This window comes from Elaeis guineensis, chromosome 15 (assembly GCF_000442705.2).
Source record: "Elaeis guineensis isolate ETL-2024a chromosome 15, EG11, whole genome shotgun sequence".
In the NCBI taxonomy this organism is placed as follows: Eukaryota; Viridiplantae; Streptophyta; class Magnoliopsida; order Arecales; family Arecaceae; genus Elaeis; species Elaeis guineensis.
The window spans coordinates 26,528,491-26,652,412 of record NC_026007.2 but is presented as its reverse complement, the minus strand read 5'-3'; the positions used below and the strand labels follow the sequence as shown (position 1 = coordinate 26,652,412).

Genomic DNA, 123,922 nt, shown 5'->3' with positions numbered 1-123,922 from the left:
TGGGTGGGTTTCCTTCCTCCTTGGTATGAAATAAAGAGGAGACCGTTCTCCTCTTGGGTGAGAGACCTAAAACTGTTTTAGATTTTTGGATGAGAAAAAAATTAAAGAGAAGATAGTCTTCATCTAAATTTTTTCCACCATCCAGCATCCTTCTCTGATCCATCTTTGACATCAGAAAGGTTTGAGGTGATTGAAGAAGGAGATCAAGTCAGATCTGCCATCAGAAGTCGACTGCGCTAGCTAGTACTCCTACGGAGGCTGATCGGTCTGAAGGGCTTCGTGTGGATCATCCATAGAGGTCAGATGCTTGTGAGATTATTTGATATCAGTGAGAACTTCATACCATGCTTACCAGCAATGGAGATCATCAACCTACAAAAAGATGATGAGTTCTGAACTCTACTGACATAATTTAAAAATTAGATCCAATTCAGGGCATCAATGTGATTGATGTAGTTTTCTATTTTATTTATAAATTTTTTATGTCATAGATCTTTAATGATAGTTTAGATCTGATCTAAGGCATATTTAGAAGATTAAAATATTTAATCTTTTATTACTCCACTATAAAATTTTAAAAATACATGCTTTGAACTATCTATTTTTTCATTCATATGGTATCAGAGTAAGGTTTCTTATAACATGAATTTTTTTACATATAATTTGATTTTAATTATTTAGATTAGATCTAAATAGTTAATTTTGAATATGAGTAGTATAGTATCTGATTGGATAGATTCTCATAGCATCCGATCATAGGAGAAATCAAGATTTTACTATTCTATTTATCCATTCTGATGGGATCTCCTATGATGTGTAGGGGTGTTGCATGATCTTTTTCATGATGATGAACAATAAAAAAAATTTAAAATTTTATTTTAGATCTGAAATAATGTATATTAGATCTAAAATTAAAGTTTTGATCATTAAATGATTGATTGTAAAAATATTTATAAATTAAAAATTATTTCAAACATCGAACCCAAATCCATATCAGCCTAAAACTTTAATTGAGAATTAAGCAATCTAGATTTGAGAATCAAAGATCTAAGGCATTAATTTATAACTCATGGGTTAATGGGTTAGCTCGAGTCAAGTCCATTTAACTGGGTTAAACCTAGGGTTAGAAATCATTGATAATGGACCATGTTAGTAATTGATCAAATCTAATTAAAAGTTAATTTTGATTGGGTTAATTTCTTCTCTTGATCAATTTCAATAGTTGTAGTTGGTCAAGTCCATGTCTTTGATTAGACCAATGTGGACTTTGATCGTAGCTCCGTGGTCGAATCCAAGTCTATAAGTTGATCAAATTGAAAATGACTAACCAATTGTGTCTGAGGTAAGTATGGCAGCTTTGATCGATGGTCATTAATTGAGAGCTACTAGTATAGATTGAATCTATATCGAGTTAATGACATATCCCTCCCAACGATCTCATTTAGCTGGCTAACATGGTGAATCATGTTTTGATTAGATTACTTAATGATTGGAGTTGACTCATGCTAACTAAAAAATTAGCATGACTGATTTAGGTGTCCCTAGTTCAACTTGTCTTGAGTCTTCTTTATGACTTGGTGAAGCCAGTAGAAGGATTCATGACTGGTTGGCTGGACCAGTTTATACCTGATCTTCTTAAATCTGACTTGGTGAAGTCAGTGGAAGGATTAAGATTAACTGGTCAAGTTTCATCTCATCTCTCAATTCAACTAATTAAATCTTTCAAAATTGTTAGGTCCCTAAAATGAAATAGTTACGGTGATAACTAGATCACAGACTCTCATTAAGTTGGATGATAATGAGTCCAATGGTTTAGATGATCATTGGAGACGCCACACGTCTGGTGCTCATCTAGCTCTCAAAATTATCATTCATAATATATTGTTTTAGTTGTGTCTTTCTGATGATAGTCAGGTTGACCGAGCCATACTCGGACCTGCTAACTCGTTTATTAGATACACTAAATTCTGGCATGTTAATGGTTGGACCTAACCAGAACCTTCAGTGGAGGTGCCACACGCCTGTTGAAGAGGTGTCTGGGGCAAAATTGAATACTAAAAATTATTTGATGAAATAATTAGTTAAGAACCTATCTGTGGGTACACAAGAGTTGGTTGAGCCACACTCGGGCTCATGTGCAGTCTATGTGGATTCTAGTACCCACTAAGGAATTAGTATAATTTTTTGAATTAAAGGTAGAGGCTATAAATTTAAATAAAATAGTGAAAGAATCTTTAGACTAAAATTCATATCTTTAGGCTTAATCAATTCATATACTAATTAAGTTTTAATGTTTCTTTTGTAGTTATAGCCATCAACTTGTCGCTCCGATCACTATTAGATAGTGATAATTTGATGAGATCAAATTTTGATAGCTGGTATCGAAAGTTCAAAATAGTCCTGGAGCACAAACGGGTCTTATATGTATTGACAGATCTGGCACCCGAGGAGCCAGCTCCGAATGTGCATAGCATGGTCAGAAACACATCAAAAGTGGCTCAACGATCGAACTACGGTTCGTTGTATTATGCTTGCAACGATGAATGATAAGTTTAGTCATCATTTCGAGAATGCTCAGCCACAGGACATATTGCAAATATTGAACGAGTCCTTTGGCACACCCGATGATGTTGAGAGGTATAAGACTAGTTGTGCCATCTTCAATGCTCGAATGAGGGAAGGAGCATCAGTCACTGATCATGTATTGTACATGATCGAGATGATTGAGCACCTAAGCAAGCTCGGCTTTCCCCTGCATGAGCAGTTGGGGAAAGATGCTATTCTGAACTCTCTGCCTAAGTCCTACCTCTCTTTCCTTATTTTCGAATGACAAAGCCTGCAGTTAACTACCATGATTTATTGGGGTTACTGCAAAACTTTGAGAAGGATCACCAGCTCCAAAAGGAGTTAGTGAATGTTATGGGAGGATCTTCTTCTGGACGTCGATCCTTTAAGAAAGAAAAGAAGAACAAGAAAAATAAGAAAAAAATGAAAAGTGCTAGGGCACTCAAGCCCAGTCAGACTAAGAAACCCAAGTCCGACCAGAGTCAGGCAGAATACTTCTACTGCAAGAAGTAAGGGCACTGAAAAAAATTATCCTCAATACATTGCCTTCCTGGATCCGAACAAACTGAGAAAGAAGCAAGTTGTTACTGGACAAGATAATTATATGATAACACCTTGTAATTTCTCAATTTGTGATTTCAGTATCTGAGTATTAGATACCAAAAGCTCTTTTAATATTTATAATTTATTACAGGGTCTGCAGGTCAGTAGGAGATTTAAAGAAGGTGAAAAATTCCTTAATGTTGGAGATGGAAGACCAGTGCCAGTTCTAGCATTAGGGACTATTAAGCTTGTATTCAAGTCTAATGTAATTATTCGAAGTGAATGTCACCTTTGTCCTTCTTTTTTATTAAATATTATTTCTATAGGCCTTTTGGCCATGTACAGTTATAAAATTTTAATAAAAAAAATAATTTTAATATCATTATGAATGGTGTTAATGTGATGAATAGATAACTGAACAATGGTATTTACATATTATCACAATCTGTTATTGTAATGTACACATCCAACAAACGTCCTAGAATTAGTAATGTCTCTGATATCTACCTTTGGCATTATAAGTTAGGTCATATTAACAAGAACAGAATAAACAAGTTGACACAAGAAAAAATCTTCGAAGTCAGTGATTATGAATCACTCCCAACCTGTGAGTCCTATCTTCTTGGAAAAATGATCAAATCACCTTTTATTGGAAAAGGTGAGCAAGCCAGTGAAGTTCTAAGTGTGATACATACTGATGTATGTGGACCTATGAATACTAGTGCTAGAGATGGATATTATTATTTTATTATATTTATAGATGACCTATCGAGGTATGGGCACGTCTACTTAATGACACATAAGTCAGAATCATTTGAAATGTTCAAACGATTCCGTAATGAAGTAGAGAAATAAACTGAAAAGAGTATCAAAACTCTTTGATCCGACCGAGGAGGAGAATACCTCTTCAGTGAGTTTCTGACATACTTAGAAGAGAATGGAATTCTCTCACAATGAACCCCTCCTGGAATACCACAACATAATGATGTATCACAAAGGAGGAATCGAATCCTGTTAGACATGGTTCGATCCTTGATGGGCTTTGCAAGTCTGTCGATTTCTTTTTGGAGATACGCATTCGAGTCGGCTTGTTATATTTTAAATAAATTTTTGAGTAAATCTGTAAGTAAAACACCACATGAGATGTGGACAGGACGTAAGCCAGCACTCTCTCACCTGAGGGTTTGGGGATGTCTGGCTTATATCAAACGATTGAAAACTGACAAGCTTGGATCTAGGTCTGACAAATATCTATTTATAAGATATCCAAAAGAGATCAAGAGATATTACTTCTATCTTACTGACGAACAGAAGGTGTTCATCAATAATAGGGTTATCTTTTTAGAAAAAGAGTTTCTTGATAAAGAAACTAATACCTCAAAGATTGAACTTAATGAAGTTCGATCGGTAGAAGAACTAACACAATCTAGTAAACCCATAGAGTCAGATTTGATTAGATCAAATCCAAAACCTATTATAGAAATATCTTTAAGAAGATCTGGTAGAGTACCACATCAACCGGATAGATACTATGATTTTTTAGTCCAGAACAGAGATCCAGTTGAACTCGATGAGAACAATGAGGATCCGATCACCTATATGGTGCGATGCAGAGGTCTGACTCTGATAAGTGGCTGAAAGCCATAAAATCCAAAATAGAGTCCATGAAAATCAATAATGTATGGACATTGGTTGACCCACCTAAAGGAATAAAACCTGTAGGGTGTAAGTGGATCTTCAAAAAGAAGAGGAGTACAGACGGGAAGGTGGAGACCTATAAAGTCCATTTGGTTGCCAAGGGTTACCATCAGTATTATGGTATTGACTATGACGATATATTTTCTCCTGTGGCAATGCTCAAGTCTATTCGGATTATGCTTGCGATAGCAGCACATCTGGACTATAAAATCTAGCAAATGGATGTAAAAACAGTCTTCCTAAATGGAGAGCTAGAAAAAGAGGTGTATATGATACAACCTGAAGGTTTCATATCCACAGATGAGTCTAAGGTGTGCAAGCTTCAAAGGTCCATCTATGGACTTAAGCAGACATGTCAGAGTTAGAACATACATTTTGATAAAGTGATCAGAACATATGGCTTCATTAAGAATGGAGAGAAACCCTACATATACAAATGGGTTAATAACTCTGTGGTAGTATTTTTTATTTTGTATGTTGATGATATTCTCTTAATCGGAAATGATATCCCTACATTATAGGGAATAAAAGTTTGATTGTCATCATAGTTCTCCATGAAAGACTAGGGAGAAGCATTCTTCATCCTTGAAATGAAGATCTATAGAGATAGATCTAAAAGGTTGCTTGAATTATCTCAGTTGACATACATTGATAATGTGCTGAAAAGGTTCAGCATGGAGAATTTCAAGAAAGGCTATCTTCTGATAGGCCAAAGAATTTTTCTCTCGAAGAGTGATTGTCCGACAACTCCTCAAGAGAGAGAACGTATGAGTAGAAATTTATATGCTTCGACAGTGGGATCTATTATGTATGCCATGACATGTACGTGACCGGATGTGGCATACTCATTAGGAGTAGTGAGCAAATACCAATCCAATCCAGGTGAGAATCACTGGAAGGTCATAAAGACCATCCTTAAGTATTCAAGAAATACTAAGGATCAGTGTCTTATTTATGGATAATCCGACCTAAAACTTATGAGATTTATAGACTTCAATTTTCAGTCAGATCATAACGACAGCAAAAGCGTGTCGGGATATATTTATACCCTGAACGGTGGAGCAATCTACTGAAAAAATTTCAAGCAGCACATTGTGACCGACTCTACTTGTGAGGCGGAATATATCGCGACATCCGATGCTGCAAAGGAAGCTGTGTGGCTACGAAAGTTCATCAACGAGCTCGAAGTGGCATCCTCCCTTGATGACCCCATCTTATTGTACTATGACGGTACTGGTGCCATTGCTCAAGCGAAGGAACCAAAGTTATATCAGTGGACCAAGCACATTTTGCATCGCTACCATCTGGTCTGAGAGATCATAGATCGAGATGATGTCGAGCTTCAGAAGATCAATGAAAAGAAAAATCTGGCCGACCCATTTACTAAAACCCTCGACGTCAAGGAGTTCGAAGATTACAAATTAAAGATGGGTATACGATATTGCACCGATTGACTTTAGTCCAAGTGAGAGTTATTGAGAATTATATTCCAAAGTCAATCATCAGTCTGTTGACGGTTGTACTTATCATTATAATTGTATATAAATTATTAAATTAATAAATATTATTTAATTTTTTCATCACTATGTACATCTCATTTTGAACTCCTGTTATGTGATGAAGTCCTTAGGACTATTTGATTCGATATAGGAGGATATATTATTTAGTCCTTAAATGAGTTCGCCACCAAATGATATACTATTACTAAGATAATAGACATATCAAGTGTAGGTCATTATGTGCCATATAGGTTGGTTGTCCTCTTAACCAAGGAGCGTGGAGATGCTGGTATAGCATGCAGGTAAAATATAGGAGTATATTTCACTGATCGTGACCAACTCTAGAACACTCTGCTGTCAAAAATCACTCCGAAGGGATATAGGTATAAGTATCCCTCTGACCTGAGATCACCACGGTGACTTGCAAGTAACTCACTATGCTTTGGTGCCGGACTACCTGAATTTCTAATTCAGTGATGAAAGATTTTTGGGCATAGTCAAGTACTTGTCAAGTCGGTGTGTGAGTCAAGATAGAATTGACTCCTTCGAATAAGTAGGAGTTAATATATCAGTGTGTTTCAATTCAGTAAAATCTTGATCAGGATAATCTATGTGATAGATTTTGAAAATTAAAATACAATGTGGATGACCATATCAGGGTTGGCAGTTAAACCCTAGATCACCTTGAGCATTTGGATCAAAAGGGATGAATTATACGGTAACTATATTCAAATAGGTTCTTGAGTATTGCTTAGTATATATTCAGCCTATCCGGACGTCGGGTACCATTGCTAGATGGTTACTTTGATTGGTACAGAAATCAGTTCCTGTGATACCGGCTTAAGTTTGAACCTATGAGGTCACACACATTAGAAGTTCTTCTCCAACCACATAGCTAATCTGAAGAGTCTCAATCAATGGGGACTCTGGTAAAGAGTCCCACTTGATAGGGACTCTGCTGAAGAGTCCCACTGGATGGGGAGCAGAGTCCCACTGGACGGAGACTCTAGAGAAGAGTCCCACTAGACATGGACTCTATCTTTAATAGAGGATTAATTAATGATTAGATCACTAATTAGCTCAATTTGATTGAGCATTAAAGTCTAGATCAAGTCTGATTGAATTTGATTCAATCAAGTTAAGTCTGATTAGGTTATAAGATGACCTAATCGATAAGAAAGAAATAATCTTGATTTGATCGGATCTATGGCTCAATTAATTTATTAATTTGATTAAATTTAATTAAAATTATAAGAGTCTAATTAGATTAGGTTCATCATATTTTATTTGGGTCTAATTGGATTGGGTTTGAAAGAAATCCAATAGGTTAAATCCTAGAGTCCCAAATGAATAGGACTCTATCCCTTACACCATCTAAATTATTTCACATCTTTTATCACTACATAAAATTAGTTTGTATATGAGGAAACTAAAAAATAATCCTTCTTTTATCACCCATTAAGGATAGGTTTTGATTTAAATTTAAATTAGTTTAAATTTTAACTTAAAACTTTATCCATATCCTTCCACACGTTGATTGCTTTTGAAGGGAGCTATTGTGTATAAGAAAAAGAGGTCTTCCTAACTGATTTTCATATGTAATTTTTTTTTGGTAAGTCTCTCTTTAAGTTAGATAAGGGTGAGAAAAAGTTGGAGTTGAATTGAAATTCAAAAGAGTTTGAATTGCAACAAACTCCAGCCCTTATATTGTTTTATCTAGTTTGTGCGACAACCATAAAAAGGTCATAATTTTGTGTGCCAAAAGAAGAGAGCTCTTCACCATGAGATACCAGAGAGAAATAGGGTCAAAAAAACTTCTTTGGGATGTGAGGATTGGATGGGTTTCCTTCCTTCTTAGTGTGAACAAAAGAGGAGACCATTCTCCTCTTGGGTGAGAGACCTAGAACTATTCTAGATTTTTGGGTTAAAGAAAAATCAAAGAGAAGAGAGTCTTCATCTAAATTTTCTCCACCATCCAGCATCTCTCTCTAATCCATCTTCAATGTCAAAAAGATTCAAGGTGATCGAAGAAGGAGATTAAGTTAGATCTGCCATCAGAAGCCGATTGCATGAGCTAGTACTCCCACGAAGGACTGATCGGTCCGAGGAGCTTTGTGTGGACTATCTGTAGAGGTCGGATGCTTATGCGACTGCTTGACATCAACGAGAGCTTCATACTATACTTACCAATAGCAGAGATCATCAATTCATGAAAAGATGATGAGTTCTGAACTCTATTGATATAATCTAAAGGTTAGATCAAATTCAGAGTATCGATGTGATCGATGCAGTTTTCTATTTTATTTCAGATTTTATATATAAATTTTTTATATCATAAATTCTTAATGGTAGTTTAGATCTAATCTAAGGTATGTTTAGAAGATTAAAATATTTAATCTTTTATTATTCTGCTATAAAATTTTAAAAATACATGCTTTTCAACTATCCATTTTTTCCTTCAGCAGAGCCATGGGTTGGGGGTGGTAGGGCCGCAGGGGGCAGTGGGGTCGAGGCAGGGCCATGGGTGGTGGTGGGGTCGGGGCAGGGCTGTTGGGCCACTGGGCTGGGGCGGGGTAGTGGGCCACTAGGGGTGATGGGGCCGTGGGGCGGCGAGGCCGTGGGCCACTATGGGTGGTGGGGCCGTGGGCCTTGGGGAGCAGTGGGGTGGGGGCCACGAGGCCGACGAGGTCTGCTTGGGGTCCGACCGACATGGGGATGGGACTGATGGGGTCACAGCAGCCATAGGATGTCGGAGAGGGGGGTTGGGGGGGTGAGGATGTCAGAGAGGGGGGTTGGGGGGCGGAAATGGGAGAGAATAAGTGGGGAGAAAAAAATTTTTGATTTTATAAAAAGCAGACTATTAGTGATGGCAAACTTGCCATTGCTAATACCATCGATTATGGTATTAGTGATAAAAATTTTTATCATTAAAAATAAAAATCCATCGCTAATACTTTTATCAGATTTTTAAAATAATTTTTTTCAAAATTATTAGCGACGGCATGACTTCCGTCGCTAATACAGATGCTAATAAATTAGCCATTGCTAATATTGTTGCTAACTCCATAGCTAATAATTAAAAAATATTTTTTATTAGCAATAGAATCAACCATTACTAAAAAGATTTTTGGTCTCTAATAGCTCTATTAGCAACGGCATCATTACCATTGCTAAAAACCATCGCTAATAATCTCTCCACACCTTCACAAACATTTGAAAATGGTATAATTTTAAAATTTAAAGTTCATCTTCACTATTCATTATCTAAATAATTATCATTAGAGTATCGTTATAAAAAATCACCTCGATCCAACAACTCTAGCTATATCGATCAATAAAATTTAATTTCGACGGTCATGAACAACCATATGATGATCTGATAAATAAAGACTACCAATGGATTCAAAAATTTATAATAATAATTTTAATTATATTTATAGTATACTATCAAAATTTTACTTCAATCAGATATTATTATCATGGTTGATTTAGTACGGGATGATTTCAATCGTTAAATAAAAAATAATGATCAAAAGGCCAAACAGCATCCTATTAAGGTAATTTTTTAGATAAATGATCTTTGCTACTACTTTAATTATTTACATGATGGTAATCATAAAATCTAAATCGCACATATATGAACCTCTATATTAAGCAGATCTTATAAAAGTATAAGTATAATTACTTAAAGATTTTAAGAATGAGTATCAAGAGACATATAATTTTGGATCGTTTATATATACGTATTTTAAATTTTATGATCACTACAATACAAACGATCAAAGTAGTAGCAAAGATCATTTATCTAAAAAATCATCTTATAATCAGATGTCATTTGACCTTTTGATTACTTATTTTTTATTTAATAGTCTAAATTATTTCATTTTAAATTGATAATGATAGTGATATCTGATTGAAGTAAAATTTTGATAATGTGCTACAAATATTATCGAGATCATTGTTGTAAATTTTTGGATCCATCGATTATCTCTATCTATCAGATCATCATACGATCATTCATGATCATCGAAATCAAATTTTATTGATCGATATAGTTAGAGCTATCGGATCGAGATAATTTTTTATGATGATAGTCTAATGATAATTATTTAAATAATAAATAGTAAAGATAAAATTTAAATTTTAAAATTATATTATATTTAAAAAAAATAAAAAAATTATATTCTACATTAAGTATTAGCGACGACAACTGCTATCGCTAATACTCTTCCTACCATCGCTAATAATTTTAATAATAATTTTTTTTTTATTTTTTACGATGATAAATATCAATGCTAATAGTATCATAGCTAATGATTATTAAAGAAGATAGTTACTATCGCTAATACTCTTTTTGTCATTGCTAATAATTTTAATAAATAATTTTTTTTATTTTTTATGATGATGAATATCATCGCTAATAGTATCATTGCTAATAATTATTAGAGATAACAATTACCATCGCTAATATTCTTTTCACCATCTCTAATAATTTTAATAAATAATTTTTTTTTTACGATGATGAATGCCTTCTCTAATAGCACCGTCGCTAAGATTATTAGTGATGGTGATGCCGTCGCTAATATCATTTATGCCATCGATAAAACTAATATTAGCGATGATGAAAATGTCATCTCTAATAGTCCTTGGTAAAATAATTATTAGTGATGCAACTTTATCATCGATGATGCCATCGCTAATAGATATATTAGTGACGATAAAAATACCGTCGCTAATGACTGTCACTAACATTTTAATTTTTTATAATAAAATTTAAATTTTTATAGCTATATTCTTATAATTATATTGTTTGAGATAGATTCTTATGATATATTTTTAAATGATCTGCTTTAGTATCAAATAGGGGAGAAGTGTTTTTAAGACTATATTATTCAAAAAAAATTCATCTCTATTGAATTTTTAAAGATTAAAGTGATTTTCTTATTGAAATTTTGATTTTAATACTCAAAATTCTTAAAATTGAAAAGTTCTATAGCTATTCCCTAAACATATTATTGAAATTACATTTTTTGAAAATGGATTTGTTTACAAAACTAAGGGAGAAAAAATATTAAAGAAGAAATAATTAGTTAACTGAAAATACTTTTGAATTTAAAAATCTAAATTTAAAGATTAAATTCATGTTGAATGTGCTTAATTTGAAAGAAAAAGGAGAGTAAAGTTGAAAAGTAAAATTATCCAGCATTAATCATGAAAAATAGAGGAAAAAAATATTATTGAAATATTAAGAAAAAAATATTATTGAAATGTTAAGAAAAAAATAATTTTTTTAGCATTTAATCTCAAAAATAGGAGAAGAAATACTTTTTATACTTTATCTTGATTTGATTGAAAATTTTGAATAACTTGTATTATGGAAAATAAACATTGATTGCATTATACTTTTGAGCTTTCATATGCTTTTAATTATTCAATTTGATTTATATATTTTGTTTAATCAGTTTTAACAATAAATTGGAGTTAAATTGAATTTAAAATATTTTTCACTTTGCTCCATGAAATGATCTTGATACATCAAATTTTGAAATGTGTTTGAAAATCTAAAAATAATATAGAATTTTGATATGCCTTGAGAAATCTTTATAAAATTATTTGTATCAAAGCAATTTTAACTCAAGAAGTGAATTTAAAAATGTAACTCTCATTTATTTGATACTATCATTGATTTGCTCGATATATTTTTGATACATATCTTTTCAAAATTTAATTGACTGAAATTTATTAAGTATAAGAAAGAATGAATATTGAATTAAATATTATGCTTGATTTTACTGCTCAAATCTTTTAGAAAGTTCTATTTCCTTCACAATCTCAAAGCAATTACTTATCTGATTGAAAATCTGATTATAGAGTCAAATTCATTGAAAAAGAGGATGAATTTTTTGGCATCTAAATTCAAGCTAATTTTGAGAAAAAACAAATGTTTTAAACTTACTTTGAATCAAAAGATAATGTTTTAAAGGGGAGATGATTTGATTTTCTAAATTTGATCTCTCATTTTGCTACATTCTTACATCTTATTGATTTTAATAATTTTTTTTAATATTTTCTATGAGCTTTTTGATGCTGTCAAAAAGGAGAAGAGGAATATTGAGTATATACTTAAAAGATTAATACTTAAGAAACTTAATAAATTAATGCTTAAAATAAAATCTTAATACTCATTGATTTGAATTGAAATATTATTTTGATATGAGTACATGAAATATGTGCAATGAACTAAAAAATTAATTGAAAATATTCATGAAGTATGCATTCATATATTTAATCTCATTACTTCATGATACATATTGGCAAAATATATTGAAATATATTATTTATTTTTAATTACGTATATACTCAAAGTTTTATCATCATCCAAAAAGAAGAGATTGTTGACCCTATAGTTGATTTTGATGATTTCAAAATATTATGTATAATTGATACTAGTCATGTATTTTAAAGATAAATATAGGAGTTTTCAGATGCTTAAATTAAAGAATTTGTCCATAAAAAAGATTCTCTCAAGTTGGCAAGCCAAAGTACTTCAAAGAACATATTTTTTCATGTTTGGCCAAGAGGAGTCGACTCTTGATGAAGAAGTCGACTCTGGCATGTTGGAAGAAAACTGGCATGGAGTCAAGCCAATTCTAAAAAAAATTGAGCCGACTCCATTCACAGAAAAGAAAGTAATTTCTGCATGTCTGAGACTGAGCTAACTTGAAATAAAATCAAATCAACTCGAAATGAAACTGAACTGACTTCAAAAAAAATTGAGTCGACTCGTGACATAGGAGAGACGATAACGGCTAGTTTTTGTACTTCTCTAATGAGTAGTTTTTAGATCTAATGGCTATTCCAAGGGCTCCAATGGTCAAAACTCTTTCTCTAGCCATTGTGAAGCCTATTAAAAGGTGAAGAATTAAAAGAAAAATAAGGCTAGTGGATCAAGAGAGAAAAATTTTAAAATTTATGTGAGCTCCATTGAACATCCAAGAAAAAAAATTTTGAGTATCAAATTCAAAGGGCATTCAAAAGCAATCTTCCACAACATCTCCAACATCCTCTCAACTTTAAAGAAGAGTGACCAAGCTTCAAAAAAAGCAACATTTCAACCTCTTCTTCGTGCATCAAAAGAGTTTATTTTTGCTTTTAGTTTTGTGCTAAAATTACTTATCTTTGTATTTTGATTTCTTTATAAGTTTCTTTAGGAGAAAGAAACTTGGGATAAAGGATTGTCCATGTCCAAAATTAGATACTGCAGGTTTTGGTTGGTGAGCTCGTAAAATCAACTGGCTTGATTGTGAGCTCGAAAAATAATCGGTGTAAGATTTTGATAGTGATCTCAAAAAATTAACTGGATTTATTTGTGAGTCTGACTAAAACAAATACACTGTAATCAAAAGGATTATAGTGAAATTTCTAAGAAGAGTTTGGAGAGTAGACATGGGTGCAGAGTTGCACCGAACTATTATAAATTTGTATGTTTGTGTTGTAGCTTTACTTACTTTCTTTACTTTACTTTTAATTTTTGATTTATGTTGTTTAGACTCTTGGTTTGTATTCACTATCTTGCTTCTGCTGTAGCTCAAAGGCTTCACCTCATAAACTCTGTAATTTGCTTAAATTAAAGCACATACTTGTTTAGAGCTAAATTTGGTTAAAATTTTAAAAAATCCAATTCATCCCCCTCTTAGGTTGCTACCTTTCTAGATAACAATTGGTATCAAAGTAGGTACTCTAATATTTGATTGTTGACCTAGCGATCAAAGAGTTCAAGATCATGGCAACCTAAATTGAATCTTTTTTCAATGATGGCCATTCTATACATAGACCCCCACTTTTTTATGGATTAAATTCTATCTATTGGAAAAGGTAGGATAAAAATCTTCATACAGGTACATGATTATAAGTTATGAAAGATTATAATAAATCGCACACACACCTTTAATGTATTGAATGAGCATGATAAGAAAATGCCCAACTAAATACTAAAATCATGAATATACTTTATTGTTCTTTAGATATTAATGAGTTTAATATAATTTTTTTATGTATTTCAGTGAAATAAATATGGGATAAATTAGAAGTAACTTATAAGAGAGCAAATCAAGAATAAAAATCAAGCACCTAAGAAGATAAAGAAGCTCTTCCCAACTTATGCCTCATGGCTTATGGGGATGAAAAAAAGAAAAAGAAGAAACAAAGGAAAAGAAAAAGCATCAATTAAGGGGGAGCAAAGTAAACAAAAAAAATAAAAAAGAGGAAGAATTCTTAAGGAGAGCTTGGAGAGTGGATGTAGGTGCAGAGTTGCATCGAACCGCTACAAATTTATATATTTGTGTTGTGACTTTTCTTACTTTTTTATTTTACTTTTAATTTTTGATTTGTATTATTTAGATTCCTGGTTTGCATACACTATCTTGCTTTCGCTATAGCTTAAAGCTTTCACCTCACAAATTCTCTAATTTGCTTAAATTAAAGCACATACTTGTTTAGAGCTAAATATATTTAAAATTTTAAACAACCCAATTTAACCCCCCGCCTCTTGGGTTGCTACCTTTCTGGGCAACAAAAACATTCTCCATCGAGTTGTTTTCATATTGTGTCATCCTGTGTTCGTAAGAATGTAAAGAACCAAGCAATTTAGCAATTGTTAATTCTTCCAAATTCTTTGACTCTTCAATTCACTATAAGAAAACAAACTAATAGCCAATTTGTCATCTCCAATACTATTAGTGATGACACACTATTGCTAAAAATTTGACGAAAATAACCTCATTGCTAATTATCATTATTAGTGATGGCAATTCAACCATTACTAATAATGCTAATTAGCAATAGTATTAGCGATAAAAAATCATCGCTAATAATTTTAATTTTTTTTCTTAATTAAAATGTTAAAAAACTATTAACAACGATATAACCATCACTACTATCATCGCTAATAATTTTTTAATTAAAATATAAAAAAACTATTAGCGACAGTAAGTTCCATTGCTAATACTGTCACTAATAGTTTCTAATTTTTTAAAAAAAATATATAATTAAATATTTTAAAATCTATTTTAGTCATATTAATAAGCAATAATATTTTTTAAAATCTATTATAAATAAAATAATAATTATTTAACATAATTATAAATATAAAATTAATTATATTATATTAAAAATATAAATTAGAGTCGATCTCAGGAAGATTGGAGTCGACGCCAATTCATTGGCATGAAAATAGCACGTAGAGGTGATGTCCCATGGGATGACCCATAGGTCGACCCCTGCTGAACAGAAAGCACAGATAGAAAGCTAATTTTTTCAGAACCTAGGAGGAGTCGACCCTTGAAGAATTGAAGTTGACCCCAAAGTATATAGAGTCGATCCCAAAGAAAATGGAGTCGACCCCAAGCATGGGATAGGTTATAACTTTTATCTTATTGCTTTAATATCTTAATTCTACTGTAGCTTATTTCATTCACCTCACAACCACACTAAGATTAAGTTCATTCAAAGTACATACTTGTTAAGAGTTTAAATTTGATTAAAATCTTATAAGAACCCAATTCAACCCCCCCTCCCCCAATCTTGGGTTGCTACCTCTGGACAGCAATATATCGATACAAAAGCGTATATTTCGATATACTACTCTGATTCTCGAACAGATTATTTTTACATATTTTATTTGATGATATGAAGCTTTAGACACCCCCAATCCATCGATTGAATGATTAGATTAAATTTTTAACTCCTAGATCTCTTCTTCAAACTCAAGCAGCTTTGAAAAGAATAATAGGGCATGTTTTACATGAAAAAAATTACAAAATAAAATATTAATATGTATTAAAGATAAAATATATAAAAGATCACAGGAAGCACAACATCATCTCCAATCTTGAGAAAAAAATTTAGAAACCAACCTGGGGAAAAGATCCCTCCCACATGAGAGAATGTGTTTGGGAGAGCCCCTCATCAGTTTAGTGGTCTAAAAGCATCATCTAAGGAGGTTTTAAAAGGGTTGCTGCTGCACTTGCAGCAGCCCTCCACTTTCATTTATAGATTGTTTAATGGATATGAAAGCTTAAGTGGTTTAGAAAGATTTTGCTAAAAAATTTAAAAAATTTTGCATCTGATTTTTTTCTCATCAAGTTCATAGGAGGTTGCTGTTTGTAAGATCACAGCCATCCAGTCCCAAAGGAAACCATTATTTGAGAAAAGATTTACAACCTTGTCTAATCTTTAGAAAATATTGATGCAGCAAGATGTGAATGAAAGACAGAGAAAAAAAAATTAAAAATTAGTTCACCATTTTGATAAGTTTCGAATAAAAAAAAAATTAGCACTCATCTTAATTTTCTCGGTTCCTTGCCTGCCAAATACTCAGAAAAAAATTTAGCACTCAACTTTATAGCTATTCATCCTCTTTTTAGATATTTACTAATAATAACATATGCTATGCACTAGGATTCAATTAATTCATGAAAAATTAGCAAGAATATAATGATAAGCAAAAGCTAGAGTTGTATTGGACATTAAATGCTATGTCAAGATCCAGATAGTATATAAATAATAATATATAAATAAAAATTAGCATAATACTCATTCTTCATTTATTGAATACTTGATTTATACAATCAGAAAATAATTATAGAATTGCATCACTCTTGCTCCATTTCAAGAAGCACATAAAGTATGTCAATTCAAACCATAATAGTCATTAAATATAGAGGGTTGAACTCACCAACACCAAATATTTATTCAAAATAAAGCAAAGAAATATACAAACAAAATATACCCATCATTTGCAATAACCCAATCAAAGAACATACTTTAACATGTAAACAACAGCTATACTTGTTCAACCAAAATTATTCTTTGTAAGTCAACCAAAAATATAAGCTACTAAAATATGAGGATGAGATGATTTGAACTCTAAATTTTTGAATGGTCCATCCATAACCTTATTCAATAAATCAATTGATAATATATTCATACCTTTTAAACTTTTATGTATAATTACTAATGCAAACCTCTAGCAATCATCTGCATTTTGCCATTCCGCCGCTCCGAGCCTCCACCGATCGAGACACCTGAGAATGGAAAAAATAAAAAGAAAAAAAAAGAAAAATCAGTGAAAACAAAGGAAAGGCCAAAAAAAATAAATAAAAGGTAAGCCCCTTTCCAACATAGATTGATCATTTTTTTCTTGTTACTTTTTTTTTCATTTCTTCTATTATTTTAGAGATCTACCAGAAGGAGAGATTGGATGGATTTCTCCGGTTCCAAATGGGGTTCTTTACCGGCAAGGGGGATAGTGGATCCGGTAAGGGGGTGGCATATCCAGCAAGGGGGCCGGGGGCTTGGGGCTCGAAGAGGCGACCGTGGGGAGGTGAGCCACGAAATCGAAGAGGTAGGTCGGAGGCTTGGGGCTCAAGGAGGTGGCTGGCAACTCGGAGAAGCCAGATCCGGGGCGGGGGAAAGAGTGGGACCGGAGGTAGCTGGGGGGAGGTGAGCTGGGGGCTTAAGGAGGCGGCCAGGGCTCAAGGATGTGGGAGGTGTCGAGGGGTTTGAGATCCAACAGACAGGAGCTCAGGGAGGCAGCTGGGAGCTCGAAAAGGCAGTCGGTGGCTTGGGGAAGCTGGATCCAATGGTACGATGGGGGAAAAAGGAGACTGGAGGTGGGGTAAAGAGGGGGGCAATGGGGGGAGAAGGGGGAGGTGGTGGGGGTCCGATCCAACAAAAGGAGGGACGAAAAGGAAAAGAAAGGCCTGATGGCAGGATGCTGGCTCCGAGAGGCCATCAGGAAGAAGGGGAGAGCTTGGGGATGCAGGCTCCGAAAAGAAAATAGGAGGCCGCATGGCATGAGATTGGGGGGCAGAGGCCGCAGGCTTCGACGGCGTGGCATGAGCAGGGTAACCAGGAGAGGGGGAGAGTGGGGATTCAATCAGTCGTCGGTGGGGAAGGTAAAAATCGAGGGTGGAGAAAATTAAAAGGGTGAAAATGAGGGTTTTAGCGGGGAAGCCAAAATCGAGGACAGGAGAGGGAAAATCAAGTTATTAATGATGGCTTTTTCTATTACTGATACTACCATCATTGATGAATATTAGCGATGGTACTTTCCATCACGAACACTATATTCACTGTCACTAATAAGTTTAATAAATAATTTTGTTTTACGACGGCTTATTTTTTGATTGTGATTGATGGTCGGTAAAAACTATTATTAGCTAGCGACGGTAATTTTACCGTCGCTAATAGTCATCGCTAAAAGTCATTTTTTTTATTGTAATTACAGCCACCACATGATCGTATTAATTTTTTAGGCAAACTTCTAAGAATTTTTTCAACCACCTTTTGCTCGAGCAAGTCCTTACCATATTTCTTCATTTGATTCACAACCTTCAGCATATTTGTAGAGTAATCATGCAAGGACTCACTATATCTTTCATAAACATATCCTCAAATTTGTGACAAAGAGTTTGAAGTTTGATTGTGATCAATACTTTTGTAGTACCTTGGTAGGTTTTCTATAGAGCATCTCAATCATCTTTTGACTTTGTGGCTATCTCAATGCGAGGAATAATCACATCATCTATTAGCTTGCTAGATAAAGAAGAGGGCTTTGGCTTCCTTTTTACAAATATCTCTAAGTGCATCACATACTACACCAATTTCTGTGCATCCATTCTCCACCAAGTCCCATAACTTTTAGGAAATAATCAAAGTCTTTATCTTCGTGTATCAAACTTCATACCAACTGCCTTGAAACAATGGGATTACTAGTACCGAAGGATTCACACCAATGTTGGTTGCCATCTACCTCAAACAAGGCTTTGATAATCTCAATTTGAGTGGTATTTCTCTCTATACTCAGAAGTATTAGCAAGCCATTAATATTCAAAAAAAAAATACTGAATGCAATGCTTGCTGAAAAATAGAGCTACTTATTTTATTGAACTAAAGACTATAATTTATACACAACAAATCATAACTGTTGGGTATAAAATACCCTCAGCTGAAGTTCTTAACAGGATTGACCCTCCCAAGACTCCTCCGGCTTTCGACCGCAGATGGTATCTCTCCAAAATTCTCCAACAGCCGGATTCCCACAGTGCTGATTGAATTCCCCCGACGGACGAACTCCCACTACACCACCCGAGCTCCTTCAACATGAGTTCCCCCAGTTATCTATTAAACCACCCTAAGCGCTCACTAAGCTCCGCCGCCAGCTGACTTTCTATGACTATCAGCTGTTCTCTGAATCCCTTCCGGACTTCTTCCAGCCAAGTTCAACTCCAATTCAAACTACCCCGGACTTCACCAACGGCTGAACTTCCCCAACGGTAGCTTCCTACAACTACCAGATTTCAGCCCGGACTCCTACGGGAGCCGGATCTCATCCCCGACCTCGACTGCGGGAAGGTTTCGCCCAGACTCCTACGAGAGCCAGGTTCCATCCTCGACCCCGATTGCTGGTAAACTTCGTCCGGACTCCTAAGGGAGCCGGACTTCATCCCTGACTTTGATTGCAGGTAGACTCAGCCCGGACTCCTACGAGAGCCGAATCTCATCCCCGACCTCGACTGCGGAAAGGCTTCACCCGGACTCCTATGGGAGCTGGGCTCCGTCCTCGACCCCGATTGTTGGTAAAATTCGTCCGGACTCCTAAGGGAGCCGGACTTCACCCCTGACTGTGATTGCAGGTAGACTTCGCTCGGGCTCCTACGGGAGCCAGATTTCGTCTCCAACTCCAGCTGCGGGAAGACTCCACCCAGACTCCTATGGGAGCTGGGTCTCGTTCCCAATTTCGGCTGCACAAGGACTTCGCCTGGACTCCTACGGGAGCCAGGCTCCACCCACGACTTCGCTTACAGGTAAACTTCGTCCGGACTCCTAGGGGAGCCGGACTTCATCCCTGACTTTAATTGCAGGTAGACTTCACCCAGACTCCTACGAGAGCCAGACCTCATCTCCGACTCCGGCTACGGGAAGACCCCGCCCGGACTCCTACAAGAGCCAGACTTCACCCCCGACTTTGACTAAAGGAAGACTCCATCTGAACTCTTGCGAGAGCCAGACTCCGAGCTTCTCTCAGATGGGTGGCTAGCCACCTCTCTCCACCAGACACCCCAGCCGAACTCCGACCGATAGGCCTGGACCCCCTGGCAGGCCGCAGCAACAGCCATGACTCTGCTCCACCTCCTGCAACAGATTCCACGTGGCTCCATTACTCCCTGGCAGGCCGCAGTAACGGCCACAGCACTGCTCCACTTCCTGCGACGGATTCCACGCGGCTCCATCACTCCCTGGCAGGCCACAATAATGGCCACAGCACTGCTCCGCTTCCTGCGATGGATTCCACGTGGCTCCATCATTCCCTGGCAGGCCACAATAATGGCCACGATCCTGCTCCGCTTCCTGCGATGGATACCGTGCGATTCTTTCATTCTCTGGCAAGTCACGACAACGAACGCCGCTCCGCTCCTCGTGGTAGACTCCACGTGGCACGCCCCGGTGATAGCCACGGGTCCACTCCACTACTCTTCGCAACAAACTCCTGGGCAGCCCACTGCCAGACGGTTACAGACATCACTATCAGTCTGTTGCCCCCTTCACCTATAAAAGGGAGACCCCAGATACGTTATTCTCTAAGCTCTATTTTCTATCCCAAAACTTTGCTAAAATTTTCGTTCAAGCACTCCATTCTTGTTGAGGCAGAGAACTGACTTGAGCGTCGAAGGGTCTTGCCGGAGCAACCCCACCTCCGGTTTAGACTTCTTTTGTAGGTCCCGGCGGCGACCGCGACCCCCACAACTCCAGCTTCTCCGACGCAGGTGAATTTTTGTACCAACAAGATTGGCGCTAGAAGGAGGGCTGAACCTTCGCAGTACCCTTGTTCTTGAAGGAGCGCTCAACGGGACCGCCTCCGGGCATCTTTTTCGGCATCCTCTCCTCCTCCCTCCATTTGGTCCTTGCCCGATGCCTCCCCGCAAGGCATCCACGCGATGACCCACGGCCTCCACGGCCAGATCTCAGGCTCTGACCTCACCTCCAGTTTCTCAGGCCCCGCATCCTCCGGCAACGGTGGCCGACGTAGAGCGGTCGGACAATCGGCCTCCGACGGATTTCACCAACACCATCTCAGGAGAATCCTGGCGGGAAGCGACCAACATATTGGCCGTAACCCCAAGTGACAAAAGATTGAGGAGCCCATAACCTTTACTGAAGAAGATGCTCAGGAAGTTCAATTCCTTCATAACAATGCGGTTGTAGTTTCCTTGAATATAGCAAATAACGACGTCCGCCGCATTCTTGTCGACAATGGAAGTTCGGCCGATATTTTATTCTACGATGCCTTCTCAAGAATGTCCACCCTTGACGGCCATTTGAAACCGATTAGCTCCCCTCTAGAAGGGTTTACTGGCGACGCTGTCCCGGTGGAGGGAGTGGTAACTTTGACTGTAGCTGCAGGTCGATATCCAAGGCAAACCAGGGCTCTGGTGAATTTTCTGGTGGTGAAGGCACCGTCAGCCTACAACGCAATCCTCGGCCGACCTGGCCTCAATGCTCTCCGAGCCGTCATGTCAACCTACCATTTGAAGTTGAAATTCCCTACCAACCAGAGGATCGGAGAGGTCAGAGGAGACCAAGCCCTGGCCAGACACTGCTACAACATAGCCTTGCAAAGAAGCGACGAGTCCGACCCCTGTCCAGTTGATGGGCTGGATGCCCGCGATGACCTCACTGAAGAGAGGGGCGGCCCAATCAAAGATCTGGTACCGATCTCTCTGAATGACGAAAATGCGGAGCATGTGGCGATGATCGGCTCCAACCTGGGGGAGGAGGTGCGGATGCGTCTCATCGATTTTCTACGAAAGAATGCGGACTTTCGGAGTGACCTCGGAAAAGTTCCTGGGCTTCATGGTGTCGAGGCACGGGATTGAGGCCAATCCAGAAAAAATTTATACCAACCAGGAGATGGCCGCCCCGAAGTCGATAAAAGAGGTTCAGTGCCTTACAGGGAGGGTAGCAGCCCTGAATCGCTTCGTCGCGAGGTCGGCCGAACGGTGCTTACCCTTCTTCCAAACCCTCAAGCAGCCGAAGAACTTCTGTTGGACCCCTGAGTGCCAACAGGCATTCGAAGAACTAAGGAGCTACCTCGGCTCACCTCCGCTGTTGGCGAAGCCAGAGCCTGGAGAGGAACTATTTTTATACCTGGCGGTCTCTCCCATGGCTCTCGCGGCAGTCCTTGTCAAAGAAGAAGCAAAAGTCCAATGGCCAATCTACTACGTCAGTCGCACGTTGAGAGACGCCGAGACCAGGTATACTAAATTAGAAAAACTGACTTACGCCCTGTTGATTGCAGCTCGGAGGCTCCGACCCTACTTTCAAGGGCACACCTAACGCTGCTCACCGACCAACCGATCAAGGCGATTCTACACCGGGCGGATGCCTCCAGGAGGATGGCAAAATGGGTGATCGAGCTCACAGAATTTGACATCAACTATCGACCCAAGCCAGCAGTGAAGGCCCAGATATTGGCGGATTTCATAGTGGAGTGTACTATCCCAGAGGAGGCCGAACCTGTACAAGGCGAAATTGACAGCCTGAAGCCCCGACCGAACTCCCCCAAAGAAGAAGCAGATCCCTCTGTTTGCTTTTGGGCCCTCTACGTGGATGGATCTTCCAACATGTCAGGTGCAGGTGCGGGCCTGATCTTGATCAGTCCAGAGGGAATTGTCGTGGAGTACGCTCTGCGCTTCGAGTTTCCCACAACGAACAATGGAGCAGAATATGAAGCTCTGATCGCAGGACTGAGGATCGCCAAAGAGCTGGGAATAGATCGGCTCCAGGTCTACAGTGACTCTTAACTAGTAGTGGGACAAGTCAATGGAAACTACGAAATGCGGGAGGACAGCATGGCTAAATATCTTGAAAATGTAAAGGAGCTCGTCTCCGCCTTCAGCAGCTTTGACATCAGGCAGATTTCGAGGTTGGAAAATACCAGGGCCGACCTTCTCTCCAAGCTGGCAATGCTGGCTCCAGCCGAATTACCCAAAGATGTTCTCTTTGAAGTGCTTAAGTGCCCGAGTACGGAAGAATCATGGCCCGTGATGGAAATTGACCACGAGCCCAGCTGGATCGACCCACTGATAACATATCTCAGAGATGGGGTTCTCCCCCAGGATGCGAAAGAAGCTCGGAAGCTCCAAAATCAAACCTCCCGATACATCCTTTATGAGGGCAAGTTGTATAAGAGATCATACTCTTTGCCCCTTTTAAAATATCTCCGACCTTCGGAAGCTGACTACGCCTTGTGGGAAGTGCATGAAGGAATCTGCAGAAGCCATCTGGGGGCTAGATCTTTATCCCACAAGTTGCTCCGCCAAGGATATTACTGGCCGACGATGCACCATGACTCGATTGAATACGTCAGAAAATATGACCGATGCCAGAGATATGCCAACATCCAGAGACAGCCCGCCACCGAGCTTACACCCTTGAGTGCCCCATGGCCTTTTGAGCAATGGGGGATGGACATCCTTGGACCCTTTCCCGTGGCGTCGGGGCAGAGGAAGTTCCTCCTAGTAGCGATTGACTACTTCACCAAGTGGATCGAAGCCGAACCACTGGCAAAAATCACAGAAGCTAAAGTGCAAGATTTCGTCTGGAAGTTAATCATTTGCAGGTTCGGTCTGCCGAGAACCCTAATCACTGATAACGGGCGGCAGTTCGTGGGAGCAAGATTCGCCAAATTTTGTGAAGATCTAAATATCTCCCACAACTTCACATCAGTAGCCCATCCTCAGGCGAACGGCGAAGCTGAAGTGACCAACAGAACCCTGCTGTAAGGGATCAAGATGAGGCTTGAAAAGATGAAGGAAACTTGGGCAGACAAACTTTATCATGTGTTGTGGGCGTATCGAACTACCCAAAGACTGCCCACGGGGGAGACCCCCTTTGCTTTAGCCTTCGGAACGGAGGCCGTCATCCCAATTGAGCTTAAACTCCCGTCGGCACGAGTCGTGGCATTCAACGAACATCAAAATTTGCAAAGCCTTAAAGCCAACCTTGACTTGCTGGAAGAAAAGCGGGAGGTAGCTCAAGTTCGGATGGCAGCCTACAGACAGAAGGTCGCCCGCTATTACAATTCCCGGGTCAAGAATAAAGCCTTTAGAGCAGGAGATCTAGTGCTTCGACGAGCCGCTGTCTCACAACCACAGGATTGAGGGAAGCTCGCCCCAAACTAGGAAGGCCCGTATGAGGTCAAAGAAGTAGTCTGGCCCGAAACTTATTACCTCAAGGAGCTCGAAAGAGCAGACCTCCCACGACCATGGAGCTCGAAAAACTTACGAATGTATTACTGATAACTCTATTTTAAATAAAAGTTGCATATCTACATATCTCCCCTCTTGGTGCTAGCTTATATCGACAGGGCAGTCAAAACAAACTGTGTCGGAAGTAGGAGGGGAACTTCGTCTCGATAAAGTCGAAGGCCCAGTTCTCTTTAGACCGGATGGGGGGAGAGGCCCTGCAACGTCTATATGCGCCCTCACAGTCCTGTTAGGGACAGGAGGAGAACCTCGCCCTAACTTGAGCAAAATCGAAGGCTCGGTTCTCTTTAGATCGGATGGGGAGAGAGGCCCTGCAACGCCCATATGCGCCCCCATAGCCCTGTTAGGGACAGGAGGAGAACCTCGCCCTAACTTGAGCAAAGTCGAAGGTCCGGTTCTCTTGAGACCGGATGGGGGGAGAGGCCTCGCAACGCCCATATGCGCCCCCACAGCCCTGTTAGGGACAGGAGGAGAACCTTGCCCTAACTTGAGCAAAGTCGAAGGCCCGATTCTCTCTAGACTGGATGGGGGGAGAGGCCCTGCAACGCCATATGCACCCCCACAGTCCTGTTAGGGACAGGAGGAGAATCTCACCCTAACTTGAGCAAAGTCGAAGGTCCGGTTCTCTTTAGACCGAATAGGGGGAAGGGCCCAGCAACGCCCATATGTGCCCCTACAGCCGCGTTAGAGACAAGAGGCGAACCTCATCCTAACCAGAGCTGAAATCTGTTACGACAGAAATAGGGAAAGAACCTCGCCCCGACATCAATTAAGGTCTGGTCATTCAAGATCAGATGAGAAAAAGGGAGACCTTCCCCAGCAGCCCCTTCGCAATAAAACTTCATCCGAACTCCTACGGGAGCCGGACTTCACCCTCGACTTTGATCGAAGGAAGACTCCGTCTCCAACTTCAACTACAGAAAAGCTTCTTCCGGACTCCTACGGGAGCCGGACTCCGTCTCCAACTTCAACTGCAGACAAGCTTCTTCCGGACTCCTACGGGAGCCAGACTCCGTCTCCAACTTCAACTACAGACAAGCTTCTTCCGGACTCCTACGGGAGCCAGACTCCGTCTCCAACTTCAACTGCAGACAAGCTTCTTCCGGACTCCTACGGGAGCCGGACTCCGTCTCCAACTTCAACTGCAAACAAGCTTCTTCCAGACTCCTACGGAAGCCGGACTCCATCTCCAACTTCAACTGCAGACAAGCTTCTTCCGGACTCCTACGGGAGCCGGACTCTGTCTCCAACTTCAACTGCAAACAAGCTTCTTCCGGACTCCTACGGGAGCTGGACTCCGTCTCCAACTTCAACTGCAGACAAGCTTCATCCGGACTCCTACGGGAGCCGGACTCCGTTTCCAACTTCAACTACAGGTAAACTTCATCCGGACTCCTATGGGAGCCGGACTTCATCCCCGACTTCGACTGCTGGTAAGCTCCACCCGGACTCCTACGGGAGCCAAATTTTGCCTCTGACTTCAATTGCAGGTAGACTCCGTTCAGACTCCCACGGAAGCTGGACCTCGCCCCGACTTCACCTACGGGAGCCAGACTCCCGCAGCCCCACCAAGAGTGAGGAAAAAATCCCACTCGAAAAGGAAAAAGGAGAGAGGAGTTAAAAGGGAAAGCGATGGACTACGTCAGCGATGAATGGAAAATAAATAGCGTCAAAGATGCAGAGAACCCCATCTCAGCAAGGGTTGGGGTTCTTATCAAGAACCCCAGCTTTCAAGAAAGCTTTCAATGCAAGCCCGAGATGAGATGACTTCCTCAGGGTGACGGAAGCTCAGACCTTTGAGCTCGAGCCCTGATAGGGGGCGCCAAACCCGAGTAGCCCCAAACGAATCTGCGGCCACGGACAAAAAAGATGAGTCGATACGATGGCAATCGGATACCTCCGAATGATGCAAAGGTCGAAAAGAAGCTCGGCAAGCGACAATTCAACACATGAGTAAAAGAGGTAGCAGAAAATTTCCTTCTCATATTATTCGTCAAATATACATCATAGAGCCATTGAGGTTATGGGAGAAGGACAACTGAAAGGTGAGCCGATGTGACAACTACCGACGACCTACGGACGACGTCAAAAAAAAAAAAAAAGAAAAAAAAAAGAAGAAGAAAAGGAGGAAAAGAAGAAAAGAAGAGAAGTAGAGAGGAGGGAATACAACAACAACAATGGTAATGGAAAGAAGTTCGGCAGACAATAATTCGACGCAAAGTGCGAACGAAGTAACAAAATCTCCTTCTCATTTTTCGATTAACAAGATGTACGTTACAAGACCCGGAGGGCCAGAAAAAGAAAACATTATTACAAGACTCGAAAGGGATACACCAGAGGCCACTTCAAGCTGTAGACTTCTCCTCCCGGTTCTGTCCTTCCCAGCAGTATTTTGCAGTACATGTGACCCGCCTCGTTCCGCTCCATCTTCGAAATCCCAACCCTAGGGGGAAAAGGATGGGATAGAATCCAGGGGGCAGCAAAGGCAACGGCAGTGGCGACGACGACCTGTTTCAAGAAGAACCGAAATTACCCCGGAGGCAGCGATGGCGCCGGAGACATGCTCCACCGCCATGTGCTCCATGACAACCACCATCCTAGGTGTTCCGGTAAGGTCGGCATGCGCTACATCCACCATCCCCGCAACAAGTTCTACTGCCCCACCGTCGGCACCGACTGCTTCTGGTCCCTCGGCCCTGATGACATCAAGGATCCCACCATGGCTTGTGACGAAAGCTCTGCCCCCTTGACCGGTGTCATCCCGTTCAGCTACTCTGAAATTCTCAGACGGAACGCCTTCATCGGTTGTCCTCATTATTAAACCCCTGTTGTTGAAGAAATTCTTCCTCGAGCCTCCTTTAATGCGACGGAAACCCTCAGCAGCAGTTTGACAACCGGAGAACTCGCAGACTGTTGTTCTCCTCCTTGCACTCTTCCTAGTCCGTGGCATCCTCTTGAGATTGGCCTCCGGGGCGGAGGCCCCGATGAGGGAACCCCTTAGAGAGACTCGGGGGACTGGAGACGGCGGAGAGCTGACGGAGATGGCAAAGACCGACGTGAAGGATGCTCGGAGTCGGAAGGGGCACCGATGGAGTGGCTGAGTGGCTAAGCTCTCAGGCGAAAGAAAGATGTCGGCCCTCAGGCGAAGTGAAGCTCCTGGAGGAAAGGTGGGGGCTTAAATAGGCAACGGAGCCTGGCACAGTTATGGTGGCAGGTGTCCCTAGGCCAACCAGTGCCCACCGTGTGTCCCACTCACCGCGACCTAGGGTTGACCGTTCACGGACTTTCATGGCGTGACGTTTGGGATCACGTCCTGGTGGGAGTTCCGAAAAGACTCTTCGAATCACCCTAATCGGAAAAAGGCTCCAGCATGTGCACATTAAATGCCAAAATATCTGAGGACGATCGCGCACGGACATCGAGAGAGGAACTTCGGCTGTGACAATCTTTCTGTACTTCCTTCATCCAAAATTCAAACTCGAAAGTAGGGGGACTGGTGTTGGGTATAAAATACCCTCAGCTGAAGTTCTTAACAGGATTGACCCTCCCAGGACTCCTCCGGCTTTCAACCGCAGATGGTATCTCTTCGAACTTCTCCAACAGCCGGATTCCCACAGTGCTGATTGAATTCCCCCGACGGACGAACTCCCACTACACCACCCGAGCTCCTTCAACATGAGTTCCCCCAGTTATCTATTAAACTGCCCTAAATGCTCACTAAGCTCCGCCGCCAGCTGACTTTCTACGACTATCAGCTGTTCCCCGATTCCCTTCCGGACTTCTTCCAGTCAGATTCAACTCCAATTCGAACTACCCCGGACTTCACCAACGGCTGAACTTTTCCAACGGTAGCTTCCTACAACTACCAAATTTCAGCCCAGACTCCTACGGGAGCCGGATCTCGTCCCCGACCTCGACTACGGGAAGGCTTCGCCCGGACTCCTACGAGAGTCGGGTTCCGTCCTCGACCCCGATTGCTGGTAAACTTCATCTAGACTCCTAAGGGAGCCGAACTTCATCCCTGACTTTGATTGCAGGTAGACTCAGCCCGGACTCCTACGGGAGCCGAATCTCATCCCCGACCTCGACTGCGGAAAGGCTTCGTCCGGACTCCTACGGGAGTCGGGCTCCATCCTCGACCCCGATTGCTGGTAAACTTCGTCCGGACTCCTAAGGGAGTCGGACTTCACCCCTGACTGTTATTGTAGGTAGACTTCGCCCGGGCTCCTACGGGAGCCAGATCTCGTCTCCAACTCTAGCTGCGGGAAGACTCCGCCCGGACTCCTACGGGAGCCGGGTCTCATTCCCAATTCCGGCTGCACAAGGACTTCGCCCGGACTCCTACGGGAGCCGGGCTCCACCCACGACTTCGCTTATAGGTAAACTTCGTCCGGACTCCTAGGGGAGCCAGACTTCATCCCTGACTTTAATTGCAGGTAGACTTCGCTCAGACTCCTACGAGAGCCAGACCTCGTCTCCGACTCTGGCTACGGGAAGACCCCGCCCGGACTCCTACGGGAGCCAGACTTCACCCCCGACTTTGACTGAAGGAAGACTCCATCCGAACTCCTGCGAGAGCCGGACTTCGAGCTCCTCTCAGACGGGTGGCTAGCCACCTCTCTCCGCCAGACACCCCAGTCGAACTCCGACCGATAGGCCTGGACCCCCTGGCAGGCCGCAGCAACAGCCACGACTCTGCTCCACCTCCTGCAACAGATTCCGCGCGGCTCCATCACTCCCTGGCAGGCCGCAGTAACGGCCACAGCACTGCTCCGCTTCCTGCGACGGATTCCATGCGGCTCCATCACTCCCTGGCAGGCCACAATAACGGCCACAGCACTGCTCCGCTTCCTGCGACGGATTCCACGCGGCTCCATCACTCCCTGGCAGGCGACAATAATGGCCACGATTCTGCTCCACTTCCTGCGACGGATATCGCGCGATTCTTCCATTCTCTGACAAATTGCGACAACGGACGCCGCTCCGCTCCTCGTGGCAGACTCCACGTGGCACGCCCCGGTGATAGCCACGGGTCCACTCCACTACTCTTCGCAACAAACTCCTAGGCAGCCCACTGCCAGACGGTTACAGACATCGCTATCAGTCTGTTGCCCCCTTCGCCTATAAAAGGGGAACCCCAGATACGTTATTCTCTAAGCTCTATTTTCTATCCCAAAACTCTGCTAAAATTTCTGTTCGAGCACTCCATTCTTGTTGAGGCAGAGAACTGACTTGAGCGTCGGAGGGTCTTGCCGGAGCAACCCCACCTCCGGTTTAGACTTCTTTTGCAGGTCCCGGCGGCGACCGCGACCCCCACAACTCCAGCTTCTCCGGCGCAGGTGGATTTTTGCACCAACAATAACTAAATTTCTTAAAACTAGGATCAACTAGACTACTAATATATGACTCAACAAAGCTCTAAAGATCAATAACTAATTAACCAAAACAGCATAAAAACAAGATTCCACTTAACAACAAAAGTTTGCCTCAATCAGAAACTAAACTTGACATAATAAACACGACTTTAAAAAAAATAAACTTAACTAACATGCTAAACTGATTTCTGCATTAGTTACTAACACAAAAAACTCACAAAATTAGGCAAGAAAATCTTAGCAAATAGTCACACGTGACATGCTACATGGCACCTGTTCATTCTTAACAAAGGGACTGGAGTTGATATCATGAAAAGATATAGGAAAAGATAGACACCTCGTTTGTAATCGCCCGGGGGGGGGGGAGGTTGGGTGCGGGGCGGGCGCGCGCGTGGTGGGGGTTGAGGGGGGCGGGGGGGGTGTGCGGAGGGGAAGAATCTTCTCTCCTCCATAACATTTCAAAGAAAAAAAAAAAAAATCCTCTAGGAATCACCAAAACTAACAAGTAGACAAATGATAGGGACTCATTTCATTAATCCAAAGCTCAAGACAAACGCCCGCGCATAACAAGGATTTCAAAACTAAAAAACTTGCTCTCTGGCGTGCATGCCAAGGAGCACGTATGCACCCCATCTTCCCTTAGCATGTATGCATGCATTCGCCTGTCCACTGTGAAAATTTCCCTGCCGGCATGCATGCATTCGCGTGTGCGCATCACCGTGGATGCATCACGAGGCCGGCACGTGGAGGGCCTCCGCTGGCCGCGAGGCCGGCGAGGCTAGCGTCCCTCTCCACTTGAGATGGTACCACGCGTGGCCACGAGAGAGCGAGGCCGGGCCCCAGCGTAGCATTCCTCTCCACTTGAAAGGCCTCCGTATTGCATGCACCAGGTGCAATTGGACCCCGTCAAATCTAAGGCAAAATGGTTATCCAAAAAAAAAATCCCACGTTGAATAACACGCTGCACTACTCTCTATATTTCATCAATTTTTAATTACACGCTATCCATCGTACATATCCTCCAAAATTTATCTTAATTCACTTGCACCTTATGCATGCAATAATATCTTACTTGGAAGGGACAAAGCTTTTGGATCGTGGCAGCATCACTATCATCTTTTCAAATCAAAAAAATTTGTGAGATAAGAGATAGGCGCAATTACAGATCTATTTAGAGGTAAGGGGTGATTTTATTTGGATCTATGAGCTCGTAAAATCTAGTGGCAATAGCTCAAGGGTGTGGTAGTTGCATCTTTAATTTCAGACCCGAGAAGGTTATAGAGTCTATATTGGAGAGGTGATTTCACATGTATTTGATTTAAATATTTTTTACATCCATTTTCTTAAACTGATTGTTCTTTATCATGAATTGTCTAAATGGGGTTAGTTTAGGCGTGTAATAATCATTGAGCAAAAGGTTGATATATGGTGCATGAAACTAGAAAGTACAAATGAATGAAACATATAATACAATTCAACCAAAACTCTTGAGGTTCAATTATTATGAATCAGGGATACAAAAACCTTATAGGAAGTCGCAAGATTATGCTGATATGTAGAATGTGCATAACATATTGTAATACCCGATCCATTTGGGCCCTGGACCCAGCCCAAAACACAAAGCCCATAAAAAAAAAAAAAAAGAAGAAGAACGAGGAAGACTCCCGTAGGGAGTCTTCTCCTTCATCCCGACCGGCTTCTAATTGGAGTCAGAAAATGCCACGGCTCCTCCCTTCCGACCCTATTTAAAGGGAAGATCTCTTTTCTCTTCCTCCTATCAAGAAATTAAGAACCAAATAGCGAGGATCGTCGGAGTTTTCTCGCAGAAGCCTTCACTGTGTTTGCCTTAATTTCTCGTCGGAGACGTCATTGGAGCTCGAGATAGGCCCTGACTTTTCTTCCTCCCTTCTCCCCTTTCCTTCCCTTGCCTGTGTGTACGATCGTCAGTGACCGGGTTCCCCCGATTTTGTTGGAGAAAACGTCCCCTATTTCCGCCCTCCTTTTCTTTGATTTTTTCGACGTCGGTGGTCACCGCTGACCATCAGTTTGGCTTCTCCGGGCTGCGGTAACGTAGCCCTCCTGTCGTCGAGCACCACCATGCCAGTTGTGGCCTTTGATCCATCGAACAAATGGGGGATCGCTTGGTCCCCTGTTTTGTTAAAGGACCACGGGAAGAAGAAGAAGGAAGAAAGAAAAGAAAAAGAAAAAAAGAGAATTTTTCTCTTCTCTCTCTCTCCCCCTCTTTTTCTCTCTCTTCTCTCTCTCTTCAACCTGAACCTTATTTTTCTCTCTAGAATTGGACTTTCTCTCTCTAAAATTTTCTCTCTCTAGATTGTTTCTCTCTCTTGATGGATTTCTCTCTTTCAAAGTTATCTTTCTAAGATTAGCATAGTAAAAGGCTTCCTTTTGATGATTTTAATCGAGTTTAATGAAGAATCCGATCTTAAGTGGAGTTTTGATTTAGGATTTGTTTAGATCTAATTTTGAATTAGAATTAACGTAAAAATATAATTTTTGAATAATAGGCATTGAAGAATCTCTTAGAATTTAGTCGATTGGTTCGCTCAGTGGTCTGTGAAAGGTAAGCAATAAATCATCTTCTCAAGATATTTCATATTTATTTTGAAGTTAAATAATTATTCTTTAAAATTACGTATGATTTATGAAATTATTTTTTGAACGAAAAGTGATTTTGAAATACTATGGACTATTGATTATGCACATATTCAGTGAAAATTATGATATGTTATGATACAAAAGTATTTTGATGCAGATCGAATTTATGCTCTCAGTCTAACTATGTTTCAGTGGATCCCGTCAATGAGGATTATACGTTGGTGTTCAGTGGACCCTGCGAGTAGAGGTTGTGCACTGGTATTCAGTGGATCCTACCAGTGGGGTTGTGCACTGGTGTTCAGTGGACTCTGCCAGTAAGGGTTGTGCACTGGTATTCAGTGGATCCCGTCAATGGGAGTTAAATATTGATCATAGTCGAGACTGTTGAGTTATGAGTATGGTGATTCGAATCAGATTTATGATTATATTATACGTAAATATTTGAAAAGATTGAATTTGCATTGAATTAGCATGAAATATATTTTTATGTTTATTTATAGTATTATTCTTGAAAATTATATAAATATCTGAAATATCTAATTGAGATATTTGTTACTTACTGAGCTGTTTAGTTCATTATCTTTCTTTTTATTTTTCAGATTCAGATAATTAATTATGAGCATAGATAATAATATTGGGATAGAGCTTTTAGAGGCGAGGTTTAGCATTGTCAACATCATTGAACTTAGATCTATTATTTTATTTTTAATGAAACTTTATTAGATGTAAGATATTTGATTTAGTTATTTAAATTAAAATTAAAAATAATTAATTAAATTTTATTCCACTGTGATGCATTTGATATCATGATGAGACGCCTTGCATGCTTATAGAGAGAGTTCTTCATAAGTATGCAGCGGTTGCCACGACCTCCTGCTCATGATCTCAGATCGGAGGTATGACAATTAATATGGTATCAGAGCATAAGTGGATAAACTATATGACATATAGAATCAGATATGAGTGCAGGTGGGTAGATACTAGGGATATTAAGACAATGACTTATACTGATCATAATATTATTTAGAAACTTAAATTGACACAAGTGCACTAGTGGATTGAATCAGAGTGTGCAACGAAAGTATAGTGGTCTGAATTATTTTCAAACTGATCATAACAGTAATTTGATTTGATAGATATTATGATGAAAGATTCGACTTTGAAATTAGAGGACGTAAAAGTAATTTGAATTTTTGAGGATTTAAGCAAAAAAATTTTGAGGACGAAATTTTTTTTAGGGGGAAGAATGTAATACCCAGCCCATTTGGGCTCTGGACCCAGCCCAAAACACAAAGCCTATAAAAAAAAACAAGAAGAAGAACGAAGAAGACTCCCGTAGGGAGTCTTCTCTTTTATCTCGACCGGCTCCTAATCGAAGTCGGAAAATGCCATGACTCTCCCCTCCGACCCTATTTAAAGGGGAGATCTCTTTTCTCTTCCTTCCATCAAAAAATCAAGAGCCAAATGATGAGGATCGTCGGAGTTTTCTCATGAAAGCCTTCACCGTGTTTGCCTCAATTTCTTGTCGGAGATGTCACCAGAGCTCGAGGTAAGCCCTGGCTTCTCTTTCTCCTTTTTTTCCCTTCCTTCCCTTACTTGTGTGCATGATCACCAGTGATTGGGTTCATTAAATTTTGTTGGAGAAAATGTCCTCTGTTTTCGTCCCCCTTTTCTTTGATTTTTTTCGGTGCCAGTGGTCATCGCCGACCGTCGGTTTGGCTTCTCCGGGCTGCAGTGATGTAGCCCTCCTGCCGTCAACCACCACCACACGGTCGCGGCCTTTGATCCATCGAACAAAGGGGGGACCGCTCAGTTCCTTGTTTTGTTAAAGGACCACGGGAAGAAGAAGAAGGAAGAAAGAAAAGAAAAAGAAAAAGAAAAAAAGAAGATTTTTTCTCTTCTCTCTCCCTCTTTTTCTCTCTCTTCTCTCTCTCTTCAGCTTGAACCTTATTTTTCTCTCTAGAATTGGACTTTCTCTCTCTAAAATTTTTTCTCTCTAGACTGTTTGTCTCTCTTGATGGATTTCTCTCTTTCAAAGTTATCGTTCTAAGATTAGCATAGTAAAAGGCTTCTTTTTGATGATTTTGATCGAGTTTAGTGAAGAGTCTGATCCTAAGTAAAATTTTGATTTAGGATTTATTTAAATCTAATTTTAAATTAAAATTAATGTAAAAATATAATTTTTGAATAATAGGCACTTAAGAATCTCCTAAAATTTAGTCGATTGGTTCGCTCAATGGTCTGTGAAAGATAAGTAATGAATCATCTTCTTGAGATATTTTATATTTATTCTAGTTAAATAATTATTCTTTAAAATTATGCATAATTTATGAAATTATGTTTTGAACGAAAAGTGATTCTGAAATACCATGGATTATTGATTATGCATATATTCAATGAAAATGATGATATGTTATGCTACAAAAGTATTTTGATACAGATCGGATTTATGCTCTCAATCTAACTATGTTTTAGTGAGCCCCGTCAATGAGAATTATACGTTGGTATTCAGTGAATCCTGTCAGTGAGGGTTGTGCGTTGGTATTTAGTGGATCCTGCCAGTGGAAGTTGTGCATTGGTGTTCAGTGGATCCTGTCAGTAGGGGTTGTGCGCTGGTATTTAGTGGACCCCACCAATGGAGGATAAATATTGATCATAGTCGAGGCTGTTGAATTATGAGTATTTTGATTCGAATCGGATTTATGATTATATTATATGTGAATATTTGAAAAGATTGAATTTACATTGAATTAGCGTGAAATATATTTTTATGTGTATTTATAGTATTATTCTTGAAAATTATATAAATATCTGAAATATCTAGTTGAGATATTTGTTACTTACTGGGCTATCTAACTCATTATTTTTTTTCATTTTTCAGATTCAGATAATTAATTACGAGCGTAGGTAATAATATTGGAACAGAGTTTTTAGAGGCGAGATTTAGCATTGTCAACTTCATTGAACTTAGATCTATTATTTTATTTTTAGTGAAACTTTATTAGATGTAAGATATTTGATTTAGTTATTTGAATTAAAGTTGAATAATAATTAATTAAATTTTATTCTACTGTGATGCATTTGATATCGTGATGAGATGCCTTGCATGCTTATGGAGAGAGTTCTTCATAAGTGTGCGACAGTTGCTGCGACCTTCTGCTTGTGATCTCGGATCGGGAGCATGACACATATATTTTATTTCTCTAAAACATGTGTCTCTTGTTCATAATTTTTAATTTAATACTTTAAAGGATACTAAACCTGTGAGCTGATTTAGCAATTCATTGAAAGAAAGTGGCAGGGCAATCCATTCCCAAGTAATACATTAATTGATTGAATCATACACATCCATTAGAGACATTTTCATTTCATATTAATCTTTCATATCTCATATGTTAAAACTTGCATGCATGATTTTTTTTTTTAATTGAGGATGGTAGTTAGTATAAAAACTAAAAAAAAAAATGTTTCTGGTTTGAAATCTACAAACCTGAACCTCATTGTAAAGCCAATAACAAATCTATAATCAAATCCTGTTGAATCCTCAACAAAGTCAATTGTAAGAAATTCTTAACTTTCGTAATGTCTTAGATTTCCATTAGCTGAGCAATTTAGATCTAATTCACTTCATAGGTGCAATCGAATTGAAATAGGATGGGCATTTCAAGTTGTAACTGAATCAAACTCAAGGGAATATGACACTGATCTTTAATCTTTTATGGAATTTCACTAGCTAGCTAGTTGACCATTTTTTATATCTTTTACCGACAGATATCTTTTACCAATATAGTGTCTTGTTTCTTCATATTTTCTTACTGGAAATTAAGAAACTACACTTGATTTTAGCCAAATGACTAGCTGCAGTTGATATCCTTTGCATAAGATCCGTCAAATAAGCTGTGCATTAATTGGTGTATCATGGGGCTGATCCCAGTGGCATCCCATCACGTGCCGGTGATAAATGATTTATATTGTTGTATTTTATCATTAACGAAAAGCATATCTAAATAAGAGTGTACGCATAGCTGGGGAGCTTGGCTTGATAACAAGGTCACCCTAAGTTCAGTCTAATATTCTATTCTGGACTAACACATATAACCTGGGAAAGGAATCCACCTTCCCCAAGTAGCGCAAGTTACTCCATTCCACGGTCCGTACTGCATAATTTATGCCCATGCCACAACAATAATCACTCGGAATTGCTGACCGGTGTCTCTCAGATTGGCGTCACATTCCTTCTTTCTTTATATGAATATATCTCTCCATCAAAAAGGTTGTCACCTTCTGAATTTACAAATGATATATTTTGTATAGCATTGACATCATTTTGCACGAAAATTTGAGCAATCCCCATCGTGGACATTGTGGAGGAAGGTTTATATGGGGAAGGCATTTTTTTTAAATTGGAGATGTGATGGTTCTCTCTCTAAGCTGTATAAAAATAACAAGCTTTGTAATCTAATATATTGAACTTACTGGTTAGACGACCGAGGCAATGGTTGGTTTTTAAACTAAAATATATGGTCTCTTTGTTGCATCAGTCTTTTAATTTACGGTACACTTAGTACACCGACAGGAACGAAGCAGCAACTCAACCAGCGGAGGGAGGTTTATATGGGACAGGCATTGTTGTCTGATGCGTTTCTTTTCGTAGAATATACCAAAAACCATGGAGTTGAAGGCCTATGGAACCCTGGAAGGCGTATCTGGCCTCAGTTTTATGCCAGAAACTATTAGTATATGCTCTCAGCTATTAGCTGGTTACCGGAAGCTGATTCCACATGCCATCTTTGACCCTCTTCTGAATTCTGCGAAGTTTCTTTTTCCTACTTTCCCTTTTCATATCCACTCGTTTAATGTTATAGGGTTCCCGGCCACACCTGGCGAAGGTTGGTAGTCCTTCAGCTCATGCTCTTCAAGTAGCTTATTGATGAGGACGAAGGCATCTCCATCTCAGCAACATTGTTGTTTGTTGGAGAGGATTCTGATTGATGGAAAACAAACCAAGTGCATCAGCAAAGCAGATTGCTATCCTGGTTCCAGCAAAGGGCATGAAGGGTTCCTCGGATGTACTGAAGGAAACCACTGCAAGTGCACCAGAAAACCAGATCTCTATCCCGGTTCCGCCAGAAGGCACTAAGGATTCCTTAGATGTATCGAACGAAATCACCCCTAGTACGCCAAACAGGCAAATTACCATCCCTGATCGTATGGATGGAACCATGAGTTCCATGGATGTACCAAAGGATGCAATGAATGACGAGGACACCGAAGAGGAGGAGACTATATTGACATCAACACCGACGAAACCAAAGAAGACAGGCCTTCATATATTCTTCATGAACATTAGGTATCTCTTGTTTTCGTTGCTACTTTCCAAACTTCTTAGTTGAAAGAACTCAAATGATTAAGATCATTTTTTATAGTTCAAGGATCCGGGTTTTATAGGACACCTTTGATTCTGCACTTTTCTGGGTTAGGTAGTTTGAGCTAATGCTTGATTAATCCACAATTGGCTTACCAGATGTGTCTACAAGTTGGATGAGCTGGGGTTAGAGGTAATGCGCATCGCTGTCCCTGCTGCACTGGCATTAGCAGCTGATCCACTGGCTTCTCTAGTTGACACTGCTTTCATCGGTCGACTAGGTTTGTTCTTTCACTTTCATATTTTCTCAATGTGGAACTTTGATCACCTCGAGTTTCCTTATGAAGCGTATATCCCCGATCAACGGTCAAGGTAGGTAACCTACATCTCTTTCCCCTTCTTTCCTTTCTTTCTTTCTTCTCATCTTTCTTATCTTTCTTCCTTTTCTTCTTCCTTCCTCTCTTCATCTCATTCCTTCCTTTTCTTTTCTTCCTTTTTTTTCCTTCTTTCTTCTTTGCTTCTTTCCTTCTTTTCTTTTCTTTCTTTCCTTTTTTCTCTTTTTTTTTTTTTGAGAAATAATTAAAAAAATATCATGGTTTGAAGTCTTACCCCCTGTCCTGATCGCATTTTCTTATAGAAACGAAACAAGATGGCCTGGACTGCCCCTATTTTTCTGGGACTTAATACCGTGCTTAATGTTGCGCATTGTAGTGATAATCCATTTTCTTAAATACACAATGAAAAATATTATGTAGATACCTTACCTTGCATATTTTTAGAGGCATTATGAACGTTAAATTGCTAAACTCTCTTTTTAAATTAACAGTAACTCTGGTTGTTTGTAACTATCTACTGTGGGTGATTGGCATTCAGTATACAAAATTTATCGTCTTGTGCTTGCGGTGTTATTTGTCTCTAAATTATGATATCTGATGAGTGAATGCGTTCAATGGACATTTCAAACGATTATCTTATGCATCCTTTTCTTTATTTTGGTCAATGGAGTACAGGTCCAGTGGAGATTGCTGCCGTAGGGGTTTCTATTGCCATATTCAACCAGATTTCAAAAGTTTGCATTTATCCGCTCGTCAGTGTCACAACATCCTTTGTAGCAGAGGAAGACGCTATCATTAGCAAGGGCTTTCAAGAACAACGAAACGAAGACTTGGAAAAGAACTCTCCTGTAAATGCTGATGAGAAAGAGGTGCCACCTTGCAATGGTATGCCTGCATCATAGTTTAAATCCCAAATACTTTTTTTGGAACGAATATATAAAATTCTCTCCTTTTCTCTCTCTCTCTCTCTCTCTGGGTGGATGTGACTAAGCGTGCATGCATGCATGCATGCGCGTGCATGTATGCATGCGCCATGTGCTTTCGCGCGTGCGTGCGTGCATGCGTGAGTGCATGCATTCAACTTCTTCATCTTTTCTGTTATGTATAGGTTGACCACCTCTGACAAGTCTTTCCTGCTGATCACTTTCAGATTCTGAGAAGAGGTGCGGTGCATCACATATTGCCAGTGAACATGTGAAACTATCCAGGTCTGGATGTAGCCGAAAATATATTCCATCAGTTTCTTCAGCCTTGATTGTTGGCGGAGTGCTTGGAATTCTTCAGGCTATCTTCCTTATTCTTGCCGCAAGACCGCTCTTAAGCATCATGGGTGTAAAATCTGTAAGTATATGAGTTCAGATTTATGAAAACTTAATTATATTGGTTCTATCGTTACTTTGTGGTTTTCAACTCATATCACCTTTACCAAAAAAAAAAAAAAAAAAACTCATGTCACCTTCCTCGAGTATGTAGAAACTTAGAATGATAGCCTTTTGTATGCTCATGCCTTTAGATCAGCAAATCTTCATCTTTCATAGTGAAAAAATATGAATTGAGACATAATATATATATATATATTCACAAAGAAAAAATTATCCTCCTAATTGTGATTATGCATGACTGAACTTTCTGCTTTAATATATATATATATATATATATATTCACAAAGAAAAAATTATCCTCCTAATTGTGATTATGCATGACTGAACTTTCTGCTTTAATATGGTATTATGGAAGCACATAGGTCTCCTCTTGTTTGGCCATTGTTATCTATACCATTTTTTATCTCTGTGATGGTCTGTGTGACATTAAGTGTGCTTCAAATTCATAGTCCACTGCTATGAAATGAGGTTCCTTCCCTGCACCCTCTTTTTTTTCTTTTGAGGAATAATATAGCCAACAAAGTAGATTGGGCATGGTACTCTCAAAGAAAAAAGTGTGGATCCTCTATAGTACCATGATGCACCACATGATGTGGTGCATTGCATGTGCCGTCCATCGCATGATGGGTGGCTGCATGTGGTCACGCATGCACATACACGCAATCACACGCATTATCTATCATGTGATGGATCGGCACGTGCAGTGCACCACACCATACGGTACACTGCAAAATATTTGCATGGAAAAGAAAAAGCATATCGTTAAAGGACATGAAAACAAAGCAATTGTCCTAGCAAAACAAAACTTTCAGAGTGTCACCTGAAGGGAACATCACCTCTATAATTATTATGACAAATGAGTACAGATTACATAAGAGTTTTGGTACAGCACTCTAAATGGTATTTTAGTTTTTTTATTATTTATCTATTTTTAGCCATTGGACTAAACATAAACTATTCAGATTTTAGTTCTTTTTCAATGATTAGAATTATTTTATACCATAATTAAATTAATTTTCTTTTAGAACTCATTTGATTGACGGAAAGTGAAGGAGGGAAGAGGCACTTCTTGAGAGTGAAGAAAATACTTCTTATTTGGTTGGAGTTTTAAAAGGAGAGAGAGTAAAAAAAATACTTTCCATGGAAAGTCATTTCCCATATTTCATGAAAAATAAAAACCCATGGAGAATGTGGGCTTTGGCACTTTCCATGACATGAAAAGTAGTAGTATTTTTTCTTTCCTAAAATATCTTTTTAAGATCCATAATTAAAATTTAGTAAAATATCAATAGATGGTTATGATGAAATACTGAATAGTAATATAATCTTATATTAATATTATCTTAATATTCATATAAATATAATATTAATATTTATTATATTTTAATATTATTTTAATATTTTTATTAATATAGTATTTTTTATTAAAATTAGTATAATATTTATACTAATATAATATCATATTTATATCTATATTAATAAATTTATTATATTAAAATATTCATATTATGTTAATATAATATTAATATATTAGTATTATATTAATACAATAAATTATTATGATCTAATATTATATTATAATATATTAATATTATATTTATATTAATATAAATATAATATTAATATTTATATAAAGTTTATAAGTAAAAATGTATGATTTTATATCTACTAAGGGTATAATAGATATTTTATATAATTTTTTTCAGAAAAATAGATGTTTATCCAAACATAAGCTACTTTATAATAAGTCATCTTCCCATGGTCAATTAAACATACCAAAATCTTATTCTCGAAAAGTAACTTTTTGAGAAGTTACTTCCCAAAAAATTACTTCCTGGGAAGAAAAATTCTTCCTGCGAACCAAACGAGTCCTTAGGAAAAAAGCCTTCTCTAGTGAATCGCAAGGGGAGGGAGGATTTGGTGGTGCAGTGATGCGAAGAAGCCGCTGGCCATGAGGACGGGAGGTGGGTAGGGTGGGGGGTGGCGTGGGACCGACAGCGGAGGAGGCATGGCCTCCTGGGGGTGACCAAGAGCAACGGAGCCACGAGTGCTAGTAGGGGGGATAACGGCAGAGGAGCCGTGGGCAGGTGGGGGGATGGAGTTGCTGCAGGTGGTGGTGGGGGTGCGGAGAAGCCATAGGTGGAGGGAGATAAAGAAGCCGTAGGTGGAAGGCCTAGGGACATTGGGCACGGAGGAGCTGCAGGTGGCACCGAGGGTGGGTGTAGAGAAGCCACCGACGCAGAGATGAAGAAGAAAGAAAAATTAATAATAAAATATATAAAAATGATAATATATAATATCTTAAGTATTTTTATAATAAAATATTATAAATGAGCACTGTAACAAAATCCATTAAGTAATTGTCAGATATTGGTGTATGTCATGCAAGATTCCTGAAAATTTCTCTTTGGTAATGATATAATAAGGAATATTGATTTTCACTTAATTGTTTAATTATATATCAATAGTATTTGATGAAGATAATTTCTTTGTTAAAGGTAATTTTTTCTTTCTTACTTTTTATTGATCTCCAATAGGAGTATATATAGATTATAATTGTGGTTGCCCTAGGCCAGCTATCACAGCTATTGCAAGAGATGGAAAAGGATCGTCTCAATTACATACTAAGGAGTGAAACTAAATATAGAGTACAAGCCAAATATAGAGTGGTGAGCTGGAATGAATATACGTTGATACACCCCCTCAAGGTAGAGAGTTAGGATTATAAATCTTCAGCTTGTCCTTTAAGAACTTAAAACGTGAGCTACCTAGGAGCTTGGTGAGAATATCAGCAAGCTGATCTTGGGTGAAGATAAACTAAATAAATAGTTGACGTCGTGTAACACGTTCATGAAGGAAATGAAAATCAATTTAGTCATGCTTCGTGCAAGCATGAAAAACAAGATTGGTCGGGAGATAAGTTGCCCCAATGTTGTCGCACTACAGAATGGGGGGGTCATATAAATGATGGCCTGGTTATTAATACAAAAACTCAAACCAGATTAGTTTAGTTGATGCATCAGCTAAGATCTTGTATTTAAACTCGGTAGATGAGTGGGCAACTCTCCTCTATTTGCAAGATACCCAAGAAATGGGATTGGAGCTGAGAAAAATTGCATAGCCCCTAGTGGACCTATCAGTCCCACTATCTACCCAATCCGCATCAGAGAAGGTTTGGAGAGAGTGAGAGGTGGATCAACAAATCTGTAATCCATGATCAGCTATAGCTTAAAGGTACCTAAGATGCATTTGACCATAACCTAGTGATCAGCATTGGGAGACTGCATAAACTAATATATTTTATTCACTGCAAAGAAAATATCAAGGCATGTCAATGTAACATACTAAAGAGCTTCAACAATGGAGCAATACTATATATGGTCCGGATGGGGAGCACCTTTTGAATTAGAACCTTGTGTCGTGGCCATTGGGTCTGAACAGGTTTACAATCAACCATGCCTGTCTTGAAAATTAGATCTATGATGTAGCGAGTTTGAGATAATAATAAACTAATAGAGTTTTGAATAGTCTCAATTTTTAAAAAAAATAGAGATCACCAAGATCTTAAATAGAGAATTCTATAGCAAGCTAACAAAGAAGTAGAGAGACCTGGTTAAAATCACTACTAATTATCAAAATATCATCAACATAGATGAGTACATAGAGGACATGAGAGATCATCCTCAAAATAAATAATGAAGGATCGATCTTGTTGGCAACGAACCCCAGTCAGAGAAGGAACTAGGAGAGATGGTGAAACCAAGCATGGGATGCTTGTTTTAACCCATATAGAGATTTGTAGAGATGGCAGACATAATCTGGGTAGTCACAGTCCTCAAACCCTGATGGTTAGGATATGTAGACTTCCTCTGTCAGGTTGCCATGTAGAAATATGTTGTGAATATCTAATTTTAGGATGAACCAACCATGAGAGATTGCAAGACTTAAAATAGACTAAATTGTAGTAGGTTTGATAATCAGGCTGAATGTCTTGTTGTAGTCAAGGCCAAGAATTGCTAGTGGAACCCCTTAGCAACTAGGCATAGTTTGTAGCACTGGAGAGCCATCAATCTTTCTCTTGATCCTGTACACCCATTTACATCCAATCAAATTTTTTTACTGAGGAACATGGTACGAGAGACCACATATCATTACAAACTAGAGCATTAAATTTCTTAGTCATTACAGCACACCACTCAGAGTATTTAGATGTCTACATAAAACAAGTAGGTTTCATGATAAAGATAGTGGTGGTGAGGGCGGATGGCTAGTTGGGACAGAATTGAAGCACCATGGAATGGATATGGGTGGGTTGGGCAGATGGGTTAGAGGAGGGTGTGTCTTGCTGGGAACCAATTGTTGGGGAAGGTATGGGAAGGGAGAGTTTTGTCGATGAGAGTTTGCGATAGAGGTTAGTAAGTAATCTGGCCTAGGCAAATGCAGATTCGATAATGCTAGAGGGGTTGGGAGTGGGATCGATCAAGAAAAATGATGTTAAGGCAAACCGAGATATGGGAGATGCTACCAATGATGAGATGGATAAACAGGGCAAAGGGGAATGTGGAACTGGTGGAGGAACAGATGGTAGTGGTCAGGTGGCCTCTTGTAGAAGCTGAAGTGATGTAACACCCCAAGAAGGAGAAGAGGGAGATGGTCGTAGAGAAGATTCAATGGGGAGTGAGATTGAAAAGATAAGATAGATTCATCGAAGCAAGTGTGCCTAACGATATATGTATAATTTGTTGTCAGATCAAGACACCGATAGGCACAGTGAGTGGGACTATAGTTGAGAAATACACATGGTTGAGATCGATACTCCATTTTGTAGTGATTGTAAGGATAAAGAAAGGGATAGCATAGACATCCAAAAATTCACAAAAAGGTATAGGATGGTGGTTTGTAGTAAACAAATTTGAAGTGGGATACACCACTAGAGACTTTGGACGACATACTATTAATGAGAAATACAACGGTTTAAAAACCATAGTGCTAGTATGACATGGGCATGGACCCATAAGTAAGAAGGGAGAGACCGATTTTCATAATATGATGGTGACGGTGTTCAATAGCCTCTTGCTAATCGTGGGTGTAAGGAGCAGCACATGGTTGGTAATGCTAATTTTACTAAAAGAATGAGGAAGAGAGCAAAACTTTCCTCTCCAATCAGTTTGGATTGATTTGATAGTACGAGAGAAATGCCATTCAGTCGAAGCTTGAAATTGTAAAAAAGTAAAGGACACATCAGATTTGTGCAGTAATGGATAAAACTAAATTAATTTGTTTTGATCATTAACAAAAATTACATAATAGCGGTTATTAGAATTTTCATATCGGGGTATGCATGTATGTTTCAAAATTTTATTTTTTAAATATTACAGTGAAATAGAAGATTAAAATTCTTTTTAATCTATATCATGCATGCATAAAACATAAACCATAAGGATCTACTTCATATGCTGAAATTGAATATATGCTGAAATTGAATATGTGATCAAATCACATACTTGTTTCGTAATTTCTTTCTTCAAATCTGGATCTGAAAGAGAAGAGACTCTCTCTTAGCTGTGCAAGTATTCAACCTCTATGGGTATCAACTCAGGATCAGCCTGGAACAGCCCTCTTAAAATTGATTTTTTTTTCTTCAAGAAAAGTCAGCCTGCGAATCTGAACGAAGCCTGGATCGCGATCAACTCTTTGATCCTTTCTTTGATCTTCTTCTTCTCTTCTTCTTTTGCCTTTCTTTCCTTGAATATGCTGCTGCTATGGGCTAGAAACCAGCATAAGAGGGACACCCAACAGCCTTGGGCGTGGAAGGAAGAGGGACGCCCAAAGGGAGATGGCGTGTGGACATCCAAAGGGGAGGAGAAGAGAGGGCATGGGGCACTCTAATAGGGGGCATGGGCTACTGGTTGTGATGCCTAGGGATCTTGAGGGAGGTCCCTTTAAATAGGCATAAGTTTTGAATCCTATTCAAAATCAAATAAGTACTTAATATAAATCTTACTTGTATTAGGTTTCCTAATAACTTAAATTATTCAACTTTCTTTAGGAGACCTATTAGGTGCCAACTCTTGGAGCCCTTGCACCCATAAAATCACACCCCACAGTGCACCTAAGGGATACCCCAATAAGGATCCACACATTCTCTAAAGATGAAACACACCTAACTTGATCAAATCAAGTGCCGCCCCATAAAAACTATCAAGAAAATTAATTAAGGACTTGCACCCTTAATTCATTTGATCCAAAATCTTAGGTACCCAACAATTGGAGCCCAATGAATTTAATTTATTTAGATTATTAGCAAGTAATTTAGTTTGAATTATCTTATCAAATAAAAAATTTAAATATAAAGAGAAAATTAGGTCCAATTATGTGCTAGCAAGGTTATCCTGAACCCAATAGGATCTCTTTAAATTTAATTGACACTTCATAAGTCCAATTGCTTATTGCAGATCTAATCCCTTTGATGTGTGAATCCATAGGTTCAATTCTATCTAGTAATGAGATATACAATGATCTCTATCAAAGTATCATTGAAATTCTTTTCAATGGGATCGAAATAATTTCACTCTAATTCATCAAGGATTGTCGATCCAGAACAACCCTAGTGAGCTCTCACAATCCATCAGTGACACCTAGCAGTATATAGTGACAACCTAGTAGAATCAAAAATGAATCTTAAGGTGTAGTTAACGTATGATTTAGTCTCTCTATCGTAAGTCCTGACTAGATGGCAGGTCATGGATAAATCATCAAATCTCAACATCAGTCATATGATAGATTTAATCAGCTCAAGTCCAATTGTGATTCTTATGGAAACTCTTTTCCATCAATCACATTGTTGTGGCCACAGTATTGGAGCATGATCCCGACTCTTCTCACGGACCTTGGGTGCAGCAGAACCAGCAACGAACAAATCTGGAGACTTCTGGACTCGATCAAAGGCCCTTGATGAAATCAGTCTGGTTACTGTCTTCTTCGTCAGCCTTTCGTTCCAGATGAAGAACACCTCTAAGATCACCTCTAAAAAATCCAAGATCTGGTACCCAACCAGATCAGGCCTGGACCGAGATCTTCTAATTTGTAGATCTCAAATCGAGATATTCTAGATAGGAAAGAAGGTAGATAGAACCAGACCTTGCAGATCTGTCCTGCTGCAGCCTTTCCTGTAGATCTGTTGATGGTGATCTCACCCGCACCTCAAACGACCTCAGATCAACTCCAGATCTGAGAAAAACTTGTACCAACCTCTTCTCAAGAGATTCCAAGTCCTGAACTTGATGTTTGGATGACTGCAAGAGAGGGAGAGAGAAAAATGGTTGGCGGCACAAATGGGGAGCCTAGCGCCTCCCCTTGCTTTTCCTGCCTTTTTGGGACCTGGCGGCAAGAAACCCTAGGGTTTCTTGCTCTTGGGGTATGGAGAATAGCTAGAGAGAGAGGAAGAAGAGAGAGAGAGACTTGGGAGAAAGAGTTTTCATATTCCTTGACTTAATCAAATCTATACAGTGCATGTATATATAAACACAAGGTCAAGTGACCCAAACCCAAAACTCCCTTGACCAACTCTATGGGAGATTAGGTTAACCTAAGCCCATGTACACCCATGACTCGACCTAATCTCACCTATCCTAGGCCCAGACCTGGCCCATAAAGAGTTGGTCCCTTGAGGCCCACATAACCTAGACCTCAAGAACCCGAAAGGCCCACAGCCTTTCAACCTAGGGCCCAACTAGCCCTAGAGCCTCCATAAAGCCCTCATGAATGATGGACCTTGGCCTTAGCCTTGATCCCCTGGGCCTTGGGCACACCACCTAGATCATAACAATCTCCACCTTGGTATCCCAAGGCCTCAACCAGCTCCACTCTGTCCATCAGCCGAATCAGCTCAACACATCTCTAAAAGCTGTCCCGTGGAAGTACCTTCGTAAGTGCATCAGCTGGATTCTCCTTGGTGTGTACCTTTACCAGCTCCACCTCACCATCCTCCACAAGCTCCCTGATCCGATGATACCGAATGTCGATGTGCTTTGTCCTTGCATGATAGACTGAGTTCTATGCTAATAGAAGTGCACTCTGGCTGTCACAGTGCACTCTAATGGCCTCCTGAGTAAGACCCATCTCCGTCAACAAATCCTTCAGCCAAATTGCCTCCTTAGCTGCTTCTGTCAGCCCGATGTATTTCGCCTCTATAGTGGATAGGGCCATGATGGGCTGCAGACTCAATCTCCAAGAAATAGGACCTCCATACAGGCTAAAGATGAAGCCTGTCGTAGACCTCCGGGTGTCCACATCTCCATCGAAGTCTGCATCTACATAACTGCCAATCAGCCCTTGAGCCTCCCTGGACATGTCAGAGTATCCCACTGCACCTCCTCGCTATCTGTAGCAGATGCCAACTCCAACTGAACCCGCCAGGTATCTGAATATCCACTTCAGAGCTCTCCAGTGCTCCCTGCCAGGTTGCACCATGAACCTGCTAACCTGACTCACTGCATGAGCGATGTTTGGCCTACAACAGACCATCGTATACATCAAGCTCCCAACTCCTGAAGCATAAGGAACCGTCTCCATCTCCTGAGCCTCCACCTCAGTCTGTGGCGTCATGGTCTTCGAGAGTCTGAAGTGATTGGCAAGTGGCAGCTCCGCTGGCTTTGCTCTGTTCATCCCGAACCTCTCTAAGACCTTCTGTATGTAGCCCCCCTGAGATAGATGCAGTACCCTCTGGGCTCGGTCTCTGAAAATCTCCATGCCTAGGATCTTCCTTGCAGGGTCCAAATCCTTCATATCAAATTTCCAAGATAAGGATACCTTCAGATCCTGCACAACCTTCCTACTCTTGCATACTATAAGCATGTTATCCACATATAAGAGTAGGAACACCCTAGAACCATCCTCAAGAGACTGAACATAAATACAGAGATCAAACTCGCACCTGAAAAGTCCAATGCTGCGCACATAGGAGTCGAACCGCTTGTACCATTGCCTCGGCGACTGCTTCAGCCCGTACAGTGACTTCTGCAACAAACAAACCTTTCCCTCTGATCTTGGATCCCCGAAATCGGGTGGCTGCTCCATGTAAATCATCTCCTCCAAATGCCCATGGAGGAACACCGTCTTGACATCCATCTGCTCCAGCTCTAAATCTTGAGCTGCTACAATGCTCAGCAATACTCTGATGAAAGTATGTCTGACGACGGGAGAGAAGACCTCACTGAAGTCGATGCCTTCCTTCTGGGAGTATCCCTTGGCCACTAACCTCACATTGAATCTGATACCTCCCTGCTCTGAAGGTCCTTCCTTGCGACTGTAGACCCATTTGCAGCCAATGGGCCTCTTCCCCTGTGGCAACTGCACAAATTGCCACATCTGGTTCTGGTGGAGAGACTGCATCTCCTCGGACATCGTCTGGACCCACTGCTCTCTATCCTGGCTCTCAATAGCCTCCTAATACATATATGGGTCTCCATTCACTGTCACCAGAACATATGATAGCATCTCCTCGAAGCCATATCGGTCCGATTGCCTGATGGTCCTCTTGGGCTTGTGTAGGGCAACACCGATATCAGTCCTTGGTCCAGCTCGCTCCTACTGGACCTCTCCACCTCGATCATCCATCCGAGTCCTCTCCACCTGTGGAGACACCTTAGGTAGGTTCTCCACCTGAATGTCATGTCCTCCCGTAGTACCTGCAAGAGGCAAAATCAAAGAGGTAAGCTGTCCAGCAGCGCCCTGCTGGACCTCCTCCTGCTCCTGCTGCTCCTCCATGCCTGCTCGCCTCCGTAGGACTGACTCCTCATCAAAAGTCACATCCCGACTAATGATGACCTTCTTTTCCAAGGGATCCCACAGTCTGTATCCCTTAACTCCTCGCGGATAGCCTAAAAATACCGTCTTGCGTGATCTGGCGTCTAGCTTGCTCCACTCACCAGCTCCAATGTGCATATAGGCCGTGCACCCAAATATCCGTAGATGGTCCAGTCCAACTGTCCTCCCAGACCACACCTCCTCTGGAAGCCTGCCATCCAACCTGGTGTGAGGTGACCGATTGACCAAGTAACCCACTGCATCAACTGTGTCAACCCATAACGCCTTTGGAAGCCCTGCCTGCAGCCTCATGCATCATGCCTTTTCCAGAAGTGTTCTGTTCATCCTCTCGGCCACCCCATTCTGCTGTGGAGTCCCCTTAACTAAGAAGTATCTCCTGATCCCACACTCCTCACAGTAGTCCTGAAACTCTCTGCTGGTGTACTCCCCGCCATGGTCTGACCTCAGACACTTCACACTCCTCTCCTGCTCCTTCTCCACCTTAGCTCTCCAGATTTTGAACTTGGTGAAGACCTCTGACTTCTCTTTCATGAAGTAAATCTAGAATTTTCTTGAGAAATCATCAATCAGGGTCATGAAGTATCTGGCCCCATTCCTAGTTAAAACTGGGGCTGGTCCCCACACATCCGTGTGTACTAACTCCAGAGGGGCTGCACTGCGAGTTGTACTGATGTTGAACTGAACTCTCCTCCGCTTTCTCATCTGGCAAGGCTCACAGATCTCCCCTGTAGCACCATCCTCCAGATCAGAGATGAGTCCTCTCCTGCTCAACTCCCTCAGCCCCTTGTCACCCATGTGGCCTAGGCGGTAGTGCCACATCCTGTAAGCCCCCTGCTGGTCCTGTGCTGCAACTGCTGCGTCAGACTCTTCGATCACCATAGATTCCTCCATGCGATAGAGGTTATTGTCCAACCTCCTGCCTCTCATCACTACCATAGCTTCATTGGAGATGTTCAGTACTCCACTTCTAGCCCTACTGCTGAAGCTATATCCACTGTGCTCCAAGTAGCCTAGTGACACCAGATTCTTTTCCAGCTCCAGGACGTGCTTTATATTTGTCAATGTCCTTACAATCCCATCAAACATCCCCACCCTGACTGTCCCTATCCCAGCCACCTTGCAAGGATGATTGTCGCCTAGAGTCACTGATCCCTCATCTGTCTTGGTGTATGTCGCAAACCAAGACCTGTGTGGTGTGTAGTGATGTGAGCACGCAGAGTCTAGTGTCCACTTTTCTGTGTAATGCCTGTGACCATCTGATACCATAAGTAGATCATCCTCCACCTGCTGCCCAGCAACTGCACTCACTGATTCTGAGCCACTTCTTTCTCCCTTCTTGCTCTTCCATAGTGGACATTCTCGCTTGAAGTGCCCGAACTCATTGCACTTGAAGCATTTCATCTCTTGCTTTCCCTTCCTGGACTTGGACCGCCCTTTGGACTTGCTTCTGCCTCTGCCTCTACCTGTCCTCTCCCCTACCGCCAAACCCTCTTGGGGAGCCCGATATCTGGTCAACTTTTTCCTTTGCTCATTAGACCTCAGCACCGAGACTATGTCCTCATATTCCAGAGTCTCCTTGTCGTAGAGCAGTGTAGTCACCAAAGAGTCATATGATCCTGGCAGCGAACACAAAAGCAACAGGGACTTGTCTTCCTCATCTAGCTTCACCCCGATATTCATCAACTCCGTGCACAACTGGTCGAACCTCTGAATGTGGCCAATCACATCAAATCCCTCCTGCATTCGAAGACTGTACAACCTCTTCTTCAGCATTAGCTTGTTGCACATATTCTTCTCCATATACATGGTGTGCAACTTCGACCAAAGGCCCTTTGGGGTCTTTTCTTCCAGCACCGAATACAATGCCACATCCGCCAAATATCCTCTGATCATCGAGCATGCTTTCTTCTCCAACGATGCCCACTGTCTATCTGTCATTCTCTCAGGCTTCTCATCTAAAGCCTGATCCAGATCTGCTTGCACCAGAAGATCCTCCACCCAGATTTTTCACATGGAAAAATTCCCCTTGCCATCAAACTTCTCGAAATCGACCTTCATATTGCTGCCCATGACTGGATCCAAGCCAAACAAGCAATATAAAATCAAGAAGTGTAGAATATACCTTGATGGTACCTTGCTGAAAATTTTCAGCACTTGGGATCTTCAACTTCTCGCGCTTGAAACTGCTTCGTCACCAATGTGGCTCTGATACCAACTATTGGAGCACGATCCTGGCTCCTCCCATGGATCTTGGGTGCAGCAGAACCAGCAACAAATAAATCTGGAGACTTCTGGACTCGATCAAAGGCCCTTGATGAAATTAGCCTGGTTGCTGTCTTCTTCATCAGCCTTTCATTTCAGATGAAGAACACCTCTAAGATCACCTCTAAAAAATTCAAGATCTAGTACCCAACCAGATCAGGCCTAGACTGAGGTCTTTCAATTTGTAGATCTTGAATTGGGATATTCTAGATAGGGAAGAAGGTAGATAGAACCAGACCTTGCAAATCTGTCCTGCTGCAGCCTTTCCTATAGATCTGTTGATGGTGATCTCACCCGCATCTCAAACGACCTCAGATCAACTTCAGATCTAAGAGAAACTTATACCAACCTCTTCTCAAGAGATTCCACATCCTGGACCTGATGTTTGGATGACTGCAAGAGAGGGAGATAGAAAAGTGGTTGGCGGCACAAAGGGGGAGCCTAGCACCTCCCCTTGCTTTTCCTGCCTTTTTGGGACCTGGTGGCAAGAAACCCTAGGGTTTCTTGCTCCTGGGGCATGGAGAATAGCTGGAGAGAGAGGAAGAAGAGAGAGAGATACTTGAGAGAAAGAGTTTTCATATTCCTTGGCTTAATCAAACCTATATAGTGCATGTATATATAAACACAGGGTCAAGTGACCCAAACTCAAAACTCTCTTGACCAACTCTATGGAAGATTAGGTTAACCCAAGCCCATGTAAACCCATGACTCGACCTAATCTCACCTATCCTGGGCCCAGACCTAGCCCATAAAGAGTTGGTCCCTTGAGGCCTACATAACCTAGACCTCAAGAACCCGAAAGGCCCACAACCTTTCAACCTAGGGCCCAACTAGCCCTAGAGCCTCCATGAAGCCCTCATGAATGATGGACCTTGGCCTTAGCCTTGGTCTCCTGGGCCTTGGGCACACCACATGGATCACAATACACAGACTCTCAGACTTAGCCTCTCAAATCTTATAGGACTACTCCTCTCTATCAAGGTCGATAGATCCTATCTTGATGCGCATCCTACTCCTGCAGTGGACCAATTATCGTCAACATCCACTACAAGGGCTCATTGAGATCCATATTTTTGTGTCAGACAAACTCCAGTAGTCTCACTGCGAGCAGTCATACCATCTCAAGTCAAAAGATAATTCACACAACTACAGCATCAAGACAATCACTAACGATCGAATAGAAATTTAAGTGATCTCTCGTATAGTCACGCTTAGTACAATTATTCTCTAACAACAATCTGCACTCATCTCTTAGTGTCTCTACACTGTAGACTAAAGACTCATCTATCTCAAAAGAAGCGATCTATGCGTCGGTCTATCCAGATCAATCACCATCCTCATGATAATACTATGACTGAGAGTATTTAAGAATTAAATATATGTCTTTAATTCTCAATACTTTGAGAATATGTATCGAAAAGTTAATTTCACGGATGATTCAAGGACACATCATACTTGAATGAAAAATAAATTTATCCTTTTATTGATCAAATCAATGTATAAATTATAAAATTGTATCCTAGCTTTATTACAATATGTGAGCCATATTGGCTTGTAGGACATAAATCTAACAATCTTTCACTTGGACTAAAGTCAATTGGCCACTAATCCAAGTCCCATCTTCTTAAGATGGACATCTATTTTTGGTTGGCTCAATTGTTTTATCAGCGGATCTGTCATATTATCCATGGAGTCTACTCTTCGCACTTCGACATATTTTTTTTAAGGTAGTCGCGTATGATATGATACGCCCGCTCGATGTGCTTTGATTTTTGATAAGACCTTGGCTCTTTAGCAAGTGCTATGGCTCCATTGTTGTCACAGTAAACTGATATGGCATCTGATGTCAAAACCCCAAGTTTCGTGATGAACTTCTTGAACCAGAAGTCTTCCTTTGCAGTAACCGAAGCAGCGACATACTCAACCTCTGTAGTCGAATCTGCTATGATAGGTTGCTTGAAACTCTTCCAGCTAACTACGTCACCATTGCAAATGAAGATATATCATGACGTAGACTTTCTATCATCAGGATCAGACATGAAGTCTGAATCAGTTACCCCTCGACTCACAACTCAGAACCTCTTCCAAAGATCAAGCACAAATCCTTAGTCCTTCTCAAGTACTTAAGATTATTTTTAATAGCTATCCAGTGCTCCTCATCTGGATTCAACTGATATTTACTTGTGACACTCACAGTAAGGATAATATCAGGTCGAGTACATAACATGACATATATGAGGCTCCCTATGGCTGAGGCATAAGAAACCTACTCATGCACTAAACTTCCTTAGATGTGGTCGGACACATCATCTTGGAAAGTTTAATATCATGCCTAAGAGGTAAAAGTTTTCTTTTAGAGTTTTTCATGCTGAACCTCTTCAGTACCTTCTCTATGTACAGTTTTTGTGACAGGTCTAGCATCTTTTTTGATCTATCTCTATAGATCTTTATTTCAAGAATATAGAATGTTTTCCCTAGGTCTTTTATGAAGAATTTTTTGGACAACTATTTTTTGGCCGTGGTCAAAATAAGAATTATTGAGAATTGTATCCTAAAGCCAATCATCTAGATTGTAGATGATTGTACTCTATACATGTATATGAATTATAAAATGATAAATATTATCTGACAGATTCATCATAAGGAATACATCTTCCTAAATAGAACTCATATGTTATGATGAAGTCCTTAGAGCTACTTCCAAAATGATAAAAGAGGATTTATCGTGTAGTTCTTAAATCATGCTCGCGACTAAATGATACAATTATTACAAGGATGATAATTATATCGAATGTAGGTTGTTGTGTGCCATATTAGTTGGTTGTCTTCTTAATTAAGGTATGTGGTGACACGGATATAGCATACAGATGATATCTAGGATTATATTTCACTGAGCGTGACTAGTTTCGGAGCACTCTATTGAAAGTGTCTCTCTGATCTGAGGCTACCTCGGTGACTTGCAAGCAATTCACTGTACTTTGATGTCGAACTATCCGAATTTCTAATTCGATGATGGAAGGTTACTGGATACGGTCAAATACTTGTGAAGTCTGAGTGCGAGTCAAGATGGGATTGACCACTCTAAGTAAAATTAGAGATAATGCATCACTGCATTCCAATTTAGCAAAACTTTGGCCAAAATAGTCCTAGTGAGGAGTCACAGAATTTTTGAGGTTGAGACACAATTTGGACCACTCATCCTGGATTGACAGTTTAACCCTTAATCATCCTTGAGCACAAGTGTTAAAGGGATGAATTATACAATAACTATATCCATATGGGTTCTAGAGTATTGCTGGATATATATTCGGCCTATCCAGACATCGAAAACTATTACTAGATGTAATATCGATTAATATAGAAATTATTCTCATCCTATCGATTTAGGTTTGAACTTATGGAGTCATATATATAGAAGTACCTGTCTGATCAAATGACTGATTGGTGATTATGAATCGTTAAAGAATTTAATTATCAATTTGATTGATGATTAATCATTTATAAAAGTTATAATAAATTATTTATTAATGGTTGATAAATTAAAAAATAATTAATTAATAATTTGATTATTAATTGGCTCAATTTGATTGAGCAATAGAGATTGGATCAGATCTAATTGAATTGATTCAATTAGATTGGCTTTGGATTGATTGGATGTATCCCTATTGGATAACAGGATTTGTTCCAATTGATCTTAAGGATGCAAATCAAATTCTGAGTTGAATAGAATTCAATTAGTTTTATATAGATTTTGATTGGATCAAATCTTGTTGGATAATAAGCTTGATTGGATCAAATCCTATTATCAAACAGCTTTCTTGATATCCATTAAGAATCAATTCCTAGATCAATGAGATTTTAATCTAACTAATTTTTAATTGGATTAGAGTCTAATTAGTCTTATAATTGGGTTAGGATCTAATTAGTTAGTTTGTTATAACTAATTCTTAAATTGGTTAGGATTGAGTTCAAGGGTGGGTTAAAGTTGGAATAAGATTCTTGAATCCTATTTGAAATAGGACTAAACCAACTCAAAACTCCATATGATATTTAATCCTCACTCCCCACCTCTCTTAACGTGAAATAACCCATGCCCATCAAGAAAGGCTATGCCCCCTTTTTATTCCATGAAAGAAAATAGGCATCCCCTCCCTTTTTCTTGTCGCCACAAAAAAAAGGAGGGGCGTCCAAGAGTTGGATGCCCCAAACTCCACATGCCAACCCTCTCCTCTCCTTCCTATCTTGGAATGATTTTGTGAAAGTTTGATTTCTGATTTTTTGGCATCAAAGAAGGCTTTTCTTATTGATTTTATGGTAGAAAATTAGAGAAGAAAGGTTCTTCTCAATGAGAGAAAGAGAAGGAAGAAGAAGGATCTTTTTTCTTGTGCACAGCCTTGGAGAAGAAGAAGTTTTTCTTTCAATTTTTTTTTCTATTTTTTTTACAATAAAAATTAGATTGAATCTAATTTTTAATATGAGAATTTAGAGAAAAAATATAAAAAAAAATCTGGTTGGGTGTTTGGGGCTTCCTAGAGTTTTAGATCAAGGAGAAAAAGGGAGAGAAGAGAAAAGAACGGTTCTTCTCTTGGATCTCTCTTTTAGATTTTTTTAGAACATAAGAATCCATGTTATTTTCAATATAAAAAATCAGATTATATCTGATTTTTATCATAAAAAATTAGAGAAAAAAAATTCTTCTTAAAGGCATGAAAGGAAGAGAGAAAGTTTCTCTCTTGTGTGTGGAAAAATTGAGAAGAGAGGGTTCTTCTCTTGATCTCTATTGTAGAGATCTAATGCGTAGATCCAGAAAGAAAAGGAGAGAGTCTTCTTATTCTTAATTTTCTTTATATTCCTCTTAGATCCGCCAAAGCGTGGCATCTTCGCAAGCTAGCACTTCCAGATAGATCGATCAGCACAAGGGCTTCGTGTGGATATCCGTAGAGGTTGGACACATGTGCAGCTGTCGAGCAACATAAAAAACTAACTACGATGGATTTTGGATGTAGTGATTTGCTATCTGTACTCAGATATGAAGTTTTGAACTTAAATTATATTTAGATATGATCTAAATATAATTTAGATATGATCTAATTACATATAGATGTGATCTATACTTGTTGAATTTAGATTTCAAATTTACATACATACATATTAGTTTATGTCATAATTCCTGTATGGTAGTTTTAGATTTGATCTATGCATATATTGTAGATTAAATTATTTAATCTATGTATGTTTCACTATAAATTTTTTTAAAAATGCATACACAAAACCACCATGCTTTCCTTCAGGAATATCATTCCGAATAAGGAGAATATCATTCACATACAATCTGAGGAATGTTATTGCACTCCCACTGATATTTTTATATACACAAGATTCTTCTTCATTCTTGATGAGATCAAATGATTTGATTGCATCATTAAAATGATGATTCCAACTCTGAGAGGTTTGCTTTAATCCGTATATAGATCTTTGTAGCTTGCAGACTCTATGATCACCATCATCAGATGTGAAACCCAAAGGCTGCTCCATATAAATATCTTCCTCAAGATATCCATTCAGGAAAGTAGTTTTCACATCCATCTATCAGATTTCATAATCATAATAAGCTGCAACAGCAAACAGAGTGCGGATGGATTTTAGCATGGCTACGGGCGAGAAGGTTTCTTGATAGTCAATGCTCTCGCGTTGACTGTAACATTTTACTACAAACCTAGCTTTATAGGTCTCTACCTTACCATTGGCATCTATTTTTTTTTATAAATTTATTTACACCCAATGGGTACAATACCCTCAAGTGGATCCACTAAGGTCCATATTTTATTCAAGTGCATCGAGTCAATTTTTGATTTCATTATATCTAACTATTTCTCGAAATCGATGTCAGACATTCTCTTGTCAAAGGTATTAGGATCATCACTATGACCCTTATCTCCTATAAGGAATATTTTTTTTACTTCCTCCGTAAGCATATTCATGTACCTTTCAGGAGGTCGGGAGATCTTGCTAGATCTATAAGGTGGTAGAGGAATGTCAGCTACTGGCTCATGAATAATGTGTTCCTGAGGATCTATAGCTCTTTACTCTTTAGAGACCTTCTCTTCGAGCTCAACTAATCTCCCACTGCCACCATCCTGAATAAATTATTTTTCTAAGAATATGGCATTCTGGCTCACAATCATATTGTGATCTTGTAGAAAGTAGTAGTATCCTATGGATTCTTTTGGATACCCTATACAATGAGCTATTACAGATCTATCCTTCAATTTATCAGTCATTTGTCTCTTGAAATAGGTCGGACATCCTTAAGTCTTAAGATAACCTAGACTTGACTTCTTACCATACTATATCTCATACGGTGTGGTAGAATTGGACTTTAATGAAACCCTATTCAATAGATGAATGGTGGTTAATAAGACATGTCCCCAAAGATATAAGGATAGATCAGTGAAGCTCATCATGGACCGACCATATCTAATAGGATCCTATTCCTCCTTTCGGATACCCCGTTGAGCTGAAATATTCCGAGAGAAGCCCATTGAGAGACTATGCCATTGTCCTTAAGATATCTCAAAAATTTCTGACTAAGGTATTCACCTCCTCGATCATATCGAAGAACTTTAATTGGTTTGCCTGTTTATTTTTCTAGTCCATTTATGAATTTCTTAAACTTTTTAAAGACTTCAAACTTGTGTTTCATCAGATATACATATCCATATCTAGATAAATCATCGATAAAGATAATGAAGTATCTATAACCATCCTTGGTCTGTACATCAAATGGCCCACACACATCGGTGTGTACCAGGATAAGTAACTCAGTGGCCCTTTTTCCATGTCCTACATGTTGGGTTCTGGTGGTGCAGTGGAAGGATTTGATGTTTAAAATTTTCATTCAAAACACCCGATGCACTGGAAACCTCAATGCCTAGAAACCCTTGACTATAATAATCAAAGTATAATAAATATAAATTAGGATAAGAAGAATACCTGTAGCACTAATCTCAATTTTCATAAGGCATCCAAGTGTCTGCCCTCCAATGGTGATCCACATGAAAATTGAACCAAGGATAGCATTCTTTCTTCACCTTACTTCAAGAGTTCTAGCCACTAGAACTCGACTAACCTCATACCGGTCTGGTTTTTCTAAGAAACTAACTCCACCCTCTCAGAACCTCCTATGAATTTTTGATCCTCCTTCTTTAGAACCCTCCTTGTTAGGATCAGATAAGATTTTATTTTAAATCTCAAAGCCTTGTCCTAAAACTAAGATAGGTTGTAAGAAAGAAAAGAGAGCAATGGAGATAAAATTAAAAATTCTTTCTGAATTACCTCGGACACCCAGTGCCCTGATCAATTTATAGCCACTAGAGGGATGCCAAAAGAGAGAGATTTGCCTCATCCAAAAGGCCTATCTGATCCAATTATCAGAGATAAGAGTTCCTTCAAATAGAACTCTTATCAATGATACGTCGATCAACACCCTACTCTGCGTGCGTGACTAGAGAAGGGATGCTTTTGTATCCCTTCTCAAATCATAAAAATCTTCAAAAATCCATGTGGATAGAGGATTCAATCCTAATTCTAGAATATATAATGAGTGGATAAAAATTCTCACAAATGGATGTGTTCTCACATCCTTTTATGCAAAGTCTGATCACCACACATGCAGGCGTGAGGAGAAACTTATGGCATCTATTTGGCATCCAGATAAGTCTGAAAAAATTTCATAAAAATTATCAAAAATATCTTGTCAAATATGAAATGTTATCACCAAAAATAATTCTATTTTGAAAGGATTTGATAAGGAGAAGGACTCTCCAAATCTCAAAGAGATGCGATGCTTCTGCATGCGCATGAGACTTCCTTCATTTTTCTAATTTTTTTCCATCCCAAAAATTTTAGAAAAAATACATCTCATACTTTAAGATATGCACCAGAGGATAGAGGATGATATGAGCTATCACACATATCTTAATCCCATGCCAGAAGGATTCTTTTCTTCTGCCCATGCCAACACTTGTACGCAGAACCTGTTTTGCGCCAAGAGTCCTTCACAACTTGGACTCTTCATAATTAGCGTTAAAATGGGATGTGGTACCTCAATTTAGGTTGCTTCTAGGTAGCATGACCTGATCCAAATACTCACTAAATTGGACTAGCTAATTAGCAAGGAATGAGATCAAATTGACCTCCAAAGGAGCAAGGGTTCCACACGTGCTAGTATGCTTACCATAGCCCTGATTGAATCCAAAATTTTAATCAATCTTTTTCAAAAGGATCCTTGGCCAATTTTCATATATATGTGACCCATTGGATTTCACATCTAGCTAGAAGTAGGTCTGGGTACAAGTTAATCAAATTTGATTAGATTTTAATCTAATCGATTTAGGTCCAATCGAGCTAACCCGAGTTGAACAATTATAATCCTTTCTAATTGGCGATCAAATTAAAATCTTTAATTTGATCAAAAACTTACAAGTCAAGATTGACGTCTAGCAACGTATCATGACTACCCAGAAGATATAGAATTTTAATAAAAATACCAAATATATCCTTCAATAGCAAGTTACCATACAATTCAATCCTTCGATCATCTCTGTACCTTGAATATGTTCATGAGTATGGAATCATGTCAAACTCAAACACATATTCATATCGATTTTCAATTAACCAATGATGACTCCAATGAAGAAGTATTAGAAACTCTTTCTAATCTTCTTTCTATTTTTGACCAAAAGATTTTTCTCAAATCATCTAGGATTAAGAATATACAAGATGCGATTTCCTTTTACTAGGAGTGATCGATTCTATTTTGACCTACTCACAACCTCCATATACACTCCACCATATCCAGAATACTCCATACATATCCTAATATCATATCTAAGTATGAACCAAAATATGAATTCATGTGCACAAGATTCTATGATGGTCTCAGATCTAAGGATCACTTGTATAACTTTCATTTAGAGAACCATCTTTGACATGCAAGTAAGGCTTCCATAAGATATTCTCTTTCATCGAGTCAATTCAGTGGACTCATTTTCTAAATGAGCACCCACATCCTTGTATTAGTGTTCCACACAAGTGGTTAGAAAGATCTGCCATCCTCTCCATCAAGCATACATAGGATGTGCCAGCCTATCTGAAATATTGATCTCCGACTCAATGCTTCTATGATCAGAAATATTTAAGATTAGAATTTTAAGATTTTAGGTCTCACTAGCATGACCCATTCATATCTTCTAAAATTATTGTTCTAATCTTTGAGATTCATCATAATCTTAGACATAATAAGATTTAGCTAATATGATGAATCAATACTTTAAATAATAAATATCATTTCATGAGTTAAAAAATTATAAAGAAAAGTTCCATCGCAACACTCTTGCAATTGGCTTATAGGATACTCTTCTTTCAATCTTCCACTTGCACTAAAGTCGATCGCCTTTATATCTCATACAATTAAGATGGCGATCATATAGCTGCTGTGGTATGGCCTTTAGTAAATGTGTCTGCTGTGTTGTTCTTTCTGTCTTCTCATTCAAGGACAACATCTTATCTCTAATGAAATGGAAGCATCTGAGGATGTGCTTGTATCTATAATGAGACTTAGGTTCTTTTGCTTGAATAATGGTTCCAGTGTTATCACAATAGAGTGACACTGGTCCTTCATTCTTAGGAATGACTCCTAAATCCATGATAAATTTTTTCATCCAAACAGCTTCCTTAATGGCTTCACTAGCAGTGATGTACTCTACCTCAGTAATTGAGCCAGATACTATCTGTTGCTTGAAGCTCTTCCAACTCACTACCCATCATTTAGGGTAAACACATATTCTGATATTGACTTGCTATCATCCGCTTTCCAATGATCCTCCTTTGGATCAGCTTGAAATCTGATAGCTATGCCCAAAGTATAAGCTACATCAGACCTGGTGCATAGCATGGCATACATAATTGATCTCACAGTCAAAGCATAAGAGATTTTATTAATCTTCTTTCTCTCCTCTAATGTCTTAGGACATATTTTCTTGGAGAGACATATACCATGGCTTGCAGGCAAGTAATATCTCTTACTTGCCTCCATATTAAACCTCTTTAATATGAGATCTATGTACGGTGACTAGGATAAGCTTAACATCTCTTTAGATATATCTCTATAGATCTTTATACCCAATATATAGGATACTTCACCCAAATCTTTCATAGAAAACTTATTCGATAGCCAAGTCTTGACCGATTGCATTATTGTGATATCATTCTCAATGAGCACTATGTCATCGACATACAAAATCAAGAAGAGAACAGCACTCCCACTTATCTTCTTATACACACATGGTTCATTCTTATTTTTGATAAAGACAAACTCTTTGACTGTTTTATCAAATCGGATGTTCCAACTCCTCGAAGCCTGCTTTAATCTATAGATGGATCTCTTTTTAGCTTTGCATACTTGATTTGCCCTTCCATTTGAGACAAATCCCTCTGGCTGACTCATATAGACTTCTTCCTCTAGATTATCATTGAGGAATACAGTTTTGACATCCATCTGTCAGATCTTATAATCATCGTATGCTGCTATAGCAAGCAAAATTCAGAGGGACTTGAGCATAGCCACTGGTGAGAAGGTTTTATTATAGTCAATTCTTTAGCTTTGACTGAAATCCTTCACCACCAACCTAGCTTTGTAAGTTTTTACTTGGCCATCTGCTCTGATCTTCTTCTTGAAGATCCACTTGTACCCTGTTGGGATCACACCCTTAGGTGCATCAACCAAGGTCCGCACTTGATTGATATACATCGAGTCCATCTCAGATTTCATGACTTTCGGCCATCTATCTGAGTCTCTACTCATGACAGCTTTCGAATAGGTCAGTGGATCATCATCCTGAATGATGTTGATCATATTATCATCAAATCTCAGAGGTACATGATGCACTCTATCTAACCTTCAGAGAGGAGGTGTGTATTGTAGATGTACCTCATCTTTAGGTATTTTTGATTGAGGATCTTCTTGTGGTCCAACCACTGATATTTCTGGATCGATTTGTAAATTATGAACTTCAGTAAGTTCAATATTCCTCCCACTGCCTCCTTCTTGGATGAGTTCATTTTTCAAAAAAGTGGCATGCCTACTAACAAACACCTTTTGTTCAGTAGGTGGTAGAAGTAGTATCCATTAGTTTCTTTAGGATACCCTACAAACCTACACTTATCTGATCTAGCACTAAGCTTATATCCAAAAATATTTCTAACATAAGCAGGATAGTCCCAAGTCTTAAGATGTTTAAGATTAGGCTTTTTTTCCTTCTATATCTCATATGGTGTGCTTGCAACAGACTTTGAAGGCACTTTGTTTAATATGTTTGTGGCAGTCTCTAGGGTATTATCTCTAGAAAGATATTGGAAGATCAGTGAAGCACATTATGGACTGCACCATATCTATCAAAGTGCGATTCCTCCTTTCTGCTACTCCATTTAACTGGGGTGTATAAGAAGGGATCCATTCAGAGAGAATATCTTTACTTTTAAGATGATCAAAAAATTTACTGGATAAGTATTCTCCTCCTCGATCAAATCGAAAAACTTCAATACCTTTTTTAGTTTATTTCTCGATCATATATTGATACTCTTTGAACTTATCAAAGGCTTCGAATTTATGTTTCATAAGATACACATATCCGAACCTTGATAAATCTTTCGTAAAAGTGATAAAATTGAAGTATCCTCCTCTGGCCTGAGTTATCATTGATCCACATACATCTGTATGTACTAGGGTTAACAACTCATTCATCCTCTCTCCATATCCAGAAAATAAAGTTTTGATCATCTTACCTATGAGACAAGATTTATAAGTTCTCAATGTTCATAATCATATAGGTCAAAGAATTCTTTTTTGTATAACTTATTAATCCTTGACTCACTAATATGACCAAGATAACAATGCCAGAGATATGTGACATTCACATCTTCTCTCTTTCTTCTCATATTTCTTTCAATATAAAAAATATTTTCATCGAGTGCATGAATTAAAAGATTGTTATCAATATAGCTACTGTCATAATATTTATTAGAAAAAAAAATGGAGCATCTATTTTCTATTAGCCTTATTTTATAACCTTATTTTTTACAACAAAGGTGTAGAAATAATATTTTTAATGATCTTTGGCATGTAATAACAGTTTTTTAATTCTAAAGTTTTGTCCGAAGGCAAATCAAGCATACAGATTTCCACAGCCTCTGCACTAATAGACTTTCCACTTGCACCATAGAGCTCGAGGTCAATTTTTTTTAGACTTTTGATATTCTGTAGTCGGAATGAATTACAAATATGCGATCTATAGGTGGTATCTAATATCCAAGTATCAGAATCTGAGCCGCTCAATAAAAAATAAGTTTGTATCTTATACACACCTTTTGGTACTATACTCGCACCTTGCTTCAAACTTGCAAGATTATTCTTGCAATTATACTCCCAATGTCCAAACTGACCACAAAATAAACAGCTAATATCCATATAGACATCTTTTGCCTTCTCATTATTACAGACCATCTTAAGGTCAGGAATATCCAGAACATCGGAGTTCTTCTCTGATATGAACCTTATTTGCAAGTTCCTCAACCAATCCACAGAGTTGGATCGATCAACATATTTTTATTTTTGATGTTATACAGTGAATATAAAGAAGCCATAATGCAGACTTAAATCTATATAAATAAAGAATAATAATATAAGCAAACCACTCAAGTTTGACATACATAACTAGTTGAGGACTTTTAAAACTAGTTATATCTCCTACTATTTTATCGAATACCATAGCCCTCTCCTATGGCAAATGAAAAATTCTAATCTAATTTCTTAATGGGGTTGAGATCCTAATCCCTCATTGAAGCCTTGTGGATATCACAACAAATCTCAATAAGTTCAAAAGTAGAAAAACCTATCCAATTGCATCTCATGCAACTCTCAACATAAATCTTGCCTTTAAAAATACTCATAGCCTTGTGGATATCACAACAAACTATAGTATTTTGTAGTTAAATCAGACCCTTCATTTTCATACAGTCATATCCAAAAAATACTATCCTTATAGATATCATAACAAAGCAACATATCCAAAATATACCATAAAGCATCTAATATGCATCAAGACAAACCCACATCAATCTTCATAGCAAGTCTTGTGGATATCACAACAAACCATTATGATTTTTGACAGGATATTGACTAGGCATGAAGGAAGGCATATGTAGTGTTCTAAATACTGAGCTATCTTCACTCAAGATTCAAACTAATCCAATTGACCAGAAAAATATTAAGATTGATGGGGGTCCCCCCATTGCTTTTCTTAGATACCAATAAAATTGGTCAGGCCAGCAACGGAACCAATTAAATAACTACCTTACTTGAAACACTCCTTAGACACCAATTGATTAATCGATTCAAGAAATAGGTCAGTTACTAATTCATAATACTACGACTTAATATAATTATTATGAGAGCTTTAATGGTCTTAAGCACATCCTAATTCAATCATAATGATGCACTATTATAGTATATTTTAATAATCATAACAACTAATCATGGCATCTATTCATATCTCTAAGATATGAAATCATAATCATTCAATATGATTATAACTAAGCATCTCAAGCATATCATATATGCATGAAGTTCTAATAACATGCATGAATACAAAATATTCTTTTCGCAGTTCTTCTACTTAGGACATCACAATGGCACCCCTATGCGTCATAAAAGTATCCTATTGAACAGGAAGAGAGGATCTCTGAACCCTACTTGCTCTTATGACCAGATGGCCTGGTGATGAACCCAATTAGAGTACTAAGCTACTAAAAAAGATTTTATACATGCATCATGTATTTTATATTTAAAAATATATCTTTAAGACATGCGAGGATTTGGATATTCAATCGGGTTTAATCCTTGACCCGACTTGAACCAAACCAAAAATCCATGTTTGATCACAATCAAGATAACATTCTAACCTTTGATTATATAGAACAAGGTAGGCTCTGATACCATTGTTGGATTCTGGTGGCACAGCAGAAGGATTAGGTGTTTAAAATTTTCATTCAAAACACCCGATGCATCGAAAACCCCAATGTCCAGAAACCTTTGACTATAATAATCAAAGTATAATAAATATAAATTAGGATAAGAAGAATATCTGTAGTACTAATCTTAATTTTCACAAGGCATCTAAGTGTCTACCCTTTAATGGTGATCCACACAGAAACTAAACCAAGGACAGTGCTCCTTCTTCACCTTGCTTCAAGAGTTCTAGCCACTAGAACTCGACTAGCCTCATACCGGTCAGGTTTCTCTAAGAAACTGACTCCACTCTCTTAGAACCTCCTCTAGACTTTTGATCTTTCTTCTTTAGGACCCTCACAACCCTTGTTAGGATCAGATAAGATTTTGTCTTAAATCCCAAAATCTTGTCCTAAAACTAAGATATGTTGTAAGAAAGAAAAGAGAGCAACGAAGATAAAATTGGAAACTCTTTCTGAATTACCTCAAACACCCAGTGCCTCGACTAGTGTATAGCCACTAGAGGGATGCCAAAAGAGAGAGATGTGCCTCATCAAAGAGGCCTATCTGATCTGATAATCAGAGATAAGAGTTCCTTCAAACAGAAGGACTCTTATCAATGATACATCGATCAACATCCAGCTTTGCACATGCAACCAGAAAAGGGATATTTTTGTCATCCCTTCTCAAATCAAAAAAATCTTCAAAAATTTATGTGAATAGAAGATTCAATCTTGATTCTAGAACATATAATGAGTGGATAAAAATTTTAACAAATGGATGTGTTCTCACATCCTTTCACATGAAGTCTGATCATCACGTGTGCAGGCATGAGTAGAAATTTATAGCATCCGTTTGGCATCTAAATAAGTTCAAAAAAATTCCAAAAAAATTATCAAAAATAGCTTGTCAAATGTGCAATATTATCACCAAAACTTGTTTTATTTTGAAAGCATTTGGTAAGGAGAAGGACTCTCCAAATCTCAAAGAGATGCGACACTTCTGCGCGCATGTGAGACTTCCTTCTTTATTCTAATTTTTCTCCACCCCAAAAATTTCAAAAAAAATATATCTCATACTTTGAGATATGAATCAGAAGATGGAGGGTGATATGGGCTACCACACATATCTTAATCCTATGCCAGAAGGATTCTTTTATTCTGCCCATGCCCACACTTGTACACAGAATCTGTTTTGTGCCAAGAGTCCTTCACAACTTGGACTCTTCATAATTGGCGTTAAAATAGAATATGGCACCTCAATTTGGGTTGCTTCCAGGTAGCATGACCTGACCCAAACACTCACTAAATTGGGCTAGCTAATTAGCAAGGGATGAGACCAAATTGACCTCCAAAGGAGCAAGGATTCCACACGTGCTAGTATGCTTACCGGAGCCTTGATTGAATCCAAAATTTTAATCAACATTTTTAAAAAGGATCCTTGGCCAATTTTTATATGTGTGTGACCCATTGGATTTCACATCTAGCTAGAAGTAGGTCCGGATGTAAGTTAACCAAATTTGATTAGATTTCAATCTAATCGATTTAGGTCCATTCGAGCTAATTAAAATATAAAATTTTAATGGAAATACCAAATATACCTTTCAGTAGCAAGTTACTATACAATTCAATCTTTCGATCATCCCTGTACCTTGAATATGTTCATGAGTATAGAATCATGTCAAACTCAAACATATATTCATATCAATTCTCAATTAACCAATGATGACTCCAATGAAGAAGTATTAGAAACTCTTTCTAATCTCTTTTCTGCTTTTGACCAAAAGATTTTTTTCAAGTAATCTAGGATTGAGAATACACAGGATGCGATATTCTCTTACTAGGAGTGATCGATTCTATGTTGACCTACTCATAACCTCCATATATACTCCACTATATCCAGAACATCCCGTACATGTCTTAATGCCATGTCTGGATATGAACCAAAATATGGGTTTAAATGCATAAGATTCTATAGTGGTCTCAGGTCTAAGGATCACTTGTCCAACTCTCACTTAGAGAATCATCTTTGACATGCAAGTAAGGCTTCCATAAGATGTTCTCTTTCATCGAGTCAATTCAATGGACTCATTTTTCAAATGAGCACCCACATCTTTGTATTAGTGTCCCACACAAGTGGCTGTGAGATCTTCCACCCTCTCCATTGAGCATACATAGGATGTGCCAGTCTATCCAAAATATTAAACTCCGACTCAATGCTCCTACGATCAGAAATATTTAAGATTAGAATTTTAGGATTTTAGGTCTCACTAGCATGACCCATTCATGTCTTCTAAAATTATTGTCCTAATCTTTGGGGTTCATCATAATAAAGAAAAGTTTCCTTGCAATACACTTGCGATTGGCTTATAGGGCACTCTTCTTTCACTACAAAGGATAATTTGCCCATTTTTTCTTGAAGACAAGATTCGCAAGCTGGATACGATTCTGGGTTAAGAGAGCCAAAGATCCCATCCTTTATCAGTTTATTTATCTTGTCCTCTCCAATATCGCCTAGTCTATAATGCCACGAGTACTTTTGATTAATTTCATCTCTGGGTCTCTTTTGACCTACGGCACTCACTATTTACTTATTTAAATTTACATTCTATCAATATGCAAGTGATATAGACTATCAATTAAAAGATCTCATGCAACTAATTTATTTTGTAGATAAATGGAATAAAAATTTTTATTGAAATTTATTTCAAAACCTTCCTGTGCTAGCACAAACACGAAAATCAAATTCTGACTAGCTACAAAAATAAAATAACAGTCCTTTAAATCTAATCTAAAATCAGACGGTAATCGAAGAGGATAAGTGCCAACAGCTTCTGCAGTAATTTTTGCTTCATTGCCTATCCGAAAGATCATGTCACCTTTCCTCAACCTCCTATTTTCTATTAGACCCTGCATTGAGGTACATATATGAGCACTCGAATCATAGTCTAATACCCAACTAGAAGTAAAAAAAAATCATAAGGTTAGATTCAATTATGAGCATACCTTCCGAAGGTTTATTATCTTTTTGATCTTTAGGCTCTACAGGTAGAGTGGAAATACTTTTCTTTTGCTTCGGTATTCTTTGGAACGTCCTTCTTTGACTTGCTCTCTTTTTTTTGCTTTTTAGTGGATTTAGTCTTCTTCTTCCCAATAGACTTTCTCTTGAAAGAAGTTCGCTCCACAGTGAAAATAGTGTCTCTTGAACTCTTCAAGATTTCTTCTGTGATGACCAACATATTGACCAGTTTGGGTATAGTGAAATTGAGTTTGTTCATATAAAAATTTATAATAAATTGATTATATTAACTCATAAGGGATTAAAGGATCAAATACATCTGCAATTTCTTTTGCATATCAAGCCCGAGCTTCTCAAGCTTCTCAATATCTTTGATCACTGTCATACAGTACTCATGGACTGACTACCCTTCACGCATCTTCAAATTGAAGAGTCTCTTCGATACTTCGAAGTACGCAGTATGACACTGCTCACTATACAACTCTTGTAGGTGAGTTATCATAGCCCTGGCAATGGGCATATGCTCATGCTGGCTTTGCAACTCATTTGACATAGATACCAGCACATAGCACTTGACCCGACTGTCTTCATCTGTCTATTTTTCAAAAGTAGCTCTTTGCTCAGCAGTAGGATGGTTTGGTAACAGTATGGGTTTCTGATCGAGTACATGATCTAATTTTGTTGAGATCAGGATAATCCTGAGATTTCTGAGCCAGTCTTTGTAATTAGTTTCAGTCAAATGATTAGTTTCAAGGATGTGGGTTAGAGGGTTTAAGGTGACATTGTTTAACTGTAAGAGTAGAGATTCAAGTTAGACTTTTATACTTTAATATTATATTTGCTTCTAGGGACTTTAAGATGCAAACAATGACTCCCACTAATTTTTTGGATCCCTCCACTTTTCGGATGAGAAACGAAAATCCTAACGTGACAAAAAGATTCTTAATGGCTGTTGCGGTCCCACCGATGCCATGCACCTTACCTAACAGTTATTGGTAACATACACCTGATGCATGGATAATTTTTTGCCCAGATGCTTCTTTGAGTATGTTACAGTGACTTGGTCTCTAAGTCATGTGGACTCACCTAACAGTTATTGACTACACTCCTTAGTTAAGCCCGATCTACCATTCACAAGTAGGTGTAAGGCCGTCATTGGGTCCCTCACCTAACAGTTATTGGGCTTAACCCCATCCTTATCCTGGAGCAACTCTTTGCTACTAGAGTGGTTGCATATTCTCGGTGCAACTGAACTACTGTAACCAGTCGAGAACAATCAATACCAGCAGCACGCCTGCACATCTATAATGGTGGAAGACCTATGGACTTAATATTTGTGGAGAGATTTAGATTTAGGTCTCATCTAATCAGTCATTATATAGTTGACTTAATTGACATGGGCTAAATAAAAAATGCCAAGCAATCCAATTGAAGACTCAATCTTCTAAATTGACCAGGTAAGTGAAGATCGGTGGAGGTTTCTCCGTTGCTTTCTTTAGATACCAATAAATTAGTCAGGTCAGCTAACAGAACCAATTAAATAACTATATCTCAATTACTTACCTTAGACACCAATAGGTCAATGGGTCCAAATAGGTTAACTCAAGCAAATCAAGCTCAAACCATCAAGCTAAATTAGATCCTTAGGTTGATCGATTCTACATATGGGATTCAATCGATTTGATCAACAATAACTGCATGATCATTTAACTTAATTGATCTAACTCTAATCAATACTTAACTTGATTTGATCAATTACTTAATCGAATTAGGCCCATAATATTCAAATCAAAAACCTTAGATACAATCTAATTACATGACCTAATTTTTTGATTTTTCCATAACCAAAATCTTCATGCACAAACACAAATTTTAGATTCTAAAAATAAATTTTAGATCTAAATTCTTTACATGAAAGATAAATTTAAAATCATGAAATAATTTTTAAATTTAATATACAAATATATATCTCATATATGCATGTAAAATTTAAATCTAAGCAAAATTCAGATCAACACATGATATCATATATTTCATATACAAATCATGAATCAGATTGAAAAGAATTTTATGACCTAAATATGCAATCATATATCTCATACATGAATCATAAATTAGATCAAATAAAATTTTAGGTTTATGCATGCATCTACATATGACATGAACATGAACCAAAAATCGTTCTAGATTAAAATTCAGATCTATGCATACTTTAATATATCAACTATATATTCTAAAATTAAATTTAAAATAAAATTTTAGATTCAAAATATTCATCTATACATCTCATGTATCAAGAAAAAATCAGATTTTGAAACTTTTTTCAAAACATGTATGTCAATTTCATACATATGAAATCTGTGACTCTGATATCACTGTTGGAATTTTCATGTCAGGGCATACATGTATGTTTTAAAATTTTATTTTTTAAACATTACAGTAGAATAGAAGATTAAATTTTTTTTAATCTATATCATATATGCATAAAACATAAACCACAATGATCTACTTCATATGCTGAAATTGAATATATGCTAAAATTGAATATGTGATCAAATCACATACCTGTTTCATAATTTTTTTTTTAAAATCTAGATTTGATAGAGAAGAGGCTCTCTCTTAGCTGCGTAAGTATTCAACCTCTACGGGTATTCACTCATAATCAGTCTGGAACAGCTCTCTTAAAATTGATTTTTTTTCTCTCCAAAAAAAATCAGCCTGTGAATCTGAACGAAGTCTGGATCACAATCAACTCTTTGATCTTTTTCTTGATCTTCTTCTTCTCTTCTTCTCTTACCTTTCTTTCTTTGAATATGCTGCTGCTATGGGCTAAAAACCAGCACAAGAGGAACGCCCAACAACCTTGGGTGTAGAAGGAAGAGGGATGCCCAAAGGGAGGTGGCATGTGGACGTCCAAAGGGGAGGAGAAGAGAGGGCTTGGGGCACTCTAATAAGGGGCATGGGCTACTGGTTATGATGCTTAGGGTTCTTGGGGGACATCCCTTTAAATAAGAATAAGGTTTGAATCCTATTCAAAATCAAATAAGCACTTAATACAAGTCCTACTTGTGTTAGGTTTTCTAATAACTTAAGTTATTCAACTTTCTTTTGGAGATTTATTAGGTGCCAACTTTTGGAGCCCTTGTAGCCATAAAATCACACCTCACAGTGTACCCAAGGGATGCCCCAATAAGGATCCACACGTTCTCTAAAGATGGAACATGCCCAACTTGATCAAATCAAGTGGCGCCCCATAAAAACTATCAACAAAATTAATTAAGGACTTGCACTCTTAATTCATTTGATCCAAAATCTTAGACACCCAATAATTGAAGCTCAATGAATTTAATTTATTTAGGTTATTAGCAGGTAATTTAGTTTGAATTATCTTATCAAATAAAAAATTCAAACATAAAGAAAAAATTGGGTCCAACCATATGCTAGCGAGGTTATCCTAAACCCAATAGGATTTCTCTAAACCCAATTGATACTTCATAAGTTTAATTGCTTATTTCAAGTCTAATCTCTTTGTTGTGTGACCCCATAGGTTCAATTCTATCTGGTAGTGAGATATACAATAATTTCTATCAAAATATTATTGAAACTCTTTTCAATGGATTAGAATAATTCTACTCTAACTCATTAAGGATTGTCGATCTAGAACAATCCTAGTGAGCTCTCACAATCCACCAGTGATACCTAGCAGTATGTAGTGGCAGCCTAGTAGAACTGAAAATGAACCTCAAGGTGTAGTTAACGTATGATTCAGTCCCTCTATCGTGAGTCCCGATTAAATGACAAGTCATGGATAAATTGTCAAATCTCAACATTTGTCATATAATAGATTTAATCAGCTCAAGTCTAATTGTAATTCTTATAAAATTTTTTTTCCATCAATCACATTGCTGTGACCACAGACTCTCAGACTTAGCCTCTCAAATCTCATAGGATCACTCCTCTCTATCAAGATCGATAGATCTCATCTTGATGCGCACCATACTCCTACAGTAGACCAACTATCACCAACATCCACTACAAGGGCTCATTGAGATCCATATTTATATGTCAGTCAAACTCCAGCAGCCTCACTACGAACAATCGTATCATCTTAGATCAAAAGATTATTCACATAACTACAGCATCGAGACAATCACTGATGATCGAATAGAAATCCAAGTGATTTCTTGTATGGTCACGCTCAGTACTAGTTACTCTCTAAAAACTATCCGCATTCGTCGTTCAGTGTCTCTACACTGTAGATCAGAAACTTATCTACCCCGAAGGAAGTAATTTGTACACCGATCTATCCAGATTAATCACCATCCTCATGATGATACTATGATCGAAAATATTTAAGAATTAAATACATATCTTTAATTCTCAATACTTTGAGAATATGTTTTGAAAAGTTAATTCCATGGACGATTCAAGGACACATCATACTTAAATAAAAAATAAACTTATCCTTTTATTGATCAAATAATATATAAAGTACAAAATTGTGTCCTAACTTTGTTACAATGTGTGAGCCATATTGGCTTCTAGGACATACATCTAACAGTGGTGTCCTAAAAAAGATAGAGTAGGAAAAGGATCTCAAACATCACTATCAATAAGATCCAATGAAAACTGACTGTGATGATGGGATGGAGATAAATATGACTTATTAGATTTGCCTAACTGACATAAGGGATAAAGAGGATAAAGATGTGTAGACTTGTAGGGGAGATTATTGGTCTTCACTATGAAGCAAAGCAAGCGATAATGGGAATGGCCCAAACGGTTGTGCTAGCCAACAAGAGTGGTGCTCTTAGCTATGTGAATAGATGCAGGTGAAGGAGAAATGTTGGAATGGAGAGTGTATAATCTTCCTTTACTCAGACCAGGTAATACTGTAGACTTAGTGGTTCAATCCTTCACAAGAAAATGATATGGGTGAAATTTAAAAAAGATGTTATTGTCTTTTGCAAATTGTTGTATGGAAAGTAAATTTTTAGAAATAAATTAAGGGGACGTGTAAAATGTTAGATAACTAAAAAGAAAGAGAAGAGTGAAGAGAGGAAAAAGAACTATAACCAATATATGATATGTGTAACCCCTTACCATTGCCTACATGCACCTGATCAGGACCAGTGTACTAATCATTGGAGAACATAGAATGAATGTCAGAAGTGACATGGTAAGATACGCCTATATTGAGGTACCAGGTGAGGGCGGTGGAGGGGTGAGGGGTAGGGAGAAGTGGTTGATTAGGGTGATGGTAAGACGGTTTTGGATTTAGGTATAGTGAATATGAGAAATTGATATTGGATTGTGGAAAGTAGAAGTGTGGATAAGGCTGTTGAGGGCGATAGAAGCAGGTGGCGTTAGAGTGGTTACTACGATTGCAAAAAGAATACCATTGAGAACCACAACCATCAGATGGATTAAAATAATCATGACCTCGATCAAATTGGCTACGCCCCCCACAACCTTGAGTAAAGTCATGACCCATAGAGGACCCAGGTTTACTAGAGGAATTAGGGGACTACTGAACAGTATTGGCAGTTGGATTGGTAGAAGGGGTGGCATCAGCAATAATTAATTTTTTAAATATCCGTGTGCATTCAATATCGCTAAGTAAGAGCTCATGAAGTTTAGTATACGTCGAAGGGGTGTTTTGGTTGAGAATGCCAAGGACCACATCTTGTAGGTCATCACATAGAGCGTGCAGTACATAGAGATTAAATTCAGTTGGTTTGAGGGCATTACCAGATGTAGCAAGTTCATCAGCTATAGCTTTTGCATGTCAGAAAAGAGAGGTAATAGTCTCATCCAATTTTTGATGAAGATTCTATAACTCTAGGTGTTGAGACATGAGTTGGGTAGGAGATGTTGAACCATAGGCTTCATGAAGAGTGCTCTAGCACTCAAAGCTAGTCTCTTTATCAAAAAGAAGAGGAATCAAGTCTTCAAATAATAAAGCAACGAAAAGGCTTATGAGTTAGGGATCTTATTGTTGCCAAGCAGTAGCGACAATAGGATCAGTGGGCTGTGGGTGAGAGACATCGAGAAATCTAAACAAACCTCGACCCTTTAAGAAGGAAGTAATTTGCTTTCTCCAAATCAAAATGTTGGACGCATTCAACTTGATGGATAGAAAATCCCATACCGATGGAAAGGTGAGAGGGGTCATTGTGTTCGATGGAAGAGGAGAGAGACTGGAGGAGGTGGAGATAGATAAACCAGTAGCCATGAGAGAGCACCGACGGAGGAAAAAGAAGGGATGCTCATTGGAGTTTCAAGGCTCTGATACCATGATGAAGATAATTTTTTATTGAAAATAATTTTTTCTTCCTTACTTTTCATTGAGCTCCAATAGGAGTTTATATAGATTTTAATTGTGGTTGCTCTAGGCCAGTTATTACAATTATTACAAGAGGTAGAAAAGGAGCATCTCAATTACATGCTAAGTAAGGAAAGAAATTAAATATAGAGTAGCTAAACAAAGAGAGAAACCAAAGATAAAGTGCAAAGCAAATATAGAGCGGTGAGCTGGAATGAATGCATGTTGACAATATTCATGTAATCTGCATTAGAGCTCCTATGAGCATCATAAGAGGGACCAGTAAGAGACACAAATGGTTAGGACAGTAACTATGAGAGAGACAGCTTGTGGAAGGATGAGCCTTAGATCTCTCTCTCTCTCTCTCTACAGTCTTATCTTTATTTGGCTGTGATTGGATGGTGAATAGCATAGACAAAAAAAAATCATATGTCTTACCGTTTTCTTCAATCTTCTTCAATGTTTCTTCTTGTTTCCTGAAATGCTAATATCGCAACTGAAAGTGGGGCCATCGAGAGTGATATCTTAAGTCAATCTACCTTTATCTTTTGAAGGAAGATTCTATTTTCATGCCCTGATGTGAGTTTTGGATCTTCAATTTCTCTTAAATGATTTTGTGCTTGGATTGTGATTCTTGCGATAATCCCTGTGGATGACAGCTTTAGACTATGGGAAAGATGTCGATGAACTAGTGAACTTTCCTGAGCTGAACAGGATTATGTTGTTATCATTGGTTTGTTCCAAGGGAATTGTGATTTTTTTGGTCAACTACTAATTGTTAGTCAGTTTCGTTGGACATATGCCAGGTACTTTGACAAATTTAACATTTCCCTTTGCCAGGTACATAGTCAGTTTAGGAGGATTTTATGACATAAAAAACCTAAAGATGGAGGGGATATGATCCAGAAAACTAACAGTTGCTCATTTGAATGGTGGTTCTGTCTTCTCTTGTATAGATTTGGACATTAGGATGTCTTCTACATGTCCGTTTTTTCTCGTCTTAGAGAAACTCTTGGTGTAAAAGTGCCTTTTCTAGGTTTCTTGTGACCCTTTGTTTTACTCTGTTATAATTATTATTATCAACCACTATTCATAAAAAGACAATCAAAGAAACAAAGTAATTTATTTCCCATGAGGTGGCGAATGCTCGAATGAGGACAGCTGAATTCTTGCACCATGAGCATGATACTGATTTGGCTTTTTTATTGTTCATGTCTGATGAATAATACCTCAAGGATAGGCATTCTCATTTTGAAAAACTAGTATCCTTTGCGATGCCGCCCCTGCAACGTATAGTGTTGTGCATCTCTGAATGGCCACCATCAAAAGATGAACAGCCATCAAACAACATGTATCATGAGTGATATGGTATGTGCTTATGGATTGCCTTAATGGCCATCCATTTCTTGATGGTGGCCATCTAAGATTGTACAGCACTCTACAGTGCCTCCCAAGCACCACAAAGGATCTGTGCTCGGCTTTGGGAGTTATTCCATAATTTGTCTAGCAAGCAAAGTGACATCAGTCGACATGCTGGCCCTATTTCTCTCTTAGAAAAATTGAATCCTCGTAGTTTTCTTGTTTAATCAGGAGAGTTATATATTTCTAATTGCAAATGAGTAAGAAGTGGATGGACAAAAAGAAAAGGGCAACTATCCATAAATTTGCTGGCAATGGAATTGATCTGAGGCATGTATAGTGGAGCCTGCAAAAGTTTTTCTCCACTGAGCTTTATAAATTTTCATCATCAAAATATTGCATGAATACTGGTGGATGACAATGAGATGGAGTAAAACTGTTCATTATCTTTGACTTATATTTTGGAGCCCGCCCCTTGTGAGATTCTGAAGCTATGTTGTAATATTTTCCAGCTTTTGTTCGCCGTTTTACCTACTTGAGGAGCTGCCTTTATGCTTTTACTATTAAATAAGAGTTCTCTGTCAGTTTTAAAAATTTGGGTTGTCTCCTTGATATTCTCGGCTTCTATGTTGCTATCCACAGAATATATTTTGTGTTTTGCTACATTATTTATAACAACTGCTTGGTTTGTTTGACAGACAAGTAATCATATTTTATTTATTCACGTGATTGGATATTATTATTGTGTGCATATGTGCACATTATCCCACCAAATGGCACAAATGGATAGCATTGTTAGAAAATTTTAATTTTTGGTAAGGTTAAGCATGGTAAATATCAGTGTATTTTCCCTTACTAGTTACATTCCTTATATATTAGGGTTCTCCTATGCTAACCCCAGCATTACGGTACTTAACACTGAGATCCCTTGGCTCTCCGGCTGTTCTCTTGTCTCTAGCCGTGCAAGGGGTTTTCCGAGGATTCAAGGACACAAAAACTCCCTTATATGCTACTGGTAAGTACAATTTTATCTAAAGCATACAACTCTAACAACTAGGTAATTTACTTCATCAGCCACCTGAGAAAGTTTTCCTTTCTCTTGCAATTTAATTATCACAAATTTTTTTGATTAATTATCACAGAAATTTTATTGATGGGGCAAAGAAAGCAACACTTCATCTTTATGTTCTTTGTCAGCTAATTAAAAAGGTTAGATTGCTTGTTGGCTTGACACAATGATGACTAGAGTGTTGGTTTTGGATTCTTGGCCAATTAAACACTATATGCATCGAGCCTGAGAACAACCTATCTTTGCACTTATCTCTTGGATCAAGGGTTGCCTTGACCATCATTTGGACACCTATCCAAGCTACTTGACATCAAGTTTGAAATCTGATCATACAACATTTTCAAGCATTGTGCCTCATGTCTTAGGTGGATAAACCAAACACACTGAATGGGATATGACTTCTCATTTTGTAAAGTGGTTGCTCCAAGCGATAGTCAATCTATTTTAGCTGTTTCACTTCGCTTATTTTTTGTGGCGTCATTTTAATTCTGCAAATTTCCTTCCCTGACATTGTAGTGGTGGGGGATGTGACCAACATCATTTTAGATCCAATTCTGATGTTTGTTTTCCACCTGGGGGTCAGTGGTGCAGCTATTGCCCATGTTATTTCTCAGTAAGTGCTACTTACTTTCATCACCTATTCATTTATCTTGAAATTCTGTATGTTCAGATGTTTGTCATCCGACGTCTAATGAATTTTCTCCTTGCAGGTACCTTATTACGTTAATAATGTTATCCAGACTGGTGAGGCAAGTTAATGTCGTGCCTCCTAGTATCAAAGCCCTGAAATTTAGTCGATTCCTTAGATGTGGTAAGATTTCGAACCATGCTAAGTGAAACAACTAGCCAAAGTTATATAATATCAAATTAATATTAGCTTACCTTGATCTTCTGCTTAAACTAAACTGACTTAGTTGATGTTTCCTACCATGTGTGAAACTTCAACTTATCGACTGACGGCCTTTCTGATTAAATTAAATCTCAACGTCAGCTTACTTTGGCCAATACAAACTGCATGCTGGCCTTAAATTTTAGATTCTGTATGTGCATGAGATTTAGCTGATAAAATTGGACAAATAGTGAGATCAGGAGAAAGAGTTTGCTTCAAATTAGCCATTTCAGATGGCATGTTTAAAACATTGCCATAATTAAGTTGGTAGGTTTAGAGCTATGGTTTCAAAAAGCATTTTATTGGTTCCAGCTGAGAAGGCATGGACCCCAGATCGAGGTTAAGACAGAGCTGGATGCATGTAAGGCTTGTGGTTTTAGGTCCTAAAGGGCCTAGTGAGAGTTGTCAGCTCATCCACAATGGCAATGGTCAGCTGTTGCTGATCTGACCAATTCCTAGCCAACGTGCAGTCATAGCATGATAGTGATATTGAAAATGAAAATGGCAGAAAGATTACACAAAAGATAATGCAGAATAGGTTTTAGCTATAGAGCTCAGGTGTATACTGACTTCTTTCTCTACATTCTTTGATTTCCAGTTCTAATCAAAGTTGGGTTTACTGTTCTTTCTGGAACCCAGGATTTATGCTTCTAGGGAGGGTGGTAGCTGTAACATTTTGTGTAACGCTAGGAGCATCATTGGCTGCACACCACGGACCAATTATTATGGCAGCATTTCAGATATGCTTGCAGGTTTGGTTGGCTACATCTCTCCTTGCTGATGGTCTGGCTGTTGCTGGGCAGGTAAGACCTCCATTCTCATCACAGCATATGACTAACACGCCAACCATGTGAAGTCATCATACTCATAGTTGATATCTGCTTCCACATCCACTTCCACCTGCTTGGTATATGTGCTTCTGAAAATTAATTGGCTAGCTATAATCCTTTCCACTTTCTAATAGCATTCATAAGCAATGCAACTGAATGGATCGACGGCCGAAAAAAATTTCTCCAGCTTCATATTTATGTTTATCTTTTATCTTTAATCAACAAAAGCTAAAGTTAGTGTATTTTAAAACGTGATTGGTTTTCTGAGCAAACTTTACTTCTTTGCAGGCGATACTTGCGACTGCATTTGCGAGAGGGGGCTATCACAAGGTAGTGGCTGCTACAGCTCGTGTATTACAGGTATCAGAAATTCTGATTAAATTCTGCTCCCTTTTTCCCCCTCAAATTATTACTAAAAGTTTTAATGCACGTGTACTGCAGTTAAGCATTGTATTGGGGATGGCCCTCACACTTCTGCTAGGAGTTGGACTTCAGTTTGGATCGGGAATATTCACAAAAGACATTAACGTGATACATATAATTCACAAAGGCATCCCGGTATATCATTTTTGTAATTTATCATGATGAATTATACGCTAAGAGAAAAAGTAGCCTTAAAAGTTGCAGGAAAAAAGTCATAAAGAAAGCTTGAACTTCAAGTTTGAGTAGAGTAATTTTACTTCAAAAGCATTAGAACCAAAATTAGAGAAATAAAAAATGCAATAAGCTGTGTTTTCCTCCTGCCTTTGTCCTTGAAAATATTATTATGATTCTCCGACTTGTATAAGTATCTGACACATGCATCTTCTGTTGAAAAATTTGATATTTGTGATTCAGTTTGTTGCTGGTACACAAACGCTTAATTCATTGGCCTTTGTATTTGATGGCATCAACTTTGGAGCATCTGATTACACATATTCTGCTTATTCTATGGCAAGTTCTTATCAACCTAACTCAGCATATTATTAATCATCTTCTCTTCAATTATAATTAAATCCTTCTGATATATCTTTCGATCTTTGTTGGACTAAGGCTTGATTATTATGGTTATCTTTTTTCATATTTTTCTCCGTCTTTAGGTTGCCGTTGCTGCTGTTAGCATTCCATGCCTGATATATCTTTCTTCAACTCATGGATTCATTGGAATATGGACTGCACTAACAATCTATATGAGTATAAGAACGTTTGCCAGTGTTTGGAGGTACTTTTCTGTCACGATAACATCACCTAATCATATATAGAGAAAAGGCCTTTTAGCTAACAACCTGAAATACAATTAATTAGCAGAATGTTATGCAGCTATTACTTCAAAAACACAAAAATGTAAAACGATTTTGATTTCTTTTTTACCAAGTAATGACTTGACATGCTATGGTTAAGCCACAAACATACCTGCTTCCGAAAACTGGTTTCCATGATAGAATATGCCTAACGTGGTAAATTAAATTGGATCCAAGTCACGTGACAACGATAAAATCATGTAGGGTTAAAATCGGATCAGATGCGGATCGGATATCAGTAAATTCATATATATATTTGTTTTATCTGTGAATACATATGGATATGGATATGGATATTATTCGGATGAAAAATTCATATCTATATTTGTTTTAAATTCATACGTATACAATTTGGATACTGGAAGTATGAATATAATTACAGATATAAGTTGGATGATTAAACTTTATGATTACAAAATCAAAGATATTATTAAATAAATGATAAATTAAATTAATAGTATATTTATATGGTTAAATATTTTTTTTTTAATTTATAAATACTATATAAAATTATATAAGATTATAGATGGATTCGAATATTCAGATATAGATTGGATAATTATTTATTAATATTTATATTTATATCTATTTTATTTTTAATATAAATATAAATATTAATTAAATATAAAAATTTGAACGGATATTATTCACACTACTTTCATCTCTAAAACCACACCTTTCTTTGGGGGAGGGAGAACCTTTGTCGAGGCTCTTTTGCTGGAGGGCTGAGGCTCTTTTGCTGGAGGGCTGAATAAAGGCATCCCATTGAGTATCAGATAAAACCACTTTAATGCTGTACCCTCCCTCTCCGTATAAACGACAATAGCTGCCCTTATATCTATATTTTTTGATAATAAACAACTGCCCTTATATACGGTACCATCCATCTAGGACTCAATGCGGACTTGTTTCTGCTGGCCCTTTGCAGGATGGGGGCAGCAAGGGGACCCTGGACTTTCATCCGGAGATGATTTATTCTCCCTTGTGGGAAAGATAATGGACATTGTTTAAATAAGTCATAATTAACGTGGAGTAAACGATATGCACGTACAATGTTTACATCATCGTCATACATGGACTTGTTTTCTTTTTGTATGGATTTCATTTCTTTTAGTCGTTATACATGTAATATGGAGGCTTGTCATATCATACCTGTCCTTGACCTTGAGTAAATACTGTGCTGTAACTTTAATTTGACTATTTATCTCTCTTGATGGGGTTATTTGTGAAGGATGATCCTCTCACCGTCCTGTAATATTCCTAGTGCCATGGCAATGTCCACTTTATGGAAAGCTTTTCATATTGTTGACTGGTAGGCATCTGCTAATTCCTATATCGAGTTCAGTATTTCGTAAATTCATTATGCCTGTATTTTTCGTGGAGAAGCGCTCTCGAATATTTAAATTGTTCTCATGATTCAGTGACTTGATTTTTTGCTATATCTGCAGCTGATTAGTTTGCCTTCTTATGGTATTCATCACTAGATGCAATGCAAATGTGTGAGAGCATTCATCATATGGCAGCAATATTGCAGTGGTGCACGATCCATTTCATTTTATTCTAGCTCCGAAGCTGATTCTGTGACGCCCAGCTGTTGGGCCGAAGGCCTATCCTCACATCCGAACAGGGAAGTCCCCTGTTCCAGTATGATGGAGGAGGATGAGTCCTCCACCACAAGCTCTATCAGAGGCTAGGAAAACTTAGCCTCTGCAACCATTCAAAGGGCATGATCTCCCTTTTTTTTTTCATCGGAAGATTACTAAAAGAATAAATACCCTACAAGTCAATCACAAGGGTTATATGATAGGACTTATTTATATATTTTTCCAATTCACGTAAAGATATTTGTTTTGATATAAATAAAAATGAGGTATTTTTGATTCATCATTTCAGTTACATCTTTTCATATTAAGGATTATGATAAACCCTATAGATTAAGATAATGATTTTAGAGGACATGAATAGATCATGCCAATGAGATTTAAAATCCTAAAATCCTAATCTTAAATATTTCTGGTCATAAGAATATTGAGTCGGAGATCAATATTTAGAAAGACTGGCACATCTTTTGTATGCTCGATAGAGAGAGTGGCTGATCTCACAAGCCACTTGTATGAGGACATTAATACAAGGGTGTGGGTGCTCATTAAGGAATGAGTTTACTAAATTGACCTGCCAACAGAGAATATCTTATAGAGTCTTACTTACATGTCAAAAGATAATTCTTTAAGCGGGAGTTGTGCAAATAGTCCTTGGACCTAAGACCACCATGGAATCTTGTACATATCAACCTATATTTTGGTTCACTCTCAAACATGTATTAAATCATATATGAAGTGTTCTGAATATGATGAAGTGTGTATGAAGGTTGTGAGTAAGTCAACAAGGAATTGATCACTTTTAGTAAGAAGAGATGACATCCTATGTATTCTTTTCTCTTGGTAAACTCAAGAATACTTTTGCCAAAGCAAATGAAGGTTAGATAGGGATTCTAATGCTTTATTAGAGTTATCATTGATTGATAAAGAAACAATAAGAATATGTATTGAGTTTGATATGATTCCATACTCATAAATATATTCGGGATGTTGGATGATCAAAGGACTGGATTGTACGGTAACTTACCATTGAAGGGCATATTTAATTTTTCTACCAAATTCTACATCTTCTAGGTAGTCATGATATGTTGCTAGACATCAATCTTGACTTGTGAGTTTGATCAAATTAAAGGTTTAATTCGATCACCAATTAGATAGGATTCTAATTGCTGAATTCAGGTTAGCTTGTTTCGGACTTAAATAATTAGAAAGGTTCTAATCAAATTTGATTAACTTGCATCTGGACCTACTGCTAGCTAGATGAGAAACTCAATAGGTCACACACAAAAGAGACTAATCAAGGATCTAATTGGATTAGATTAAGTTTGCAGAATTAACATACTAGTATATGTTGCAAACACTAGCTCCTAGAATCAAATTGATTTCGATTTCGATTCTAATTTGGATAGACTTGAGTTAATTAAGCTCATAGTTTATTTGGGTCTAATTTAGGTTAGCCAAATGTTGGCACCTAACTGAATTCCTCTTATTTGGTTTGGCTTAATTGGATTGGGTTAGCTTTGACTTGGTGTTATGGATGGATATGGACTAAAGAGTTCATGTGGTTATGGACTCATAACCAAACACCCATGCTACCTTTTTATCTACATTTTTCCATACCTAAAGAGTGAGATGGCACCTCCAATATAGGCACTTGGATGGCATGAGGCGCTGATCTGTGGTGGAGAAGGAGGGCGTTAAAAATTGTTGCTACGCAACTTCTCGGAAATACTAATAAAAGACCGCAAAGACTCCTTCTGCTTTAAGTCTCTTAAGCACCACTTATATCAGATAATCTTTTGGTTTTTAAATATTTAAGAAAAGAGTTTCTACGTGTAAAAATCTGAAAATGATCTGCTTAATGGAAAGATGCTTATCACATCTTTTATTGGGCTCACGCAGGAAAAGAATAAAACATCATATCTGATAAGAGAGTTTCACTTGCAGAAAGACTATTATCAGATATGACTTTTCCTTAAATTAGAACATGGAAAGACCTCTAAAAATTCATTTGGGGTGTGTGGATTGGATGGCACCCGTTGATATACAACTCCACGCTAATTATAAATAGCATGGAGTCTCCAGTGTTTTGGCATTCAGAAGTTTATCTCTTCTTTCTTATATTCATCTCTAGATTGTCCAATTTCTTTCTTCCTTTCCTTATTAGGACAAGTCCAAATATAGTAAGGGCAAGTCCAATTTAGGACAAAAATTTAGAAAGATAGTAAAGGAAGATAAAGAGATAGGAAAAGTAGAGAAAGACAAGCTAAGGGAGGAGGGTGTTCAGGAAAAACACAAGAGGAGGTTTTGCTGCCCAAATTAGTGAAGAAAAATCTTGAAGGAGCTTGTATCTTGATCTAGTCTCTGTGTAGATCACTATTGAAGGGTGAACACTTGGGTGTCTAGTGAAAGCTCTATTGAAATTTTTTGGATTGAGCGATATAGGTATTCTTTTATATCTTTCATAGTATCATGTATGTTTAGATATATGATTGTTAATCACCAAGGAAGTCTTGAGTTAGAATTTGATAATTATGATTTTATTATGCAAAATTATGAAATTCATACTTCCACTGTCTATTATAACCCAATAGTAGTATCAGAGTCAACCTTGATTGGTTCAATCATATGAGCATGTCTATATATAGAATTATACAAACATGCGGTTGTATGCATATGATATATTATATGTGCTATACTATGTAAATAACTGTGTTATGATTTAATTAATATATATTTGTTAGATCATAATTATGTAGTTAAATTTTAAGGATGTGCTTGTGACCATTAAAGCCCTCATAAAAAAAAGTTATATTAAGTCGTAGTGATCAAAACCAGTGGCTAACCAATTCTTGAATCGATTAATCAATTGGTATCTAGACAAGTGTTAAAGGTAGTTCTTTAATTGATTTTGTTGACTAATCTGGCCAATTTATTGATATCTAAAAAAAGCAACGGAGAGACTGTGGAAAAATTCAATGCAGGGGTAAAATGGTAATTTTAAAACTTTTTCAAAATTATGATTTTACAGTGAAAAAATATTAATTAATCTAATTAATTAACATGAATTTATCCTATACTAGGATCTAAATATGATATATAGCATGCATTCATTTAAATTTAAAATTCAAATTCGAATAGTAAACACTTTACTGTAATGTGTTCAGAACACAATACCTTTATGCGGGTAGTAGATCGCCGCAATTTGATCACCGTTGGGAGAGTCTGATTGTCGCGACGCAATCACACAGCATGTCTGGCCTCTGTGGATCGTCCACACAAAGTTTTCGATCTGACCGACTCCTCACGAGTGCTAACTCGTTGTAGAGTCCTTCTGACGGTCGATGCTGATCGAACTCCTTCGATCGATGTCTGTCAATTCTTTGGATATTCTGGATCATCAACAGACGTGTTTGAAAAAATATTAAAGATCTTCCTGAGATTTTGTGGGCTCACGACACTCGTAGCTCACTTTCTCACTTCCCGAACCCCAGGCTAAAACTCTAGGGAACTCACCGAAAATCTTGCACCCACTTTTCTTTCTTTTCTTTCTTTTTCTCTCGAAAGGATATGGACTTCCTTCTCACGCACAAGACTTCTCACGCTCCAAATTTTTTTTTTAAAAATCTTCTTCTTGCACGCCCCACTCTTCACCTCATTTTATAACAACGTCAAACGTCTTATCCAAAAGAAAGGATAAAGATGAGTAATTGCACATTTGAATTCAAATCAAATTTTAAATTCAAATGGATACCAACTCATCCCTTATCCACTAAAGGCATGAGGTGTGGCTTAAATTATGCATGGAGTGATTTCATGAGAAACCTTTTCTCATATAATAAATAGGGCATAAAAAAAAGGGATAAGGTGCAAAGATTGATTGCCCATTCAATTTCAAACTTTATTTTGAATTTGAATAGCCAACCAATCATCCTTATCCATTTATTTGGCACATTAAAGTGGGGCGTGGAGAGGGCTTGGTGTGAGAAAAAAATTCATGAGAAGTTTCTTCTCATGAATTCAAATGGGTGCAATGGAAGTGAGGAGGCGCAACGAGATTGGGTCAAGGTGGTTTAATTATTTAAACCAACCTAATTGAACCAAATAAGTTAGGTCCAATTAGACTAATTTAAACCTAACTAAATTAGGTTTAATTAGGCTCAATAAAATCTTAATCAAATCAAGGATTGATTAAGCCCAACCCTTGATCAAATCAGGGACCAAACCATCTCGACGATTAGGTCAACTCTTAACCTAATCGGGTCAAACCCAACTGAATCCAATTCAATTGGACTTGATCCAAAAATAATTACTCAATCAAATTGAGTTAATTAGTGATCAAATTACTAATAAAACCTCTCATAAATATTTTGTACAAATCCGATGGGCAATCGGGCATCAGAATTCATCGATATATAACTCTGATCGAAAAGTCCCAACCAGTGGGACTCTTGACCCCGATACCCATAATGTGTGGAACTCATGATCAGAGAATCCTGATTCTCGATCACTGAGTCCCAAACATGTAGGATTCTACATCAGCCATCAGATCAGATAGAAATCTCTAATGTGTGTGACCCCGCAGGTTCGAACCTAAGCCGATAGCACAAGAACCAATTCCTGTACTAATCGAAGTGACCATCTAGCAATGGTACCCGACGTCCGGATAGGTCGAAGAGTCACAATCGCAACACTAAGAACCTACATGAATATGGTTACTGTATAATTCATCCTTTTGACCCCTGTGTTTAGGATGACTCAAGATTAAACTGTCAACCCTGATCAGATCATCCGAATCGTGCTCAACTCAAACAGTCCTATGACTCCTCACAAGGACTACCCTGGCCAAGGTTTTGCTAAATTGAAACATGACTGTACATAGCTCCTAAATTGGAGTGGTCAATCCCATCTTGGCACATGCACCGACAAGTCAAGTACTTGACTACACCCAGCAGCTTTCCGTCACTGAATTAAAAATTCAGGTAGTCCAGTGCCTAAGTATAGTGAGTTGCTTGCAAGTCACCATGGCGGTCTCAGATCGGAGGGATATTTATACCCATATTCCATCGGAGCAAATCTTGATAGCAGAAATAGCTTCGGAGTCGATCACGTTCAGTGCAAATGTACCCTTATATCTCATCAGTATGCCATACCAGTGTCTCCACACTCATTGGTTAAGAGGACAACCAACCTATATGGCACACAACGACCTATGCTTGATAAACGTTGTCGTCCTTGGTAACAACGTATCATTTGATCGCGAACAGATTTAAGGACTAAACGATAAATCTTCCTTTGTCGAGTCTAAATAGTCCTAAGGACTTCACCACAACATAGGAGTTCATTAGAAGATGAAATATTTTATGATGAAAAATATCAATATAATTTTTATTAATTCATAATTCATGTACAAATATAAAAATGAGCACAACCGTCAACAGACTGACGATTAGCTTTGGGACACTATTCCCAACAATCTCCCACTTGGCCTAAAGCCAATCGGTGCAGTATCTCATACCCATCTTCGACTTGTAGTCGTCGAACTCCTTCACCGCAATGGCTTTAGTGAATGAGTCGGCCAGGTTCTCCTTCCCATCGATCTTCTGAAGGTCGACGTCACCTTGATCCATAATTTTTCGGATGAGATGGTAGCGGCGTAGAATATGCTTCGTCTGCTAGTGTGCCTTTGGTTCCTTCGAATGAGTAATAGCTCCAGAGCTGTCATAGTAGAGCAGAACTGGACCAACAAGGGAGGGTGCTACTCCGAGCTCGGTGATGAATTTTCTCAGCCACACCGCTTCTTTGGCAGCATTTGATGCGGTGACATACTCCGCCTCGCAAACTGAATCAGCCACTATGTGCTGCTTGAAACTTTTCCAGCAGATAGCCCCACCATTAAGGGTAAAAATAAATTCTGACACACTTTTGCTGTCATCGTGATCAGACTGGAAACTAGAGTCTGTAAACCTATAAGTCTCAAGTCTGATTCACCATAAACAAGCCACTGGTCCTTAATATTTCTTAAATATTTCAGGATAGTTTTAACAACCTTTCAGTGATTCTCTCCTAGATCAGATTGGTATCTACTCACTACCCCTAGTGAGTATGCCACATCTGATCATGTACATGTCATGGTGTACATGATAAATCCCACTACCGAAGCATATGAAATCCTATCCATATGCTCTCTCTCTTGAGGTGTTATCGGACAATCCCTCTTCGAGAGAGAAATTCCATGGCCTATCGGAAGATAGCCTTTCTTGGAATTCTCCATGCTGAACCTCTTCAGCATAGTATCAATGTACGTGGACTGAGATAAACCAAGCAACCTTTTAGATCTATCCCTATAGATCCTCATCCCTAGGATGTAGGAAGCTTCTCCCAGATCCTTCATGGAGAATTGTGACGACAGCCAAATCTTTATTCTCTGTAATGCAGGGACATCATTCTCGATTAAGAGAATATCATCCACATACAATACAAGAAATACTACTACTGGACCATTAGCCCACTTATAAATGCATGGCTCTTCTCCATTCTTAACGAAGCCATACGGCTTGATCGTCTTATCAAAACGTATGTTCCAACTCCGTGATGCCTGCTTAAGTCCATAAATGGACCTCTGTAGCCTGCACACCTTAGACTCATCTATGGATATGAATCCTTCAGGTTGTATCATATACACCTCTTCATCCAGCTCTCCATTTAGGAAAGCCATCTTCACATCCATCTACCAGATTTCATAGTCCAGATGGGTAGCTATCGCAAGCATAATCCGAATGGATTTGAGCATTGCCACAGGAGAAAACATCTCGTCATAGTCTATACCATAACGTTGACGATATCCCTTGACAACTAGACGGGCTTTATAGGTTTTCACTTTTCCGTCTGCGCCTCTCTTCCTCTTGAAGACCCACTTACACCCTATGAATTTTACTCCTTCGGGTGGGTCAACCAATGTCCACACATCGTTGACCTTCATGGACTCTATTTTGGATTACATGGCCTCTAGCCATTTCTCAGAGTCGGATCTCTGCATTGCATTTATGTAGGTGATCGGATCCTCATCGTTTTCATCAAGTTCGATAGGATCGCTGTCCCGGACCAAGAAACTATAGTATCTGTCCGGTTGACGTGGTACTCTACCAGATCGTCTTAAGGGTGCTTGAACAATGGGCTCCAGATCTAATCTAACCAAATCCGGTTCAGGTTCAGCAACTTGTGTCAATTTTTTCACCTACCGAACTTCGTCAAGTTCGACCTTAGAGGCAACAGTCCCTTCATCAAGGAACTCCTTTTTTAAAAAGATTGCCTTAAGGCTGACAAACACTTTTTGCTCATCAGCTAGGTAGAAGTAATACCCTTTGGTCTCTTTTGGGTATCCTATAAAATTACACTTGTCAGACCAAGGTCCAAGCTTGTCCGTAATTAAATGTTTAACATAAGCTGGACATCTCCAAATTCTAAGGTGCGAGAGTACTGGCTTACGTCCTATCCATATCTCATATGGCGTTTTGGTTACAGACTTACTAGGAACTCTATTTAGAAGGTAACAAGCTGATTCGAGTGCATATCCCCAGAGGGAGATCGACGGACCAGCAAATCCCATCATGGATCGAACCATGTCTAACAAGGTCCAATTCCTCCTTTCAGATACATCATTATGTTGTGGTGTTCCAGGAGGAGTCCATTGAGAGAGAATTTCATTCTCCTTAAGATATGTCAGAAAATCATTGGAAAGGTATTCACCTCCTCGATCAGATCGAAGAATTTTAATACACATTTCAGTTTATTTTTCTACCTCATTTCAGAATAGTTTGAACATTTCAAATGACTCCGACTTATGTTTCATTAAATAGACATACCCATACCTCGATAGGTCATCTGTGAAGGTTATGAAGTAGAAATATCCACCTCTTGCACTTGAGCTCATGGGTCCACATACATCAGAATGTACCAGAGCCAAGAGTTCACTGGCTTGCTCACCTTTTCCAATAAAAGGTGATTTGGTCATTTTACCAAGAAGACATGACTCACAGGTTGGAAGTGATTCACAATCACCTACTTCAAGAATTTTTTCTTGAGCCAACCTATTTATCCTGTTCTTATTGATATGACCTAGCCTACAGTGCCAAAGGTAGACTTCTAACACATTATCTATTCTAGGATGTTTACCGGAGGTTTGAACCACATTAACAGGTTGTGATAGAAAGTAAATTTCATTATTAAGTTGTCCAACAAACATTGTAACACTATTCAAAATGATATTGTAAACATTTCTTTTTATTAAAAATTGATAACCGTTCATGGCCAAAAGGCCTACAGAAATAATATTTAATAAAAAGCTTGGACAATAGTGACATTCACTCAGAATTACGTTTCGAGAATTGATTACAAGGTTCATGATTCCTAATGTTAGAACTAAAACTTTGCTTCCATCTCCAACGTTCAGGAATCTCTCGCCTTCATCAAATCTCTTATTGACCTGCAGACCCTGCATCGAATTGCAAATATGATAAGGGCTTTCAGTATCCAATACCTAGGCAGTAGTATCACAAATAAAAAAGTTACAAGGTGTTATCATATAAGTACCTTGCTTCTTCTTCGGCCTGTTCGAGTCCAGGGAAGCAATGTATAGAGGACAGTTCCTCTTTCAGTGCCCCTGCTTCTTGCAAAAGAAGTACTCCGCCTGGCTCTGGTCGGGCTTGTGCTTCTTGGTCTGACCCTGTGCAGATGTCCCAGCATGCAGCTGCACCTTCTTATTCTTCTTTTTCTTGTTCTTCTTCTTCCCTTTCTTAAAGGGTCGACGACCAGAAGAAGACCCTCCCACAATATTCACCGACTCCTTATGGAGCTGGTGATCCTTCTCAAAGTTCTGCAGCAACCCCAACAAGCCGTGGTAGTTCACTACAGGCTTTGTCATCCGAAAATGAGTAAGGAAGGGGAGGAAGGACTTGGGCAATGAATTAAGGATCGCATCCTTACCGAGCTGCTTGTGTAGGGGAAAACCCAGTTTACTTAGGCGCTCAATCATTTCGATCATGTATAGTACATGATCTATGACTGAGGCTCCATCCCTCATCCGAGCATTGAAAATGGCACAACTAGTTTTGTGCCTTTCCATATTGTCAGGCGTGCCAAAAGAGTCGTTCAACATTTGAAGCATCTCCTGTGGCTGGGCGTTCTCGAACCTGCGACTGAACTCATTATTCATTGCCGTTAGCATAATGCACCGAACGGTGATGCGGTCATTGAGCCACTTCTGATAAGTATCTCAGATTATCCCTCTAACGTTCGGGGTTGGCTCCTCAGGTGCCGGATCTGTTACTATATAAAGGATCCGCTCATGCTCAAGGATGATTTTTAATTTTTGATACCAGCTATCAAAATTAAGTCCCATGAGCTTGTTATTATCAAATAATGATCGGAGGGACAGGGTAGTGGCCATAGCTGCATAAAGGAAAATCAGACCTCTATTAGTACATAAATTATAAATACTAAAGACTTGGACTTTAGTCTAAAGTTTCTCCTAGTATTTTTACGAACTAGTAGCCTCAACCTCCAATTTGAGAAATTACTTTAATTCTTTAGTGGGTACTAGAATTCACACAGACTACACACGAGCCCAACTTTGGTTGGTCAACCCATGTGCATTTATGGATAGGTTCATAACCAGTTGTTTCTCTAAACAACTTCTAGTAATTGATTTTGCTCCAGAACGTAATCAGTAGGCTTTGGCCTCCACTGAAAAGATCTGGTTAGGTCCAACCATTAACATGATTTGATTTGGTGAATCAGACCAATAAATGATCAGGCCCGACTTTGGCTGGCCAACCTGACCACCATCAGAAAGACTCAAACCAAAATTATCATATTATGAATGATAATTCCATTAGTCAATAAGCACCAGGCCTTTGGGCCTCCAATGATTATTAAACTAATGGACTCATTATCACTCACTTAATGGGAGGCTATGACTTAGTTATCAATATAACTTAATCATTTTTAGGGATCTAATAATTTTTGAGGATTTTATTAAAGGATAGATGAGAAGAAAATATCTAACCAATTTCAATCCTCCCACTGACTTCACCAAGTCAGATTAAAAAAGATTTAATTAAAGCTGGCATTAGGAGTACCTAAATCAGTCAAACTGATTTACCTAATAACATGGGTGAGCCCTAATCACCAAGTGATCTAATCAAAATCTAATTCACCAGGTTGGCCAGGTAAGTGAGATCAGTGGTGGGGATAAGCCATTAACTCGTCAGAGATCAAATCACTGCGAGTAGCTCCCATTTAAAAACCACTGGTCAAACTGCCAAACTTACCTTAGACACCAACCGGTTCATTAGTTTTAATTTGATCAACTTAGTAAATAGGGTTCGACCGTGTAGCCATGAATTAAGTCCATCTTGGTCTAGTTAAAGACATGGACCCATTCAACTACAACTATTGAAGTTGAGTCTAGAGTATCCTTGATCTAATCTAATTCAACTTTTGATTAGATTTGACCAATTACTCTAATTTAGTCTATTTCTTTAAGCTAACCTTAGGTCTAACCCAATTATGGACCTAATCCATCTAACCCATTGACCTACAAGTTTATGCAATTGTCTTATGTCTTAATTCATAATTCTAGACCTACTAGACAACACTTAATTCTTTTAATTAAGTATTTGGACTGATGGGTCAGGGTTTGGCATTTCGAAAATAATTTTCAAATTTGAAAGGTTTTATTTTCTGTTCACCAAATATGTTGACTCATTTCACAATTAGATCAGCACATTTCATAAATAGCAATCCTATTGCTAATTACATAACAGAAAATAACTCAATCAAAATAAATCATGAATATTCCTTTAGATCTAATCTAACACATTCATGATAAATTTCATAATTGAACCTTTACAATTAATTTCTTTCGCTACTTCATCTGCATGGGATATAATTGCAGCGGCACCCCTACCGCCATAGGAGACCCCATCGAATGGGAGGAGAGGGCCTTTAAACCTTGCTTTTCTCCTATGACTGGACGGCCATGGCAACCAACCCAATTCAATTACTTGTTACTTGGATCCAGTATATCTAAATATACTAATTTCAAAATTTAAATTTTAAATTTCAAATTTTAAATTTTGAATTTTAAATTTCAAACAAATTTCAAATTTCAAAATTTTGAATTTCAAATTTTGAATTTCAAATTTTGAAATTTAAATTTTGAATTTCAAATTTGAAATTTCAACCAAATTTCAAATTTTGAATTTTGAATTTCAAATTTTTGAATTTTGAATTTTGAATTTCAAATTTCAAAATTTAAATTTCAAATTTTGAATTTCAAATTTTTGAATTTTGAATTTCGAACAACTTTCAAAATTCAAATTTTAAATTTTGAATTTTAAATTTTAAATTTAAACTTTTAGATTATAACTTAATCTACGCATGTAAATATATATATATCATATCTAAAAATTCACTCTGATACCATTTATGGGAAAATTCAATGCAGGGGTAAAATGGTAATTTTAAAACTTTTTTAAAATTATGATTTTACAGTAGAAAAATATTAATTAATCTAATTAATTAACATAAATTTATCCTACACTAGGATCTAAATATGATATATAGCATACATTCATTTAAATTTGAAATTCAAATTCAAACAGTAAACACTTTACTGTAATGTGTTCAGAACACAATACCTTTATGCGGATAGTAGATCACCGTAATCTGATCACCGTTGGGAGAGTCTGATCATTGCAACGCAGCCACACAGTGTGTCTGGTCTCTGTGGATCATCCACACAATATTTTCGATCTGATCGACTCCTCACTAGTGCTAGCTCGTTGTAGAGCCCTTCTGACGGTCGATGCTGATCGAACTCTTTCGATCGATATCTGTCGATTCTTCAGATACTCTAGATTATTGACAGACGTGCTTGAGAGGATGTTGAAGATCTTTCTGAGATTTTATGGGCTCACGACACTCGTAGCTCACTTTCTCACTTCCCGAACCCCAGGCTAAAACTCTAGGGAACTCATCAGAAACCTTGCACCCACTTTTCTTTTTTTTCTTTCTTTTTCTCTTGGAAGGATATGGACTTCTTTCTCACGCACAAGACTTCTCACACCCTAAATTTTTTTTCTAAAAATCTTCTTCTTGCATGCCCCACTCTTCACCTCCTTTTATAACAACGTCGAACATCTTATCCAAAAGAAAGGATAAAGATGAGTAATTGCATATTTGAATTCAAATCAAATTTTGAATTCAAATGGACACCAACTCATCCCTTATCTACTAAAGGCGTGAGGCGTGGCTTAAATTATGCATGGAGTGATTTCATGAGAAATTTTTTCTCATGTAATAAATAGGGCGTAAAAAAAAAGAATAAGGTGCAAAGATTGATTGCCCATTCAAATTCAAACTTTATTTTGAATATGAATGGCCAACCAATCATCCTTATCCATTCATTTGGCACATTAAAGTGGGGCATGGAGAGGGCTTGGCGTGAGGAAAAAATTCATGAGAAGTTCCTTCTCATGAATTCAAATGGGTGCAATGGAAGTGAGGTGGCGCATGGAGATTGGGTCAAGGTGGTTTAATTATTTAAACCAACCTAATTGAACCAAATAAGTTAGGTCCAATTAGACTAATTTAAATCTAACTAAATTAGGCTTAATAAGGCTCAATAAAATCTTAATCAAATCAAGAATTGATTAAGTCCAACCCTTGATCAAATCAGGGACCAAACCATCTCGATGATTAGGTCAACTCTTAACCTAATCGGATCAGACCCAACTGAATCCAATTCAATTGGACTTGATCCAAAAATAATTACTCCATCAAATTGAGTTAATTAGTGATCAAATTACTAATAAAACCTCTCATAAATATTTTGTGCAAATTCGATGGGCAATCGGGCATCAGAATTCATCGATATGTAATCCTGATCGAAAAGTCCCAACCAGTGGGACTCTTGACCCCGGTACCCATAATATGTGGAACTCATGATCAGAGAATCTTGATTCTCGATCACTGAGTCCCAAATATGTAGGATTCTACATCATCCATCAGATCAGATAGGAACTTCTAATGTGTGTGACCCCGCAGGTTCAAACCTAAGTCGATAGCACAGAAACCAATTCTTGTACTAATCGAAGTGACCATCTAGCAATGGTACCCGATATCTGGATAGGTCGAAGAGTCGTAATCGCAACACTCAGAACCTACATGAATATGGTTACTGTATAATTCATCCTTTTGACCTCTATGTTTAGGACGACTTAGGGTTAAACTATCAACCCTGATCAGATCATCTGAATCGTGCTCAACTTAAACAGTCCTGTGACTCCTCACAAGGACTACCCTAGCCAAAGTTTTGCTAAATTGAAATACGATTGTACATAGCTCTTAAACTGGAGTGGTCAATTTTATCTTGACACACGCATCAACAAGTCAAGTACTTGACTACACCCAGCAGCCTTCCGTCACTGAATTAAAAATTCAAGTAGTCCAGTGCCTAAGTGTAGTGAGTTGCTTGCAAGTCACCATGGCGGTCTCAGGTCGGAGGGATATTTATACCCATATTCCATCAGAGTAAATCTTGACAGCAGAAATAGCTCCGAAGTCGGTCATGTTCAGTGCAGATGTACCCTTACACCTCACCTGTATGCCATACCAGTGTCTCCACACTCATTGGTTAAGAGGACAACCAACCTATATGGCACACAACGACCTATGCTTGATAAACGTTGTCATCCTTGGTAACAACGTATCATTTGGTCGCGAATAGATTTAAGGACTAAACGACAAATCCTCCTTTGTCGAGTCTAAATAGTCTTAAGAAATTCACCACAACATAGGAGTTCATTAGAAGATGAAATATTTTGTGATGAAAAATATCAATATAATTTTTATTAATTCATAATTCATGTACAAATACAAAAATGAGCACAACCGTCAACAGGCTGACGATTGGCTTTGGGATACTATTCCCAACAGAGACCTCCATCTACTTATCTGGTCAATTAGATAAGTCTAAATCTTGAATTTAATTTGCTTAGTGTTTATTATACTACTAATGCCTTCCTTCATGCTAAGATGGTTATTATTTAAGAACCATAGTAAGTTTGTTGTGCTATCTATAAAACTTACTATGGAGCTAATATAATAAAATCTTGGTGCATTATAAATGCTTATGGCATATTTGAATTATTATTGCTTTATTGGCTATCCACAAGAGCAATATTAATTTCAAATATGGCTGTATGGAAATGAAGGGTTTGACTTAACTAAAATATTATAGTTTGTTGTACTATCCACAAGACTATAAATATTTTAGAGGTAGTTTATGTTGAGAATATCATTGAAAAAATTTTCCTACCTTTGATCTCACTAGAGTTTGTTGTGCTATCTATAAGACTTCTTTGAGGAATAAGGATCTCAACCCCAATAAGAGATCGATTTAGGATTTCTTGTCTATCATAGAGAGGGCTATGGTATATGATAAAATAGTGAGAGCAATAACTAGAATAAAAGATCTCATCTAGTTATACATGTCACCATGAATCGTCTGCTTATATGATACTCTTAATTCTTGTAGATTAAAACTCTACATTATGGCTACTTCACTCTCACTACGTTGCATCCTTGATGCAAATAAGCTGACTGGTCTCAATTATGTGGACTGGCTAAGAAACTTGCTTACAGTGCTTATGCAAGAAAAATTGTCTTATATTCTGGACACACCTAACCCTGGTCCAGTCAGTAAAGATGCTTCAGAAGAGGAAAAGGCTACATATAAGATGTGGCAAAATGACAGCATGGTTGTCAAATGTATAATATTGGCCTCTATGAGTAATGAATTACAGAGGCAATATGTGGATATGGATGCTTCTTCCATACTGCTCAATTTAAAAGAGCTATATGGAGAGCAGAGCCGAACTACTAGATATGAATTATCTAAGTAGTTGTTTTGACCTCGGATGACTGAGGAAACTCTAGTTCAAAATTATGTACTGAAGATGATTGACTTGATCACCAGATTAGGTCGATTAGGATTCACCATGGATGTAGAACTCAGTCAAGATCTAATCCTCTAGTCTCTCCAGAATTCTTCTCCCAGTTTGTGGTAATTACCACATGAACAAACTGGACATTTCCCTGCTAGAGCTACTGAATATGTTGAAAATAGTTGAAAATCATATAAAGGGAGAGAAAGGTCCACTTCTTATGGTGGATAAAAATAAATATGGTAGGAATGGTTCAAAGAAAGGAAAAAGATTGAACCCTAAAAGAAGCATCTTTGAAAAGAAGAAGGCAAAGCTTGTCCCTACAGATATAACATGTTGCTCCTAGATTGATTTTGATGATTACAAAGCAGATTGAAGGGATACAAATAATTTTAAAATGAAAAAGTCCTTATGCTCTTCAAGGGCAAAATCGTAATTTCACTAAAATTCTGATTTGATAGTATCATTTGATAGAACAAATGATTTGTAAACTATTGGTGAAAATTTTATTATATTTGGACTTATATTTTTGAAGTTATGAAGGTTTGAAGTGCATGAGTCGACTCATGAGTCAACTCATGGCACTGTGAGCTGATTGGCATGCAAAAAATTTCCATGGCACGCTGGATTTTTGACTTGGCACGACCTGTGAGTCGACTCATGAGTCGACCCACAAGGCATGAGTCGACTCATGAGTCGACCTCTGCTGATTTGAGCCGAAAAATTCAGAAATCAGACCTTCTGGTCTGTGCAACAGAAGTCGACTCATGAGTCGACTCCTGATGCATGAGTCGACTCATGAGTCGACCCCTGCGATGGGAAATATCAGCAATGACTATTTTTTTGCCCATTTTAATTGCCATTTATGCTTCCTAAAATTGCTCTAACGGCTCTTTATCTACCTAAATTATTTTCTCTTGCTTCTAATGCTACAAAATGCTTGAAATGGTGAAAGAAATTGCAGTTTAAATAGCAGATCAAATTGGAGAGAAACATAAGTGAAGAAGAAGATCAATCGGCAGATCAAAGAGAGAAGAACAGAAGAGAGGATCCGAAATTTGCAAGAAAAAGTCTGAGATTAACGAAAAATCCAAAAAGAAAAAGAGAGAGGATCCACAATATACCAGAGAGAGTGTGAAAGAGAAAAGCAAGAGCTTTCAAGGAGAGAATTCTTCACGCCTATTATTTCAACCTTGATCTAGAGATCGTTCAAAGCTTTCAAGAGATCTTCAATCATCAATCAACCTCTTCTCAAGCATTCAAGCATTCATCCACTTTGAGAAAATCCGAAAAAGGGGTTCTTCATTTGAGTAAAGCTTTTATTGTTATATTCGCTCATTTAAGGAGCTGTTATTGTATTAATCTATGCTCAAAATTTTCTAACTCTTTGTGAGTTTTTGTTCTTGTTTTTGGAGGATTTCCAAAACAAGAAAAGGTTGATCCGAACCTGAAATCGGAGTGTTTTGGGTTTACTTGTAACCGAGAAATAAGTGATCTAGCTTGGGATAGCTAGTGTCGGAGTTTCCGACGTTTTGTATTCGGGTTGAATACAAAGGATAGTGGATAGAAATTTCCAAGTAGGATCTTGGGGAGTGGATGTAGGTGCAAGGTTAGCACCGAACCACTATAAATCCTTGTGTTTGTGGTGTGCTTTATCGCTTTATCTTATTTCTTTATTATATCCTTGCAATACTGCTTTAGGTAATTAATATTGATTTAAAGTCTTTGTTTTGTTCTTCATAAGTAATCTGTTGGGCTTAAAATTTTTAGAAACCCAATTCACCCCCCCCTCTTGGGTTGCATAGCTGGGCAACAAGTGGTATCAGAGCCGGTGCTCTAGCCCTTCTTTGATCTAACAATCAAAGAGCCAAAGATCTATGGCAACCCATGTCGGTATTTCTCTAGCCGAGGGACAATCAACAAACCGACCTCCACTTTTCAATGGGTCTAATTACACCTATTGGAAAGCTCGGATGAAGATTTTCATACAAGCACTCGACTATGATATGTGGAGTATCATAGTGAATGGTCCTCACACACCCACCAAGATTATAGATGGTGAGGAATCAACCAAACTCGAGAAAGAATGGGATGAGGTTGACAAGAAATTGGCACAATTAAATGCCAAAGCCATGAATGTTCTTTATTGTGCACTAGATGCTAGTGAATTTAATCGCATTTCTACTTGTGCATCTGCTAAAGAAATATGGAATAGGTTAGAAGTAACCCATGAGGGAACAAATCAAGTAAAAGAGTCTAAAATAAACATGCTTGTACATAAATATGAATTGTTCAAAATAGAGCATGATGAGTCCATAACTGCTATGTTTACTCGTTTTACTGATATAATCAATGGTTTAAAGAGTCTTGGCAAATCTTATACTAACAGTGAACTTGTAAGGAAGATTCTCAGGTCACTGCCAAGAACTTGAGAAGCCAAGGTGACTGCCATCCAAGAAGCAAAGGACTTGAACACTCTACCTCTAGAAGAGCTTCTTGGATCCTTGATGACTCATGAACTTAGCATGAAGCAACATCAAGAGGATGAAGTCAAAAAGAAAAGAATCATTGCCCTCAAATCCACAACTTCGCCTGATTATGAAATGGATGACTCTGAAGATGAAGATCAGGATGAAGAGATGGCTCTCATCACCCGGAAATTTAAGAAGTTTCTAAGAAAAAAGAAACAGGGGATGAGAAAGAAATTCACAAAAGGGGATCAAAGCAAAGAAAAGGAGAAAGATCAACCCCCTATATGCTACGAGTGTAAGAAGCCAGGACATTTCAGATCCGAATGTTCACAATTGAAGAAAGGTCCAAAGAAGTTCAAAAAGAAGGCAATGATGGCGACCTGGAGTGCGAGTGATGACTCAAGCTCCGATGAGGAAACCTCAACAGAACAAGCCAACCTGTGCCTAATGGCACACGAAAATGAGGTAACTTCTGAATCCACTAGTGAATTTACTTTTGAAGAATTGCATGAAGCATTCTATGATTCAATTGATGAATTAAAGAAACTAGGGAAGAAAAACAAAGAGCTGAAATTGGAAAATCAGTCCTTAGTGAAACAAGCTGAAAATCTTTCAATTGAAAAAATCACCTTGATTCAAGAAAATCAAAACTTAAAGGATGAAATGAACAAGCTGAAATCTATAGTAGATAAGTTCACCTTAAGTTCAAACAAACTAAATATGATCCTTGAAAATCAGAAAGCTATATATGATAAGGCTGGACTTGGTTATAAACCCCTGAAGAAACAAAAATTTCTGAAGGATATTTATGTAAATTATTCAAGTAACAAGTCTACAAATATTACTTGTTTTAAATGTGGAAGAATAGGACATAAATCATACACATGTCTTATTAACAAATATGCAAACACAAAGAAAATATGGGTTCCAAAAGGAACCATTCTGACTAACCTGAAAGGACCCAAGAAAGCTTGGGTACCTAAGACAGAAATGTGACCTTTGCTTGCAGGTGTGTCTAGCATCCCAAGAAGGAAACAGGAAATGGTATCTTGACAGCGGATGCTCGAGACACATGACTGGTGATGAATCACAATTCATCACGTTTGATGCTAAGGATGGAGGGATGGTCACCTTTGGAGATAATGGCAAAGGAAAGATCATCGGGATAGGTAACATTGGTATCACTCCCTCCAAATACATTGAGAATGTTTTATTAGTTAAAGGTTTAAAGCATAATTTACTTAGCATTAGTCAATTCTGTGATAAAGGGTATAAAGTAAGTTTTGAATCATCTGTTTGCATTGTGACGAGTCCTATTAACGATGGCATTAAATTTATAGGACATAGGCATGGCAATATTTATATGGTAGACTTGAATGATTTAACTAAATTAGACATACAATGCCTAGTTTCCTTAAATGCTAAAATAAATGAGATTAGTTGGCTGTGGCATCGTAGACTTGCACACATTAGCATGCATTCTCTCTCAAAATTAATTAAAAAAGATTTAGTTCTCGGTTTGCCAAAACTGAACTTTGAAAAGGATAGAATTTGTGATGCATGCCAATTAGGTAAACAAACTAGAGTATCATTTAAATTCAAAAACACTGTTTCAACTTCTAGACCTTTAGAGCTCTTACATATGGATTTATTTGGACCAACTAGAACCACTAGTCTAGGAGGAAAATGATATGGATTTGTAATAATAGATGATTACTCTCATTTTACTTGGGTTTTCTTTTTAGCTCACAAAAATGAAACTTTTCAAATTTTCATAAAATTTCATCGAAAAGTCACTAATGAAAAAGGGTTTTCAATTCAAAATATTAGAAGTGATCATGGAACAGAATTTGAAAATCATGACTTTGAAAATTTTTGTGATGAAAATGGAATTGGCCATAACTTCTCTGCTCCTAGGACACCCCAACAGAATGGGGTAGTTGAACAGAAAAACAGAACCTTAGAAGAAATGGCCCGTACCATGCTCTGTGAAAGCAACCTTCCAAGATATTTTTGGGCAGAAGCTATTAACACAGCATGTTACATTTTAAATCATGCTTTAATTAGACAATTTTTAAAGAAAACCCCCTATGAACTTTGGAAAGAAAGAAAACCAAATATTGCATATTTTCATGTTTTTGGTTGCCGATGTTTTGTATTAAATAATGGCAAAGAAAAACTTGGTAAATTTGATGCAAAATCAGATGAAGCAATCTTTCTAGGTTACTCCTCCACTAGTAAAACATTTAGAGTGTTCAACAAAAGAACTTTAGTAGTTGAGGAGTCCATACATGTTGTCTTTGATGAATCTAACGATCTTCCTTCAAGGAAGAATGAGGGTGTTGATGATGCAGATCCACTAATAGAAGGGATAAAGGAAATCACTCTGAAAGACTCAGCAACTCCAGAAGACAAGGATCAAGAAGACAAACAAAATGAGAAAGGTGAAGAAATTCAAGAACAACCTCAAGGTACAAATGACTTACCCAAGGAATGGAGGTATGTTCACAACCATCCTAAGGAGTTAATAATTGGTGATCCTATGCATGGGGTAAAAACCCGTTCTTCACTTAGAGATGTACTTAATCATTGTGCATTTGTATCTCAACTTGAACCTAAAACTTTTGAAGAAGCTGAAAATGATCATAACTGGATTAATGCTATGCAAGAAGAACTTAATCAATTTGAAAGAAATAATGTTTGGACCTTAGTAACAAGACCTAAAGATTATTCAATAATTGGCACAAAATGGGTCTTTAGAAACAAATTAGATGAGCATGGAAATGTAATTAGAAATAAAGCAAGACTGGTTGCTAAGGGATATAATCAAGAAGAAGGAATTGATTTTGATGAAATCTTTGCACCTGTTGCTAGATTAGAAGCCTTTAGACTTCTACTTGCTTATGCTTGCTTTATGAAATTCAAACTATTTCAAATGGATGTTAAAAGTGTATTTTTAAATGGATATATTTCTGAAGAAGTATATGTAGAACAACCCCCTGGATTTGAAAATCATGCTTTTCCCAATCATGTCTTTAGATTAAATAAAGCTTTATATGGTCTAAAACAAGCACCTAGAGCATGGTATGAAAGGTCAAGCAAATTTTACTAAATAATGGTTTCTCAAGAGGCAATGTAGATACAACCCTATTTATTAAAAGAAACCAAAATGATATGCTAATTATACAAATTTACGTTGATGACATAATTTTTGGGTCTACTAATGAATCCCTTTGTCAAGACTTTGCTAAGCTTATGCAGGGAGAGTTCGAGATGAGCATGATGGGAGAACTCACCTTCTTCCTCGGACTCCAAATAAACAATCAAAAGAGAGAATCTCCATCATCCAAAGCAAGTACACCAAGGAACTACTCAAAAGATTTGGAATGGAGAACTGCAAACCAATTGGCACACCAATGAGTCCCTCAAGTAAGCTTGACAAGGATGATGAAGGTAAAAGCGTAGACTTAAAATACTATAGAGGTATGATTGGCTCATTATTATATCTAACTGCAAGTAGGCCTGATATCATGTTTAGTGTTTGCTTTTGTGCTAGATATCAATCTAATCCTAAGGAATCTCATTTGAATGCTGTTAAAAGAATCCTTAGATACTTAAATGGTACACAAACTATAGGGTTATGGTACTCTAAGGACTCACAAATTAATTTGTTAGGATATTCAGATGCTGATTTTGCTGGATGTAAATTAGATAGAAAAAGCACAAGTGGAACTTGCCAATTTCTTGGAGTTAACCTAATCTCATGGTTTAGCAAGAAACAAAATTCGGTGGCACTGTCTACGGCTGAGGTCGAATACATTACAGCCGGAAGTTGTTGTGCTCAAATCTTGTGGATTAAGCAACAACTCGAAGATTTTGGAATCAAACTTAATGAAACACCAATAAAATGTGATAATACAAGTGCCATAAATCTATCTAAAAATCCAATACAACACTCAAGATCCAAACATATTGAAATAAGACATCATTTTATAAGAGAACATGTTCAAAACAAAATGTAATTCTTGAATATGTTTGCACTAAAATCAATTAGCCGATATCTTTACAAAGGCCCTTAGTGAGGATAGATTCTGTGAAATTAGGAGAAATTAGGAATTCTAGATCCATTTATCTAAAATTTCTCAATTTTCAAAGAATAGATGTCAAAACTCTTAGAGCTCAATTTTCAACATCTATCCTGGTCCCAAAAGCTCAAATTTATACTCTAAAAACTTATCATTGAGCAAAATTCCTTCTCCCAAAATTTTGAATTTTTTTGGAATTTATTTGCATTTTTTTGAATTTCTGAACTTCATGAGTCGACCCCCATGAGTCGACTCAATGGCAAACTTGTAAATCCCACAAACTTCCCACGGGCTCATTATTTTTAAACGGGAACCCTGTTTGTGAGACGACTCATCTTCTCATCGTCTTCCTTCCGAAAGCCGTTCTTTCCAACTCTTTCTTGCTCCAAAACCAAGGATTTATCTCGAGGCAATTCTTTCCTCCTACTCTCCACCAAAAATCGCCTCCTTGGAAAAGAGATTTCTCGTGCTTTCTCGCATTGCTTGGCGCGGTTGGAACGTGCCCTAGCACTTCACCGAACTTCCAAAATCCACTTCTTTTCTCCACTAAAATTCCTCTTTACTCTCTTGTGATTCCTCCTCCTCTAAATTCAAGTCTTCTTGTCTGCTGCTTTATTGGATATGGCTCCAAAGATGAAGCTTCCCCAAAGAAGGAAATCAATCCGTGAGCCTGAAGATATTGTCCGAAAGAAAAGGCATGCTCAGTCTTCAACTGCTCCCACTTCAGTTTCAGTACCTGCTCAAGGTCTCTCTCAATCCTCCATAAGCCCCAGTGTAAATCCTCTTTCTGATAGAAAAGTAGAAACCAGGAAAAATATAGATTTTGGTTCTTTGAGAAAGAAGGCTTTACTTTTGCTACCAAGATCAAAAATCAAGGATGGGAACTCTATTGCTCTCTTAAGGAAGTCACCTATGTTGACCTTGTTAGAGAGTTCTACCAGAACCTACATTATGAAAAGGTCAGTAACTTCAACTGTAAAGGGAATTGACATATGCTTGATTCTAGGATATTGGGAGATATACTTCAGTTGCCTAGTGAAGGATACTCATATATGGAACTCCCAATTAAAGAAGAAGGGATCAGAATTATCTTAGGAGAAACTTTTTCAGGAAGTTTAAACAAATTGGAAGCAAAGCTATTATCCATTGAGATGAGGGTCCTGCATCAGATTGTAACAAAACTCTTCTTTCCTAGGAGTGGTAGGCATGATCTACTATCTGGCAGAGATGTATGTGTCATGTTTCATATCATCACTCAGACCCCCCTAAACCTCCCTGCACTTATGATAGAGGCCATGAGAGAAACTTTGAACAGATCCAAGGCACACTTGCCTTATGGTATGGCCCTTATTAGAGTATTTAGGAGGTTTGGAGTTAGCTGTGAGGGGGAGACACCTACCAAGCTCTCACATGTGGACACTTTCAACCAACACAGCCTGCACCGAATGGGAATTATAAAGACTATTGGTGGTTGGATCAAGGGCTCTGAAGAAAGAACTGAGGAGAGAGCTGAGGAAAGAGCTGAAGACAGAACTGAAGGCAGAGTAGAAGAAGAAGGTCCATCTTCTCCTGTACATGACTTCAGGGCAGCATCACCAGATACCCAGTTCATTCCTGATACTGAGGCTGGCCCTTCTGAGTTTACTAGGATGCCCACACCAGTGTATCAGCCAGAGAGCAGAGCACCTCATTCAGAATTCAGACTGGCTGACGATCAGATCGAGCATATATCTCAGCGTGTGGCTTCTTTGCTGTCTAGCCAGTGGGGTAGTACTTCTTTTGCACCTGAGCTACCTCTTCTGATCAGACCATTACTCCCCACATCTCCACTATGTTTCAGATGATTCAGATCAGTCCATCAGGATCCAGCAGCTTGAGGACACAGTCTGGAGACTGACTGGCAGAGTTCTTGACTTGCAGGGGCAAGTCCTTGCATTGGCCCATCCCCAGCCACAGGAGTCTACTATTGAGGTCACAGACCTCACTGCAGAGGCTGGCAGGCTCAGAGGAGCACTAGAAGGTGGATATGAATTACTGAGGAAAGAGATCCAAGGATCGAGTGAGCATGCTACCACCCAGTTCACTGCTCTACTTCAATCTGTTTCCAGAGCACTGAACGTACTTGATTCTATTAGACTCACCCTTTCTGTTCAGTCTCTAGCATCTCAGCGTTCTCAGCCACCCAGTTCATCTCGCTCTCCTGCTCGTGGCAGAGGCAGACGGGGTAGAGGACGCACTTCTGATCCATCATCTCCTCACCCTATATCTGATGACTCCGATCATTGACTTATCTTGATCTTTACTAGATCCTAGGTGTTAGTGTCTTATTCTAGGATCTATACCTTGGGGCCATGTATTGACATTTAGCTGGTTGAATTTTATGTATTGAAACAATTATGATATTAATGGAATCATCTTTTACCTATATTTCTACCTCTTTGTAATGATATCGATCATATTTTGGTTATATATTTTCTTCTTGTGGAAATATTGTCTTCTCCTTGTTATTGTTTGCTGTTGATAATTGCTATATTAAGGGGGAGCAAACATCTGTGAAAAACTCTAAAGGGGAAGAAATTAAAGAATGTTTAGAAAAAGGAAGAGTTAACTATGTTTGATGATATCAAAAAGGGGAGAAATTAAACAAAAACAAAAATTGAAATTAAAAAAAAAAGGCAAAACCCTAAATTATGAGAAAAAGGGGGAGAAATTAAAGAAAAACAAAGATTGAAAGATTAAACCAAACTGGAAGAAATTAAACAAAAAAAGAATTGAAAGATTAAACCAAACTTGAGAAATTAAACAAAAATTAGAAGATTAAAAAAAATATATTGGGAAACAAATATTGGAGAAATTAAACAAAACTTTGAGAAATTTGGTATCGAAATTTGGTATCAGACAGAACTTAAACAAAAAGCCATCCATCAAAAGCAAAATCATAAGTACAATGCAAATAAGTATTTTTTTATGCTCTGATATATTTCAAAATTCAAACTTGCTCTGATACATCTTTCGAAATTTTTTTACCTTGATACAACTTAAGAAATTTGATTTACTCTGATACACCCTAAAATTTCTTTTAACTTGCTCTGATACATGATAAAATTTGATCTGATACAGTGAGAAAGTTTCTCTGATATATTATAAATTTGCTCTGATACAGTGTGAAATTTTTCTGACATTTGCTCTAATACAGTGTGAAATTTTCTCTGATATATTATAAAATTTTCTTGCTCTGATACATTGTAAAATCTTTTCTGATATCATTGTAAAAATTATTTTTCTTGCTCTGATACATTGCAAAAGTTATTTATCTTCTCTTGCTCTGATATATCTTAAACTCAAAATGATCTAATACCCTTTTCAAATCTTTAAAAAATGGACAAACTATTTTTGCATTTATATTACATGCCAAAAGAATCATACTCTTTTCAAGCATATACACCTATAATGGATTCTTTTGAAATTAATGCATTAACATAAATATTTTTGTTCAAATTTTTGTCATCATCAAAAAGAGGGAGATTGTTGCTCCTAGATTGATTTTGATGATTACAAAGCAGATTGAAGGGATACAAATAATTTTAAAATGAAAAAGTCCTTATGCTCTTCAAGGCAAAATCATAATTTCACTAAAATTCTATTTGATAGTATCATTTGATAGAACAAATGATTTGTAAACTATTGGTGAAAATTTCATTATATTTGGACTTATATTTTTGAAGTTATGAAGGTTTGAAGTGCATGAGTCGACTCATGAGTCAACTCATGGCACTGTGAGCTGATTGGCACGCAAAAAATTTTCATGGCACGCTGGATTTTTGACTTGGCACGACCTGTGAGTCGACTCATGAGTCGACCCACAAGGCATGAGTCGACTCATGAGTCGACCTCTGCTGATTTGAGCCGAAAAATCCAGAAATCAGACCTTCTGGTCTGTGCAACAGAAGTCGACTCATGAGTCGACTCCTGATGCATGAGTCGACTCATGAGTCGACCCCTGCGATGGGAAATATCAGCAACGGCTATTTTTTTGCCCATTTTAATTGCCATTTATGCTTCCTAAAATTGCTCTAACGGCTCTTTATCTACCTAAATTGTTTTCTCTTGCTTCTAATGCTACAAAATGCTTAAAATGGTGAAAGAAATTACAGTTTAAATAGCAGATCAAATTGGAGAAAAAAAATGAAGAAGAAGATCAATCGGCAGATCAAAGAGAGAAGAACAGAAGAGAGGATCCGAAATTTGCACGAAAAAGCTTGAGATCAACGAAAAATCCAAAAAGAAAAAGAGAGAGGATCCACAATATACCAGAGAGAGTGTGAAAGAGAAAAGCAAGAGCTTTCAAGGAGAGAATCCTTCACGCCTAGTGTTTCAACCTTGATCTAGAGATCGTTCAAAGCTTTCAAGAGATCTTCAATCAACAATCAACCTCTTCTCAAGCATTCAAGCGTTCATCCACTTTGAGAAAATCCGAAAAAGGGGTTCTTCATTTGAGTAAAGCTTTTATTGTTATATTCGCTCATTTAAGGAGCTGTTATTGTATTAATCTGTGCTCAAAATTTTCTAACTCTTTGTGAGTTTTTGTTCTTGTTTTTGGAGGATTTCCAAAACAAGGAAAGGTTGATCCGAACCTGAAATCGGAGTGTTTTGGGTTTACTTGTACCCGAAAAACAAGTGATCTAGCTTGGGATAGCTAGTGTCAGAGTTTTTGACGTTTTGTATTCGGGTTGAATACAAAGTATAGTGGATTGAAATTCCGAAGTAGGATCTTGAGGAGTGGATGTAGGTGCAAGGTTAGCACCGAACCACTATAAATCCTTGTGTTTGTGGTGTGCTTTATCGCTTTATCTTATTTCTTTATTATATCCTTGCAATACTGCTTTAGGTAATTAATATTGATTTAAAGTCTTTGTTTTGTTCCTCATAAGTAATCTGTTGGGCTTAAAATTTTTAGAAACCCAATTCACCCCCCCCTCTTGGGTTGCATAGCTGGGCAACACCGATTACCCATTAGATTTGGACTCAGTATTTATGAGAGATTTAATTAGTGATTTGATTGCTAATTAACTCAATTTGATTGAGTAATTATTTTTGGATCAAGTCCAATTGAATTGGATTCAGTTGGGTTTGACCCGATTAGGTTAAGAGTTGACCTAATCGTCGAGATGGTTTGGTCCCTGATTTGATCAGGGGTTGGGCTTAGTCAATTCCTGATTTGATTAGGATTTTATTGAGCCTAATTAAGTTAGATTTAAATTAGTCTAATTGGATCTAACTTATTTAGTTCAATTAGGTTGGTTTAAATAATTAAACCACCTTGACCCAATCTCCATGCGCCACCTCACTTCCATTGCATCCATTTGGATTCATGAGAAGGAACTTCTCATGAATTTTTTTCTCACGCCAAGCCCTCTCCATGCCCCACTTTAATGTGCCAAATGAATGGATAAGGATGATTACTTGGTCATTCAAATTCAAAATAAAGTTTGAATTTGAATGGGCAATCAATCTTTGCACCTTATCCCTTTTTTTATGCCCTATTTATTATATGAGAAAAGATTTCTCATGAAATCACTCCATGCATAATTTAAGCCACACCTCACGTCTTTAGTGGATAAGGGATGAGTTGGTGTCCATTTGAATTCAAAATTTGATTTGAATTCAAATGTGCAATTACTCATCTTTATCCTTTCTTTTGGATAAGACGTTTGACGTTGTTATAAAAGGAGGTGAAGAGTGGGGAGTGCAAGAAGTTTTTTTGGAGAAAAATTTTGGGGCGTGAGAAGTCTTGTGCATGAGAAAGAAGTCCATATCCTTGCAAGAGAAAAAGAAAGAAAAGAAAGAAAAGTGGGTGCAAGGTTTCCGGTGAGTTCCCTAGAGTTTTAGCCTGGTGTTCGAAAAGTGAGAAAGTGAGCTACGAGTGTCGTCAGCCCACAAAATCTTAAGAAGATCTTCAACATCATCTCAAGTACATCTGTTGATGATCTGGAGCATCCAAAGAATCGACAGACATCAATCGAAAGAGTTCGATCAGCATCCATCGTCAAAAGGGCTCTACAACGAGCTAGCACTCGTGAGGAGTCGATCAGACCAAGAGCTTCATGTGGATGATCCACAGAGGCCAGACATACTATGTGGCTGCATCACGATGATCAGACTCTCCCGACGATAATCAGATTACGGCGATCTACTATCCGTACAAAGGTATTGTGTTCTGAACACATTACAGTAAAGTGTTTACTGTTCGAATTTGAATTTCAAATTTAAATGAATGCATGCTATATATCATATTTAGATCCTAGTGTAGGGTAAATTTATGTTAATTAATTAGATTAATTAATATCTTTCCACTGTAAAATCATAATTTTGAAAAAGTTTTAAAATTATCATTTTACCCCTGCACTGAATTATCCCCACATATGGTATCAGAGCGGGTTCTTAGATATGATATATATATTTGCATGCGTAGATTAAGTTGTAATCTAAAAGTTTAAATTTAGAATATAAAATTCAAAATTTAAAATTTAAATTTTAAAATTTAAAATTCAAAATTCAAAATTTAAAATTTTGAAATTCAAATTTTGAATTTTAAAATTTAAAATTTGGGTGAAATTTAAAATTTAAAATTTAAAATTCAAAAATTTAAAATTTGAAATTTGAAATTTATTTGAAATTTGAAATTCAAAATTTAAAATTTAAAATTTGAAATTTAAATTTTGAAATTGGTATATTTAGATATACTGGATCCAAGTAGCAAGTAATCGAATTGGGTTGGTTGCCACGGCCGTCCGGTCATAGGAGAAAAGTAGAGTTTAAAGGCCCTCTCCTCCCATTCGATGGGGTCTCCTATGGCGATAGGGGTGCCATTGCAATTATATCCCATACAGATGAAGCAACGAAAGGAATTAATTGTAAAGGTTTAATTGTAAAATTTATCATGAATATGTTAGATTAGATCTAAAGGAATATTCATGATTTATTTTGATTGAGTTATTTTCTGTTTGTAATTAGCAATAGGATTGCTATTTATGAAATGTGCTGATCTATTTGTGAAATGAGTCAACATATTTGGTGAACAGAAAATAAAATCTTTCAAATTTAAAAATTATTTTCAAAATGCCAAATCCTGACCCATCAGCCTAAATACTTAATTAAAAGAACTAAGTGTTGTCTAGTAGGTCTAGAATTGTGAATTAAGACCTAAGACAATTGCATAAACTTGTGGGTCAATGGGTTAGATGGATTAGGTCCATAATTGGGTTAGACCTAAGGTTAGCTTAAAGAAAAGGACTAAATTAGAGTAATTGGTCAAATCTAATCAAAAGTTGAATTAGATTAGGTCAAGGATACTCTAGACTCAACTCCAATAGTTGTAGTTGAATGGGTCCATGCCTTTAACTAGACCAAGATGGGCTTAATTCATGGCTATGCGGTGGAACCCTATTTAATAAGTTGATCAAATTAAAACTAATGAACCGATTGGTGTCTAAGGTAAGTTTGGCATTTTGATCAGTGGTTTTTAAGCGGGAGCTACTCACAGTGATTTGATCTCTGACGAGTTAATGGCTTATCCCCACCACTGATCTCACTTACCTGGCCAACCTGGTGAATTAGGTTTTGATTAGATCACTTGGTGATTAGAGCTCACCCATGTCATTAGGTAAATCAATTTGACTGATTTAGGTGCTTCAAATGCCAGCTTTAATTAAATCCTTTTTTAATCTGACTTGATGAAGTCAGTGGGAGGATTGAAATTGACTGGATATTTTCTTCTCATCTATCCTTTAATAAAATCTACAAAAATTATTAGGTCCCTAAAAATGATTAAGTTATATTGATAACTAAGTCATAGCCTCCTATTAAGTGAGTGATAATGAGTCCATTAGTTTAATAATCATTGGAGGCCCAAAGGCCTGGTGCTTATTGACTAATGGAATTATCATTCATAATATGATAATTTGGTTTGAGTCTTTCTGATGGTGGTCAGGTTGGCCGGCCAAAGTCGGACCTGATCATTTATTGGTCTGATTTACCAAATCAAATCATGTTAATGGTTGGACCTAACCAGATCTTTTCAGTGGAGGCCAAAGCCTACTGATTAGGTTCTGGGGCAAAATCAATTACTAGAAGTTGTTTAGAGAAACAACTGGTTATGAACCTACCCATAGATGCACATGGGTTGACCAACCAAAGTTGGGCTCGTGTGTAGTCTGTGTGGATTCTAATACCCACTAAGGAATTAAAGTAATTCCTCAAATTGGAGGTTGAGGCTGCTAGTTTGTAAAAATACTAAGAGAAACTTTAGACTAAAGTCCAAGTCTTTAGTATTTATAATTTATATACTAATAGAGGTCTGGTTTTTCTTTATGCAGCTATGGCCACTACCCTATCTCTCCGATCATTATTAGATAATGACAAGCTCATGGGACCTAATTTCGATAGCTGGTATCGAAAATTAAAAATCATCCTTGAGCATGAGTAGATCCTTTATGTAGTAACGGATCCGACACCTGAGGAGCCAGCCCCGAATATTAGAGGGACGATCCGAGACACTTATCAGAAATGGCTCAACGATCGCACCACCATTCAGTACATTATGCTAGCGGCAATGAATGATGAGTTCAGCCACAGGTTCGAGAACGCCCAGCCACAGGAGGTGCTTCAAATGTTGAACGACTCCTTTGGCACGCCTGACGACATTGAAAGGCATAAAACTAGTTGTGCCATTTTCAATGCTCGGATGAGGGATGGAGCCTCAGTCACAGATCAAGTACTGTACATGATCGAAATGATTGAGCACCTAACTAAACTAAGCTTTCCTCTGCACGAGCAGCTCGGTAAGGATGCGATCCTTAATTCATTGCCCAAGTCCTTCCTCCCCTTCCTTACTCATTTTCGGATGACAAAGCCTGCAGTGAACTACCACAGTTTGTTGAGGTTGCTGCAGAACTTTGAGAAGGATCATCAGCTGTGGGGAAATGTGTCCCAAAAAGTCAATTGTCAAGCTGTTGACGGTTGAGCAACCAAGTATTGTAATTCATTTGTTAATAAATAAAATATATTTGGCATTTTCATCATAAGCTTTCATCTTCAAATGAACTCCGTTGTTATGATGAAGTCCTTAGGACTATTTAGATTCGATAAAGAGAGAATTTATCGATTAGTTTTTAAAACAGTTCACGACCAAATGATAGGTTATTAATAAGGATGACAGCTTCTATCGAGCATAGGTCGCTGTAGGTCATATGGGTTGGTTGTCCTCTTAACCAAAGAGTGTGGACACATTGGTATAGCATACAGGTAAGATGTACTGGTACATCATCATTGAACATGACCAACTCCAGAGTATTCTGCTGTCGAGAATGTCTCTGATGGGAGATAGGTATAAGTGTCCCTTAGACCTGAGATCGCCTCAGTGACTTGCAAGCAACTCACTGTGCTTTGGTACTGGACTAACTGAATTTCTAATTCAGGGATGGAAGACTTCTGGGCACAGTCAAGTACATGCAAAGTCAGAGTGTGATCGAGATGGGATTGACCACTCCAAGAGTTGGAGAAGAATGAGTCACTGTATTTCAATTTAGCAAAACCTTGGCCAGGATAATCCATCAGATGGATTTGATATTTTGAAATACAATGTGGACAACCTGATCAGAGTTGACAGTTGAACTCTGGAGTATCCTATGATCATTTTGGTCAAGGAGATGAATTATATGAAAACTATATCCGCATGGGTTCTGAGGATGTTGTTCTACACATTCGACCTATCCAATCATCGGGTGCCATTGCTAGATGGTCACTTTGATTGGTACAGAAATTTATTTCTGTGCTACTGACTTAGGTTCAGACCTATGAGATCACACACATTAGAGTTCATGATCCGATCGGATGGTTGATCAATGATTAAGAATCGTTCTAGGGTTAAATAATCAATACGATTGACATTTAACCCAGTGCAAGTGTTGCAGGAGGATCGATTAGCAATTTGATTGCTAATTGGCTTAATTTGATTAAGTCAATGAGCTGAGATTAAGTCTAATTAAATATAATTTAATTAGATTTAGTTTGGGCTTGATTGGATCAAGTCCAATTGGTTTATTGGATGAGCCAAGTGCAAGAAAAAACTAGTCATAGAAAATTTCTAATTTCTAATTTGATTTGATTAGAAAATTAAATTGGATTTAAATCTAATTTAATCTGATTAAATTAGATTCTTAATTGGGTTAAGTCCTATTTTAATTGGGTTGATCTAATTTTGGTTTGATTTGGTTTGAGAAACCAAATTAAAACAAGTCATAAGATAGAATCCTAGTAAGACTAGGATTCCACCTTGCACCACATAAGCCTTCCCCACGCCCTCTCCCTCATTCAATGCCAATATTCTCTTATTTTGTGTGACAAAAGCCCTCTCCCAGGTCTCTCCCACGTTCACAAAAGGTTTCCTCTCTTCTTTCTTACATGGAAGGTGTTTTGGATCAAATCAGAGAGGAATAAGTTTGGATTTCAAATTCTATGAGATAGAGTTTTAGAAATCCAAAACTCTTTCAATTTTGCATCAAATTTATTCAATTTTTTTTTAGCATTTTAGTGGCTTTTAGGGTATATATTGTGCATCCTTTTCTGGTAATCCATGCACAAAAATAAGGAGTAGGTGCTCAAGAGTTGGGCGCCCCTTATCTTGCCATGTTTGGATAAGCCTTGACTAGGTATTTGACCTAGACAAGGACTCTATCATATTTCTCTTCATAAAATGGGTTTCTTTATAAAATTTTTGAAGAAGATAGAGATTTGAGAGGCCTTTGGGCCATCCAAAAATCAGAGAAAAAGACCTTTGGGTCGTGGAGATATAATAGACACAAGATAGGGTGTCGATAGAGAGAAAGGAGAAGAAGAAGAGGGTCTTCTTCTAGGGTTGTTTGTTTTTATATCTTTTCTCCCTCTATCTTGAGTTTTCTGAGAGTGTCTCAGATCTGAAACTCCTCCTCCTACTTTTCATCTTTGGAAGAGTCTAAATCAAGAAGAAAAGGCACCTGATCAACCATTAAAGAAGGATCAGCGCAGTACTAGCATACTGTGCTGATTTCCTGAAGCAGAACTTCTGATCGGGAATCGTGGGCTCGTGTGGACGACTCCTAGAGGTCTGATGCATGTGTGGCTTCAAACATCATCCTCAAGCCCGGATCAACAAGATTAGAATGTCTAACTTGCAAGGTAATAGATCTGATCTATTGTTTAATACATACATTAGATGTAGTATAGAAACATGTTGATATTATCAACATGTAGTTCATGCTGTATATATATATTTTAATTTTTAATTTAATGCTATATAATAATCATGTAATAAGATCTTAGATTTAGAGATTCTCTAGTTTTAGAAAATAAATTTTGATTTATTTTAGTCTTCCGCTGTGTGATCTTGAAAAAGTTTCAAGATCTAACCCTGAAACCCTAGATCTGGTTCCTTCAATTGGTATCAGAGCCTAGGTTCTTTATTACATGATTATTTATACATCCTTAGATTATTTTTTAGATTAGATCTAATTTATAATCTGATTATTAAATCTAAAATTAAAATTTTAGATCAATCACAAACTGCAAGGTTGTCCTGCTGTAAGGTTTATCCCTTACAGTGCAAAGGTTGTCCTAGTTTGTGTAGATCTATCTTTAATCATAAATTTGTTAGATATGATCTAGATTAAATTTATAATTTATTATATTTAAAATATATTTAAATCTAAATAAAATCTCTTTGTTAATAATTTTTGTGCAAAGAAATTATTTAAAGTTGAAATTGTTTCAATTACATGAACCTGTTTAGATTAGATCTAAAGTAGTTTCATGTTTATTTCACTTGTATCTTGATTATGAATCAAACATGCAATATGGTTGGTAAAATTATATTATAAAATTATTTTACAAATATGAAAATTATTTTTTGAAAAGCCGAACCCAACCCTCAGCCCAAAACTTAATTAAGAATTAAGAAGTTGTTTGATTAGGTTCTAGGATTGTGAATTGAAGAACCTAAGACACAAACCATAACATATTGGGTTAATGGGTTAGTGGGAATTAGGTCCATTAATTTGGTTAGACTTATGGTTAGATTAAAGATGAACTTAATTAGAGAATTGACTAAATCTAATCAATTGTTGTCTTAGATTAGGTCAAGGATTCTCTAGATCAATTACAATAGTTGTAGTTGGTCAAGTCCATGTCTTTAACGAGAACCAAATGGACTTGATTCTTGGCTAAGTGGTTTAGCATGAACTGTTAGGTTGATCTAATCGAAACTAATTAAACCAGTTGGTGTCTAAGGTAAACCAGATCGGTGGTTTTTAATTGGGAGCCTGCTTACCTGGCCATTTCTGATGGTATCTAAGGCAAGCTTTGGCAGACCCTCCCACTGATCGAACTTACCTGGCCTCTTGGTAAAATTATGTTTTGATCGGATCACTTGACTAATCGAGCTGACCCATGTCAGCTAGGTAAATCAGTGTGACTGATTTAGGTGCTCCTAGACCAGCCCTTTTAATGGTCTCCCTTAAGCTGACTTGGTGAAGCCAGTGGGAGGATCATGATAAGCTGGTTCATCTGACCTCATCCTCTAAATTATTTAAATCTTCTAAAATTATTAGATCCTTAAAATGACAAAGTTATGGAGATAACTGAGTTATAGCCTCCCATTAAGGTGTTTGATAATGAGTCCATTAACTCAATAATCATTGCAGACCCAAAGGTCTGGTGCTTGTTGACTAATGGAATTATCACTCATTATATGATGACTTGAAAGTGTCTCTCTAATGGTGGTTAGGTGAGCCAACCAAAGTTGGACTTAATTATTCATTGGTTAGATACACCAAGTATGATCATGTTAATGGTTGGACTTAACTGGATCCTTACAATGGAGGCCAAAGCCTACTGATTAGGTTTCTGCGGCAAAATTAAAATTACTTGAAATTATTTAGAGAAACAATTGGTTATGATCCTACCCTTAGATGTACATGGGTTGGCCAACCAAAGTTGGGCTTATGTGCAGTCTAAGTGGATTCTAGTACCCACTAAGGAATTAGGGTAATTCCTTGAATTGGAGGTAGAGGCTACCAATTCGAATAAAATAGTGGGAGAAACCTTTTGATTAAAGTCCAAATCTTTAGATTTAACGAATCAATTACTAATTAGGTTATGGTTTTTCTTTGTGCATATATGGCCACTTCCCTATCGCTCCGATCATTGTTGGATAATGATAAGTTGGTAGGACCCAACTTCGATAGCTGGTACCGAAAGTTGAAGATAGTCCTGGAGCATGAACGGATCCTATATGTGATAATGGATCTTGCACCTGAGGAGCCAGCTGCCAATGCACGTGGAAGAGTCAGAGACACTTACCAGAAGTGGCTCAGTGATTGGACCACGGTACGCTGTATCATGCTGGCTACCATGAGCGACGAGTTGAGTCACAGATTGAGATGGCTCAGCCAAAAGACATGCTTCAAGTGTTGGAGGATGCCTTTGACACACCCGATGATGTAGAGAGGCACAAGACTAGTTGTGCCATCTTCAATGCCAAAATGCGGGATGTTGCCTCTGTCACTAATCATGTATTATACATGATCGAGCTGATGGAATGATTGAGCAAGCTCAGTTTTTTCTTGCATGAGCAGCTTGGGAAAGATGCAATACTGAACTTGCTGCCCATGTCTTATCTCCCATTCTCCACTCATTATAGAATGACAAAGCTTGAAGTAAACTACCACGGGTTACTGGGGTTGCTTCAGAACTTTGAGAAGGATCACCAACTCCATAAGGAGTCGGTGAACTTAGTGGGAGGTTCGTCTTTTGGTTCTCGACCTTTTAAGAAATGGAAGAAGAACAAGAAGAAGAAAGTGAAGAAGGTGCAAGTTCAGGCTGGGATATTTGTGCAGCGTCAGACCAAAAAGATCAAACCCGATAAGAGTCAAGCTGAATGCTTCTTTTGCAAGAAGCGGGGGCACTGGAAGAGGAACTATCCCCAGTGTAGGAACCTTATCTAGGGTTTCAGGGTTAGATCTTGAAACTTTTTCAAGATCATACAGCGGAAGACTAAAATAAATCAAAATTTATTTTCTAAAACCAAAAAATCTCTAGATCTAAGATCCTATTACATGATTATTACATAGCATTAAATCAAAAATTAAAATATATAAATATAGCATGAACTACATGTTGATCATATCAACATGTTTCTATCCTACATCTAATGTATGTATTAAACAATAGATCAGATCTATTACCTTGCAAGTTAGACATTCTAACCTTGTTGATCTGGGCTTGAGGATGATGTTGCAAGCCACACACACGTCCGGCCTCTAGGAGTCATCCACACGAGCCCACGAATCTCGATCAGAAGTCCTGCTTCAGGAAATCAGCACAGTATGCTAGTACTGTGTTGATCCTTCTTTGATGGTTGATCAGGTGCCTCCTTCTTCTTGATTTGGACTCTTCCAAAGATGGAAAGTAGAAGAAGGAGTTTCAGATCTGAGACACTCTCAGAAAACTCAAGATGGAGGGAGGAAAGATATGAAAACAAAAACCCTAGAAGAAGACCCTCTTCTTCTTCACGTTTTTCTCTCTAGACATCCAAACTTGCATCTTTTATATCTCCATGACCCAAAGGTATTTCTCTCTAATTTTTGGATGGTGCAAAGGTCTCTCAAATCTATAACTCTTTCTAAAATTTTATAAAGAAACTCATCTTATATAGAGAGATATGATAGAGTCCTTGTCTAGGTCAAACACCTAGTCAAGGCTTATCCAAACATGGCAAGTTAAGGGACGCCCAACTCTTGAGCACCTCCTTCATATTTTTATGTATGGATCATCAAAAAAGGGTGCACAATGTATACCCTAAAATCCATAAAAATTCCAAAAGAAATTTGGATAAATTCGGTGCAAAATTGAAAGAGTTTTGGATTTCTAAAACTCTATCTCATAGAATTTGAAATCCAAACTTATTCCTTTTAGATTTGATCCAAACCACCTTCAATGTAAGAAAGAAGAGAGGAGACCTTTTGTGAACGTGGGAGAGATCTGGGAGAGGGCTTTTGTCACACAAAATAAGTGAAGATTGGCGTTGAATAAGAGAGAGGGCATGGAGAAGGATTATGTGGCGCAAGGTGGAATCCTAGTCTTACTAGGATTCTGTCTTATGACTTGTTTTAATTTGGTTTCCCAAACCAAATCAAATCAAAATTAGATCAACCCAATTAAAATAGGTCTTAACCCAATTAAGAACCTAATTTAATCAGATTAAATTAGATTTAAATCTAATTTAATTTTTTAATCAAATTAGAAATTAGATTGACCCAAGTCCTAGTTGAACTAGGACTAGTTTTTCCTTGCACTTGGCTTATCCAATAAACCAATTGGACTTGATCCAATCAAGCCCAAACTAAATCTAATTAAATCATATTTAATTAGACTTAATCTCAGCCCATTGGCTTAATCAAATTAAGTCAATCAGCAATCGAATTACTAATAGATCCTCCTGCAACACTTGCAAAATGTCAATCGTATTGATCATTTGACCCTAGAATGATTCTTAATCGTTGATCAACCATCCGATCGGATCATAAACTCTAATGTGTGTGACCTCATAGGTCCGAACCTAAGCCGATAGCATAAAAACAAATTCTTATACCAATCGAAGTGACCATCTAGCAATGGTACCCGACGATCGGATAGGTCGAATGTGTAGAACAACATCCTTAGAATCCATGCGGATATAGTTTTCATATAATTCATCCCCTTGACCAAAATGATCATAGGACACCCCAGAGTTTAACTGTCAACTCTGATCAGGTTGTCCACATTGTATTTCAAAATATTAAATCCATCTGATGGATTACCCTGGCCAAGGTTTTGCTAAATTGAAATACAGCGACTCATTCTTCTCCAATTCTTGGAGTGGTCAATCCCATCTCGATCACACTCTAACTTCGGAAGTACTTGACTGTGCCCAGAAGCCTTCCATCCCTGAATTAGAAATTCAGTTAGTCTAGTACCAAAGCACAGTGAGTTGCTTGCAAGTCACTGAGGCGATCTCAGGTCTAAGGGATACTTATACCTATATCCCATCAGAGATATTCTCGATAGCAGAATACTCTGGAGTTGGTCACGTTCAATGATGATGTACCCTTACATCTCACCTGTATGCCATACCAGTGTCTCCACACTCTTTGGTTAAGAGGACAACCAACCCATATGGCCTACAGCGACCTATGCTCGATAGAAGCTGTTGTCCTTATTAACAGCCTATCATTTGGTCGTGAACAGTTTTAAGGACTAATCGATAAATTCTCTCTTTATCGAATCTAAATAGTCCTAAGGACTTCATCATAACAACGGAGTTCATTAGAAGATGAAAGCTTACGATGAAAATATCAAATATATTTTATTTATTAACAAATCAATTACAATACTTGGTTGCTCAACCGTCAACAGCTTGATGATTGGCTTTTTGGGACACATTTTTCAACAACTCCACTTGTCCTAAAGCCACTCGGCACAGTATCTAATACCCATCTTTGACTTGTGGTTGTCGAACTCCTTTATCGTCAGGGCTTTAGTGAAGGGGTCGGCTAGGTTCTCCTTTCAGTCGATCTTTTGAAGGTCGACGTCACCTCAATCCACGATCTCTCAGACCAGGTGGAAGCATTGCAAGATGTGCTTCATCCGCTGATGTGCTTTGGGTTTCTTCACCTGAGCTATGGCACCAGTGCTGTCGCAGTAGAGCAGGATCGGACCATCGAGGGAGGGTGCTACTCCGAGCTCGTTGATGAATTTCCTCAGCCACACAGCTTCCTTCGTGGCATCTGATGCTGCGATGTACTCTGCTTCACAAACAGAGTCTGCCACAGTATGTTGCTTGGAACTCTTCCAGCAGATGGCTCCACCATTCAGAGTAAAGATATAACCCGACACACTCCTGCTGTCATCATGGTCAGATTGGAAGCTGGAGTCTGTGAACCCCACAAGTTTCAGATCTGACTCACCATAAACCAACCATTGGTCCTTAGTATTTCTCAAATACTTAAGGATGGCTTTAACCACTTTTCAGTGATTTTCTCCAGGATCAGATTGATATCTACTCACTACTCCTAGTGAGTATGCCACATCTGGTCTTGTACATGTCATGGTGTATATGATAGATCCCACGGCTGAAGCATATGGGACTCTACTCATACGCTCTCTCTCTTCAGGAGTTGTCGGACAATCCTTCTTAGAGAGAGAAATTCTTTGGCCTATCGGTAGATGCCCTTCTTGGAATTCTCCATGCTGAACCTCTTCAGCACAGTGTCTATGTACATGGACTGGGATAACCCAAGCATCCTTTTAGATCTATCCCTATAGATCTTCATCCCTAGGATGTAGGATGCTTCACCCAAGTCCTTCATGGAGAACTGTGATGACAACCAAACTTTTATTCCCTGTAGTGCAGGGATGTCATTCCCGATAAAGAGAATATCATCCACGTACAAGATAAGGAATACCACAACTGGACTATTTGCCCATTTATAGATGCAGGGCTCTTCTCTATTCTTAATGAAGCCATACGTTTTGATCACCTTATCAAAATGCATGTTCCAACTCCGAGAAGCTTGCTTCAATCCATAAATGGATCTCTGAAGCTTGCACACCTTGGACTCATTTGTGGATGCAAACCCCTCAGGTTGTATCATATACACCTCTTCGGTTAGCTCTCCATTCAGAAAAGCTGTCTTTACATCCATCTGCCAGATCTCATAATCTAGATGGGCAGCTATTGCAAGCATTATCCGAATAGATTTGAGCATTGCCACAGGGAAAAACGTCTCGTCATAGTCAATACCATAACGTTGACGATACCCCTTGGCTACTAGACGGGCTTTATAGGTCTCCACCTTTCCGTCTACGCCCCTCTTCCTTCTGAAGACCCATTTACACCCAATGAGTTTAACCCCTTCAGGTGGGTCAACCAATGTCCATACATCATTGACCTTCATGGACTCCATTTCGGATTTCATGGCTTCAAGCCATTTCTCAGAATCAGGTCTCTGCATTGCATCCATATAGGTGATCAGATCCTCATTATTCTCATCAAGTTCGATGGATCACCGTCCTAGACCAAGAAATCGTAGTATCTGTCCGACTGACGTGGTACTCTACCGGATCGCCTTAATGGTGCAGGTATATTGAGCTCCGGATCTGATCTAATCATATCCGACTCAGGTTTAGCTATTGGTGTCGGTCCTTCTACCTGTTGAACTTCATCAAGTTCAACCTTAGAGGCAACAGTTCCTTCACCAAGGAACTCCTTTTCTAAAAAGATTGCCTTAAGGCTGACGAACACCTTTTGTTCATCAGCATGGTAGTAAAAATATCCTTTTGTCTCTTTGAGATACCCTATGAATGAGCATTTGTCAGACCTAGGTCCAAGTTTGTCTGTGACTAATCGTTTGACATAGGCCGGACACCCCCAAACCCTAAGGTGTGAAAGTGCTGGCTTACGTCCCATCCATATCTCATATGGAGTCTTAATTACAGACTTACTTGGAATCCTATTTAACAGATAACAGTCCGATTTGAGTGCATATCCCCAGAAGGATATCGGCAAGCTAGCAAAACCCATCATGGATCAGACCATGTCTAACACAGTCTGATTCTTCCTTTCAGACACACCATTATGCTGTGGTGTTCCTGGAGGAGTCCATTGGGAGAGAATCCCATTCTCTCCTAGATATGTGAGAAATTCACTAGAAAGGTATTCTCCTCCTCGATCAGATCGAAGAGTTTTAATACTCTTCCCAGTTTGTTTTTCTACTTCACTTCGAAATCATTTGAACATTTCAAATGAATCCGACTTATGTTTCATCAGATAGACATATCCATATCGGGATAGGTCATCCGTGAAAGTTATGAAGTAAAAATATCCACCTCTAGCACTGGTGCTCATGGGCCCACATACATCAGTATGTACTAGGCCCAAGAGCTCAGTAGCTCTCTCACCTTTTCCAGTAAAAGGTGACTTGGTCATTTTACCAAGAAGACAGGACTCACAGGTTGGAAGTGATTCACAATTACTGACTTCAAAGATTTCCTCTTGAGTCAACCTATTTATTCTGTTCTTGTTTATATGACCTAGCCTACAGTGCCATAAGTAGATATCTGACACACTATCTAATCTAGGGTACTTGCCAGTTGAATAGACTCTTATCGGGCTTGTTCTTTTTGGTCTGGCTCTGCACTGATGTCCCAGCCTGAACTTGCACCTTCTTCACTTTCTTCTTCTTGTTCTTCTTCCCTTTCTCAAAAGGTCGAGAACCAAAAGATGAACCTCCCACTAAGTTCACTGACTCCTTGTGAAGTTGGTGATCCTTCTCAAAGTTCTGAAGCAACCCCAATAACCCGTGGTAGTTCTCTTCAGGCTTTGTCATTCTATAATGAGTGAGGAATGGGAGATAAGACTTGGGTAGTGAGTTCAGTATTGCATCTTTCCCAAGCTGCTCATGCAAGGAAAAGCCGAGCTTGCTCAATCATTCCATCAGCTCGATCATGTACAATACATGATCAGTGACAGAGGCACCATCCCGCATTTTGGCGTTGAAGATGACACAACTAGTTTTGTGCCTCTCTACATCATCGGGTGTGCCAAAGGCATCCTCCAACACTTAAAGCATGTCCTTTGACTGAGCCGTCTCGAATCTGCGACTGAACTCGTCGCTCATAGCAGCCAGCATGATACAGCGCACCGTGGTCCGATCACTGAGCCACTTCTGGTAAGTGTCTCTGACTGTTCCATGTGCATTGACAGCTGGTTCCTCAGGTGCAGGATCCATTATCACATATAGGATCCATTCATGCTCCAGGACTATCTTCAACTTTCGATACCAGCTATCGAAGTTGGGTCCCACCAACTTATCATTGTCCAACAATGATCGGAGCGATAGGGAAGTGGCCATATTTGCACAAAGGAGAACCATAACCTAATTAGTAATTGATTCATTAAACCTAAAGATTTGGACTTTAATTAAAAGATTTCTCCCACTATTTTATTCGAATTGGTAGCCTCTACCTCCAATTCGAGAAATTATCCTAATTCCTT

The 123,922-nt window shown here is 38.2% G+C and overlaps 1 protein-coding gene across 1 annotated transcript; it reads left to right on the top strand.

The window, feature by feature from the left end:
* Positions 1–37,419: 37,419 nt before the first annotated feature.
* Positions 37,420–81,926, top strand: LOC105035289 (protein DETOXIFICATION 42). The gene is made up of 13 exons (XM_010910808.4): positions 37,420–37,975; positions 38,150–38,271; positions 39,001–39,210; positions 39,476–39,666; positions 77,444–77,579; positions 78,150–78,246; positions 78,344–78,444; positions 79,162–79,325; positions 79,641–79,712; positions 79,794–79,910; positions 80,190–80,285; positions 80,432–80,553; positions 81,561–81,926. Exons 1-13 carry the CDS (start codon positions 37,617–37,619, stop codon positions 81,601–81,603), a joined length of 1,830 nt encoding a protein of 609 aa, XP_010909110.1. The 5' UTR covers positions 37,420–37,616; the 3' UTR covers positions 81,604–81,926.
* The last annotated feature ends 41,996 nt before the right edge of the window (positions 81,927–123,922 follow it).

Coding starts and splice junctions, on each gene's coding strand:
- LOC105035289 (XM_010910808.4), top strand. CDS start 37,617: ATGGAAAACAAACCAAGTGCATCAGCAAAGCAGATTGCTATCCTGGTT. Junction 78,445..79,161: donor TAGTCGATTCCTTAGATGTG/GTAAGATTTCGA, acceptor TCTGGAACCCAG/GATTTATGCTTCTAGGGAGG. Junction 79,326..79,640: donor GTCTGGCTGTTGCTGGGCAG/GTAAGACCTCCA, acceptor ACTTCTTTGCAG/GCGATACTTGCGACTGCATT.